We start from the raw sequence: 142426 nt of genomic DNA, 5'->3' as shown, positions 1-142426 counted from the left end.
GCGTTCATGGCAAAAAAAAAAAATATATTAAAAAAAAAAAAAAAAAAAAAAAAAATAATATATATATATATATATATATATATATATATATATATATATATATATATATATATATATATATATATATATATATATGTGGCAAAAGTTGTTTCCAGCATTGCTGTTAATCACATCCACAGAGACGTCTGCGCGTGCGTGCGTGAGCTGATCAATCAACGCGGGGGAGGTTCAAGGTCAGGTGTCCCGAACAGATGTCGATTGACTCATCGTAATTTGACCTTCATTTGCATGCGCGTGGAGATTTGAATTTGGTGTTTGGAATTTCACAGCGTAATGCGCAGAAATACAAACAACAGCCTACATTTGGAAAATCGGCACCAAATGTAATTTTTTCACGGTTTTCTGGAGTCCAAATTATTGCTCTTGAACACGATTGTTAAGCGTTCCACGCCACCGTGAGCGCACCTGCACCCAGACTCCATCTTTGGGTTTTACCTGTTCGAGCAGGTCCTCCGCCTTCCTCTGCCAGCTCTCCCTGGCGGCCATCATTTCCAGCTCCTTCTGCTGGGAGAGCCGAGTCAGCGCCGCCTGCTTGTCGGCGTCGTATTCCTCGCTCAGCTCCTCCCTCAGAAGATGCACTTCTTCACTAAAGAGGGAGCACATTCTTTTTGAAGATGTACCGTACAAGGACATTGTGTTGCTCTCCCTAATGCACTGATTCCCAAACACTAGGCGGCGCATTAGAATTGATCCAATTGGACTTAATTTACTTCGCACGCGGTGGTCGACCGGTTAGCACATCCGCCTCACTGTTTCGAGGACCGCGGTTCAAATCCCGGCCCCGCCTGCGTGGAGTTTGCATGTTCTCCCCGTGCCCGCGTGGCTTTTCTCCGGGCACCCCGGTTTCCTCCCACATCCCAAAAACATGCGTGCGAGGTTGATTGAAGACTCTGAATTGCCCGTAGGTGTGAATGTGAGTGCCAATGGTTGTTTGTTTCTGTGCCCCGCGATTGGCCGGCGACCGGTTAAGGGTGTACCCCGCCACCCGCCCGAAGAGAGCTGGGATAGGCTCCGGCACGCCCGCGACCCGCGTGAGGAGAAGCGGAACAGAAAACGGATAGTTGGATGGATAGTTAGCACAAACTCAAGGCCCGGGGGCCAGATCCGGCCCGCCACATCATTTTATGGGGCCCGCGAAAGAAAAACCATCGACGTTGATTTCATGTTTCTTGCTAGAAAACTAGAAAATAGAAAATTGTACTCAATTTGAATAACATTGAGAAATCGCTAGTATTTGTTGTTACAAACCCCCATTTGAAAATAAATGGACTAAAAGTGAAACTATTGACAACTAGTTATCCATCAATTTGTTGTGTATGTGTAATATGAGGCGTTCCCAGGCATAATGGCCCTGTGCGGGAAACCATAACTACAATGGGGCCCGTGACGCCTCTGATTTGGAAAATGTCTTGGTGCATCTATCTGTGGCAGTGCCATCTCGTAGTCCGATGTTCTTCCACTCGACGGCACCACCCGTTACCATTCCTGCAACACGTTCATCTGTAGGTTTTCTTTCCAGGATCCTCATGCCTCGCCACGTCGGGACACTTTCCATTGATACGCGCCGTGTGTGTGTGTGTGCGTGTGTATGTGTGTGTTCCTATGGGTGTGTTTGCATTTTGGGGGAGGGTTAGGGTTTTGTATATTTGTATATAGTACCTGCTATTTTAATTGTGTTTTTATTTCTGTCAGGCACTTTGGGTTGCATTTCTATACATAGAAAGTGCTGCTGTATATGAATAAAAGATGATTTTGTGAAATCCAGACCGATTTTTGTGTTTCTACTGTAGTTAATGACGTCGATGCCAAAGCGGCTCTAAAGAAGAAAGTGAGGCATTATTATTATTATTATTATTATTATTTTGTTTTTTTTTTCTTTACCGAAGTGCTTCTCTCCATTTTTGCTCCAAGTTGTCGGCCATCTTGTCCGTCTTCTGCTTCTCCTCGGTTCGGATGGACATCACGCGGGCCTCGTGTTGCTGTTTCTGGGTCTCAATCTCCTCCTAGAAGCACAAAATCGGTGTTCTCGCAAACAAATCGTGTCATGTTCCCGTACTGCAGTTCTGCAGCGCGCACACCCTTCCCGTCCGCCTCCGCGTATTAGCGGCGTAGAACGTCTCCGTCGCGGTTTTCTCACAAACGGTCCGCCAACTCTCGTTTCCCGCTTTGGAAAGTCCTCCGCTCCTCCGTCTTCACTCTCACCTGCATCTTGCGTGGTGGGCTCCCACCCGACGACGTCTTGCTCACCTGCAGGTCTGTCAGCAGGTTGCTGGTTTCTCGAACGCGGGCCCTGGTGGCGTCCAGTTCTATCTTCAGCTTCTCCTGTGTCTCCTTCAAGCAGGTGATCTGGTTGTGTGCCGAGCTCACGTTCTGGTCCCTCTCCCTCACTAACTCCTGGAGGTGGGACACCTGCAGTGGTGGGAAGTAACTGAGTAGTAAGTAATCACGTGACGCACCTTGTGTATGAAATGCACTATATGACTACATTTGCTTTGCTTTGCTTAAAGGACGCGTTGAACTGCGTTTGGGGTTTTCTTACCTCCTGATTGGCCATGTTGAGCTTGGCAGAGAGCTCCTCTTTCAAGTTGTCCAGCTGCTGCTGCACTCGGTCTCGTTGCTCCTCCAGAGACAGACGCTTGATTTCAAACTCTTGGCTGATTTTCTGAGGAGGAGATTCAGAACTGGAAGATCCAGCACAGAGCAAGTGTGTACACTGGAACGATCTCAAATGATGCAAAACGGGAGGACTGCGCCGGTGCGAGGAACTGGAAAAGAGGATTGCAAGTGTGATCGTTATGTTGATTCCACTGTAAGGTTAGTTTGCAATTGATTTCGTTTGACTCTGGAATGCTTTGTAGTCATTACGAAACGTAAAATAAATTCCAGCGGAGTAATAAATGCGTATTTGTTAAGTTGGCAGAGCTCCAAAAAAAAAAGGTAGGGGGGGCGGGGGCGGTGTAGTAAATGTTTGGAAAGGGTTGCTTTCAGCAAGTTGTCACGGAGCGTACTGCGGAGAGGTTGCCTCAGTGGCGGCTTGTGGGCGGCATGTCTAAGGGCCGAAGTGGCAGCGCACTTGGCGAGCGCAGTCTCCTAACCCATTCACTGTGTATGCGCCGAGCGGGCGCGGCTCGGCGAGCGCAGGGGGCGGGGCGTTTGACGCAACGTCCCCTCGAAAAGAACATTTGCCATTCGCTGTGATGTCCGAAATCTCCTCCAATCGGAGAGGGGTGATTTCTGTGATTCAGTGATCAGTGATTTCTGAGTGCTATTTTGGCGGACTTCCATTGTGAACGGTGAGGGGGGGGGGGGGGGGTCAATGGAGGAAGTCTGAAGAAATGCGGTGGCCCCCGCTATCCCGAGCTGTGGGACAATAACCACAGGAGGCTTTCACACTGCTCCCTGCTCGGCCTGAAATACGCCTCAAAGTGCTCTTCGTGGCGCTACACGGCTCACAAACGAACTCAAACTCCAAGATCCTGCCGTGAAATGAGTAGCGGCGTCTCATCCACGTTAGAATGAGCAAAGTCGGAGCTTTCTTTTGCACCAATGAATGGCAAATCCATTTTTCTGAAGTGCGCTCTCCTCGTCTAACGGCGGGGAAAGCCTCCCGACTCCCTCGTTGGCGGCGACGTCAGCGCTTCCAAATACGGGCAAGCTTCCACCCGGACGCCGCCGTCCTTGCGCGCTGCCGCGCGGACATTTGGCGAGGGCGCTGTGCAAGCAATATTGCTACTGCTCAAATGTTTTTCTGTGTAACGACATGACGTCTTTGTGTAAAAGTGATGAGATAGTCCATTTTTTTTTTTTTTTACTACTGGTTAGGAGGAAGATTAAAAAAAGGAAAACCTATAATTCTATAGGCGTGCATCGTATACTTACACTAGTTTCAAAACCACAGTGGAGGTTTGCGAGGCTAGCTATGTTGACTTATTTTCAGTTTGCCTGTTCCACTGGCAGACGATATTAACTGAATGAAATGAAATGTTCCTGATTTCATTGCCGCGTGTGTGTCGTAAGCTCATTTTGGCAGTTTTTGTCTTCAGCAGTTTCAGCTTCCGCCAGCATCCTTCAAGATGGCCGAGGATTACAGTTCTTTTCCCAGTTAAATACACAGACGCAAGGTTCTTGTATGGCGACCACGACCGCCTCCTTTCGAAGGAGGACATATTTTACAAACCTCGTGCCAGCGAGCGTTTGCCTAATCCGACCGAGAGCGCTTATCAACATAAAGAGCGGCGGTCCTCGACGACCAGTGAATGAGTTGACATTCTGGATAGAGTTGAAGAAATCCTACTGGAGTCTCATCAGGGCTTCACTGGACTTGGAATTAACAGAGCATGAGAAATTAGTGGGATCGCTTTGGAATATTTGGCTTGCGGGGATTCAGGATTTGCAGGAGATTCAAGCCGCTGTTCCAAAACGGCCACTTCTCCATCGCCGCCATCATCTCTCCCCTCATTTCATTCATTTGTGTCGAAGAGAAACAGACATCAATCTAAAGATGTCAAGGCACAGCCTGTAGGAAATGCTTTTGACGATCCATTGTATCCATTCATCCTCTTTCTCTCCTTCTTTCTGGGAATCGGTCATCTGACGCCCACAGGCTTGCGCGATGCTCGGAGGCGGGATTTACTGCCACTGAAAGTCCACCAATTAGCAATCAGCCTTTCAAGCGGAAAAGTAGCGAGAGAGCGATGGCACATAATACGAACAAGATGAATCCCTTCTGACGTCGAACGCTTTGTTGCGATGAAGGTGACGTGATTTGCTGCGACGCAACAAACCCGTCGTCGACGCGCGCTTGCGCAATACGCATGCTGGTCTTTTGAAAAGCAAGGATGAGCACCAAAGAAAAACTTGGAGCGAGAGATGTTGTTTTACCTAATTAAAATAGTGCAGTCGCTAGAGGGGGACGCGCATTTCTTAGCCGTACGTTCCTCTCCGACAAGTTTTTGCTGGAGGGCAAAAATTCATTGCTGATGCTCCTGCAAAGCTGTCGTGTCTTAATTACTGCAATGATGGACTCTATGGACTCGCTAGCGCCTCCGCGCGACCTCCACTCGGGTTATTCGTCTTTTGGGGGAAACGCCGAGAAACGGACAACTGCCGAGAGTCTCGAAATGCCGCCGAAAGCAGACGAGGGGGACATTTTCACAGCGCTACTTCAGCAACAGCGGGAAAACTTGAAAAGCGGGGGGGGGACACTGATTGGATGCACTTTCACTGGAGATACAAAAGTTCAAAGTTAAAGTTCTGTTTCTTTGTTTGTTTGTGTTTTGACTGTCCCACACGCAAGCAAGAGGCTTTTCGTGGAAGCGAGTGCTCTGTGGAAGACTCGTCCAGGGAAATAAGTTGCAAATCAGAAAGTCCACTTGCATGAGAAGTTTACAAATTGCAAAAAAAGTTATGCATACTGTATGAATCCATATTTTGAAAAAGGCCATACTACAGTCCCCAAGTGTGCATGTTTTGAAGTCCACGTTCAAAACTCCTCGTGCTTTTTAGAGCATTTCCACTTTTAAATATTTCTGGCACTGTACATCGTTTTAATTGTCTTTTTATTTGATGTTTTTCTCCCTTTGTTTTGAAATGCTTTTAATCATGTAAAGCACACCGAGTTACCTTGCGTATGAAATGCGCTATACAAATAAATTTGTCACAAGTCAGGAAAACAGCGACTCGAGCCGACTGGCGTCCGAGTCGCGGTGGCTACCGGACTCACCTTCATTAGAAGCTTCTTCTCCTCCTCTTTCTCCTGTTGCGCCTCCTCCCTGACGGATCGGTGTTTCTCCTCCATCTCCTCCATGGCTCTGCCCTGCGCCTCCTTGTAGCGACGCGTCTCCTCCTCGTAGTGAGCTCTCAGTCTGGAGAGCTCCTTCTCGTAGCCCTGGTGCTCTTCACGCAGAGACTGAGGAGAAGAGCAAGGCGCTCACGTCCGCACGTCAGCTCGCGTCCCTCCCGTGTCCTCAGACTTGAAAATGCACCTGCTCTAGTTTCAGCACTTGCTGTTTGTGCTGCTCGCCGGCCACCTGGTTCTGGTTCAGCAGGGCCTCCCTTTCCTGCTCCAGCCGGCCAATCTTCTCCTTCAGCCGACTCTGTTCTTGGTCCAGGTTGCGGATGGATGCCTCGTGGGCCATCTGGGTGGCCTGCAGGGATCCGATCTGACCTGGGAAACATCAACGCAAGCAAATCTAGAACCGCTTAGGCGATATTCATGACACTTCAGAAGATGCATTTTTTCTAAAAGGTCGCAACATTAGGTACACCTGCAAGCTCTATTCATCATCCATCTGTCGATCCATTTTCTGTATCCCGTGTCCCCGTGAGTAAGCGGGTAAGCGGAGCCTATCCGAGCTGGCTTGGGGTGGTCATCCGGGGAGCTAAATCAATTCGGGGGGACAGAAATCACATTTTTTGACCCTTGAAAGATCATCTCACGGGGTAGTGTGGGGTGCTGCTGACGGAACTTCCACCAGAAAACATTATCCTGATTATTACCGACGCAACAGATTTTTGAACACAATACTGTGGAGAAACCTATGTAGACAGACAATATAGCATATATTCATTATCCTTTGCGAAAATCGGCTCATATTACTGCAGCTTACTGAGTCAGTTGTGCAACTCTTCTTCATGTGTGTCTCCATCTCTATTTTACTGCCCCCAGGTGGTCAAGGTGCACAGACCAGAAGGAGTAGCACAATGTCCATTGAAATGAAGCAAAAAAATGGGGGGGGGACGGTTGAATTCTTGTCATTCCATCTCATCATGTCATTACTGTTTGTTTATTAGCTCCCTCCTCCCACTTGGCCATGTATTCCACAAATGCAACATCCACCGTTATGCAGATGACACCCAGCTCTACCGGTCATCCAAACCCACCCTCTTCCTTCCGTGCCTAGCTCCACGAAATCAAATCCTGGTTTTCCTTCAAGTCTGTGACAAAAACTGAGATTGTCCTCATCTGCCCCAAATGCATCTTCGTTAAACAAGGCAGCTTCACCCTCCCCTCAGGTTAAGAGTCTGGCCGTCATCCAGGACAGCGCCTCGTCATTGCAAACTCACATCCGGTCCGCGTATTTCCATCTCAACCCAACCCGAACAGCGCCGCCATCTCGGTCCCGCGTGGCTTTTCTCCGGGCACTCCGTTTTCCTCCCACATCCCAAAAACATGCACGGTAGGTTCATTGAACACTCTAAATTGCCCGTAGTTGTGAATGTGAGTGCGAATGGGTGTTTGTTTCTATGTGCCCTGCCATTGGCTGGCGACCCGTTCAGGGTGTACCCCGCCTCTCGCCCAGAGTCGGCTGGGATAGGCTCCAGTGCGCCCGCGACCCGCGTGAGGACAAGCGGTACGGGAAATGGATGAATTTTGGGGTGGGAACCTTTCCTCTGTTATTTGCTGTGAAAAACGTATTTGATGTTTTTGTGCTCAGGCCAAAGCATCTTGTCATCATCTCTTGTTATATGAGCACTTATCTCTTAGATGAGCGCTTTGGAGAGCTTCAATGAAAGAAGCTAACGCAACCGCCAATGACAGGGGGCGAGAGTGAAGGTCATGAGCATGATCGTGATCAAAAAGCACAGATGCAACATCACCAGAAGCAAATCAGCCATTTTGTCAGACTGGAATTTGTCCCAAAGTACAGAGACGAGCTTCACCAATTCATAGAGATAATTCTATGGGTTGATGAGACGAAGTGAACTTTTACCCAAGGGATGAAAACGCTCAAGCTCCGAGAAAGAATCATAATGTCCTTTGTTTCACCAGGTAAGGCAACTGAGATCAGTTTCTCATTTACAATACCAACCTGGAGGCAATTTAGGCTTCAGCATCTTGCTCAAGGACAGTTTGACAGTCGAGATTCAAACCGCGGAGCCTCGGGTCAGTGAATCAACTGAGCCGCAGAGGTTCGCTTGGGAGCCCAAACATACAAGCTCATCTGTGAAAGTCTGAAGTCCCGTCAAGGCTCTGGCTTGCGTAACGTCTTCTGGGAGGGGCTTGCTAGGATCTTCACTGATGATGTAAGATCAGGCAAGATAACGACCCAACCAAGCTGCCAAAACAACAAAGGAACGACATCCGAGCACTCAACAATCGGCTCTGCTTGGCATCAATGAGGAGATAGAAGAAACCCCTTACACGTTGGCAAGGAAGCTCCTCACATCACAATGCACGCAGGGTGGGTGTGCTTTGCTCAAAAGGTGGCAGAGAACACGCGAGACAGGGCGCGAACGAGCATTCCTACTCACGTTCACGCCGATGGACAATTTGGAGCGCCGATTCTCAGCGGGTGGGTCGCGGACACGTAGTAAAAAACATGGAACGTAATCGTTCAAAGTGTCGCAGTTGCTTTGGTTTGCAACCTTCACGTATGGCGCGCTTCAGGCTTTTGGCTCACTCGCTTTGTGGAGGATCTCCGTCGCCTGCTGCTGTACTCGTTCCCTGCAGGCCTCCAGTTCATATTCCGTGTCCTTCAGCTGCATCACCCAGATCTCGCCGTCCTGGATGGCTTCCTCCAGCTGCTTGTCCAGGTTCTAGAGCAGACACAACACCAAGAACTGAATAAGCCACAAATCTCCTCCAAGTCTGAAAGGCCCACAGAACCACACAAGACCTCCCCCTGTTTTGTTTTCATCACGTTTTCTTCCAATCGCGCAGAGGTTGCAAAACAATCTGTACTTAAACAGAAGTACATATACTTAAAAAGACTTTGGTAGAAGTAGAAGTCCTCATAGATAGAATCTATTGTACATTCCCCAAATCTAATCAAACTTTATTTGGAGAGCACATTCCATCCATAAACATGCAACACAAAGTGCTTCAGAAAAACTAACCCTAACCACAGCAGTAGAAAAGATGTGAAAAGACCCGCCCCTCGTACCCCCACGCAAAGACACAAACACACGCCCGCACACACACGTATATGTGAACACACACAAATGCAATCATAGCGAGTGCGGCGGCATGGCTAACGAGGAAGCAGGTGCGGAATGGCCGGCTAAGAGGAGCGTCCACACCGAGATGTGCCGCAGCCCGCGGCTGCGGGGAGCGTTGCCCCAGAGTCCGGCTCAACCCCGACAAACCGGGGTAGACTCCGCGCATCGTGCAAAAGAAAGGGCGATTAAAATAATAAAAGAAATCACTTAAGAGTCCAAATAAATAGGTGAGTCTTAAAGCTCCTCTTAAAAACATCAAGCCTCTGCAGTCCTGGTGTTCTCCGGCCGGCTGTTCCAAAACTTGGGCTCATAACGGCCGAGCGCAGCCTCTCCGTGGGTTTTTATTCTGGCTCTTGGAGCGATTAAAAGAAGACCTCAGGATACACGAGGGCTGATATGATAAAAGCAGATGGCCCAAGACCGTAAACACATTGAAAAACTAATAAAAGAACGTTAACATCCATCCTGAAACCCACTGGTCCTCGTTTTGCAGTATCTGCAGACTGACAATAGGCTTTTTAAAACGATAACACAAGTATTTGCACTTTGTTCCGACCACCGACCGCACTTAAACATTCACCTTCCAAAACTCAGCCCTTCTTTACCTTGATGGTTCCTTCAGCGTTAACCAGAGATGTTTGCAGTCTGTTGGTCTTGTCCCGGTTCTCGCGCGCCTCCTCCTGAGCTCTCTGAAGATCGCTCCTCAGCTTAGACAGAGATCGCTGCAGCGCCGCCTCCTGCGCCTGGAATTCCTTCCGGAGCTCAACCTGAAGGCGCGTTCGTAATCAGGACGAGACCACGCGCCGCGTGCCTTCGTGGGGTTCCGCCGTACCTCGGTCCGCTTCCAGGCCAGGAGGTTTTCGGTGGTGAGCTGGTGCGTCCTCGTCATGGCCTCCAGCTCCCGCTCGTAGTACTCCTGAGCCTTGGCCAGCTTGGCCTCGTACTCCTCCACCACCCGGACCTTATCTTTGGTCAGCTCTTCCACGCCCTCCATCAAAGAGTCCACCTTTCGAGCAAGCAAACAAACAAACAAACAAACAAAAAACGGTGTTGAATTTTTGGGGTCTCAACTGCCATGACGTACGCAGGAGATGATTATTTGTCGTATCTGCAATATTAGTTGATAGGAAAGGAAAAATATGAGTAAAAGAGCGGGATGTCACATCTGCACAACAACAAAAGTAGTGGTTTGTTTCATGCATAAATTAAGCCAGCAAAACAGCAATCACCCAGTGAAGTAACTTGCTGTCTAAACTCTCTCCAAAAGCCAAAGTTAGTGAGCGTCAACCTCTTCTCTCTTCCTTTCTGTCCCACCTCTTGTCTATGGAGCTCAGCCAATTTCTCCTGGTCTTCGGTGGAGGTGGCGCTCCGGTTGTGCTGGCTGCTTAGGAGTTCCTCCACCTCCTGGCGGTGGTCGGACCTCAGCTCCTCCAGCGCTCGCCGCTTATCCGCCTCAAACTGGGCCTGAGCCTGGCTGAACGCCCGCAGCTTCTCCTCAAAATCCCGACGCATCTCCTCCACCTAGTGAGATCACGGGAAATGTTCTATTCCGTTCGGAGCGCCGGCGTGCCGGCTGCGCCGAGGCCGATTCCGAGAGTGCGAAATATTTCATGTCTTGACACAAGCCCACTTAAGCGAAAGCTTGACGCTTTCTCTGCTCCTCCTGACACAAGAAACCTGACGAATCACACAGACATGAGCTTGGAAACTATATCAAAAATGCAATGCGAGACGTCATGCCATGGGAAGAAAGTCCGCCCCTCGGTCCAAAGAGGGAAACGACCAGATGACATGCATGATGTGTGCATGTACAGTATGAAAACTGTATTTAACTGCAATGAAGTGATGTAAGTTAAGTTTTTCTTTATGAAAACCAATTTTGGGCATTTTATAATTGTGTCCGTATGTTTATGGCTAGGAACTATTCTCGCGGGTTATGCACACAGGAAGTCGGGACTATTTAGTTGGTGCGCATCCTGTTTGGCGCCCAAGCGATTACGTCAGTCGAAAAGTTAGCAACGCAGCCGGTATACTTTTGTGCAAGTATACCGGAGATTTTTGGACTCATTGGTTTCCCGCTCGGCTCGAATACGTGCCGCCAGCGAGGTTATTTCTTTGTTTGTTGAACATTTTATGTTGAGCGCTTGACGTATTGAAGTTTCTTTTCCAAATGTATTGTTTATGTGTAACAGTCGTGAAGACGTAAGCCATAAAATTCACCAGTGACAAAAGAACGTGTGACGAAGGAGGGATACTATATTAAGACTTTTTTTGACCGAGTTGGTTTCATCAAAGGCTTTTTCAAAGCAGCCGCCACTGACAGAATGCATGGCACTGATCCAAATTATATTATGATCATTTAAAAAAAAAAGGCTTGGCCGTTGTTAGATTAATGTCGCCTTTCGAAAAGAGTGCAGTGGCTGACAAGTTTTTTTTCCCCGAGATCCGCAAAACGCTCGGCAGTTTTTTGCAGGTATTTTAACAAAGAAATTGAGATCCTGGGGTGCTTGAGACCTCCACAGCTAGATGGCACCAGCAACCTTCACAACGTCTGGCCACCATCAGTTCCCATTGGTTTCCTTGCAGTAGAAGGGCAATGTCAGGCGGTGGGGCTGATGGGGCGCCATTAAGCTGCTTTGCCGACCGCCAATCGAGGAACAAGGAAGGACAATTACGTGAGGTACACTCGTGTTTTGTGCTCACATTATCTGGAGAGCACTTGTTATTAGTGTGTGTTTTTATACTGTGCAATACTGTTGAGCGTTTCTTAATTTAAAAAAAAAAAAAATCTAAACAACAAAGCTGGAATAGATTAATTGTATTTTTGGTCATTTCAATGCGGAAAGTCGATTTGAGATAGGCGGTCGCAGACCGAATTATCTTGTATCTCAAGGCGTTACTGCATATTTTAAAGTTGTAGCATGGTCATAACAGAAGTGTTAAATAATACAGAAGCAATTATAAAATTGTGGACACGTTATGTAAGCCAGTGACATACCGTAGGCATGGCTATCGGGTACCGATTAGCAAATATCGTCAACTGGAGGGTTTTCGAGAAGCTTATTATGTGTCCTTTTCAACCAAAACGTTTGAGCACAGTTTGGTTTCTGTTACTCAGCCCTCCTTTGTGTGTGCGTGTATACCTCTCTGCTCATGGAAACCACTCGCTGTGTGTGTTGGGCTTCGGTGCAGAGCTGTGAATCCTCCATTCTTTGCCTGTACATCTCAAACTCAGCGAGAGCCTGCAAGACGAGAACCAGCACGGGTTGCGTGAAACTTCTGTCGCTGATCTTTGGCACGGCAACGTACAGAAAGAACGCAAAAAGCATTCACGCCCACATTCACACCGATGGACAGTTAAGAGCACGAGTGTCAAACTCTAGGCCCGGTGTCACTTTGGTTTATGTGACTCGGGGAAACCAACTACTTGATGTTTTTTGCTAATTGTATTGTAATGTACAGTCGAGCTCACCATTATTGGCACCCATGAAGTTTCAGGACTAAATGTGGGATATCTCCTGAAGAAAATCAATCAAGTGAAACAACGATTTTCTACAGAGAACTGTGTGTTTGATACAAAAGAGCAAATGGTAGACAACATTTTATGGACACATAAAGCAAAAATAGAGTTTTTCGGCCATGCATACAAACCGTTTGTTTACAGACGGCGCAATGAAGCCTTTGAGGGAAAGAACACCCTGCCAACAGTCGAGCGTGGTGGAGGATCTATAATGCTGTGGGGCTGCTTTGCTACATCTGCTACCGGGGGCCTTGACTGGATCACAAATTATCAAAAGATTTCAGATCGCAATGTCTTACCGAGTGTAAGAAAACCATGGGTCTTCCAGCATGACAAAGACACAAAGCACACAGGAATGGTTGAAAAGGAAAAAAAGGACCCTTTTCAAATGGCCAGCAATGAGTCCCGCTCTCAATCCAATTGAAAATCTTTTGCGGGAGCTGAAATCTTCCACTGGGGAAAAGAACCCTGAAAATGTTCAAGAGTTTGAACAAACAGAAAAAAACGTAACAGTTTGACAGCCCTGAATTAGAGTGTTGACTAACAAGTAGGCTTTACACGATTCGGATTTTGGGGCTGATCACCGATCAGCAAGTTTAAAAAAACGATAACCGATCCGATCGCAAGAGGAAGCAAAGTGTCTATTTACATGACACATTGACATGTATAGACTTGTGTACTGTATGACTTGTTCATTTATTGTATAGACTTGTGTACCGCATACTGAGTACTGTACCTTCAAAATTATTCTCTAGCATTTTAGACAAACGTTAAAACATCAATGACCTCAAGGGGGCAATCAAGGATTGGCCACTGACATACGTTTAGGTCAAATCAACATTACAACATGACAGAAATAATGGGTGCTAACTTACTGAAGTTAAATGATTTGAACAAATACCATTAATGACATGCTTACTCTAACTTTCTCACTGTCCCGGCTATATGGACGGGTATTGTCCAGAGTTTGTGTCCGTTGATCGTTTCCTTTTTTATTCCCCCTCACGCTGCGTCGCTTGAACGCGGCACGCTCCTCCTCGTGTACATTCTTCAGGTGCCCGATCAAAGTTGTTGTTTTGAAGCATTTAGATGACGTTCCCCGCGACGTACTTCAGTCGTGCACAGACTGCAAATTTGTCTGAGACGCCGCAGAATAGTCCCACACCAATGACTTGTTTTTTCACCGACAAGATCGAAAAATCTTCATTGGCCGTCAGATAAGTTACAGTACTGCGCCACAAGGCACGTGACAAGGCTAAAAATAAACTAGCTTTTGGATTCATGCCCAACGGCGACGCGGAGTTAAATGTCTTGTGTGCAGCCGATCAGCATAAAATGCTAATTATCGGCCGATACCGATCACACCGATCAGATCGGCATAAAGTCTACTAACAAGCATGTTTTGTTGGAATGTGGAGGGTGGGGGGGAACCGGGGTACCCGCAAGACCCACGCGGGCACGGAGCAGAACCTGCAAACTTAAGAGCGAGCCGCGATTCAAAGCAACTGTGAGGCAGACATTTGCATCTGGAGTTAGTTTGCGAGCACAATTAGGTGACCTGTCTCTTCATGTGTTCATGGAGTTCGACAGATTCCTCCAGACTGGCCAGCCTCCGCCGCAGGTCGGCCTCGTCCACCATCTTGCTCTTGTACTGCATAATCTTGTCCCGGGTTTCCGTCACGATGTGCTGCACCTGAGGAAATGCAAGAATAGTCCAGTTCTTCTTCTGACACACAACAATAAAACTTCAAGGGTTGAAGAAGAATTTAAAATGAGCTATAGATTCATACCCTACTACCATTATTGTCTTAATGACATTTTTCACGGCAATAACTTTGACATCTTGCGTCTGGTGTAGCGGACATGCTCCCCGCAAACTGAAGTGACACAGTGACTCCAAACAGCGTGATAAACTGCATTCTTCCAAGCGGTCCTGCTGTGAGACCGGCTCCAAGGAGACTCCTCGTGGACCCTGAACTAATTAACATCTACCCTCGAAGTCTGAACTTCCGAGCATCAAAGAACACCGGATCACCTGTCTGGGAATAGGAATAATTGCTGGGACAAGGCGACACCCGCAGGTATCGAGAGGAACTGCAAAGTCGACTCAAGGGGGAGTCTCGTTTTATTTTTAACCAAAGATAAATGTCTGTTTTGATATTTCACGAACTATGCAGAAATCTTCCAAATGTATGCCTTGATGTCTGTGTCAGTGTGTCAACTTTACAAGTGCAAGTGCGAGGTTTTGACAATTGTTTGTCTTGATGTGACTCCAAGCAGCGTGAAATGTGATTTGAACCATAAGCAGTTGATTTTCCAAAACTAAAGTATAAACAGTCAGTCCGATATGCTTGACCTCTGAGTAAAGAGAGTACCAAGTTGAGGTTATTTTATATAAATATGATTTTAAGCCCATTTGATCAAATCTGTAGTCTACAGTGGGTACGGAAAGCTTTCAGACCCCCTTAAATTTGTCACTTTTTGTTATATTGCAGCCATTTGTTCAAATCATTTTAAGTTCATTTTTCGCCCTCATTTATGTACACACAGCACCCCATATTGGCAGAAAAAAAAAACTGAATTGTTGAAATTTTTGATGATTTGTTAAAAAAGACAAACTGAAATATCACACAGCCATAAGTATTCAGACCCTTTGCTGTGACACTCCTATATTTAACTCTGATGTCCATTTCTTCTGCTCATCCTTGAGATGGTTCTACACCTCCATTGGAGTCCAGCTGTGTTTGATTATACTGATTGGACTCGATGAGGACACACCTGTCTATATAAGACCCTACCGCTCACATTGCATGTCAGAGCAAATGAGAATCAAATGCGAATCATGAGGTCAAAGGAACTGCCTGAAGAGCTCAGAGACAGAATTGTGGCAAGACACAGATCTAAGGTTACAAAAAGAATCTGCTGCACATAAGGTTCCTAAGAGCACAGTGGCCTCCATGATCCTGAAACGGAAGACGAACCCTTCCTAGAACTGGCCGTCCGGCCAAACTGAGCAATCGGACTCGGCTTCCCAGCCTCTCCGTGGGCCGCCGCTAGGCGATCAGAGCAGCTGCGACTAAGGTACCAGGTACGCTTCCAGCCAAGCGTGATTGCTCTGAAATTGCCAGCGAGTCACAAACCATTTTTCGTCTTCCGCCTCTTTTGTTTTGCTTTATTTTTCTACATGTTTTCCTTCTTCAACCAAATCTGCCTCCGTGCCCCCTGAGGCGCGCCCCCCGAGAGAGACCACCCACCGGCTTGAGCCTACGGTCGTGAATAGACCCGGCAAACTTTTGCCAGACTGTGCAGTATTAGTGCCAAATCATTTCGGGGAAATTACTAGCTTCAGACAAACTCTCAAATTAGTCCTCTCTCCCATCCGGAATGGACGCGTTAAACGCTCGCGTTTTCCACTTTAGTCCAACACACGATGTTCTATTTCCCTTTTCGTACGCCTATTTTCCTTCTTTTCATCGTTATTAGTGTTATTTTCTTTCTTTAGTTAGACCCCTTTTTGTGTTTCCCTCTCGATCCTATAAAATTTCACTCTCGGTTGTATTTTGTGTGTGTTCTGAATTTATGTGAACCTCTGTCACCAAGAACTCACAATGTCATAATGTGTAGCAACCTTCAGATTACGAGACGACCTATGAAGAGGTTTCTCGTCACTTTCCCTAAATGCGATCCACATAAAAAGTGACATGGGGTCCCCTTTACTCGGTAAAATGAGTTTGGTTTTAACAGTTCAACTTCAAATTACGTAAACCGGAAGTAACGCAGGCATCGCTTCCGGCTTATTCTTTTCTCCAAAATGAATGATATTTTTTACCGAACCTATATATACACATATGTATATAAAATCAGTACCTCATCCTCGTGGGCTTCCTTCAGCGAATCGATCTCCTCTTCGTGCTCGTCATTCTTGGTGTTGAGAGCATAAATAACCTGGAAAACCAGACGACAGATTGAGGATCGCTTGTGCGGCTTCCAGTCGTTGCACGATGGCCAGTGGCGCTCGGTCAATAGGGGGCGCCCGGGCACCGCCCCACCACTGCTGACTCACAGTCACTCTCTTAATAGTATAGTAAGTCTTTGATGACGTGTCCTGTATTATATTGCCTTGTCGACGTTACTATATTGATTTATTGATTCCACTCCTGCCGCAAACGCTGAACCAGCTTCAGCAGACTTGTAAACCTGCTGCCGCAGGCTCATCTTGTTTAGTCCACTTTGGAAGAGTCATTGCTTCCCAAGTGGTAGACGAGGCAAAGCCTGCTTCATCATCTTCGTCTTCAAGCCTCGCTTGTGCTCTTATGGGAGGCGGCATTGACGGGGCAAGAATATATCGGCTGCGCCCCCACTAGTCCAAACACGGTATTCTTATTAATATTGGGTTCGTGGAATACGAATGAAACATATGAATTCATCAACTTTCACCGATCTTGGGAGGGGACCACGTGGGGCAACAGCTGTCGGCGGAAATGAACGTCACGTGGCCAAATGAGGGCGGGCGCCCGTGTATGCCGCTATAACTAGCAGAAGTACAGGTTGATGACGGGTTGTGAGGTTTTTTTTTTCGGTCCTGTTCGGCTGTTAGATCAAGCAGAATGGAAACCCCCTTTTATGCCGGAACAGCTTTACGGTGTCACAGTGGAGTTTGGAAGCTTCCGCTGCGGTATTAGAATTGAGCTTTATTGAGAATCAGACTCGGTCCGTCGAACAGAACAAAGTTTCTAAGACAAAAGACAAAGCGCTAATTGTAAACAGGGTGAGAGAAGTAAATCGTGACAACAGCGGAACGTTAAATATGAGTGTTGCGTCGGGCTGTGGTGCGCCACCCTGTGAGGGAAGGACAGGACGAGGACAGGAGAAGAAGCGCGCAGGACCGGGGTCGTGAACCCGGCTGTGCCACCGAAGTGTGGTGGCGTCAATTATGTAAAGGATCAAAGTCTACAGGACGAGAGCGTGGGGGCCGCAGGGACCCGATTCCACCCCCCGGCCAACCCGCCGCCCCCACAATAACAATAATACGATGAGGCGATTCCACATCCATATTGCCGTTACATCACAAATTGCGAATACGAGCATTGTTGCAAAACACGTCGACTTCACAGACGGCATTTGCGCGGCCGAGACTCGCTCGCTTAAAGGCCGGAAAGCCGGAAAGTTGAGCGGGCGGGCGCTTGAAGATTAATTACGTTTTGCAAGCGGTTTGGTGTTCAAAGGCTTTGGCGCGCAACGGACAACGCGCGTGTCGACGTCAAACTGGTTCTGCATCAATTAAAGGATTTGGATGGAAATGACCTCTGACTCCACATCTGTTTTTCTTCTTTAACACACATAACCAAGTGATTGTTTCATCAAATCGCTTCTTTCATTTGAGGGAAATGTATGTTTATTCATCTTTGCAAGTGAGACGCGGAACAATGAAATGTTGCGAAGGTTCGGTGGACTCCTCCACCGATTGCCGTCCGGCAGGGCGGCTCGAGGAGGCCGATTTATTAGTAAATGGAGATGAGCTGGTTTCTTTGCCGTCAGATGGTTTTCCGTGTGACATTTGAGAAAGGGACACCTCCGCGCCTATTTGGGGCTGTTTGAAAACCGAAGTGCCTCAGCACGATGACGACACGGCAGCAGGAAAGCCCAAACCTCACGTGTGGGTGCCGCCGGCTGTCGCGCGAAGCCTTTTGCGTTCGGGTTCGAATCCACCCGAACCGACCTGATGAATTTCGCTCATCCGCGCACTTGTTCGGGCCCAACGCGGAGCAGCTAAACAACGCCGCGCGTTCCATGGCGCGCTCTGCGCTCGCGGCCGCCGCCTCGGATCTGCGTCCCGCTCTCGGGTGCGCAGACTGACTGAGCCAAGATGACGTCACTCCGTTCCGGCTGCAACGGCCGCGCGAACGCGAGCCAAAGCCAGCGCAGTTCATCTTTCGAGGACACGTGACCGAGCGCCGCGTCGTCTCTCACCTTGGTCAACTGCGCGATCTTCTTGCTCATCTTCAAATGGAGGTCCTGCGTGTATTCCAGCGTTAAACTGGCGTCGTAGAACGGGATGTATTTGGCCGCGCCGCCCGTCGAGGTTCCGTACGCGGGCTGCCGGCCTGCTCCCGTCGCCATCTTCACCAGGATAGAGACGACTGGCGCGCGCAACATCGCCGGGGCGCGCGCCTGCTGCTCAACGGCAAGAAGCGCAGACGCGCGCCATCGGATGAGCGCGTGCACGCGGCTTTCTTTTTTCCCCCTTTTTTTTTTTTTTTTCTTTTTTCAATATAGTTAAAGCGGATCTCGGTGCCAAGTGCTGAGATGACGGCCGACGTGTTGACGCGGCGCAGCCCGGCCGGTGGCGTCGTGCGTGCGTCACCGGAGACTCAGGGCCGTCTCCGGTGATGCCTTCACGGGCTGTCGGAAAGTTTGCCCTCCGCAACAATGGCGCTTCAAATCTTCGCTTGGAATCTCCATATAAAAGATACATGTGCATATGCATGCCGACTCTCAAGCGCCCGTTGGTGTGAACGTGAATTGTTTCTATGATTGGCTGGCGACCGGTTCAGGGTGTACCCCGCCTCTCGCCCCAACAGAGCCGGGATGGGCTCCAGCACGCCCGCGACCCCCGTGCGCAGAAAGCGGTACCGAAGAGGGATGGGCGGTTATCGGTCGGGGACTGACGTCACGCGCAGGACGCTGGTAGGCCGTCGTGGCCGATCGTCCCACACTGACGGCGAAAAGGCAACATGCGCTTCAAAGTGTCGCTCCGGTCCCCAACCCCCGAGCCGCGGAACGGGTCAAACGCGAGGCCCGGGGGCCAGATCTGGCCCGCCACATCATTTTATGTGGCCCATCAAAGCAAATCATGTGCACCGACTTCGTTTTTCTTGTAAGAATACAAAAACTGCACATTTTCTTCCTTATTAATGTTGAGATATGGGATGGTTCTTATCCAATTCCCCTTTTAAAATGAATTGAATAATCGTTGAACATTTTTCAAAAGTAGTTTTGCATGTAGTAATATGAGACGACCGTACATTTTTGACTTCACGGTCATAATGGCCCCCTGACGGAAACCATAACTTGTCCTCTGACCAGCCAATCCTCAGAGGGCAAGTGTAATCGGTTAAGGAGTCAGAGCGAAAACTTGCCTGTAGCGATCTGCACACATTCGTACATTTCACAATCGGCACCTCTGGTGAGTGTCATGCATTTTGTTGACATTTTGCGTGTTTTTGTCACATCATGAGATAAATATTGCTTCTGAACTTCTCCAGATGATACAGGCACGTGCCGTTATCTTGGATTTTTGTATAGTACTGATCGGGCACGTGCTCAAGCCCAAAAAGAATCAGAACCCTCTTTATTTACCAACTACGTCAACGACACACAAGGAATTGGTCTCCGGTAGTTAGAGCCGATCTAGTACGACACCAGACAGCCACTTGACGGAAAATCCTTTTGAGTCATAAAAACGCACAACGGAGAGTCACTGAGCAATAAAAGGTTACCAGTAATGTGGCAATGCTTATATATATATATATATATATATATATATATATATATATATATATATATATATATATATAGGACAATTGTGCAAATGGTGCAGAGTCCTCTAGCCCTTTAGAGCAGTTTGAAATGAGTAACAGAGCGATTGTGGGTGGAGCCACAGGATGCGCGCGAATACTGGCGCTCCCAAAAGGGCGGCCATTTTATACTTTCACCACCAGTGAAAAAGCAAGAAACCGCACAACACCAACGAGCCAGGCTTTTACTTACGACAACAAAGGGAAACGAAGAAGAAGAAGAAGAAGAAGAAGTTTGTTTTCATGCTCTTGTGTCAAAATATTGCTCTACATCAAACCGCTCGGTGGCGCAAAAAAAGGGCGGCGACCGCCGCTTTAAAATCTTCTTGACCCACACGAGCTCAAAAAGCAATACGACATTCACGTGGACGCTGCACAGTTTGTAAAATGCAAACGTTTACCTCAGAAGTTCGGCCGTTGTAACAGTCCTGCCCATTCAACGTTGAGTGATATTCGACCAGCAGATGGCGCCATTTTCTCAGCGAGGTCGTCTTTTCGACACCGAACTCGATTCTCAAGCACTCTGCTGTCAGAGAGCATCAGGTGTGCCTTTCCCCTTAATTGGTCACAAGTTATTATTCATTCACTACAAATAACCTGCAGTCTGGTACAGTCTGTTGTCAAATCATCCGATTTGTGTTGAACAGGCCAACATTTCGCCTGAAGCACATTTCAACGGAAACAAGATCATCATTATGCCAGGAAGCTGGATCTACTTTTTGTGACATTTCTGATTTTGTTCTGGTGGTGTGCCGTGAGAGTTTTCGAGTGTAAAAGATGTGCCTTTGCTCAATAAAGGTTGGACAAAACTATTGAAGCCACATTGATTGTACCAACATGGATTTGTTCTGAGGGGAGGAAAATGTCAAACTGGCGGGCACCTCCATCACCTGTATCTTGCCCCACCGGGCTTCGCCAGGCAGGCGGCTGTGAAACAGAGGTGCGCTTGTCATCTCCATCAGAAGCAGAGACGCGCGCCGAAATGTGCTCAAACCGACGACGGCGCTCAAGCGTGGCCGCGGCGGGCGGAGACGAGAGCAACTCATCGTCTGTACCTTCCGTGTTCAAAACCGCAGCCGCCGCTCCTACCCTGAAAAAAGCAATGGCTCCGATCCCACCAATCGCAACAACCTTCGGCCCATCTCGAACCTCATCTCGCCTTCATCGGAAAAAGATTTTGGACAAAATAGTTGCCTCTCACCTAACCCTCAACAGTCTCTACGAGCCCTCCCGGTCTGGCTTCCGTCCCCGCCACGGCACTGAGACCGCTCTTCTTAAAGTAAACTTTTTTTCTTTTGTCTGTTTTCCATTCTCGACTTGATGGCAGCATTCAATACCATCCCTCCTCAGTAGACTCTGCCTTTGCTATCACGCATCCAGCTCAAATCTTTCAAATCTGATCCATCACCAGTAACATCAGGCGCTCCCCCGGGCTCTGTTTTTGGACCCCCTTCTCTTCCCCATTTCCCTCCTCCCTGTTGGCAATATGCTTCTGCAAATATAATGGTTTTTTTCTCCGTCGCTCGGCGAAAGACACCCGGCTCTACATTTCCGGTCAACCGAGTTCAACACTCCCTCCCACGTCCCTTCCCACATGTCTTTCTGAAATTAAATCCGGGCTCACCTCCGATGTCTCGAAAGTCAATCAAATCGAACTTCGTCTCATTGGAACCAAAACTTCGCTTCGGTTCGCTCCCCCTGCTCTCCTCACCTCACAGTTCCCACCGTGGGGAGCAGAGCTTTGGGAACTCTGCAAGTCCCTGCCACCTGCCATCCGCAAGATTGACTCGTTCCCTCTCTTCCTAAATCCAGACTCAAAGCTTGCCTACTCCCTTTCCTACTGTATAGGTTATTGATTGTGGATGTATTTTCATGCGATTGGCCACTATTTCCTCTCTTCGTAGCCACTCTTTTATTTGTCAGTGTCCTTGGGTTTCTTGAAAGGCGCTTGCATTTTTTAAAATTCGTCTTATTATGAAATGTAAAAGGAAGCGCTGAGCTAAAACGCGGGCTCCAATTTAGAGAGACGGTCGCGGCCGTTTCCGCTACGAGCGGCCGTCAATCGAAGATAAGATAGCGACGGGGGAAGAGGCGAAACATTCGAGTCTGTAACGAGAGAACGAGAGAGGAGAAAAGAAGAGGAGGAGGCGAGGGATTCCAATGCAGCGCGTCAATGCGAGCATCCACTCGCTCGCTCGCTCCTCTCTCTCTCTCTGCTCCCTTCTCGGCAGTCGGCGCTCGCACCGGGACCGCCGTGGAGTCCCGGCGGTCGCGGCTCGGCGCCCTCCTCCGGGGCTCGGGAGGAGCGGCGGGAACCACGTCCAGGTTTCTCCCGGGCTTCGTCAGCACCACCGGCGAGAGCCACGGCCCGGAACGCCGGGAGAGACGCGGCTCGACCCGCTCCCGGATGCCCGTGATGCGGGGACTGGTGGCACCGCAGAACACCTTCTTGGACACCATCGCCACTCGCTTCGACGGGACCCGTGAGTTCATTGCACGTCTCGTCCGTGAAGGACTCCTCGGCATCTCGCCGTTTATTTGAAGCTGCGCGATCGATGAATTACAGTTACATGATCATTGGATGCGTATGTGTTGCCAATTTGGCATGGATGAAAAAGACCACACAGACAGACACGCAAACATTCATGACTGAATAAGTAGCACTTTGAGCACTTTAAAGATAGAAAAAGACGTGCAAAAGAATGACTGTGCACGCTATTGGAGTCACTTTAATCAGCAATGCGCTGATTAAAGTGACAGTACGACAGTTTTTCCCTCAGAGCGCCATCATGACTCTCAACTCAAATATTGAATCTCCTCATACACAACAAATTGATGGAGAAATAGTTTTCAAATCAGACGCATAAAAGGTTTGTTCGGCCCAAGTTAGTTTGCTAACACAACGCAAGATCTCAACATCATTCATAGATGAATTGGACATTTGGTCCAGATTTGATCGAGAATCATAGAAGTTGATGCGCTCGAGGATTGACACCTATGCTGTCGAGTTTTCTTTGTTGCAAGCTGGGACTGTGCCAAATAATGCGAGTCGGGGAATCGATCAACATGGAAGAGTTCCCGCGATACTGCTGCGGTTATTCTTTGCTGTCCATGAACACATCCGAATGTCCTTTCTTTCCACGAGCGGAATACATTTGACAAATGACAACGTCTGGTGTTCGGCTTCGAGCGTGTTCAACCTCACGCGAATGCGGAGGAATTACCTTGCGCTGCCGTTGCCGTGAAAGAAAAAAGCATCCGCACATCCAACGTTTGACCGGAATGTCGTGCGCGACTCATCCCTGCACGCAAAGTGGGGTTTCTGTTACATAACAGCACCCGAAGGTGCAAACGAGCGGGGAAAACGTGTGCGCCGTGAATGAAAGAGCTGAGAAAAACGACTTTGAGTACTAACAGCGGTATTCTATCGCGCGTGCTTCTATTGGTGGGATCGCTTCTTCAACAGGTCCACCGGTAACGCACCAGCGCTTGAGTGCCGAAGCCGATGACTGCGTGTCCGCACCACGAGGACAAAAAAAGGATCCGGTGGCGGACTTCCAACTGTCTGCTCGCAACACGCCGATAGCTTGGGAAACCTTCGCAGGCCCTGGCTCAGCCTCGCAGGCTCACACGTTGAGTCACATGACGCGAAGCGAAGGCGATGACTTCCAAATATTCGGCTTGATGACAACGGGAGCAATTTAGAGAAAGAACAGCTTGTCCGGTGTGAACAATCAAGTTGAGCTTTTTCTTCTCGATTGCTGAGCGAAAGCACGGTAGCAGAATTTGAAAGAGGCACGCTGACGCGGAGAACTTTGTGGCCGTGTGTGTCTGCAGCCAAGAGGGAGATCGGTTTCCATTTGAAGAAGCAAAACGTTGTTTCTTTAGTCAGCGGAGGCAGCGCGGCAGGTGAGCGGTTGCGAGACCTCCCTCACGCTTCCGCCATTGTTGAAAGCCTTCCAGCCTCTTCTGTCTCGGGCCATCTTTTCCACCCTGGGTCCACGTCAGCCCGTTCTCTGTGCTCCTTCTCTTGGTGTTTTTGGGCCTTCCTCTGCCCCGTTTGCCCTGCGGGTTCCATGTTAACGCTTGTTCGGTTATTGCAATTGTGTTTCTTCTCAATGTTGTGTGACCAATCCAGCGGCACCTTCTCCTCATCGGCTGAATCTCCGCCGTTTCTCGTTCGGCGCCTTCCCACGAGTCAATTTTGTTCATTTTGTTCGGCCAGAAGATCCCAAAGAGGCGAAACCCGGAGGACTGGTGCTCCTCCGGGTTTCGGATCCGTATGGCCGTACGGTCTTAACATTGGGGTCAAAGATTTTCAGCTTGCTATGGAGTAAAATGTTTTTGCTTTTCCAAAACGTTCCCCTGTGCGGCTTACCTTGTCGTAGCGAGGAACCTCGCGTGTCTCTATGACCAAAATCAGCACCTGGCCCTCCAGGCGGGGGGTGGGGCTAATGACCCTCCATCCCGTAACAGAAGGGTTGAAGAAAAAAAAAAAGATAAACAAGCAATAGGGGTGAGCATAATCGCCTCTGAGTTGAGCGGTTGTGGGTCCGAATCTCAGCTCGGGCCCCGCTGGGGTGGTTTTTTTTTGGTGTCCGGGTACTCCGTCTTCCCCATACAGTCCAAAGGCACGCGCATCGGGTTCATTGAAGACTCTGAATTCTTCATCTGGACGAATGTGAGTGTAAATGCTTGTTTATCAATACGTGCCCTGCGATTGGCTGACGACCAGTCCAGGGCGTACCTCGCCCCTTGCCCGACAATCAGCCGGGACGGGCGACCTCAGTGATGAAATTGGCTGAATAGTCTGAAATGGTGGCATTTCGTAGAAACATACGACAGCTCATTCTGTGTCCTTGTGCGTGTTAACGCGCGCGCGTGTGTGGAAGCACAGGAGGTGAATGAAAAATGTTCAGGATTCTTGTCAGCGAATGAATGAACACACAATGAATGAAAAACACCATTGACGAGCTAACGAAAATTAGCATTGAACTCGCGCCACTTATATCTCTCAAAATAATCAATATTGGTACATAAACGCTGTGTAAACACATGCAAACAGGCAATATAATACTCTGGCATTTATTCTCCAAACTCTGTGGAAAGTGAGTATATTAACAATATTCAATGGTGACTTCCACTTTCTTAGTTACTGCAAGTGTGTATGTCATTGCGTGCACCGCACTGCCCCTCAGAGTTCAAGTCGTGCACAGCAGGAACAGCGAGCCCAACGAGGAGGGTTCACACAGAGACCGCTAAGCACCCCCGCCCATCACTACATGATTCCGAAAGCCCAGTTGCATCAAGAACTTTAAAAGTGTCTTGCCGCACGTGCGGAGAAAGCAAATGCTGTTCCCATCGTATACTAATGGTGGGGGAAAAAAACCCTGACTCAAAAAACCCAACTGCAGGGTCCAATACTGTATGCAGAAGAGGAAAATGTCATTGTTCTCCCATAATGGCGATGTCCAAAAGCAATCACAGACGCTCATTAGAAAATCCCATCTTTGTCTTCTTAACGGCTTCAATTCACTCTCCCCAGACAGCAACTTTGTGCTGGGGAACGCCCAGGTCCAAACGCTCTACCCGATTGTCTACTGCTCCGATGGCTTCTGCGAATTGAGCGGCTTTGCCCGCGGTGAACTAATGCAGAAGAGCTGCACGTGTCACTTCCTGTACGGCGGCGAGACCAGCGACCGGCTCACCTGGCAGATGCAGAGAGCTCTGGATGAGCGGCGGGAGTTCAAGACTGAAATTGTCCTGTACAAGAAGAGTGGTAAGAGCTGTGTCGCACCGATTCCTTGTGCAGATGTGCAGTGGATATCAAAAGTCTACACACCCCTGTTCAAATGCCAGGTTTGTGCTCTGTAAAAAAAAAAAAGAGAGAGAGACCAAGATAAACAATTTCTAACTTTTATGCATCATTAATGCGACCTGTAACCTGTACAACTCAGTTACTTCCATGACAAAATCTCCCAAACACACAATACATAAAAACACAAATATGGGAAAATGTGTTATGGTCCAACTAAAACAAAGCTCAACGTCTTTGCCATAATTCCAAAAGGTGTTTGGTGCAAACACAACACTGCTCATCATAAAAAAAAAAAAAAAAAAAAAAAAATACCAGTCAGTGTTAGCGCAAAACCTTCAGGCTTTAGTGAAAAAGCAAAAAAAAAAAAAAAAAAAGGCAGGAAAAGCCTACTAGAACAACTGACATTTATTTGAGGTCAATCAGAGACACTCGGCGGCAGTTGTGTATTGACTCTCATTTAACATGAGTTGTACTGCGATTGGTTGAGTCTGAACACAGATCCCCTTTGCAGTTATAAGAGGGTGTGCACACTTGTGCAAACACATTATTTCAGTTGTTGTTTTTTAAACCTCCTCTCTCGAAAAAAACATGTTTGTTTTCTAGTAGACTTGGACAGGTTATAGGTCATATAAATGGTGTACACAGTTTTGAATGATTTATCCTGGTCTCATTTTTCTACATCACAAAAACCCTCTTGGCATTTGATCGGGGGTGTGTAGACTTTTTATATCCACTTTATTTCTCCAACTACTTTTCTTTGAGCAGGTTCCAAGTTCTGGTGTCTGCTGGACATTGTGCCCATAAAGAATGAGAAGAGTGAGGTGGTTCTGTTCCTGGTCTCGCATAAGGACATCACAGAGAACAAGGACCTGGACCATGGCAAGCAGTCTGACACCGGTGAGCTCCACATCCCCTTTAACAATGAAACAGCTGAGAAGCTCCAACAGATGCCACATACTCACATATTCACCAGAATCCATGCGCGCTTTCCACATTTCAGACGAGGAAACGGGCCTGGAGATCCACCAGATCACCCGCCCGGCGGACTTCGGCACGGAGCGCCGCCGAAGTCGGGCCGTCCTCTACCAGCTTTCGGGACACCTTCAGAAAAAAGACAAGACCAAGAGCAAGCTCAATATCCACAATGTGAGAAATGGTGGCGCTGGGGGGACTCCTGTCACAAAACATAAGAAAGACACCACTTGACTTGGGATGAGAGCCATGAGAGCGGGCTTGACTTGAACTGCATGACTTGACGAGTCTTGCCATGTTTGGAGATCTGCATGCTAAAACCAGTGCGCCGTTTGTTTTATTTTTGAAAGAAAGGTTATTTTTGGGAGTCGTGCGCACAAACGGTATACTATGATGTGCAGAGGCCGACACATTTGGATTCAAGGATTGGCTTTTTGATAAAAACCTGGGGAAAAATGGCAACAAGTAAGCTTTGCAAGTCGAAGAGACACATCAGTTCCAACATCTAACGACATCCTTCGCTCTAAAACCCACAAAGACAGGCAAGCTACGTTAGCTTCACAGTTTAGCTAACCGACAGCTAGTCAAAGACTTCATGTCGCCTATGCATTTAATTGACATTACAGTGAACGCCCGGTTTGATGTGTGTGTGTGTGTATGTGTGTGTGTGTGTGGGGGGGGGGGAATTAGGTTCCAGAAAACCACCACAGTATGTGAAATCTGCAAAATAGTGACCAATTATTTATTATATCACTATTTAAAGCTTCATATATGAATTTCAATGCAACTGCAATTTGGAGAAGTGCAGGTATTTCATTTGTCCACTTGAGGTCGCCCCCCACACATACGACACAAACTCATGCCTGTTAGGAATGCCCTGCTTGAATAACGTGAACAGCAGCACATGCGGACATGGTGTGAGCAGGCAATTTCTGGGTTAACCCTTTGCACCGTTCCTCACACTCACGTTCCTGGCAGGGCCATCAGCAAAAAGCATTACAGGTGCCCAGAATTTACTGTGAGGATGTTTTAGACTACAGTACTGCTGTTGTAGAAAATAAAGCTAAACGTTGCTCTTTACTTGCATTTGTTCCTGTCAACTAGGGCTGTCACGATACCAATTTTTTAGAACGATATATCCATCCATTTTCTGAGCCGCTAGGGTCGCGGGCGTGCTGGAGCCTATCCCAGCTGTCATCGGGCAGGAGGCGGGGTACACCCTGAACTGGTTGCCAGCCAATCGCAGGGCACATAGAAACAAACAGCCATTCGCACTCACAGTCACATCTACGGGCAATTTTGGAGTCTCCAATGAATGCATGTTTTTGGGATGTGGGAGGAAACCAGAGTGCCCGGAGAAAAGCCACGCAGGCACGGGGATAACATGCAAACTCCACACAGGCGGGGCCGGGGATTGAACCCGGGTCCTCAGAACTGTGAGGCTGACGCTCAAACCAGTCGGTCACCGTGCCGCCTAGGACGATATATTTTACGCAAAACTATGACGATTCACGAAATCGTTTTTTTCTTATGCCTGTGAAAACATGACAAATAATGCCCAACCTCGAGCTGCAGGACCTTGTGGTTGGTCTGCTGAAGGCGCTGGAGACAAGCCCTTCACCTGTCAATCAAATACGTTTGCTGTCGTCAAGTGCTGGCCGAATAACGGGTGCCGTTGAGGTTACGCTTAACAAACACTTAACTTCCCCCTTGTGTGTGTTCACTGGGTATTAACAAACACAACAACTCAGAGGAGGGCGCTGACATTTTAAACCACATTGCCACGTCGGAGCGAGCAGTGTAGCTCCTTAGCTCGCTAGCTTCTTGGATTGCTGGCTAGCTCAGTAGCTCAGGGGCTAACGAACATAATAAACAGCTAACTTTCCCGTAAGTGTCGTGGGGTGTTGTGGGAATCTACGCGCTGCACATGGAGCGAGGCTGTAGAGAATTGGACCGAGACAACGCCGTTCCGCCGACGTTCCACAAGCCCGTTAGCAGCCAATGATGCAGCCGTCCAATTCGCCGTCAGCTCGCTGTGTGAGCCGGCTCACCAGAACGATTCATCGAGTCCAGTAAAACGATCGTGTCCGTTTCATTTATCGAAAGATAAGTCGATATAGTAATTGTCGTTAAAAGGCCTACAGTCAATATTGTTTTGAGTGTGTGCATGAGCTATTCATCAGGCTGAGGTCGGTATTTGTGAATTGATTTGTTATGGCATGCTTTTATTGTCAATATCCAATATGCCATTTGACAGACATAAAAATATAAAAACACAGCACAGTGTCACTGAGCAATGAAAGGTTACTGGTAATGCCGATACAATTTGTTGATTTATTTTTTGACAATTGTGCAAATGATGCAGTCCTCGAGCAATTCAGAGCATTTTGAAACATGAAATATATTGTCTTTGTTGTGTATTCAATTTAATATAGGTTGAAAAGGATTTGCAAATCAATGTATTCCGTTTTTATTTACGCTTTACACAACATCCCAACTTCACTGGCACGGAGGTCACGCCACGTACTTCCGTTTTTAAGGACTGATCCCGGCCCGGTCTGTTGATCTCGATGCCAAATCACTGGATTATTTACAATTCACTCAAGGCAAAGCGAAAGTTTTGTCGTATCATTAAAGCAAATTCAACCATGTCAAGACCCGAGTTCAATAGAGACCGATAGTCTGATGCTTAGCTAGCATAGCTATTAATGTTAGCTCGCTAGAGCCCAGTCATTCTTTGGTCAAGAGACGACATAATCATGGAGATTTTACGAACGTCTTTGAGCAAAGCAAACTATATCGACACAACGTCGTCCTGTTTTTTCTTCCTTTCGTGGTGATTTCAAGAAGCAGGCCCTTTTGTTTTGTTTTGTTTTGTTTTGTTTTGTTTTGTTTTCCTCTGTGAGGCCGGCCACTTGATTAGGGACTTGAGCATGTCGTCCCGCTGTGTCTTCATATGTTCTCCCTTCACTCACCGGCACGCTTGTTTGTCCTTGTTCCGTAACAAGAGTGTTCTGGGAGCAAACGCTAACCCGGTGCCGGAGTACAAAGTGGCAGACATCCAGAAGTCGCGCTTCATCCTTCTCCACTATGGCGCATTTAAGGCCGGCTGGGATTGGCTGATATTGCTGGCGACTTTCTATGTGGCCGTCACGGTGCCCTACAATGTCTGCTTCGCAGCGGCGGAGGTGCGAGAGGACGGTGCGTCGACGGCGCGTACTCCACCCAGCGTCAGTGACATCTTGGTGGAAATTCTCTTTATGATCGGTGAGGATGCTGCTCAAGTTGCATCACTTTTGTGGTAACAAATACAAAAAGAGCACTGTGGTTGTGTGCGTGTGCGTTTCAGATATCGCGCTGAATTTCCGAACCACTTACGTGAGCACGTCCGGTCAGGTTGTGTACGACGCTCGCTCCGTTTGCATTCACTACGTCACGTCCTGGCTCTTTGTGGACCTGATCGCCGCTTTACCTTTCGACCTGCTCTACGCTTTCAATATCAGCGTGGTGAGTCGAAGACGGCGTTTCTCTGCAACCTCTATCGAGCCGAGGCACGTGTTTGACAATCGGAAAATCTCACGGCACACCGCCAAACAGAAATGTCACAAAACGTCTCGTAGCAATTTACTCACAAATTTGATATTATTCTGTTGTATGACCAGCGGCAGGTGGATACACAGGTTAATTGTACCTTGCGCCATCTCGTGGAAGAGGATGTAATTGTTCTGCCTGTCACTATACGTCACTGGCCGAGATAGATGGACAAAGACAGATTATTTGAAGTCAATCGTTTTTGGACCTATTCAGTGAAACCCGATACTTTCCCACGGCACACCTGAGGATGTCTCGTGGCACGTGGTTGGGAATCGTGGTGTGACACACAAAGACACACACGCGCACACTTTAAAGCACCAAGTATTTCTTTGCAAATGTTTCCCAGAACTTCGGGGTGCACCTGTTGAAGACTGTACGTCTCCTGCGTCTTTTGAGACTCCTCCAAAAGCTGGACCGCTACTCCCAGTACAGCGCCGTGGTCCTCACCCTGCTCATGTCCACCTTTGCCCTGCTGGCCCACTGGATGGCGTGTGTCTGGTACTTCATCGGCCGCAGCGAGATCGAAAGTAACAGCCCTGCCTCTCGGGACGTAGGTTTGTGACTTCCCTCCGCACAATCAATCAAATGCACGGGAGTTTTGCAAGAAATGAACACTCGGGAGATGAGCAAAGTGATTCCATCGCGTCATCTGTGAGACTATTTTTGATGGCAACATACTGAAAACGGCAAGAAAGCAATTCTAAGCGCGATAAGCAGATACAAGCCTCCGCTTTTATCCATAGAACATGCATTTGTGGGGGAAAATATAAAATGATCCAGCTCCTTCTCACCTCCCACCGCAAATAACAATCCTGTGAGGTGCTTGTGGTGTGAACTGTTATTCTTGGTCACATGATTCAGACCAGAAAGTAGAGACAAAAGGGGTTTGAATAGTTGTTCTTTTTCTGTCGCTTATGTAATGGCAGTGTTGGGGAATAACTAATTACAATTACCGATATTATGTAATTCAGTTATAAAATGTATGTGATTTTAATCCTGAGAGAAAATGTGCAATTCGCTGCTTTCAGAAGGGTTCAACTCCGGACTCGCCTGTGTGGAATTTGCATGGGATACAAAGTTAAAAAGCCCAGACTCCTTTACAGATGATTGTATAGGAAAACAAGCTATCATTAAAATGAAGTGTAACAATAGCACTTGCAATCATTTATCCATTTTCTAATTTTAAATGGGGAAATTGGTTGGTTTTGCGAGTAAATACATTGTGAAATAGTGTAAATAATCATAAAAGATACTTTCATAGAGTGGTGGTACACTTATGCATTTGTTTTTAAATGTATGTCAATCATATGGTTGTGGGCTATAGATTCATACCCTACTAGCATTATTGTCTTCATGACATTTTTCACAGCAATAACTTTGACATCTTGTGTCTGGTGTAGTGCGGAGCCGATCGATGACGTCATTGATCGGATCGGCGAATTATGACACGAAAGCCGATCAGCATAAAACGCTAATTATCGGCCGATACCGATCACACCGATCAGATCGGCGTAAAGTCTACTTGTTGTGGACAAACTTGTTATTCACAGTAACATATTTCACAAATATCATATTGCATTCAGTGAAAAGAGACTAAATCCGTACCGATTAATTACACGACAAGAGACAACCAGGGAAGTCGCAAGGGAAAGGACGAATGACGAAACGTGACCACGTGAGACGCAGTCATGAAGAGTCAAGAAAGCGAGCCCCCAGCAAACTGGGAAAAAACTGCACACAAAGTCAAAACAGTAGATCAGTGGTCCAACAGGACCGTGATAGAGGCCAAACACAGTCTGCTGACAGTAAATCCATCGCCTGGTTCGCCGAGTGCAGCAGTTGTTATTAAACTTGAACCCCTTTCCCCCAACAGGCTGGCTTCATGAGCTCGCCAAACGTTTGGGCACACCGTACTTCTTGGCACCACTGACCTCTCTACTGGGAGTTTCTGATTTGCCTCGAGCCACCGTGACACCAGAACTGGTTCACTCCAGCCTGTGGAACAGCTCGGGCTCGGAGCCATCGAACGGGCCGGGTTCGTTCGGTGCGACCCAATGGAACGGCAGCAGGTCCCGTGCGAGCGGTGGTCCATCTGTTCGGAGCTCCTACGTGACATCGCTGTACTTTGCCCTGAGCAGTCTGACCAGCGTGGGCTTCGGCAACGTTTCAGCCAACACGGACTCCGAGAAGATCTTCTCCATCTGCACCATGCTGATTGGAGGTGTGCGAAGCTTCCTGCTTGACACATACCAGATCTTTGTCTGCTGATTGTTCCTTCTTGATTTCACTTTTGTCTCCTGTGCAGCATTAATGCACGCTGTGGTATTTGGAAACGTGACCGCCATCATCCAGAGGATGTACTCCCGCCGCTCCCTGTACCACACCCGCACCAATGATCTGAAGGACTTCATCAGAGTGCACCGGCTCCCCAAAGCACTTGAGCAGCGTATGATGGAGTGTTTCCAGACAACCTGGTCTGTCAACAATGGTATCGACGTCAGTGAGGTAGAACTAGTAAATACATTTAAATCATGTTAGTCACAGTCCAGACACGCTCAATACTCGCCACTTTAGCCTTTTGTCCTTGTTTATTTTTTCGAGAGCAATATTTCCCACCCAAGGTACATATAGTGTTTTACGTTAGCAAATTTGCACAGCACACCACCAAACAACACATCGATGGATGGACAGAGAGTCTATCAATGGCATTCCACAGCAATCGATTACCTTCAATCCGACTCCTGTCCAACCATTTCATATGACAATTAATCCACAATGGGAAGTATACAACCCCTTTGATGTAAAAACCAGGGTGAAACAGGGGCTCTGTTGGAAAAAACAAACAACCAAAAAACTAGACGGCTAACAAGATGACAATTCATTAGACCCTCACAAAACAGGCTTGAGAGCCTGGATTTTGCAGATGACATCTTGTCCCAACACATAGGTATGTACACTCAAAACAAATATGACGGGAAGCCAAGACTGGCCTGATAATTAACAATTGACCCAAAACATGCAAGTTCATAACAAGCAGTTAGTTAGCTCTGATCAACCTGCAGTGGAGAGAATATCAAAAAACTGAGCAGTTCACATACTGTACAGTATCTGTGAAACTGCAAAGATGGCGGATCAGTTCGGGACATAATGAGCCGAATGAACAAGGCAAGACACGCCTATAACACACTGCGACCCGCCTGGAACGCCAAGGCTTTGTCCTTCCATAACAAGATATTTGATCTGATATTTGACACCAATCTCAAGGCCGTCCTACTAGTGAATATGGATCTGAGACATGGAGGGTGGCTGACAACATCACCAACAAAATACGCACCTCCATGAACAAACATCAGATGGCCGGCAATAATCCATGGGAGAGAACAGACCAGAAGGCGATGAAGAGAAAGCACGGGTGGACTGTAACAAACAACATGGCTAGGCAGGCACTGGACTGGGATTTACAGGGACAGAGGAAAGTGCGGAGGCCAAGACAGACTTGGAGAAGATCCGATGAGAGCCAAGCCAAGAAAAACTGAACTGTATTGGACAGGTGCTGTCCTCTGCTCCACTTAGGAGTCTAAAGGGACACGAAGATTAAAGCTTTACCAAAACTACAAACTGGAGGCTTCTCCTGAGTGTGTTCAAATCTTGTGTAAATCAGTCCACCGGTGATTAGTCCAGGGTGCGCCTCCCTTCTCATTCTTGGTCAGCTGCGATGGGCTCCAGCTTCCCTGTGACCCTGAGCAGGATAAGCACGATAGAAAATGGATGGATGCTCATCAACTGCTGTTTGTTGTTTCATCCGCTTCGGGCTTTTTCCCTGTTTCATTTGTACCCACTCCACAGCTGCTGAAGGACTTCCCAGATGAGCTGAGGGCTGACATTGCCATGCACCTGAATAAGGAGCTGCTGCAGCTGCCGCTCTTTGAGTCAGCCAGCAGGGGATGCCTGCGCTCCCTCTCGCTCATCATTAAGACGTCCTTCTGCGCTCCCGGGGAATTCCTAATCCGTCAGGGTGATGCCCTCCAAGCCATCTACTTTGTGTGCTCTGGCTCCATGGAAGTGTTGAAGGACAGCACTGTCCTCGCCATTCTGGGTAAGAAATATATATATAAAAAAAAAATCATAATAACTTTTGTCCTTCTTCATGTGATAATAATACTATCGACACACATGTTCAGAACCTTGGACAATAACGCTGGTTTCAAAACTAGAAACTACAATCTCAAACTGAATGACTGTGACAGACCTCAGAAGAATCCTCATTTGGATCAGCACTGAATTCAACACATTCGTGTACACTACATTTTTCATCAAGATTTATGCATTTTTCACTGAGAAATGAAGGTAACTGCCCTAATGCAAGTGGACTGTGCGGGGAAATGAAAACGTTTCTCCCACCTTTCAAAAGATTCTTGTGAAAGACATGACTGTAAATGGCCCATAATTGTGAGTGCGAATGCTTGGTTGTGTATATGCGCCCTGCGTTTTGGCTGAAAACTCGTCCAGAATTAAACGAAAGAGTTCTGCAACCACACTGCTCCCCATAGCACAGATAAAACAGATCAGATGAACTTCAAACTGCTCTGGGAGCAGCTCAGCTCTACTTCTGAAGCAAAATAGCTGCTTGTATTGATCTAACTGCTGTTAATAATGAAGCGGGCACTGCCCTCATTAGCATTTTGGCCTGCGAATGTGCACATATTACGTGCACAACATGATGACACACACAGACACACGCTTCGTCATTGGCGCCTCCAGTGTGCTAATTCACAGGAGGTGTGTTGTTCTTCTCCCGGAGACAGCTGCACACCCACAAATTGCTTTGGCAGCGCCACTTTAGATTTGCAGCTCAGCAGAAGAGATGTGATGCAGAGGGAGGCAGGAAATAGAGAAAATGGTGCAACACAGAGCATATCATCCCTTTAATATTCCACCTTCATCCCTCAGTGAACAATGACATCGCTGCATCTCCTCCCGCCTATTCGGATCAGGACTAAAATCAGCTAAGCAACAACGACACTTTTAGCCAAGTATTTTTTTCCCATTCTAGGAAGAGGTGACCTGATTGGCTCTGACTGTCTGACTCAGGAAGAAGTGATTAAGACCAACGCCTGTGTGAAGGCTCTGACGTACTGCGACCTGCAGTATATCAGCCTTAAAGGACTCCGCGAGGTTCTCTGCCTGTACCCTGACTACGCCCAGAAGTTCCTTACAGAGATCCAGCACGACCTAACGTACAACCTCAGGGAGGGACACGGCGCGGAGGTACGCTGATGTTGACATATCCACAAATTTACTGGACCGCGATACATGGCGAGCATAAGTGAGTCTCACACTGCAGATCCCCCAAGGGTTCCCAAGATGTTCCTCAACCAGATGGCAAATGTCTTTGGCAAGTTCTCCATCTGTTCTGGGAAGCAAGAATCCATCCCGTGAATGGATGTCCTTTTTTAGCATTTTCTCAGGTTATCGACAAAGACAACATCATCGGTTACTCCTTCACCACGACGCCACCAACATGAATCGTCACTCCTATCTCTCTGCTTTCCTGCTCTGCTTGCTTCCACGCACACTAAACGCACAAGTCGCTCAAAACTCTTTTTGCGCACCACAAACCACCACCACACACCATATTATCCCCTTGTCACTGTTTGCTTCCTGTGTTCAGTGTTTGCTCGTTACCCTTCTATGTACCCTGGCTTTGCAGTACTCAAATATAGCATCTCTATCACCCTTTCTAAATAACATTTGTCAACACAATACACATCGGGTCCCTGCGGCTCCCACCGGGTGGCCGGTTGTCGGGGCGCCTCGGTGGGGCCGGCGGACGGGACACGTCCCACACCGAGGGACAGGAGGCTCTCAGGTGGAACCCTGGGCCCGATCCCGCCCCTTGATTGATTGGGTGGGGTCCTCAGCCTCCGCGGTGTGGCCACAACAATTGCAGGACACTCAGTCAGTCTTTGTGCATGCAAAGACTGACACTCAGTCAAAGTAAAACGGTATCAATTCACTTGCATGTAGCCGCACGCACTTTCACTGGGTGTGGTGTCACGCACTTACTGCGAAAAATAACTCATGAATATGCAAATCGCTTGTCCTCACTTATACTCTCGTCCTGTAGACTTTTATCATTTACATAATTAATGCCACCACACTTCAGTTGTACAGTCGGGCTCCCAACCCTGGTCCTGCGTGCTTCTTCTCCTGTCCTTGTCCTGGTCTATCTTCTCCTGCCCTTCCCTCACAGGGTGTAGCACTACAGCCCCACGCAACACTCCTATTTCATGTTTCATTGTTGTAGATAATGTCATGATTTACTTCTCTCATCCTGTTTACAATTAGTGCTTTGTCTTTTGTCGTCGTTTCTCTCTCCCCTCTAGAAACTGTGTGCTGTTCGACTGATCAAGTCTGATTCTCAATAAAGCTCAATTATAATACCACAGAGGAGGCTTAAAAACGCCACTGAGACACAGTAAAACTGTTCCGGCATAAAAGGGATACAGATTTTCCATTCTGCTTGACCTAGCAGCCGAACAGGATCAAAAAAAAAAAAAAAAAAAGCCATCTGGACTGGGCGAAAAAAGAGCAAGTCCTCTACTTGAGTTGCAGCCAATGTTTAAAGACGCAAGTAAAGCACAGTTGGTCCCGAAGCCAGACACTTACAGATGGATCTCAGCTGTTTCACGCATACTTTGCTTTTCCTTGTCTTGCTAAGTACGTATAGTGTAACGAAACACAAATTCTAGTCTTTAGTCTTTTCCATCCAGCATGAGGCTAAATATAGTGCTCTCGGAGGGGCGGGGGGAGGAAGGGGGTCACCCGGAGCGGGATAAGAATAGAACAACTACATGCAGATGAGCTGCCGTAAAATAAGGATGAAAGGAAACTCCAGGGTTAAGGCAGATGAAGGATATGGATGCACGCAGCGACCCACAAATAGGCACGCTACCTCCCCTCTGCCTCAGAGCAAAACCTCAGCTCAATTTAAACTTGTGTGATGCAAAAATACCAGCACGTGGACCGGACGGAGAAGCTACAGGGGCTGGGGGAACGAGACGGAGGGTGGCGAGGGATGGAGGCGACGCATTGCTCCCTTGGTAGATGCCACGTAGAGGAGTGAATGGTGTTTGGTTCTTCATGAGAGCACTTCTTAACAGACATGCTGCTAAAGTCAATGAAGTTCAGCTCCAGTGCAACTCTTTGAATGGGAAGCGTTGCCCGTGAATATTCTCATTCATTTCATTTCCAACTGGATGCGATGCCCTGAGAATGGCAACTGTTACAACTCTGAAGAGCTCAGCAGCTCCTCAACCTGGTCAAAATTAGAACGTAACGCTGGCACGAGCACGCGGAACAAGCATTAACCAAGATTGCGTCCCGCCTCGTTTGCCCAACTTCAGGCCGACTGCGAGACCAACGGAGGACTCGTGAAGAAGCTTCCGTCCATCAAGGAGGATGAGGAAGGCTCAAACTCTGAGGAGGGCCGCTCACCTCTCCCAAAGATACTTCCGCTGCTCAGAGCGGGCCGAGGCCCGCGCTCGCCCCTGCGCTCCCCGCCGAGACCCTTCGGACCGGCGAGCGATCGCGCTCGGCCCGCCGGCCTGCAGATTCCCGCCTTGGGCTTCGGCTGCCTGCGGCCAGAGCTTAGCCCTCGGTATGAAACCAAATCATTGAACTCTCGTGTTCAGTCGCTCTCTGTGGAACTCCACACTTAGTTCCTTCTAGCATGAATCAAAGTGCGGGTCCATTTCCATCTCTGGGCCACACATGTTGTCTGCTCATATTTGTTTGTCTCCATGTGGAATCTTGGCTTTACTGTTGCACTCCAAATTGGAAAAGAAACCTAGACTGTCCCCAAAAAGGTCACCTTTTCATCATGTGTGAGTTCATTTGTTTGTTTGCAAGTTTCCATCCACCGTTTATGAGCCAATTTGGATTCTTGATCATGGGTAGTTATTGATGAGTTCATAAAAACGCTGTTTCATAATAGTGTAGATATATTTGATTAAAGGTGAAAGTTAGCATAGAGAATTCAATGTCGTAATATTGGAAGTACTGGAATATTGGAATGCCGAACAAACAAACAGTTCGTAAAGATCAAATACAAATGTTTTGAACACAAACGTTACCGCACCTGACCAGTGAGTCTTTTGCGCACCATTGTGGCAGCCGTTCCATACTTAGAGAATCACATCAAATGTATATAGTCGCCGATCAAAAAAACCTTTAATTGCACAGGGCCGTTGAAATAAACGAGATTTTAACATTTTTCATTCACATACAAGGCTTCGATGAATTCAACCACTATATTTGGATACAAAAACAGTAACAGATTCTTAACGTTAATGACTAAGGTGTCATGCGAAGACGAAATAGGTTGCAGATGAGCTTCATTCATCCCATTTAAAACATTCCATCGTATTAAGCATTGTCAATTGTCACGCACGTATAACAAGCTTTAATTATATGTCAAACTTCAAAGTTTGTGTGACTCGAGATTCGGAATTGTTCAACTTCAGTGCTGGGCAAGAGAGGATCTGTTGACTTGAGATATTTTCCTGTGGTTGTTGATGCTCGCTGATCGCTCATTTCTTTTGCTCCCGTTCAGCTTTGTAGGTGGCATCCAAACTGAAAATCAGAGCAATCCAGACACAAACTTTGATTTCCCTCCCGGGCCCGATTCAGCCGCAGGTAACGCACGAAGCGGCACAAACACTTAGCCTGGGATGGTCTTAATGGGTTTTTGTTCCCACTCGCCATACACAGGGGAACACAATGACGACGGCACGATGCGAGCGATCGCAAAGTTCAAACACGAGGTGACTGCTGCGCTTGACCTTTTTCAAGTTTCCGTGATGTCTGGTCTCATTCGAGCTGTGATTTATTCGTCTACCCCTCAACCAGATGAAGGTTCTTGCTCAGCGGGTGGCCACCGTGAGCCAGGAGCTTCAGGAAATGACCAGACTCCTCAAACCGCTTTTTCACAGCCCCTCCACCCTGTTGACACCGAGCGCCGTAACGCCACCTCCCAGCGTCTCCTCACCCGCTGGCGTTTTCTAGCCAGCGCGCAGAGGGGCTACATCTTCAGTCCGCTCGGCGCGAAGGGATCGGGCGGCCGCTCCTGCGACCGCCCGATCCCGCGGAGTTTCACCCCCTTCGCCGTTCCAATTCACGACTCATCGCCTCCACCGATCCCGCGGCCGGGTCTCCTCGCTCGGCTCCGCCGTCGCTTCACAAAGCTAATGGCGCTTCCCTCCTGGTCCTCCTCCATCCCCTCGCCCTCATCCACCCGCGGCACCCCTTTCTGCCGGACCTATCGGCACCAAGTATTGAGTGTGAGGCGTGGGCCACACGTCGGCGCTGCACTGGCACTGGGCAACTGCGTGACAAGAACATCTATTGGCGCAATAGTAGTCCCTGTTGCAGTGACATATATGGAAATAAACATTTTAAGCCTTTAAATTTGATTTGTTGTGTGATGAGGTTCCAGCAATGTGAACAGTACAGATTAGTCGGACCAAACCAGCGGCATGCAAACAAAAAAAAAACAAAAAAAAAAGGGGTGGGGGGTGAATAATCGCTGATACACATTATGACTCCGAGCTGAACTCATGTAGCTATTTGTTGAATGTATTGGTTTTAATGCTTACAGTACAGAAGAAAAAGGAGCACCAGAGGTTGTTGTTTAGTGCTCATTGCCCCCCAAACCATCGACCTCACTGGCAGTGGTGATTCTAGAATTTCCATCCATCCATCCATCTGTTTTCTACCGCTTATCCGAGGTCGGGTGGCGGGGCCAGTAGTTTTAGCAGGGACGCCCAGACTTCCCTCTCCCCGGCCACCTCATCTGGCTCCTCTCAATGCGGAGGAGCAGCGGCTCTACTCTGAGATCCTCCCGGACGACCGAGCTTCTCAGCCTATCTCTAAGGGAGAGCCCGGACACCCCGCGGAAGAAACAGGGACCGAACAGCCCGTATCGGGGGGTTCGATACCCCATACTCCCGAAGCACCCCGCACAGGACTCCACGAGGGACACGGTCCAATGCCTTCTCCAAGTGCACAAAACACATGTAGACAAGTTGAGCGGACTCTCGCGCACCCTCGAGGACCCCGCCGATGGTGTAGAGCCGGTCCACTGTTCCACGGCCAGGACGAAAACCACACTGCTCCTCCGGAATCTGAGGTTCGACTTCCCGACGGACCCTCCTCTCCAGCACCCCCGAAGAAACCTTACCGGGGAGGCCGAGGAGTGTGGTCCGATTGTCGAATGTATTATTATGAATTGCATTACTATGTTCTAGATGTAGCCTAATTATGATGCATGACAATACGTGATGACAATGTTTTTGATTTGAACAGAAATGACGCAATCTGGAAGACTCCGCAGAGTCCAACAAGGCAAAAGAAACCAATTGTCTTGACGCAGAAACACATTTATTGACACCGCTCAAGTACACGTTGATGTGCGGAGTTCGATCTGACATCAACAGCCAATCAGAGTCGCCCTTTTGCCAACACTGTGTTTATTCATTTGAAGAAAAGCAATCAAAGGAAGAACGCAATCAGTCCAGCCTGTCACTCGCTGCGCAGCACACGTAGCATTAGCGGTTAGCCACCGACCAATCGTGTCATCGTTATTCAGGTGCTTTGTCAAATGGCAAAAGTGTGATGTCATGTGACGATGCACATTTGAAAGTAGCAACAATGTTAAGAGGGGATGTCGCGTCCTAACGGGACAGCGGCCATGTTTGCGCCGCGAGCTGACGTCATTATCCCGGACGGGGACGTACTTCAAACGAGTGCGCTGTTATAGTTTTTCTACATTTCCCACGCGTCGCCACGGCAACGGCAGCAGCAATGGATCGCGCCGCGTGTATTGTATTCGTCCAAAAAGAACAAAATGGGGCAAACCCCGTGTGTCGGTGGTCACCGGTGCTCGGGAGTAGACTTCACGCAAGGCTTGCTTGAGGCTCGTTCACGTACTTTGAATACGATACTCATTTTTTGACATTTGGGTCAACCTTATTTTGTTATTCGATGATGATGATTATTTGTCATTAGATGATCCAGTATTTGTCATGTAATTGTGCTCCATTGGTTTAATACATATGGAAATGACTCTATTTGTTCAGTATCCTTCGGGGCCCAAGATTTGGTATTGACATCCCTCTGACAAGTTGCGCCGATTATGTGCGGAATTTTCATTTCCAGTCAAAATATTTGCCATGAAAAGGCAACAGGGATGTAAATACCTTGATTATTTGACGTTCCAACGCAGTAAGAGCTTTATTTCTACTATTGCGGAGTGGAGAACTATGAAACATGACTACATCTCAGGCTCAAGCTTGACGTTATAGAATTTACCAATGTTTTGTGTTACGTTTAGCAGTTATTTATGGTCGCATATATTTTTTGCCCCCAAAAGCAAAAATAGCCACCTCATGGAAGGAATGAACCGTCTTGATAAACTGTCAAACTAAACCACTGAATGCCAAAAAGATCAAACCTTTTGTCAATTTGAAGACTTGGACTCGGCATCATTCTTGCGATCATTGTTACGATTATTATGATGATGATTATCCTCACCTTGATGGTGTTATAATTCCCGTTGCGCACACAGCACGCCCTCCGGGTCCAGTACAGAGCTGTTCGAGCGCGTGCCGCCCCCTGCTGGACACGCAGTATCACTGCGGCGGTCAAGCAAATAGGTGCGCCGTCAGATCCGAACTTGGAGGTCATCGAAAAGCAGAGGAGAAAAGTGCAAACACGCTCCATGAAATGAAATGAAATTCCCGAGGAGCTATCTGGGCGTGAAAGGCAATGCGACGAAAGCGGGCTTTGGGTTTCTACAGACGGTGATGGGTTCGGGGTGTCGGAGTTGATTGGTGGGAAGAGAAGAACAACACACTTGAAGTCATATTGTTTTGCCAGCGTGTCTGTGGGGGGGCCATCGCATTCCCAGCCCCCCACCCCCCGATGCAGTTCCAGTGGCGCATTTGTTGATTCTGTCACTATTCTGTGCGTAATTCTAGAAATCCAGTCTTTGCTTTGTTTAGCTCGGTGCTGCAAATCGGGAGTTGCTGCCGAGCTGGTTTTCATCGCTCCTGTTAAAGTGGCATTCAAGCGCAGCTCTCTTCAACCTTGAAGATGGAACTCCCGAACACTTCAACAATGTAGACGAACGAGGGGGGTAACCATTCATTTTCCACAACGGTTCGGTTCGCATCACCAACCGTGGGTGCCGATTCGATTCATTTCGAACGATTTAGTGGACCGAAACGATTCAGTGACTTTTTAGCCCAAAATTCAACCGTTCTTGGAACACATTTTCTGCATCCGTCCTCACTGCACGACCAAATTGCGTCCGTACTTTTGATTTATGATTCGCAGGACACTTTTAGCGCGCTGCTCGATGCGCCGTCATGCATATTTCCTGCTACTGCGTAGGCACCTCGCGCACTTTGCAGGGGATCACGGGAGATGCGATTTTCTTCTCAGACCTAACCCTGACCCAATAGCGCCAGAAAGAAAACCTAGACTGCTTGACGCTCCCATGATCCCCTGCGACGTCGCAGACAGGAAAACGTAGTCGAGTAGCACTTAAGGTTGTGCTATCTGTCGCGCTTAAAGGTCAGAGGACAAATATGTTATGGGCTCAGTTAAAATTCATATTTGCATTGTTCCTCTGTCATGTAAAACATGCACAGTTGAGCTAAAAATGAGTTTTCCTCTGGCGCATATCGAGCACATACCCGAAGCTCAAAAGACGCCGGGCCGCGGTTCCTCTATCCGCCGCGAGGGCCGCCGGAAGTGACGTCGCAATCGCCAAACACCGCTCGATACGCAACGTGGAGGAGGAGGAGGAGGAGGATTTCGACGTACGTGATGGCGTCACATCATTTGACAAGAAATATACAGCACGGCCGAATGAACAGGATGTTTGGCTCGCGTCACGTCACAGGCGCATTCGCAATCATATTTATCCATTGAACTGCTTTATATCCGCTGTATAATCACTTCGAAATGACAGGTGCGGTTTGCAAAGGGCTTCTAGAGTTAGCGAGAACATTGTGAACGTCTTTGTCCTCTGAGCTTTAAAAGCGACGTGACTACCTTTTAAAACGATTCGAATCGATATATTTTCGCCTGGAAGGCTTAACGTGACGAGGACGGCTCAATCCAATTGGATCGTAGGAAGCGGAATGGAAGTCAGCGGAGTCCAAGTGCTTTTGTCCGGAGCGTTTGCGCAATGAGCTCCGGCGGTCATGTGAAAGTGTCGCTTTTATTTGAACAAGATTCGGCTTCTTGTTTTGCTCAGTCACCGTTGGCTTGAAAGGACTGAGTCACGATGGACCAACCTTTTGAGCGCGAGGGACTTTGATCGACATTTCACCTGCAAGCCGAATAGCACTAACGTCTTGGAAATAAACTCGTGGGTCGCCACCCACGGATTCGTCGATTTGCAGATTTGATTCTTTTTTCCCCCCAGTCTTTCTCTTTTTTGGGGGAAGCTGGATCAACACCGAAAACACTTATTGGCAGTGTATCTCAGCATTTCCAAGATTTCTGGGGTTATATATATATATATATAGATATATATATATATATTTGTATATTTTTTCAAAGCAATTCTAATGGCTGTGAATTATCTGCACATTTTGGCGATGCGCGTTTCGACGCGGTCCCTATCCACCGCCAATAGTGGGGGTCCGCCGTCGTCCATCCGCGGCGTACGCGTCGGCCTTCTTCTTTGAGCAATAAAGTGAAGCGTGTTTAAATAGTTGTATCGTTTTTAACAGATTACCATTAGAATTGTTCATGTCAGATAATCCATCTTTGTGCTTGTAGGACAGTGCATAATGTGAAAATGTTACTGAAAAGTACTGCCTATACAATGAATAAAGGTGGCATGGTGGCTTGAATGAATTATTGGAAATATATTTTGTGCGTTGGCGTGCTTCCCCTCAGTAGTCTGAGCGGTCGGATAATCATCCTAATCGCAATAACTTGTCATTGAAATATCATCTGTGCAATGAAGCGTTGATACTGCGCGCTTGTGACGGCCGACGTCTGAATGAGGGCCAGCCCGTCTGATGTAACGGCAATACAATGATGTCATGCACGTGAGATTATTTACAATGTTAACCAGTTGACGGGTTGTACACGATGGGAGGCGAAACACTCAACGTGAAGAGCGCAGTGCTGTAAATACACAGTGTAAGTTGAGCGTTAGCTTGATTTATGCAAATTCATATTCGATACACATACTGCAAGTTGCTCCCAGAGCGGGAGGAAAAGCCCGTATTATCCCAAATTTACCAGGCGCTACATCGAGGAAAATCTTCCTCAAATTCTCTTCGAAGCACACTGGGGATTTAACGGTCGAAACCTGATCCGTTATTTTATCGATGTTATGCTTTAAATGCTATCAGAGCGTGACTATCGATGTGCATTACAAGTAATTCGTTACCCTACCGACAATTTTCCAAAATCCATTAGGGTAGTTGAAGACGATTTTGCGGTTCAAATCACCCACAAATCGACCAATAGTATTGTTTACTTCGTTTTCTCCGATGAAAGTGGGGAGAATGGGTCGGAAGCGTCTACGGGCTAGGTTTTTGTCGAACTAAGCATTCTTTATGGTTCATGTCAGATGCGATATTAAGTGAAAATGCGTGATTTATTTATCTGATTGATTTGCTTAAAACCCCTGAATAACAACACACATTTTGGTATAAATGTGCTTTGTTTTTTCTTTTTTCTTAGGAGTGATGTCATAAAAGATAACTAGTGAACAAATTGTAAGTCAGGCATTTGGCAGTTGTGCATCCATAAAATGGGAGTGTAATTTGTGAAGGAGGGTTCCTTTGCGAGTCTGTGCTTGACATGCATCGCCGTGTGCAGAAAGATATGTCATTAGCTACTACGTAGATTTGGCGTAGAAAAAAAGGCTACAGCATATCAGAAGTAAATCACGCAACTCGGAAAGATTCAAGTTTTTCTGAAACGCTTAACTTTGTTTAACGTCCGTAAACTGCGATCAATCGTCATCAAAATGGATGTGGACATCTCTCCTTGTGCCCACTTCAAACTCTATTACTATTTTGGACTTTATGGACGGTAAGCTTTTTCCCCTCCATAGGTGCTCACGATACAGAAAAAAGCTCCATGTTGCTTCTTAATGACTGTCCATAAAATCTCAAATATGGGCTTTATCATTCTGATATTTTCAAAGTTCTTATATTATTGCATAGTTTCCCCACTTGAATGTTTAAGATCATCAAACAAATGTAAATATCAGACAAAGATAACCCACGTGAACTTCAGATGCCGTTTTTAAATGGTGACTTCATTTATTAAGGGAAACAAAATAATTCAGTTACCTGGCCCCACGTGAAAAAGTCATAACCCCACCCTTCTTGTTAAATCACGGTTTACCGTAATTTCTCCTGTATAATGCGCATTTTGTACCCCAAAAATGGTCAAAAGTCAATAGTGCGCATTATACATCGGTACAGGAGAAAATGAAAAAGACGTTCACATTTTCTAAATGTGTGCCGCCATCTAGAGGTTATGAAATGCTGCGCACTTTCATTCCGCTATGACAGGGGTACATATGACTGCATATATGTACAATTGTACCCATAAGTTTACATACCCAGGCAGAATTTGTGAAATATTGTTGTTGTTTTTTTTTTTTTTTTTTTTTTAAAATAGGACTGATGTGACTGAACAACAACCATCATTTATTTCTTTATGGTTATGTTTTCTTGACTAATCATGCTTTTCTTAAATGCTTGACAGTTTCATTTGAATCCCATTAAAACAAAATTAAATTTGTTTCGCTTGGTCCTTCATGTTTTCTTACAATAATTGTACACATATTACAAATTCTGCCTGGGTAATCAAACATATGAGCACAACTGTGTGTTTCCTCATTGACTAAATACAAGTAGGGCTGTGAATTTCAAAGTAAGAGCAAGTAAATAAAAAGAAAGTATATGTTCAAATAAAGTGCTTAACTTCAGAATAATTCTTTGGAAAAACTAACAAAACACAGATAATACTTCATGTTTTGATCGTATGGGTAGACGCTAAATCGTGCATTGTAAAAATGCATTATACAATAGTAGAAGGGTTTTCCAGAATTTTGAGGTCAACTTCGGGGGGTGCGTATTATACATGGGCGTGGTGCGCATTATATGCAAGAAATTACGGTAACTATGGCTAATCATCAATCTGGTTAATTTTCACTGATCACACCCAAGCCTGGTTACCTCCAGACCTGTTCAATGAAGAAATCACTGAAACAGAATCGGTTCAGACAAAATCAAGTTAGACAAAAGATCGAAAAAAGCTGCAACAAAATGACACAATCTAAAGAAATTCCAGAACAGTCGAGAAATAGAGTAATTGACACGTATGGGTCTGGAAAGGGCTACAACCCCCATTTCAAAAGCTTTGAGATTCCAGGGAACCATAGGGAGAGCCATTACGTGTTATGCTCACATGGAGAAAACACGGAACAGCGGTGAACCTTCCCAGGAGTGGCCGGCCTACAAAGATTACTCCAAGAGAACAGCAATGACTCATCCAGGAGGGCACAAAGGAACTCAGGACAACTTGGAAAGAACGGCAGGCCTCCCTTGCCTTAGTTAAGGTCAGAGGCCATGACACAACAATAAGGAAGAGACTGCAGGGCAAAAATGGCATCCCTGGAAGAGTTCCAAAGCCAAAACCACTGCTGACCAAAAAGAACAGAAAGGCTCATCTTACTTTTGCAAAAATACATCTGAGTGACGCCCAAGACCTTTAGAAGAGTGTTATATGGACTGATGAGATGCAAGTGGAGCTTTTGGGAAGGTGTGCGTCTCATTACATCTGGTCTAAATGGAGCATAGCATTTCCGAAAAAGAACATCATACCGACAGTCAAACATGGTGGTTGTCGTGTAATGGTCTTGGGCTGTATTGCTCCTTCAGGACCTGGACAACCTGGTGTGATTGATGGAACCATGAATTCCCATCTTTAACAGAAAATCCTGAAGGAGAATGGTCATCGATCAGTTTGTGACCTCCAGTCGAAGCGCACTCGGGTTGTGTAGCGGGATAACGATCCAAAGCACACCAGCAAGTCGACTTCTGAATGGCCGAAACAAAACAAAATGAAGGCGTCGGGGTCCAGACTTGAACCCGATTGAAATGCAGCGGCACGACCTTCAAAAGAGGCGGCACGGTGGCCGACCGGTTAGAGCGTCGGCCTCACAGTTCTGAGGACCCGCGTTCGATCCCCGGCCCCGCCTGTGCGGAGTTTGCATGTCCTCCCCGTGCCTGCGCGGCTTTTCTCCGGGCACTCCCGTTTCCTCCCACATCCCAAAGACATGCATGCTAGGTTGCTTGAAGACTCGAAATTGCCCGTAGGTGTGCACGCGAGTGTGACTGCTTGTCTGCTTGTCTGTGCCCTCCGATTGGCTGGCAACCGGTTCAGGGCGTACCCCGATGATAGCTGGGTTAGGCTCCGGCGCGCCCGCGACCCGCGTGAGGAGAAGCCCCACAGAAAATGGATGGATGACCTTCAAAAGGCCATTCATCAGAATCAGAATCATCTTTATTTGCCGAGTATGTCCAAAAAACACACAAGGAATTTGTCTGAATAGTTTTTGTGTCTTTAATAAATGAAATCACCATTGAAGTTCACTTGGGTTATATTTGTCTGTTATTTACATTTGTTTGACGCTCTTAAACCAAGTGGGGAAACTATGAAAAAGATACAAATTTTTACAGTTTTGGGACAATAGGCAAGGTTAATTTTTGTTTTTTTTTACCGCTTACGTTAAGCGTGTTAGACTCCACGGCTGACGGTGTCTCAAAAGAATTTGTGGCGTTCTTAAGAAACGTTCGGTTCGGCGTGAGCTAAACGCCGGAGGAGCGAGACGGAGAGTTGGAGCGAGGAACCCTGGGAACCTTCCGCACGGGTTTGTGGTCTTGAGCCCGCTGCACACGTTACAGCTTTCCAAAAGTGGCACGTCAAGGAAATGTTCGCAATGTTTGCTCTACCTATACTAATAATAGTAGTGCTACGAGTACTACTACCCTAGTACTAAGTAGTAATAATTGTAGCACATCTTATAGTAGTGGGTCATTACTTGTGCAACTAGGTAGTAGTAGTAGAAATAGAGCTAAGTAGTAGTGAAACTCCTAGTACAGTAGTAGTCGTAGTAGTAAGCAGTAGTAAGTATTAGTCCAACACCCAATCCCAAAAAGGGGTGGGTTCCATGAGGGAGGGCATCCGGTGTACAAACTGTGCCAAGCCCAAAGTCGCAACAACAACAACAACAACAACAACTACTAGCAGGAGTATTAGTAGTAATAGTAATAGTAATATCTCGGAGGAGTAGTAGTAGTAGTAGTACCGGATTACTATTAGTTAGTTGTTCTAAAAGTACTAGTGGTAATAGTACTAGTATTAGTTCAAGTAGTAGGAGTAGTGGTAGTAATTGTACTGATTGTTATTGTGAGTTGTAATAGCGATAGTAGTAAAAGGAGAAGTAGTAGTAGTTGTTGTTGTTGTTGTTAGTGGTACTAATAGTAGTAGCTGAAGCTCTAGTCAATGGCGTGGGAAGTGAGCACTGGAGCAGCAAATGTTCCGTCCGATGTTGACGTGTGTAGCGGGCTTCATCGGTACCGACGGCCGGCGGCTCGCGTCCGCCGTCGCGCAGCCGAACGCAGAGCGACTGACTGCGTGGCAGAAGGCGACCCCGAGTTGTCGCGCGGCGTCAGGAGCCGGGGGGCGGACGCGAATGGGCGAAAGCTCGCCCCCATCTTGACTCGCGTCCTCTCTCCGCGGCCGCTTGCGCCCTTCGTCCTCGCTCCACTGCCGGCGGGCTGCCGCTGGCCTTCCACAGGAGGAGAAGAGAGCACGTTGCAACCTCCGTGGCTTCGTGAGAAGTGCGAGGAAAACTCACCGCAAGCGGTCACTCGATTAACTCTTGAGTCTCCGAGAACTACAAAGTAAACATGGGCGAGATAACATGTTCGTCATATAACTCGTGGCATGACAACAACAACAACAAAAACTTCCCCCAAATGCACTTTTCCATTGAGCTCTTTGTGTCCAGTTTGTAGAAGCTTGTTCCATTTTGATTTCATTTCATTTGAATCCTGTTTGCATAATTCAAACTTGATTACTTTAAAAAAACATTTTTAAAGGGTGTGTGCGGGTGAGAACGGGTGCGCCTTCTGTGTTGAGGAGTAATAGAAGTAGCAGTAGCATTGGTTGGTAATAGTAGTAGTTAGTACGAATAGTTAGTAGTAGTAATAGTGCTAGTAGTACAAGTGTTATTATTATTAGTTGTAATAGTAGTTGTATGACTGGCAATAGTAGTACGTTAGTAGTCTCAGTGGTATTAGTAGTACTGCTACTACAAATAGTAGTCGTCGTGGGAGTTAGTAGTAATAGTAACGGTAATACATCTACCGCGCCTTGACTACTGCGACTACAGCGTTGGGGGGGGGGGAGTGAGAGAGAGAGAGAGCGAGAGAGAGCGTTTCAAGGCAAAGCACATGAATGTACGCGTGTGTGTGTGTGTGTGTGTGTGTGTGTGTGAGCATCAAACCAGGCACCTATGATGTTTTTATGACTATATTTTACAATATACTGCTCCTTCTCTGGGCGGCACGTCGGACGACCGGTGAGCGCGTCTGCCTCACAGTTCTGAGGACCGGGGTTCAATCCCCGGCCCCGCCTGTGTGGAGTTCGCGTGTTCTCCCCGTACCTGCGTGGCTTTTCTCCGGGTACTCCGGTTTCCTCCCACATCCCAAAAAACATGCGTGCTAAGTTGATTGAAGACGCTAAATTGCCCGTAGGTGTGAATGTGAATGCCAATGGTTGTTTGTTTCGATGTGCTCTGCGATTGGCTGGCGACCGATTCGGGGTGCCTCGGGCCTCCCGCCCGAAGAGAGCTGGGATAGGCTCCGGGACGCCCGCGACGCGCGTGAGGATAAGCGCTAAAGAAAATGGATGGATGCTACTTGTCTTTTTGGATTAAAAAAATAATGTTTTGAAAGTGGGATTTGGGGGGGGGGGGGGGGGGGGGGGGGACTGGAAAGGAATCATTGCAAAATTTTACAGTTGCATTCATTTCAATGGGGAAAAAATAGCTTCTAAGATAAGAGAGTTTTGAGATAACGAGTTGAACTCCTATCGCAAGGCACCATTGTACTACTAGTAGTCATAATAGTTAGTTAGATGTGGTCGTTGGATTAATAGGACTATTAGCAGTATGAGTGCAGCTCATATACTGATCACAACTGAAGCTACGGTGGCCTAAAAGGGAGCGAATAGTACGACTGTACCTCCAATGGCGCACGCTAAATGGCTAACCTCAACACGACGTTGATGTTTTTGCCCTCACACCTGCTGACTGGAGTTAGCGGAAGGGGGCGTGATCACACTTTGGTCCTGGACCGGGTTGACGGGGGCAGAACAAGGAAGGTGGGTCGCACGCCAGTAAATGTCCAGATACTCGGCCAGATGTTCGCAGGCGTCCTCCAGCTGGTTCTCATCCAGGATCACGTCAAACATCTCCTGGGGGTCAAACAAACATACAAAATCAATACGTCATATCTATTATGATGTCATCATAACCATCCGTCCATCTGGACCCTGCGTACCTCACTTAGAGACAATAGATCATGTGATTTGAACTGTAATTTCATTTCCTATGCTGTAATTCAAGATGATAAACGTACATTTTTGAGTCAGCGCCTCCAAAAGTATTTTTGCGTTTGTTTGCTTTTCCTGGAAATGTCAGAAGATGTTTTATTAATTGAAATAATTGTTTTAAAGGTCCCATATTTTGTCTATTTCCACCTCCATGGAGTGACTTTCTCTACCATGGACTTTGTATAGAAGTGTCAATTTCATTTCAAACAACACCTTGGTTTTGCCATCCGACTGTCCAGAAACGGCCCCTCCGACAGCTACTTCTGTTTGACCCACTTTTGGATCGCTTTGTCCATACTTGGCTAAGACCGCCCCCTTTCCTGTGACTGGTTGCCTCCGTGTTGGGAGAGCACACGGGTTTGTTACATCGACAGCGAGCCGATGTAACAAAGTTTATCTCCGCGAGTGACGTAGATAAACTGGAGAAATTCCAACGAGCTGATTTCAGGCCTCTCGGCAGAAAAATGTCTGGAAGTCAGGAATGCGTGGACCGTTTGAATTCATATTTCACATGTTTACTGAGGCTCCATAGAGACAATATTGCATCCCAAATACTAGAAAAAGTTGGTTTTGCCAAAATATAACCCCTTTACATTTCAGCCAAAACGATTCATACCCTTTCTTAATACAATCCAGATCTGTGCCTTGCCACAATTCTGTCTCTGAGCTCTTCAGGCGGTTCCTTTGACCTCATGATTCTGATTTGCTCTGACATGCACCGTGAGCTGTAAGGTCTTATATAGACAGGTGTGTGGCTTTCCTAATCAAGTCCAAATAGTACAATCAAACACAAATGGACACCAATGAAGGTGTAGAACCATCTTAAGGATGATCAGAAGAATACTGAATACTTATGGCTGTGTGATATTTCAGTTTTTCTTTTTGAATAAATCTGCAGAATTTTCAACAATTCCATTTTTGTTCCTGTCACTATGGGGTGCTCTGTGCACATTCATGAGGGGAAAAAATGAACTTCAATGATTTGAACAAATGGCTGCAATATAACAAAGAGTGAAAGATTGAAGGGGTCTGAAAACCTTCTGCAGCATATTTCTACATACGTCCGTTAGACTTTTGCCAGGTAAATCTTGACTTTCTCTGTCTAACAGGGAAATGTGTGAAGTGTTACATCAACCAATGGGCAACCTGTTTTCCGAAATAACTCATTGCAAGAGAAGATTTTTGTTTTGTTGTGGATGAGAATTTGCCAGGATTGTCAGGTGGCAGGTGTTTTAACACAACTTTGTACACGCCTTCACTTTTTGTCATTTATTTGCGCAGTATCCAGCCCGAAGATACCCATTGACCAAATAGTTTATACAGTATATTTTGGCCATGTTGTGGTTTTTACGTGTGTATGGGTACATGAAAATAAGCGTTACACAGAGGAAGAGGAGGAAGTGACATACAGGCGGACACTGCGCAAGCTTGTCCCCCGCCATCATCTGGACGTTCAGGTGTTTGCTCTGTGACTTCCCTCGAGATTTGATCAGCCTCTGCAAAACCTGAGAGTTCAGCCCACACAGACACACCCAAGGAGTTACAAACTAATAAAGCAAAAGGAAATAACATTATCCGTTGCATGTTTACAGTTGAATGCCGGCATATGATGGAAACGGGACTTTTGAATGTGTGTCTTTTGTAAATCATGACAAGTCAAGCGGTTAGCAGTGCTGCAGTGTCAGCACAGATTAGCACCTCTTCAAAAGTTCAACTGAGGGCTTGAGGGGGGGGGGGGGGGGGTTGTTTTTGTGAATGTTCTACTGCATATTTTCCAATTGACTCATTTGAAGCCGTCAAGCATATTGCGCATAGAACAGAAGGTGAGCTGAGTAATGATTCATTTGCACGGATCATCTTTAGCGTAGCAGAAAGTGCAAGTGTACGAGGTGGGTTTGTGCTCTACTTTGGGCGAGGATACTTTGACGTAGACAACGATGGGGGCCAGAGACGTTTTCAGAAGCTGCGCAGGGTGATTGATGGTGTCTGCGTCCAGGACGACCAGCTGCAGAGACTTGGCGAGCTCAAAGATCCTCTCGATCTCGCTCTGGACCTCAGCTAAGAGCAGCACGGAAAAAAGGCTCGCATGAACACCAACGGCGGAAGAGAGGCCGGAGGACCATGTTGTCATAGCTCACCCAGGCTGGAGCGCGTGTTGGATCGCTCCATGATGGCCTTCTTGTTCAGCACCGAGCGCTTGGCCAGCGACAGGTCGGCGGTCACCCGTGTGATGGAGATCCTGCAGGCCAAAGCATCTGGTCACATCTCATCCATCACGGCCGCTTCATGAGGACAGAAACGTCCAATATCCAGTGGCTACAAATAAAGCACGAGCATCCGACAACACTTCCTGTACGCACCTGCCGTCAAATCGGTGCTTTAGGAAGTCAAACAAGGCTTTCTGCATCATGTCTGTCACCTACAAAACACATCGACACCAGTTAGCGCATGCAGTCACGCTTCCGCTTTTTCGTTTTCATGTTATACAAGAGGTGGGCGGAGTCGCCAAAATATTGTACTCAAGTAGCTTTACAATAATAATATCATCCCAGAAAAAGGTAGAAGTAGTCCAGCAGGGAATTACTTGAGTAAAAGTAAGTATTTGAGGAAAAACTACTCAAGTATGGATTAATAGCCTGGGGAGTAACTTCTAAATGTTTCTTTTTTTGTATCACATGTGAACCTCAAATAGACAAACATGTTCAAATGGACAAACGCGTTCAAGCCCCCACTGGAATGCGAGCTGGCAACACATAAAAAAAGCCAGTTACCCCTTTGTGATTTAAATGGCAATCCTGGCTTTCTATACGCTGGCAGTATTAAGATCACTGGTTTTGTACTGATCATTATTTGTTTCCAGCAGTGTTGGAAAGTAACTAAATACATGAAACAAGAGCAGGTCATTTAATAACAAAATGTTTGTGGAGAAAATCTGTCATTAAATTACAGTTGCTTTTTGGGAATTTCCATGTTTACAATTACGTTATATTTGAAAAACAGCCACTTTCCTCTTCTGAAGCTGATGTTACACGTATAAGAATGGGGTGAAGCTCTTCCAAGTGCAACACATTTATTTGTATTTTTTTTTAGGAGGGGTTTGGGGATTGTGTTAACAGAGAAACAAAAACACAATGCGTGAGCACGACGTTTCAGTCACCTCTTCCGACGTGAGTGTCTCCTCACTTGATGCAACTGCTCTGTCACTAGCCTGATCTACGTCAAGGATACTCTCAGGCCTTGGGAGTTGTTGTAGCATACCGTCGTTGCTCAGGTCACCTGGCACACCAACGTCACTTCCGCTACATCTTGCAGTGGCACATCTACGGCAACTTGCTGGTTCCCTCAACTCCTTTGCTTCTCAGGGCTTTGGCGAGGCTGGACTGGCTCTGTCAGCGGATGGAGCGCATATGGTGTCTTCTGCGTCCTATTGTTAGCCGGCACTGGTAGGTGGTCATCGTCATCATCATCATCTCTGCCGGACTCAGGTTGTTGATAGACTTGCCTGTACTTTCCTTCCCTTTTTGTGATTTCCGGCTTCTCTCAGCTTGGACATGTTCTCCTTGGCCAGCTTCTCGGAGGGAAGCAAGCACGGCAGCAAGAGGTTCCTGTGAATCATCCTGTCATGCCCTTTTCCGTTCTCTGGATTGACTTGGCAGACTGGGATGTTGTCTCCTTTCCTTTCCTTCACCGTATATACTGTACCTGTCTTTCCCAGTAGGACCAAATTTTTCCAGGGCCACCTCTCGGAGTCAGGTTGCGGACAAGGACTCTTTGGGCAGGCTCAAGGTGTCTGCCATGCCCTCTCCTGTCATAGTGCGCCTTGCCATGGGCAAGCTGTCTTGGAAGCAATCTGGTAGGCATTTTCCATCCTCATTTTGCTGTGGTCCATATAATCTGCATAAGAACTATGGGTCTCATCTCTTCTGATGTCAATCAGCAGTCGAGGGGATCTCCTGAAGACAAGTAAGTAAGTAAGTAAGTAAGTAAGTAAGTGTTGCCTTGTTTCTTGTACAATTGTACGCATGGACCACTTTGGCAAGAGAATCTTTCAAGGGTACGTAACATGGACGAAAGTGTGGGGTTTAGCCTCTCCACTTCCTGTTCCCTTGTGGATAGTAAGGTGTTGTGTAGAAACTTTGAATGACAGAGAGGTTCTTCAGCCTTGCCATCAGTTGGTTCTCAAACTCTTTAACCTTGTCATGGTGCAGCCTACTTGGGAATCCAAACTTGAGTGCGAAGTCACTAAATATTCTGTCCGCAACAGTTTTAAATGTTTTGTTCTTTGTCACGTAGGCCTGTGCAAACCTTGTGAAGTGGTCCATGACCACCAGAATGTACTCTTATCCATTCTTGCATTTATGTAACCCTTTTCAGCCCAAGTCAGAGTGCGGGATCTGTACGCGATCACTCTGACCTTTGTCACTGGTACAACACTGCTCCCAAGCCAACTTGCGATGTGTCACAGTGCAGTACAAGTGGTTGTGTGAAGTCTGGATAGCCCGGGACTGGTGGCTTGGTGAGTGCTTCAATGAGCTGCTCGAACACTTCTTGATGAGAGCTATCCCACTGTATGGGTGTCCGTAATGGTAAGTGACCCTTCTTGTTCTTTGCTGTTTTTCTGTCTTGCAACTGGTTAGTCTGCGTTGGATCTTACCTGAGCTCATGGAGAGAGTAGGTTGCAGAGTGGATGGACAATCCGGGAGAAATTGGAGATGAATGGCCTGTAATACGAGAGTAATCCCAGCATCTGACAAACATCACCAACGGTGGCAGGCGTCCTCTCGCGCAGGGCCCTCCCTGGTGCCATCTCTGCTGGGTCCATAGTGTAGCCCTCTTCGCTCACCAACTTGCCAAGGAAGTTTACACTGAACCTATAAACAGCTCACACTTTTTTGGGAACAATTTCACAACATGCATTTTGTAACTGGTCCACGTGCTCTTCAAAACTGCTGCTTTGGACCAGGTTGTCATCTTGGTAGAGGAGACAAATGGTGTCTTTCAGGCCAGCCAAACAGTGCTCCAATGCTTCTCTGGAACTCGGCAGGTGCAGAGCTCAGGCCGAAGGGTATGCGGACACACTCGTACAGCCCCCAAGGTGTATCGAAGTCTGTTAGTAGACCGTTTTCTTCAGCAAGGAAACCTTCGTGATACGCTTTCCCTTGATCCAAGACAGAAAGCCACGAGCTTCCTCCCAATTTATCCAACATGTCCTGATTCCTTGGTATAGGATGACGATCTGCCATTGATTCGCGGTTGAGCTCCCTGTAATCACAACACAGCCGTAAAGCACCGTCTTTCTTGTGAACACACACCACTGGCGAGGCGTGAAATGACCTTGATGGTGTAATCTAACCTCGGTTCAGCAAGTCTCGCAAGTACTGTTTAACTTCAGTGTGGAGCGGTTTCAGGACAGACATTTTTGCACGTGGTCATGGAGCATTATGTGCATCTCCAAAGACGGTATGCTTCCCGCATCCCCACTGTCATATGCGAAGGCCTCGCATTCCTCCCGGAGCATCCTTTTAGCCACTTCCTCTTGTTCGCTTGGAAGGTGTGTCAGGTCCACAGGAGGATCCCAGGTCCCCCGTCTTTCCTCTTTTCTGTCCGGCTGTGGGATGGGCTCTTCCTTGCTGGTTGCACTGCTGCACCTGGATTCCGTACCACTTTTCACGTGCTGTTTTTCCATATTGTCCTTGGTGAATATACAGTCTTCATGGTTTCAAACTGGTCCACCACTTTGTTGCGATTGAGATGAATGGCGTGAGCCGTGATGTTTGTCATTGGGATGGCCACATAGGGTGTGTTCGTTTGCGGTATCCGCACCAATACCTCACTGAAGATGACACCCCCGTGGAAAAACAGCGTCTTGGCCTTCCGTTTGTGAACCCCCCTTTCTTCCTTCCCTTGTTGGATTCTCATCTTCCTTGATGATTATCCCGTCAATGTTGTAGGCTATAATGGGGTCACTGGCCACTGCCGGGTCACTTGATACAAGTATGGGTACTCGCGGATTATTGGTCACGCGTGGGTCAGCCGGAAACTGACTTCAATCTAGCCAATGAAGGGGATCAGAGTGTCGTTTGCAGCGAGAATCGTGAGCATTTCCTCCTCCAAGAGCTCAGTTCCTGGGCGAACAATTGTGTGGGCCAAGTGTCTCTGTCTCCAAGCGTCGTTCACAATGCGAGATTGTGCAGCAGTGTCCCGCCGAGCTCTGACTTGCTGCTGGTCCAGGAAGCGGTTCACCATACATTGGCTACCTTCGAGGTTCATAAGATTGACTGCTGCTTTGGATTGAAATATTGAACAGTATTGCCAAGTAATAGAGCTTCAGCTGTCCTTTCTTTAGGTTTTGGCTCAGGCAGGGTTGTTAGGTGACGTTGTTTGGGCTGGGACTGTTTAGTTTGGACTGTTGGTGGTTCCGCCTCAGTAGCCCTCTTCCATTTCCCCTCGGGGCTCCCTGTACTCTGCAACCTCGGGATAAGTGGCCTTTCTTGCACAAAAGAGGCAGAAATGCAACACATCACATATGTGGTTAAGATGCAGCTGCCTGTGATTATGCACATGGCCAGCAGGTGGCTTCGCGTGCACGTGAAGCGTCAAGAAATCAACCCTTACTCCAACCAATGGCTGAAGTGTTACGATGCTTCATGAAGCTTCATCTCGCCATTACTAATTCATACACTCAACGCACACATTTGACCTGTTAACAGAGAAACAAAAATACAATGCGTCAGCACGACTGTTGCATCACGTCTCATTCATCGTACTGATGACCGTCCCGCTACGGTGGCTTCGGTGCAGCCACTTGCGCCAAAGAAGCCCAAAGGGAAAAAAACAAGCACGCGGAGTTCATCCTTTTGGTGCTCCATGAAATGAGGCTTAGTGAGGTTTTATGGCAGCTGGTTATTTGAGGTTTGGGGGAAATAGGAGGAGAGAAATCGATATCCCTGATGACAAAGACACAAATGCTGTGTGTTTGCTTGTGTCCATCTGAATGAAAGAAACACTGGCTATTTTATTTTTGTGTGCAAAAGTATAGCTCGGCCGTAGTTAAGCAGAGAGAGACAGAGAAGAAAGGTGCACAACAGAAATGACGGCAATCAAGACAAAGATCGCATCCGGTTATAGACACCATTTTACGCTACAGTTCAGTGCGGGGAACCCGCTGAAATGTTCACCCCCAGCCCCGCCCCGCCCCGCCCACCACATGTCACAAGTTTTTAAGCCATCTTTTTCCATGCGCTTTTACAGTACTCCACAAGCAAGTCCAAATTTAGAGCTGCGCGCTGTCAGTGCAGTACCACATTGTGCCACAGCATCCCAGGCAGCACTGAGCTCTGCTGGAAAAGATGCAGCATAATTAAGAGCAAGAAGAAGTGCCAACAGGCAGATCTTTAACTTTTACTTTTACAGTAAGCAAAACAAATTCAAATATAATGGATAGAAATAAAAACAATCACAATTCTGACCACTTACCTTTTCCTCCAACACTCTAGTACATTTAATACAAGGAAATTCCTGTACTTCAGCTAATGTTAGATACTTTAAAACTCTCAATAAGGGTAACCTTTAGTTCTACCAAAGTCATTATTTGTCAAGATACTTATAGTCGAGCATGGTTTTGTGGTACTTCATACAAGACTGCGATCGTCTCACCTCGTAGCCTTTTAGCGAAGGCCCCACCAGCACCACCGGCCGCATGGAGGGAACGACATCGTACGGGGGGACAAGCTCCGTCTACACACACACACACACACACACACACACACACATGGAAATGTTGAACACAAACAACATCGGTATTATCCGATGTCACGAATCGTGCACAGACAGAGCAGCTGTAGAACGCAACATTTGTTTGGCGGAAAACACACCTGTTTCTGCTTCTGTTTAGCTTTCAGAAGGAAAGGAGCAAACATCAGGCAAAAAGGAGGAAGCTCACGAGGTAATACATCAATCATTTCATGAAGAAAAAGATTAAAGAGCCCATATTTTGTCGATTTTGGCCTCCATAGAGTGACTCTCTACCATGGACTTAGAATAAAAGTGTCAATTTCGTTTCAAACAATATTAATTATTGAGCTTTTTAATACGAACTCTGACAGCGACTTCTGTTTGAGCCACTTTTGTATCCACTTTGTCCAAATTTGGCTAAGACCGCCCCCTTTCCACTGATTGGTTGCCTCCGTGTAGAAGACCCACACGTGTTTATTCGGGAGCAGAGAGGTAGGCGGAGATGTTCGCTAGAGACGTGGATGAGAAACTCCAGTGAACTGATTTCAGGCCTCTCGGCAGAAAACGGAATGCGTGGACGATTTCAATTCGTATTTCACACGATGACTCTGGCGCCATAGAGACGATATTGTATCCCAAATACTAGAAAAAGTTGGTTTGGTCAAATACGGGACCTTTAACAAAGATGGGCGATAAAAGAGACACCAACACTGGAGCACTTCAAGGGCTCATCTCACGCACGCATTGAAACTTCATTTCCTGTCGGCGTGTATGTTAAGTCTGTTACGAGGACGGTACGGCTCTCGTTTGGGAAGCTAGCAGTCCCCGCAAAACTCGGCAGCTGGACTCTTCCAGCTCTACATACCTGCAGATGGTGGCGTGGACCTCCAGCCTCCGGAAGACGCGTTGCCTCCTTTCCTGCGGAGTGACAAAATGCAAAGTGTCATTGTGGCCCAGTCCCCCTCAGGTGGCAATTTGGAGAAACGCACAAAGCGAAGAAGTTGGCGTGCCAACAAGGAAACCTTCATTAAGAGGCGCCGTGGGAACGTGGCTTCGGGGCAGTGACAGCAGGCGGCTGACGTAGAACGCAAGAACTCAAAAGTGCATACGCTCCCCTGCAAAAGTCAGTCCAATTTCTTTACTTTGGCTTCAGAATGAAATCATTTGAAATCGTTTTGCCTGTCAAGACCACATTTTAGAGATGCTCTCGATTAGATAGATAGATAGATAGATAGATAGATAGATCGATCGATCGATAGATAGATAGATAGATAGATAGATAGATAGATAGATAGATAGATAGATAGATAGATAGATAGATAGATAGATAGATAGATAGATAGATAGATAGATAGATAGATAGATAGATTGATTGATTGATTGATTGATTGATTGATAGATTCCGGTACCGGACGCTGTACATGACATACAGTATCATTTTTTTAGCCTACGGTGCATCCGCAAAGTACAAAGCTGGAACTTTATCAACATTTTATATTGCGGCATTGTACCAAAATGGATGAAACTCATTTGTTTCTTCTTCAATTCTACACATAGCCCTTCATAATGACAATGTGAAGCATTTTACAAATGAATTCAAATATTTTGAAGAAAGAGTTAAAGAAACATCTCAAGGATCGGAACCCGATCCCGGCAACGGTGGGGAACACATCGCGCGGGTTCGTCATCGACCAAGGTTCAACTCGACGCTCCGATCCATCGATCCCTCGTTGTCCACAACTTCGTCAGCCAAATAAAAACTACAGACGCTCCTCCTGGTTTCGCGAAGCCCCGAACAGGCTCCGGTACTTCCAAAACTCAGCTGCCGGGGTCCTCGCCCAGCCTAAGGCAGCCCTGGCAGCACATCACCGCCACGCTCATCCGGTCAACTGGCATCGCATGGGAAATCCTGCTCCTCGCCTCCGAATCCCTCCGAGCGCTTGCCCCCCGGTACCGGTCAGACCCCCTCCACCCGCGCAGCCCATCCTAGGACCGCGTGGACGTCCACCCTCTGGAATTGTGTCCCCCTCAAAAACTCAAACGCTTTCCATCTTTGGTGTTCTTCATTCTGTCTTTGCCCGTCCCACTTGTGTAAAGCGGCCTCGGGTTCCATGAAAGGCGCTATATAAATCTAATTTATTCTTATTCTTATTTTTATTATTTACATTTGAAAGTGAATGAAAGAAAAAAGAAAATGAATAATGAAACTAACTTCAAGTGTATTTAGGCTCCTAAAGCTACGTACATTTAAAAAAAAAAGAGACATTTTTCATGTGGTCATTATGAGGTGTTGAGTCTTGAACCTTTTGGGGAAAATGAACTCATTCGTTTTGGGGTACGGCTATTATGATGCACCAAAATGTGGGAGAAGCAAAGCTCTGAAAATGCCTTCTGCACGCGCTGTACGTATCCGAGCAAGATTTCATACAAAAGCCGCCAGGACGTGTGCCGTTTCCGAATCCGAGCAATTTTGCCTGCGCTGCGAATGTGGCCTGTGTGACCTCTGACCTCGCCGCTGCCTTCTGCTCCTGTTTGATCCTGATGGCCTCCAGTTTGACGGGGCTCGGGATGAACGTGACGTCCGCGCCCTCCTTCACCAGACGACCGATCCACCAATCGTTGTTGTATTTCTGCGGGACGGCAAAGGCGCGTTGAGCGTCCCTGCGGACTCGTTACGCTTTGCTTGAAAAAAGAAATCGGACAGAACGATGGCCTCTCACCTCTTTTATGTGCAGGAAGTCTTTGGTTTCAAAATTAATAGCTGCGCCTTGGACTGGACAATCTTCATCCAGAGCCCCGCAATAACTAACGTTGGTTTTGACGGCAAAGGCCACTGCTTTCGACTGTTCACAACAAATACAGAAACAAAACAGCGGAACGTGTCAAACGAGCGCAGAGGCGTGCAAAGCTTCGGTGCTGCCCGGGGCACAGAGCTGCATGGTGCCCGGATCCAGGTTTTTCACCTTGAAAACCAATTGTCGATGTTGGAGGTGTGCGGGAGGGGCTGGGGGGGGGGGGGGGGGGGGGGGGGGTAATAAGTCGTACCTAGTTTGTCACCCACCTTCACAATCGGCGACGGAGGATCGAAATGTTTCACCCTTGCAATACAGTTGGTGGGGGGGCCCGTTTGGATGGAAGGCTCTCTGACCCCCCACCCTCTTTCACGCCACTGAACAAGCGCAGCCCATAATAAGGCTGAGCTTCGGGTTCTCACCTTGGCTCTATCCAGCTGCAGCTGAGCCTGGCGCTCGGCTTCGCGCCGAGACGCCTCCCGGTCGTCCTCCAGGGACAGGTCGGAATCCGAGGGGCGACTAACGTAGGAATCGGCTGAACCCTAAAGGAAACAATGACGGATTTCAAACGGGTGACACAAAGGCTCTGATTCGAGCACTAGCTACTCGTATGGTGGCACCAAACTCGCAGTTTGGCACATGGTGAACAATTCTTGCAAACAGAGTGAGGGCTCGCCTAAACCGGTTTATTGGCACTCCCAGTTGAAGTTAACTTCAAAATGCTTTATTTAGCTAAAGGAGATTAACTTACAAAAGTAACTAGCTTAATGCTAACACACAATGTAAAATGCCATTAACAGGCTAACGAAACAAGCATCAATGTTGCAGTAATTATAAACCTTTGAAACAATTTATATTTGAATACAAGCAGGCGCAACACATGCAGACAACAATACTCACAGTTATATATACTTTATCCTTTATTTTTTGGGGAAAAATTATTCATAATATTGCAACTTATTTAGGACGGTAATGCACGCACAGACTCATTAAGTCTGTGCGTAGTACAGCTGCATGTATTTTACTGCCCCCTGGTGGCCAAGGCACGCACCCCAGAATCAGCAGCGCAATGCCCGTTGAATTCTAATGATGCACAAAAGGTATAATTAATTGCTTTCATTCTATTAAATTATGATATTACTGTATGTTTATAGAAAGTACACTTAGGCCTGTCACAATAATTACTATATTGACTTATCGTTCAATAAATAAAACGGAAATGATAGTTTTTCCGGACTCGATAAATTGTCGTGGTTGCGGTGAGCCGACGGAGTTTGACGGCTGTGTCATTAGCCGCTAGCGGGCACATGGAACGGCGGCGGACCGGTACTCTTGCCGGTGATGGCTCCGTCCGATACGCCACAGCGTTGCTCCACGTGCAGTGTGGAAATTCACACAACAGAGACACTTAACGGAAAGTAAACTGTTTGTTGTGTTCGCTAGCCTGCGAGCTCACGAGCTAGTGAGTTAAGGTGCTAAACAGCTCACTCCACCGCGGCAATGCCGTTGTTATTTGTGTCAGTCCCCAATTAACACACATGGGGACGTTAACTGTTTATTAAGCATAACCTCAGTGGCACACGTTTTTCACCCAATAGTTGACGACAGCGAGCGGCGAAGTATATTTGATTGACCGGTGAAGGGCTCGTCTTCAGCGGAGCGGCCACTTCGAATGGGACAGACTGCGAACCGAACCTTCATCACCGTATTTCAAGCTGAAGCGTGAAGTGTTTGAAGTTTAAAGTGAGTAGAGGAGCGAGCGCCATCCATTTGGGTGGCAAAAGCGCAAGTCAAACTCAAGCCATCATGGCCTTCTTAAGAGGGAAACGGACCTTGTACAGCAGTGATTCTCAACTGTTGTCACCCGGGGACCCGCATTTTCCTGTCGTTGCAAAGTCGCAACCCACTTTCATGCAAGTTAAGAACGGCATAAAAAAAAAAACCATGTAGTATATTATATACAGTATATAAATGCCATTTCACATGAGTTTCCTGTACCGCCAAAGGCATATTGCTTGCCAAGATACCCGTCAGCCAGAGGCTGAGTTGCACTGTAATTGTTTCCAGAGGAAACTAGACGCTAGAGAACAAGGAAGTAACTGTTCTTGTCACTTTGCTACTATATTCCGTGTGCGAACTTAGTACGCTTGTGTACTGTATCGGAAAAATCGGCATTGTAATTTTTCTACCAGGTCCGTGACCCACTTTTGGCTCCCGACTCACCAGTTGAGAATCACTGGCTAAACGGATTGGAAGTGAAACAGCCAAAAGAACAACTCAATGCTAGGCTGGGCTCATTTACTATGCCGGCTTTTAGTCTACGTCCGCCTTGACCAGTCGGCCTCCAACGATACACCGAGGTCACGATTTCTCCCCCGCAGTCCTACAGTGACTGTATCTGCACTCCTTTCCTGCTGTGTACTCCTTGGCCTCTTTGGGGCAGTGACGTGCAATGCATGGAGCTACACTTTTACAGTATGCTTTAAAAAAGAGTAGAAGAAGAATGTCACGGCGGGGGGGAACAAATTAAACTCGTTTTTCACAGATTGGGAAGAATATATGCCTGTGAGCATTGTTATATTACCTGTCTGTATGTATTAGCACCGTGTTTGTGTGTCAATATTCATTATTTGAAGGTAATCTAATGCTCATTTTAGCTAGCCCGTCAATAGGGTTTTCCATTGACTGTTAGCATTAAGCTGGCAATTTCTGAAACCGTCCTGTGTTGTCTCGTATTCAGATATACGACGTGTGTAATTCTTTTTGTTGTGTGTTTGGTTTTACAGTAAACTACAACCGGGGTGTCAAAGTGTTTTTAAAGCGCGCTCAGGCAGGACAGAAGAACATACATCACATGCTTGCCGCAAGCAACTCAGAGTTGTGCGGTTACGGTCATGTAGCTTTCTGTGGCACGGAACGTCCATCCATTTGCGATGATCGCGGCTGATTCAGCCTTTGATTTTGCCGTGTTTCTCCCTCGCTTCTGCTCTCCACGCGTAGTTGAACTCGCAGTATTAGCCTCGCCAGTAGCGCTCAAAAGTAGTCCCGTGACACGTGCCGGAGGAGGCTTGATGAAGAAATGTATCTTCAATCTAGGCTTACGTTTGATTGCATGAACTTACATAATAATAATTGTTTTATTGTTACATGACTTTCATTAAGGCTGATAGCACTGTGAGCCCATATGGCTGTGTGTGGCGTGGAGGCACACGGTTGAAAGGGCGTGTCGCGGTCGGGCCATTTCAAAGACGACACGCATTTGTGTATTTGAAGACTGCGATTTTTGGTTTCGATACAAAATCGATACAGCCCCAATGACCGAGGTGAAAAGGCTTTTCATTTATTTCAGCTATTTGCTGTCTTCATTAGCCACGATCACGTTAGCTATGTCTGAATTTCCGCCACGTCTATTTTTGAGTCAACTTACCTGTTGAAATGTAAATTACTTCTGGCTGGTGTCGGGTCTCCCTTTCAAGCGGTTGACCTCGCCTAACATCTTCTTTTTGACTGACACTTTACACATTCAAGCTACAGCTAAAATCATCATTCAAACCCTAGCCTGTTTTCTCAATCACTCTGACAGAAGGGGTTGTTCGCTCGTGGCGCCGTCGGAGAACGCTTCGCCTTTTGCCACCCGGAAGAACGTGTAACTTCACGGCGAACTGTTCTATATATAGAAGCCAAAGGGGAAGGGGGATTCGTGACTGCGGGGAGTCTGCCTGCAGAGCGATGCAACAAAGACGGGCGCATCAAAACATACCTTGTTAAAGATCAGTCCTGTAGCGCTGGAGTCAGACATGATTTCCCCCCACCTCCCCAATGGTGGCAGGGGGGAGATGGAGGGAGGCAGCGTCTGCCGAAGTGCTTCACGGCTGCCGTTGCTGTGGTGCCGACCGTCATTTGCCGCCCAAAAGTGATGCAGTGATTGTAAGGCTGCTCTGTGCACAGCTCATCACCGGCACCGGCACCGGCATCGGCATCAGCAGCGGCATCAGCATCAGCACCGGGATCAGCATCAGCATCAGCATCAGCATCAGCATCAGCATCAACGTCAGCTCCACCCAGATGGAAAAGCTGCAGGCTCTGCCTGTGCAGCATCACGCGTTGCTAACTATGCGTAGCAGCCAATCTCTCATGCAGGACGGTCCGGTGTCACGTCCAGAACTAAAGGGGACACATTTTGATGCGCAGCCGCACGGTGGACAAATACAGGTCCATCTCAATAAATGAGAATACTGTCGGAGAGTTGACTAACAACTAACAACTGCCAACTACATTCCTATTGGATGACTCAACTGGCCAGGCCCCGCCCTTGACAACCAGACACTTTCAGAGTCACAGATACCACAGGCTATAGCGTGAGGATGGTGACCCCAAGTGAACAAAAGTAATACCTGCACCACGCACGCATATTTTGTATCGATATGCGAAATACATTTTTACGCGAATAATGAATGGAACAATCAGTGGAATTATCAATCATTTTGTAAGCGTGGGGGGAAGATGAATAACAGTGTGGGCAGAGTCATAATGCTTTAAAATGAATATAAATAATTCAAATGATCCCAAAAAGAAATAGTCTCCACTTTTCATCTGTGGCGGGGGGTTGTGGAACGTAAGCCCGCAATAAACGAGCGACGACCGTATTGATCAAAACAATACATAATTGCTCGATGGAGAGCTTTTAGCATCCATCGGTTCTCAGCACCGCTTCTCCTCCTGACGGCTCGCTTTAGGCTGTGCCGGCGCCCGATCCGGCCGATTCTGGGCGGGAGGCGGGGTTCGCCCTCAACTGGTCGCCGGCCAATCGCAGGGCACAGACAGATAAACTCACTCGAACACACTCGCTTTCACGCCTACGGACAACGTCGACGTCTTCGGGTTTTTGGAATGTGGGAGGAAGTCGGAGTACCCAGAGAAAAGCCACGCAGGAGCCTGGATTTGAACCCACGACCTCACAGTGGTGATGCGGATGCGTTAAGCAGTCTTCCGCCGTGCCGCTGGTTTGAAGCTGTTCAAAGAATTAAAGGTGAAAAATGTCCAAGTGGCCCCCGCATCGTCCAGTTTTTCAGTATGCGGCACACGGAGGAAGACGTTTGTCTTCAAGCAAAAGGCGAGCGAGCAGTCGCCGCCGGCTCGCACGCGTCCCCGGGCCAAGCGAAGACCCCGCTTTCTTGTCCATTATGCTGGTTTGCCGCACGCTCTCATCGGCCTCATTTAAGGTCACTGCCTAAGAACGGAGTGCACTCCACCGCGGCTTTGAGCACAACACGACTCAGGGCTTTATTTCTCGCATGTTTTCTATTTTATGAAAAGCGGATCTGCAGGCTCGCACGCACGCACACGCACGGGCTTTGGGATGGGCAATGCAGGACGACTCTTTTCATCATTAGGGCTGAACAGGAAGCAGGAGTTGAGGGCGCAGTGCCTGCAACCAAGCGAGGGCCTGGCGAGAGGATAAAGGCAACAAGGCAAAAGAGAAGAGAAACAGAGAGAGGGAAAAAAACTGCATGAAATAACCATTTGCCGCTTAATCCAATGGTAAACAAAGATAGAAAGGGAAGTAACGACAAGAGGAAGAGACACAAACTATCAGGAGATTAGGACGATCTTGTCTTGTTTTTTTTTTAACTCTTCAGTCGTTCTAATTATAGCTCCTCTTCTCTTCGCATTCCTCTCCTTTTTGTGGTCCATCCTCTCATTTGCTCACCTCTCCCTCTTCCTCCCTCACCTCTTTATTTTATTCTCCTCCTCCCTTGTCAAAGTTTACTGACTTCGGATGAATTCCCACCAGAAAAGAGCAAAGCAGATTTGAGACAGGCTCGGCTAGCTTGACGGACGCCGCCTAGGCCGTCTGAATGTGAACTAAGTGTCTCATATGGAGAACACAAAGACAAAAAGAGCAGTCCAATATTACATCCTGCAGTGTTGTTTTATCCTCCTGGTACTGTCATGCAGGTGTGCGATTGCTTCTTATTTTAGCGCTTGTCACAAGGGGCCACAAAATCTATGTACGAAGGCAAACACACTGACGGAATACAGCAAGAGGTGAACGTGCAGCGTAAGGCCGTATAAAGATATTTGGGTCTTGATGGCTTTTGGGGGGGGGGGAGCTTACAATCACAAAATGTGCTGTATATTCAAACCTGTGCACGTTTAAGTTAAACTACTTCCAGTTCTACCATGTGACAAGCTGACATTACCAGATGACGGCATTGCCAGATAACTAGCAACCCTTTACTGCTCAGTGTTTTGTTTGTTTTTTGTTAATGTCTTTATGACTCCAAAAGTGTTCTCTGTCAATCGACTGACTGTTGTCGTACTGGAGCGGCTCCAACTACCGGAGACAAATTCCTTGTGTGTTTTTCTTGGACATACTTGGCAAATAAAGATGATTCATGAAATCATTCTCAACCATAACGTCTCACAGATGCATGATATTGGAAAAAGAAGGAATGCTTAATGCTTATGTAGGCCTGCATGTACAGTAATGTTTAACTTTGGCCCAGTTGACGAGGTGATGAGCAGCCATTGTGGTATGACAGCTATGAAACATGTTTTAACTCTGCTGCCTGTCTCTATGGTTAATGGCCAACGTTGTACAGGAGATGCCGAAGATATATAAACGGTGCTTCGGGTAAATGAATTGAGGCCCCGCTCTCACAGCAAGCGTGTCATGTCCGATTATTTTCCACAACAATTACAGCTCATGTTAGCGATGCAATTCCTTGGTCAACGACAGTGGAACCTCTATTTAACGGACTGATAGGAGAAGGGGGTCACCCGTTGCAGTTGATTGTCTGTGATTGAAGCACTTTTCTGGTGGCCATATGCACCCACATTACTAAATTATTGTTTTATACTTTTTTCAGTACAATACAAAGTTATTGTGGCTAATATGAAAAAGCTTGAAAATGTTCATTTTCAATTTGATCTAACCTTACCACGCCGGTGCGCTCGATGGTGACATCGTTGTCGTAGTCGAGGCGAGTCGCTTTCTTGAGCCGCGAGGAATTAGTGTGCTTCCTATTTCCAAATCTCTTGCCATAGACGAACGGCTTGACAAAAAAAACTGTGAATGTACTAAAAATAGCATGTTCCGGACTCCAGAAACTTGTGTGTCTTATTCCTCTTGAAGTTAACACCGCCGCCATGTGCGCGCTTTCTGCGCAGAGCTCTATGCGACAATAGATAGAACTCCCTGCCACCATGGCCGCCACCATCAGTGCTTGGCCTGGAAATGTTGCCACATTTAACAAGGCCGCCGCATAGGCAAGGGAGGCACATCTGTTAGTTGGATCTAGTCATATTGTACATCTGTGACCCGAAAACGCAGTCCAGTCTCTGCCTATATTGTTACGAGCAGGGGAAATCTATACGATTGACATCGCTGATTTTGAAATATGACGATCTTGAACGTCAGCAGGAGTGGAGTCGCTCCCGTCATGGTTTCGACTCCCGCCCGCTCCCGGGGACTTTCGCTCCTGTTCCTGCCCAATCACGTGAGTAGTCGTGAAATGTACTCCCAAATCTGAAAAATGTCAGCCTCTAACGTGCACCAAACAAACAATCGGTCAATCAATCAAACGATCAATCAATTCTTATGCCCGTCCGTATTTCATATGAAGAAGAAGCTGTGAAATGTATCAGCTTGCAGAAGAGATCTTTCTTCACATCGGAGGCGCCTCGCCCTGCGTGCAAAGGGGAAGCTGAGGCAGCATTCCGGGTAGAGGTGGATCGTCGCATCCCCTGACGATGCAACTGGAGTCGGGCGGAGTGGATCAATAGGAGAGCCGCTCCATCCTGTCCTGAGTGAGCATCTCACGCTCCAATGTTACCTCGGGATCCTCCTGCAGCCAGTACAGAAGTACGCTCGACCCCCGTTTATCGTGGTTAATGTGTTCCAGACCAACCTGCGATAGGAGGCTAAATGGTTTTATCCCTCCTGCGTGCTTTAAACCAATTTCAGCTTATTAAAAGGCACTTTTTAAAGTGCTCACTCGCGCCTGTTCTCGCTTCATCACTGTCAATAAATGGGAGAATAAATAAATAAATATACTTGTCAACCACATTTGAAGTTTACTGTAAAATTGAACCTGAACAACAAAAGAGAATTCAACATCCTATATTGACACAAACAAACAACATGTTCAAACAAACCATATCCTTTCGTCTTAACGTAGACTGTGAAACCCCATGGATCGGCTAACGGAAATTAGCACAAGGTAGACTGGGGTAAGTTGAGCACACAGGCAAGTCGAACCCCGTTATTGTGAAGAAAGAGTCAAAAATGAGCACGTGACTAAATATTTAAAGGGAAGACCCTCGTGTTCGAGGCAAGAGGACACACCCTGCTGCAATATGATCGCCTCTTGCATTGCGGGAAAGGCAGGCTCAGCAGACGACCATTCTAAATATGTATCACAGTACAAAATAAAAGCAATCAAATTTGTTGGGGGTAAGGGCGAGGATTGGGGTTACGATGGTTTAGGGTTAGGGTTGGGGCTAAAATGGTTTAGGATGAGGGTTAGTGTGTGTTTGGGTGAGTGGGACCCATAATAACGCCACCGCACTGACATACTTCTTATCCCATCAGCAGCCAGCCAATCACAATGCAGCAAGGCGGGATTCCTAATAATAATCATCATCATCATCATCATCATCATCATCATCATCATCATATTTCATTCCGCTTATATGCGGAAGAGCCACATGGCAGAAGTGGTTCGATGTTTTATCTTGTCTTATTTTAGCTTATTTTCTGATTGTATTTATATTTATATTTATTTAGTTATTTATTTCTTTTATTTAATTATATTTGCACAATTGTTTTTGTCAGTGTCTTTGTGTGTGCGTTGAAGGCGCGCAACTCTGTATTGGAACTGGCCTGTGCACTGTCAACATCTGCGATATAGCAGGGGAGCGAGCGATGAGTGAAGGCTCACGGTACCTTCAAGTCACAGCGCGATCAACTCGGTTTGCCGTCGCAGACAACAAACCCGCTCGGTAAGGCCGCTCTGACATCTCGCGTTAGCCGTCTGCGAAGAGTATGGCTGCTGATGCAATCAGGACGAGGCAATGATGCAGAGGCGGTGAAACGGACGCGTCTATTTGCGCAATTCTCAAGAAATAAAACAATTAAGAAATAAAATAGCCAAATTACCAGATAACTAGCAACCCTTTATTGCTCAGTGACTGTTGGGTTTTTTTCTCAATGTCTTTGTGTCTCCAAAGCGTTCTCTGTCAATCGACCGTCTGTTGTCGTACGAGAGCGGCTCCAACCACCGGCCGCAAATTCCCCGTGTGCTTTTTGGACATGCTTAGCAAATAAAGAGGATACTGATTCTGATTCCGATTCGAAATTGAATTTGTCCTTAAAATAAATAATAATAAAATAACAAAGGCCATTCATGCTGGGAGCAAAGGTGAGTACAGCGCTAAATGAAAACGTTCAAATTGGCAACTGGAAGTTCAACATGGCACCCCGTGGCAGAAATGTTCACTCTACACACAGTTATTGTCGTATATAGTTGGCCTAGGCTACAAAAAGATTGCCAAAAGCCTGAAACTGAGCTGCAGCACAGTACAGAAAGATCTCCTGACGGCATCGAGGAAATTCTGGTCTACCATCCGGCGTCTCAGGAGGGGGAAGCGGCACTGCGTGTAGTCGGGACGGGGCGCAGCCGACCTCGACTCGGGACGTCGTGAGTCGGTGGGAATAATACTTCGAAGAACTCCTCAATTCCACCGACATGCCTTCCCACGAGGAAGCAGATTCTGGGATCTCTGAGGCGGGGTTGAGGTCACCGAGGTGGTTGAAAAGCTCCACGGTGGCAAGGCTGAAAGGTGGTTCGCGGTAGAATAGGGATGAAAGTCAGCACCTCCAAATCTGAGACCATGGTCCTCAGTCGGAAAAGGGCGGCGCGCCCTCTCCAGTTCTGGGATGAGATCCTGCCCCAAGTGGACGAGTTCAAGTATCTTGGAGTCTTGTTCACGAGTGAGGGAAGAACGGAACGAGAGATCGACAGGCGGATCGGTGCGGCGTCTGCGGTGATGCGGACTTTGCATCGGTCCGTTGTGGTGAAGAAGGAGCTAAGCCGAAAGGCCGAGCTCTCGATTTACCGGTCTATCTACGTTTCCCCCCCTGGCCTATGGTCACGAGCTGCGAGTCGTGACGCAAAGAACAAGATCCCGGATACGAGCGGCCGAAACGAGTTTCCTCCGCGGGGTGTCCGGGCTCCGCCTTAGAGAGAGGGCGAGAAGCTCGGTCATCCGGGAGGAGCTCAGAGTAGAGCCGCTGCTCCTCCGCATCGAGAGGAGCCAGATGAGGTGGCCGGGGCATCTGATTCGGACGCCTCCCGGACGCCTCCCCGGAGAGGTGTATAGCAAGAGACTACGTCTCTCGGCTGGCCCTGGAACGCATCGGGATCCCCCCGGAAGAGCTGGGTGAAGTGGCTGGGGAGAGGGAAGTCTGGGCGTCCCTGCTAAAGCTACCGGCCCCGTGACCCGACCTCGGATAAGCGGTAGAAAATGGATGGATGGATGGATGGATGGATGGTGTGCTTACTCACTTTTTTTGCCAATGGTTTCGACATGAATGGCGGCTGTTTGTTGCGTTATTTCAGGGGGAACTGTTATACAAGCTGGACGGTGACTCCTTTACATCATAGCCAAGTGACATTTCTTAGTGTTGTCACAGAAAAAGATTGATTTCTGTGCTACGATTTTTGTTCACTGTTGTTTTTTGCTCTGTTCTCTCTTTTCCCTCCATCTGTGCCCTCTCAAAGCCCCAGTTCCAATAAAGACCCTTCGCAATCCAAATGACCTCCGAGAGAGTATATCAACGTCCCCTGTTGCACCGCAAAACCGCTCAGGCATAAAAAGATGTACGGATGCACCATACTGAATCACCGAGCAGCCTGCAGAGTCGTTGAACATAAAAAAAAGAAATAAGAAAGGAAAAACTCCCTTGCATGCCCCCCCTCACCCTGACTTCCCCAAACTGCTGTCCAGGAGCACTAGCGCTCACTGACTAACTAAGTAACTAAGCCCACTGCGGCATCCTTGACGAGCTGGCACGCGTTCGCTGCTTCGCTGACCCCGTTCCGGCTCAAGGTTCGACTTGGGCCTAATTGGCGCCTCTCGACTGAGGGAATGTCAGACTTATCAATATGTAATGCCGCCCTACATAAGCGCGCGACGTCGCATTTCTGGCGTTCAAACATCACCGCCGCTCGGAACATTTGCAGTACGCTGGCTGCCCTCGTCTCCCGAGAATAATTCTTTGAACCGCCCACGGTGCCCGACATTGGGATCGACGACAAAAACCAGCAAAGGCGCCGTGTTTCTTAACATGAACTGCGATCTTCGGCCATCTTATCGTTGCCGGTCCATCAACTTGAATCAAGACATTGCACACTGATGCATGCACGCGCGCACAAGGAAAGCACTTTGCGCCCCACGGGACAGGCTTTTAGTGCTCCGTCTCATGCACTATTTAATTGACCCGGCACAGGAAGCCTCGCGGTCCCAGATGCGCTCCTTCTCCGCCGAGCCGGTACGCCCACCAGCACCGTCGCCGATGCCGTGGGATGACTTTTTGCTGACCGACACGCGCGAAAGCGTTTGGTCACGGCTCACGCGACCGCTCAAAGTTTCAGTCCACGCGGAAATGTTCTTCGCACATCATCCGTGTGCTGCTATTCCTGACGCGCGCGTGGATATGCAGCAAAGCGAAAGCGGAGTACTTACTCCGTGGGAGGTTGGCGAGCATCTCTGTCTCTCTCGCTCTGGCTCTGCTAGGCAGTCATGGTGCGCTCGCTCTCCCGGGCAACACTCAAGTGCGCCCTTGCACGAGTGGCAGTGTTCTATCTCCTGGACTTTGTGCACACTGCACAGCCCCCCCCCCCCCCCCCCCCCCCCCCCCCCCCCCCCCCCCCCCCCGTCGCTGCTACGTCAGCAAGCCTCGATCGCTTCTGCATATCGTCCTCTCTCCTGCCTCACCGAAGTAACGCAATTAAAGCGCAAGCGAGCGTCATCTTTCGGCTGTCGCGCAATAATGTAATGTCGTGAGTACGTTATTACGGCCGGTGCAAGTAACCCGTCGGTCCCGTTCGAGTTCTCAGGTGAGCTGGAGCTTATCCCAGCTGACAAAGACAACCGTGCATATTCACATTCACATTCGCACACGGGGTTCGACTTTACCGCCGCGCGATGACGTTTACAGTATAGCTCGAAGTGGATGAATGGCGGGTCCGTGTTTCGGCATTAACACCGCGGGTGCCTCGCCGAAATCCTCTGGTGCTCAAACTAGCGTGTGGAGATGTTTGAGTGAAAATCAGATACTCGCAAACTATGCGCGTGTATCAAATCGAACAAAAGCACCAGCCCATCTAAAAAGGCCCCCCCTCCTGTAACAGTTCATGGAAAGACGAGATATGCTCGTGCGCACTTGAAACATAAAAATGAAGACAAGCAGCGGTCGATCGATACCCTTTTGTTTGGGAAAACGAGCGGCGAATGTTGCCGACAACTACTTTTTTGGGCCATGCCGTCGTCCCGCAGACACGTGGCAAGCTCTTCTTCCTACTTGCACTTGCCCCCCGAATGGTCCATCCAATCATCCAATCACAAATGTCACTCAGACACCTTCGACGTTGGGATCTTGTCAAACTCTTGCAACGAACCAGCTAACAAACTTGCAGGTGTTTTCCAATCCTGTAATTGTTTGAAATGATCTGCGGGGCCACGAGGGGATCTGATCGTTACTGGATGAGCGATCGTCCGAATGCGATTGGATGAACCGCTCGGGGGGCGGGGCAAATTGCAACAGAAGATGCCAGGGAAGGTGAATGAGTGCGCTTGTGTTTGGGGGGCCAAAGGGCGCACAGCGACTTGACCGCTATATCGACGATATCGTCAATCAATCACCTCGAATAAATCGGAAGTCGTTCAACCCCTAATAGCGTGCCAACTGAAACCCGCACACGGAAGGTAAAGCGCCACGTTATCGTGCCCTCCTTCCACGCCACCTCGTGTTAGGCTGTACCTGCCGGTTCGGCTTCTGTCCTGTTGCAGTAGTGCGCGGCTACACGTACGAAGTAAACGAAATAAAGGAGAGATCAAGAAGTGCATACGAATGAAAAAGATGACTGCGCCAGTTGTGGAACTCACCAGCTGCCATTCATAATTCATAAGGGTTGCAGGAAACGGTGGGGGGGAGCAAGGCGTCCGTTCCAATTAGATGTGAATAAAACATGACCGAACCGAGGTTTGAAAGTTACAGGGAAGACGGCTTCCGGTTTGGGAGCTGCAGCCGAGCACGGCGTGAGCGAGCGAGCGAGCGAGGCCGTCCGTCCGTCCCGTCGAAAGCCTCTGAGGCCACAGTCCTGCTGCCGGTGCATTATGAATGCGCCGCAGCTATTTTAAGGCACCGGCGCTTTGGAATATTTGAGGGGAGCGGCGTGACACCTGGCTGAGGAATCCTTTCGTACGTCTGACGGCGATGACGTCCGACGCCATCTGGATGAGCTCGAACTGACGCCAACGTCGCTTTCACTTTATGCCATGACGAAGCACAAACATATTCATTCAGAGTCACAATACTTTATTTGTCCCAGACGCACGATTCCGTTTTAGAATTGTCCGTAGTACAACAGCAGCAACAAGGACAGAAATATTTATGCACATGGATACCTCTACGACTGGTTAGCACATCTGCCTCACAGTTGCGAGGACCGGGGTTCAAATGTGGAGTTGGCATGTTCTCCCCGTGCCCGCGTGGGTTTTCTCCGGGCAACTGCGCTCTCCTTCCCCGTCACTCCTCCACCCGTACCCAACAGAATGAGGAGAGAGGAACAAGACTGTAAATGTGATTTCACAGAATAAAGCCATCAATATGAAACTTTTCCGTCGAGGTATATAATCACATCAGGTGTATTTAACTGGAAATTGGATTTAGGGGGGTTATGATCAGAAAGTGGAGAGAGCCAACAGATACTTGAATTTGAAATTATTCTTGAATTTAAAAGTGATATTCAATATTTTACATTTGATATCATCTATAGTAATATTTTCATTCAACCATTTGGGTCACATATGTGCCCAGAATGTAAACTGTGCGACTTGAAAAGTGTTTGGGAGCAGTTGTTTGATTTACAGCCTTCGGGGAAAAGGGCCCGGGTTCCAATCCGGAACCTCGGCACTGCGAGGCGCACGCGCTCATCGCTAGCTCGCCGCCCAGAAAGACAAAACAAACAAACCGCGCTCGGTGCTTTTGAAGAGCTTCATTTAGAATTGAAATGCCGATAGGATCCTTCCGACACGTGACAAGGGTCAAATTGTTGAATATGACGCGACGTCTACCGTAGACCGTAGACCGTTCGGAGGCCGTCGCGAGTGACAGGCGACAGGCAAAGGCGAAGCCCTTCCAAATGTCTCGACGACTGCGTCGTATCGGGGACAGGTGTCGATCATCTCCACTAAAGACTCCCCAATAAAAAAGAAACAAAACAAAAACAAATATCGAATTGGCGGCACGTTTGTGACCAATGGCGCCCCCTGCTGGGAAAACACTTATTATTTGTTGGGGGTGACGCATCCTTTTTCACATCACAGCTCGTTTCTTTTTCAGTTCTTCCACAGCCCAGCTTTCTTCTTTGCACTTCTTTGCATCTTGGCGCGTTTTTGAAAATGGTCCCCTTTTTCAATTCTCAATTGTCATCGGTTGTTTGTCGTTGCGCGTGGAGGCCCGCGATCGACCCCGCTTCTTTCTAGGCGAGCCTCATGAGAAAAAACCAGCAACGCTGCTCATCACATGAAGAAATCAAAGCACACAATGAAAATGACTCGAATAAGCATTTTCCCTAATATGGCAAACCAGGGAGCGCTTCCTGTCCAAATGGATTTGCTGCCCTGGCGACGTTTACCGACACAAAATAAAATCTCAGCATTAGCTCGGCTATCCACCTCCCCGTACTAGTGCTCTCTTTGTCCTTACTAGCAAGACAATTCACCGCTCTTGCAGTAGGTACCACTAGGGCACTGGTGTTTTATTTTTTCCCCCATTCCTAGTACCGCCTTTGGCCCACAAGTACAGGACTTGACCTCACCAGTGAAGCACTGTGCTGCTCTCGTAACACAACAAGGCCAAACTAGCTAGGTCCACGGAAAGCTGCCGGAGCCTTCGTTCGGTAACGGTGCAAAGGCGAGAAGTACTAGAAGCTCTTTTTCCTCACTAGTAAGATAACTCAGCGCACTCGTAGAACAACTTCATGTCACGAGTGAGGCAAAATTGCGCAACAGGTAACGTACGCATTTTGCCTCACTGGTGACATGAAGTCGCTGTAGAAATGTCATCCAATAGTGGAAGGCTATAGTGGGGAAAAACTAAACCAAAAGCGCCACCGCTGCGCCCTTGCCGCTCGACTAGTGCGCCCGTGAGGTCAAACGGCGGATATCAAGCATATGCAGCAAAGCGGTGTGCTGTCTTCCAATGTGAATGCCTCCGAGCTCATCTATCTACGCCAGTGATGTACAGTGGCAGGGGGAACCATGTACAAGGCGCCGGGGGACATTTCTTGTTTGGAAAACCAAACGCCATTGACAAAACAAGCCGCCCACTTGCTGGGAATTGCCGCTAGATGGCGCTACTGGCTGCCCGATGGCCTCCGTCAAAGCGCATTGAGAGAGCGAGAGCGAGAGAGAGAGGGGGGGGGAGAGGGAGGGAGAGAGAGAGAGAGAGAGAGAGAGAGAGAGAGAGAGAGAGAGAGAGAGAGCGAGAGAGAGAGAGGGCGCGATCCAGCAGGCTCAGCAGACTCCGGCTGGGATCTCGGAGGCGCATCGGCATCCGGATCAGGCTCCAGGATCCTGGAGTTAGGAGATGGACCCTCGCCACAGGTAGGTGCCCGCGCGCCAACGCGAGGCGGGCGGCGGAAAGTTCCAAAGTTGTCTGCTGCGCTCGTGCGTCGGGCGAGCGACTTGCGCAACCGGCGGCCGCCGCCGGTCCGGTCGCACACGGGAGCGCCAGCCAGCATGTCGAGGCTCTCGTTCCCTTTCGATCTCCGCAACCACAACGGGTTTGAAGCTTTGCTCTCGATCTGCAGCTGACATTTTGCGCATCTTTCCTTCCCACGCAGGAGACACGAAGGCCTGCGGAGGCAGGTGGCTCGCACGCTGACACTCGGCGCAACGCGCAAGCCGCTGGCATGAAGTAGACGCAAGCAAAGGGTTCAGTCCGACACAGGCCGCCCAGGTGAGTGCAACGCTGAACCTGCAGGGTGCATCCCAGTCTGTCCCGAAACATTCTGTTCAGTTGAATAAGCATGACAATCCGAGTACAAAATAGCATCAAGTGAGAAAACGCCCAGACCAAAAGACGCCAACCAGTCTGGAACGTGTGGCGGTGCGCACTTTTCTGCAAAACATCACGAGCAGACGCCGGTCGGTCCATAAGAGTCGCGCAAGAGCCCAATCCAACGCGAGTCGTCGTTAACAGAAGCGAGACGTCTCCGGCGACCTTCTCGGCTCGGAAGGCCGGCGCGGCGGCGTCACGCTGACTTTTGGCTGACGGGCTTCTTCCTGTCATCGCGGGGTCGCCCTTTGGTTCAAAAGAAGCAAACCGGAGGTCATCCTTTGATGGTCTCGTTGCTGGATCTTTCACGCCTGTTTCCCTTCCCCAACGCGGTCCCACACACACAGGGGACCCCGTTCAGAGGGGCTGACCTTTGCCGGAAATCTGGGATATATACAAATCCCTTTATAGGTCGCGCACGTTCGACTTGGACTTCAACTTATTCCGAACCCTTTTTGAAGTGTTCCCGAGCACCCGCTCGCAATCTTTGGGAGACGATCGTACGACATCGTTTTGAGGAAATGGAAACCGACTAGCGCAGTCGCTCACAGGGAAACACTTGAGCCGATAGACCGCTCTCTTACGACGCGTTTTCATTGTCGCTCGCGTTGTCTTCAGGATGTCGTGGGCCAGAGGCCTCTTCGCGGGCAGAGCGGGCGAGCGAAAGACGGCGTGGGGAGAGCGCAACGGCAAAAAGAAGACGGACGGGTCCTCGCCGTGCACGTCTCGCTACATGAGCTGCCTCGGGGACCCCGAGGACCCGGAGCCCCCGAGCCCGGCCCCCCGGCGTCACCGCCCTCGAGCGGGCGCGAGCGGGGGAAACTTGGGCCTGCGCTGCGGCTGGCAAGAGGACCACTACGGGAAAAGGACGGGCGAAGGCGCGGATCTGGCTCCGAAGGCCGCGGCCTTTGAGGACGGCGAAGCGAAGGGGACGAACCAGGAGGACTCGGCGGAGTCCGTGAGCGCCGCCGACTGCTGGACGCGAGCGGCGTGGGTTTTTCACTCCAAGAAGTTCCAGTCGGCCAAACTGGAGCGTCTGTATCAGCGCTACTTCTTCCGACTCAACCAGAGCTCTCTGACCATGCTGATGGGGGTTCTGATGGTGGTGTGCGGGGTCATGCTGGCCTTCCACTGCATCCAGCGGGCTCCGGACGCGGCCTACGTCTCCGTCCTCTGCGTCGCCACGGCGCTTTTCCTGGCCGTGATGGTGGCGTGCAACCGCAACGGCTTCCGCCAGGACTACATGTGGATCGTGAGCTACCTGGTGATCGGGGTGCTGATTGTGGTCCAGGTGTTCGGGCTGCTGACGGTGTACCCCCGCAGTGCTTCGGAGGGCGTCTGGTGGACGGTCTTCTTCATCTACATCATCTACACGCTGCTGCCCGTCCGAATGAGAGCCGCCGTGCTCAGCGGAGTCGCGCTGTCGCTCATCCACGCTCTGATGGCCTGGCAACGCAACCGAGAGGACGAGTTCATTTCGGAACTGGTAAGTTGCAGCTGGATTTGTAACCCCGCTGTATTTGCCGATTGTACGACGTAACGTCATGTGCAAACGTCCCTTCAAAAAGTCACACACGACTCGCAAAAGCTTTCAGGGTGACCCTAAAATGCGCCGTGAACTTGACACGGGAATTGAATTTGACCTTGCAGCTATTCAGTGTTTCTCCACTTTCTGCACTGTTTCTCGCAAAAGGAGCCGAAGGTCAACGTTCGCAGCGTTAAAGTGTTTGAGCCGCGAACGGACCGATGATACGTTTCCTGGTTCGAGCTGCGAGCTGCGAGTGATTTTGGAGTTGAGTTTCCTCGGTTTAGTAATACGCTTGCGCTCGCCGGGATTAGTTTTTTCATTCACTTCACGTACAGCTGAGCACACAGAGCCAAGATGGCCTCCGTCGATTTACTCAAGAACCGTCTTGCCATTCTTTTTGCACGCTGCCCCTGATCACATCGCAGTCAGGCCTTCAGAACAAGTCGGCAAACTTGTGTTCCCAGAGGTGTGGACTCGAGTCATGAATTTGATGACTTGAGACTTGACAATATGTTAAGAGACTTGCAACTCGCCTCGCCTCGACTCGCCTCGTGACTTCACTTGGCCGTGGACCCATTGACTTGAAAAGGCCGAAATTTGTTCCTTATTGCTATACCACAGGAAAACAGGAAATGTGACAGAATAATGGATTGAATCTTACTGATTATCGATTAGGTCAAAGTGTACCGCAGTATAATTACTACAGATGGTCATTTTTATTTTTAGACCGCTTAGGCCGCGAAGGGCACGGTCTTGTCAAGGAATCGACCGAGAGGTCGTTCTATCACGCGCTACCTAAATTCATGGTCTCATTCAAAAAAACGATACCAAGAGAAAAAAAAACAGTCCAACATAAATCCGCAATAAATGTGACAGCTAAATAAGGTACGCGTTCCAAGAACCACTGTTAAAATACAGAGAAACGATCAAGTTTCTAAATTGAACGTAACGATAAGGACGTTAACAACATCCAACACTGAAGACACGACACTTTGACACTTATTGTATATCCACCAAGGCAGCCCACTGGCAGCCCGATGCCATCTTCCGAGCCCTTTCGACACCACGCGACCGAGCTGGCGTGAGTTTAATCCGGGCCGACTTCGGGTGAACATCTCGGACTGCTTGCCGCAGAAAGACAAACGAACGCACGCAGTTGCACCTTTGGGCCATTTCTGTGTCTTTCATGAAACACGGGGAAACCAAGCCGTTGTTTGCAAGGCGTGTAAGAGGTAACACGCTAGATGGTTTGTAACGGAGTTAATAATGAGTTATAAATCAGTTTTTCTTCCCTTTCTGACACTTTTGGATCATTAAACGTGACATGGGTCAAATTGACCCGGGCACAGTTTTGCTCTCGCTGAGAAACGAATGTCACAGCAGCGTTAACGTAGTGCACAAAGTTTCAAGTCCGCTATATCGCATCGCCATGATAATTACTTGTTTCTAATATTCGGGTGAACTATTCGAAAGGGCTGTCAGTATGCACACGACATCATTTCAAGCCTGGATCACATCCATCTTTTTGGATTGAGAAGTCACAAACAGCCGAAGAGTGCGGCACATCTGGAATGCGATTCGGGTGCGAATACCGAAGAGCTGACACTCAACTGAAAGGCTGTGGAATTCTCTGAATTGTTGAAACGCGACACTTCAAGTTAGGAGGGTTTGAATTGGTCGGGAAATGTGGAAGAGGAGCTAAATATGTCAAATATCTTTTCAATTGGGAAGTTTCCTGTGAAAATGTGCAGTTTGCGCTTTCTTTTTTTTTGTCCCCCCCCCCGCCCCGCAGTTGCACAGTTGCTGCGGGCATGTGTGACCATGAGATTGCGGTCGGGCCACCGTCATCAGCATAAAATGGAGCACAATGTTGTCACTGTCCTCACGTGGAGACGCCCTGCTTTGGCCCCGCGTCCATCTTGGACAAATTGGCCGCTGTTGACGCGTCCAACGTGCCGTTCCCGATCTCGGCGGTTCTGATGCGCTCGTTAGCCTCTCCGAAGAAACGTCAGTTTTGTGCCGGAAGGCGACACAAGGAAAGTCGATTTGTATCACGCATACAAGGAAAATCCTAAGAGACCAAAAAAAAAATCATCGTTGAGGTTCAATGAAAAAAACCATAAAATCCTAACATAAAAGGACCATGAATACAACTATAAAAGAAAACACATCAAGTTAAATGGATGATTCCTTCATTTCCTAGTTGCACAAATAGAAACATTGGGAATCGGCGAAATTGTGTGAACGGTGAAGGCCATTAACACGTGTTATTCTACACCGAGCTACACACGTTCGCCTAATGCTCCACTTTTTCTCCGCAAAAAGACAGTCAACAGATGTTTCCCATTGCGAATTCAAAACCATTCAGCTTTTATGCATTTGCCGTTGACACCTCAAGAAGGTCAAGCGCACGCACGATTGAGGCAGAACAAACACCGGCGTGCTTTTGTCCGGATTGTTTGAGCGTCCTTAAAGTCGGACACGATGGCGGCGGTCATGTGACGCGTTGCTTCCGCGTAGCGACACGCCTTTATTTGGCAAAGTTGCTGTTGTTCCAGTCCCTTTCGGCTCGGAAGGACTCTCAGCAGATATCTGGCGGTCGTTGCGTGTTGCTTCTTAGGCCTTGTTCGGCTCTATTTATTTTGTTGGGTTTCTACTTCCTGTTATTGTCCCGTTGCCGTCGGCCCGTCGGGAGATGAGTAGCTTTTCATGAGCAAATAAATGACTTTCATCGGGATCTTCTGTGATGCATTTGAATCCGTCCGTATGTGATGTTGGGCGGGAAGGTAACAATGAGCGAAGATGAAGACTGCTTCTCGTGCTAGCTTGCCAGCTACCAACACGTGTGCGTCACTTTGGATAAAAAGATAGTGTTGTATGTGTGTTCTGTGTTGGTATAATTTTATACATGAGAAGTAGCTCATGTATAAAATGAGACGTTTATGAGCCTGAGTTTTGAATGGAATGGCGAACTTCTGCTTATACGTGTACACTATGCCTGTTGGTGATGTTACTTTGTCCGTACACTTTCCCGAGCTTTTATGGTGGTGAGAGTCGGTTCTCTGGCACAAATGTATCCATCCGTCCGTTTTGAAAAACGCTTCTCCTCATTCTCCCCGAGATTGGAACCCTGAACCTGAGAGCTGTGAAGCAGAAATGCTAGCTGCTTGTCCACCGTGCTGCCGGGAATTCATGCATTTCAAATATGATAGATCTCAACGTGGAATCGAGTTTAAAAGTAGACTAAATGATGTTCTACCAGCGTAACGGTCTAACAGAACAGATGCTGTCCTGTCCTGCATTGTATTGTCATTTTCCCCACACGGAGGCTGACGAGAAAATACATTACTGTTCGTATTTGTCTGTTACCACGACATATGGATTGAACTTGCTTCGTCAAATGCACCGCAGGTTATTATCGGGAGCGTCGCTATGTAGCGAGCCAGATGAGTGCGGAGCCACTGGGAATGCGACAATATTGACACAACTCCGCTGGTTGAGTGAGCTTCCACTATGTGCGTGGAGGACTGCAGACCAGACGGGCTGGCCACATGCACACATTTGCGCATTTGTCCGCCGCCTCCGTGTCGACGTGCCGCTTTTGTTGCTCTTCCGAGGGACGGGCGCCTCCCGGGCACTGCCGCACTTCGTCGTGCAATCAGTGATGGGACGTACAGTGGGTATGGAAAGTATTCAGACCCCCTTCGATTTTCCACTCTTTCTTATAGTGCAGCCCTTTGCTAAAATCATTTCAGTTCATTTTTTTCCACATTAATGTACACACGGCACTCCATATCGACAGGAAAAAACGGAATTGTTAACATTTTTGCAGATTGATTAAAAAAGAAAAACTGAAATATCACACAGCCGTAAGTATTCCGACCCTTTGCTGAGTATTTAGTCGAAGCCCCCTTTTGAGCTAACACAGCCATGAGTCTTTTTGGGAATGATGCAACAAGTTCTTGACACCCGGATTTGGGGATCCTCTTCCATTTCTGTCAGGTTGGATGGTGAACTTTGGGCGACAGGCATTTTCAGGTCTCTCCAGAGATGCTCAATTGGGTTTAAGTCAGGGCTCTGGCTGGGCCATTCAAGAACAGTCACGGACGGGGTTGTTCTGAAGCCACTCCTTCGGTATTTTAGCTGTGTGCTTATTTTTGAAGGTGAACCTTCGGCCCAGTCTGAGGTCCTGAGCACTCTGGAGAAGGTTTTCGTCCAGGATATCCCTGCACTTGGCCGCATTCGTCTTTCCTTCGATTGCAACCGGTCGTCCTGTCCCCGCAGCTGAAAAACACCCCCACAGCATGATGCTGCCACCACCAACCACCACGCTTCACTGTTGGGACTGGATTGGACAGGTGATGACCAGTGCCTGGTTTTCTCCGCACATGCCGCTTAGAATTAAGGCCAAAAAGTTCTATCGTGGTCTCATCAGACCAGAGAGTCTTATTTCTCACCATCTTGGAGTCCTTCAGGTGTTTTTTAGCAAACTCCATGCGGGCTTTCATGTGTCTTGCACTGAGGAGAGGCTTCCGTCGGGCCACTCTGCCATAAAGGCCCGACTGGTGGAGGGCTGCAGTGATGGTTGACCTTCTAGAACTTTCTCTAGAACTTTGTGAGCTCTTCAGGCAGTTCCTTCGACCTCATGATTCTCATTTGCTCTGACATGCATCGTGAGCCGTAAGGTCTTATGTAGACAGGTGTGCGGCTTTCCTAATCAAGTCCAATTAGTTAAAATCAAACACAGCTGGACTCCAATGGAGGTGTAGAACCATCTCAAGGATGATCAGAAGAAATGGACAGCACCCGAGTTCGTAATTATGAGTGTCACAGCAAAGGGTCTGAATACTTACGGCTGTGTGATATTTCAGTTTTTCTTTTTTAATAACTCAGCCAAAATGTCAACAATTCCGTTTTTACTCTGTCAATGTGGCCTGCTGTGTGTACCTTCATGAGGGAAATAATGAACTGAAATGATTTGAACAAATGGCTGCAATACCACAAAGAGCGAACATTTTCAGGGGCTCTGAAAACTTTCCGTACCCACTGTAAGCTTAAAGCTTGCACTGTTCAACAAGATTGTTGCTGTCTCTCTCTCAAGCTGAAAATAGATGTGGGAGGAAGGATAGCAACATTGTTTGGGCTTGTTTATGACTTGTATGAAGCGTATCCAACGTTTATCAGCATGAGGCTCTATAAATGGCAGCGGTGTGGAGTAACCGAGTAGCCAACTACTTCATCACGGTACTTACGTTGATTTTTCAGGTCTCTGTACTTTTCCCAAGTATTTATTTTCTTCACTATTTATTTATTTTGTACTTTTGGACTTGAGTACATTTTAGAGCCTGTACTTTTTTCTCAAACAGGAATTGTACTAAAAAAAAAATCACTTGTACAGATACGATGTTTAATATTTGTATCTCTCCATGTTATTAGAAATTTGGCATGCCCGCTTTGCCTTGTGTTGTTTTCATTGTGGATACAACTGGTTGAAAAAAGTATGTGTCTATCGGTCTTGCTGTCTGTCTACTTCTGCTTTTACTAAAGTCTCTTTTGACACAAGTATCTGTGCTTCTACTTACTGTAAGTACAGAGTGTGAGTACTTTAGCCACCTCTGGCCTTTGTACCCTGAGAAAAGAGTAGCGGTATCTCTGTGTGAGCTGACTTTCACTAGGTATCCGTTTGTCTGGCTCCAGGGTCCTGGCACTTTTGTGAATACAGAGGGAGCCCATTCAGTCCGTCACGCTCTCTGTATCACACACGCAAACTTTGCGGCCCCTCGCGTCACATGGCTCGGCTCCCAGATCTGGGAAAGCGGCGGTCTCCATCTGGGACTTCATCCTCCTCCCACCCATCTCTTGTTTTGCCTTATTTGTGTTTTCCCCGTGGAGATGTCTGTGCCGCACGTAGCGCTGAGACGATGTGAGAGTGATGACGGTCCGGACAAAAGCGTGTTTTGTGAGAGACCTCCTCGATGGAGTATGACGTCTCTGAGCGGGGTTGGGAGGTGGGTGGCGTTGTATAGTGGCGGTCACCACGGACCACGGAGAGTATGAATAATGTGGGCATGACTCATCCGACTTCAAAAGCGCTGCCAGTCCATGCTGCCCTTTTTTTCCAGTTCTTTCTCAATAGATCCGTCTGAGACGGAGCGAACTTCCATGTCCCAGAGAGCTGACACTGACCTCGCCACACTCACGGGCACTTTCATGTCACCTTACGCCACTCTGAGGGGGTTCAATGGGCAGATGCTGAAGATAAAACTACTCTGGCAGGCAAGAAGTTCACTCTCTAGGACAAACACGATCACTGAGTGTTGTCCAATCGCTGGTCTGTGACCGCTTCGAACTGGAAAGATATGAGAGCTCTTGAAACTTGTCACTCTTCCAGGATCCACATACGCCGCAACAGGGCAGGCAACCCAGGAAATTGCTGAAGGGGCCCCGAGACACAGCTGACATTGGCTCGTATCAGTGACAAAACAATGGCCCCGCTGCAACGATAACGTATCAAGAATCCCCCGCAAAGGGCCCCGACTTAAGCTGTCGCTGGCTGTAGGCCTGTCACGACAACACATTTTTAGGACGATGTATTTTCCCAAAAACTATCACGGTAAACAATAAGAACATTGTTTCTTTTATGCCTCTGAAATCATATAAAATAATGCCCGCCCGGCAGCTGCGGGGCCGTGCCGTTGTTCTGCTGAAGGCGCTGGAGCCTTCACTTGTCAATCAAACACGTTCGCTGTCGTCAACTGCTGGCAGAATTCCAGTACGTACGTACGTGTGCCGCTGAGATTACGCTTAATAAGCACTTAATTGTGCCTTAGTTGGGGATTAACACAGACAACAACTCGGAGCGAGACGTTGGAAAAACCACGTCGCCGTGGTGGAGCGAGCTCTTTAGCTCCTTAGCTCACGGGCTAGCGAGCATAATAAACAGTTAACTTTCCCGTAAGTGTCTCTGTTGTGTGCTCCTCATTGGTGTATGAATGTGTGTGTGTGTGTGTGAATGGGTAAATGTGAGGCTTTGTCAAGCACTTCGGTCACTGTGATGGTGTGGATAAAGCGCTATGTAAGTGCAGTCCATTTACCATTGACGCGCTGCACATGACGTATTGGACGGCGCCAACGCCGGTCCGCTGGCGTTCCACGAGCCCGCTAGCGGCTAATGACACAGACGTATAACTCGCCGTCAGCTTTCTGTGTGAGCCACGTGACGCCTCACCACAACAATGAGTATTTATCGAGTCCACAAACACAATCGTCTCCATTTTCTTTATGGAATGATACATGGATATAGTAATTATCGTGACAGGCTTAGCAGAAAAGAGCAGAAGAATGGAGAGTCACCATCGAACCTTAATATACAGTACTCGTTTTTCACATAGGAAGAATATATGCCCGAGATGATTGTTATACTGTATTACCTGTCTGCATGTGTTTCTATGGACTACAGGGGTCAAATATTCGGTTCCTCTAAGGACAAAATATTCTGTCACTTTTTGATTTTGGGGGGTTTTCGATTAGCGATTGAAAACGGAAGAATGAACGATACACATATATTTGTTATCTGGGAGGCTGGGCTTCGGTTCTAGACCGTCGAAGAAAACGTATAACATTCCTAGCAAGGGGCCTGGTTACGCAAACAAACGTTTCCCCACCATGAATGCTGACAGATTCACTGTTTAAGCAGGGTACACACAGCCGCCTTCAAAGTCGGAAAAGGCTAAAAGCCACAAGTCTGTGGCGGGGGGTTGTAACATGTAAACATACATGATCCAAACCAGATTAGTTTGGTTTACAAGAGCCCACCTGCCTGTGGTGTCGATTCTGTTGTCTTTCGTTCACGCGGAGTAGGCACCAGGCGCACGGATGTGTTCAGTTTTGAAATCGTATATGTTTCCATGCCATGCGTACGAGCAGCTGGAGCTTCACGCTTCGATGTCTGAAACGGGATGATGTGATTCACGGAGGCGTTGTTTGGGTTCGAACATAACCGTCCGCTTGGGGTAGATGTCATACGGGGATTTACATTCAAGCAAGAGTACGATATTCTTTGGCCTGCGGCAGCACATTTTAGGTTCCCGAATCCCAAATGGGTCGGTCCCCAGGGAGGATCTGTTGACAGACGGTTTAGGAGGAGAGCCGGCTATCGAAGGTACATCAGGGCGACGGGGTGTTTGTTATTGTGTGTTGTTACAGCACAGGAGGAAAAACCTGTTCCGACGCTAGATTGTTGCGGGCTCAAACGGATGTGGGCCTCGTGGAAACTTACCGATCCTTGCTCTTAACAGCGCAGGGCAAGATGGCAATCGATGCAATGTCACTGACGTGACATAGGCCTGGAGAGCCAGCGTTACATAAGGCAAACATGACTGCGAGCACACGGGCCACGCTAAGCTTTTTCGCACACATACTGTCTGTGCCATTGTGAAACATCTACTGTTGATGTCATCTTTTTTTTTTCTTCTCTCGATCAGGGGTCTTAGCGCAACTGGCCGCACCCAGGGACCCTCATGTTCCTACGTAGTAGTGGTGACCCACTTCCATAGAGGGCTAACCAGGCTCATTTATTTTGCAGAGACAACCTTCATTATCTTGTTGTTGAATTTTATCCCCCCCAAAAAAATTGTATCAAGAAGCTGAGAGGATAGAGTGCATAAAAAGGAATACGAAGGCCACAAAATGATTGTCTTTCTCTTAACACAAGATCACTCCCGAGTTCAAATCTTTATGAACAGTACTTGCACAAATTGAATGATGAATGACGAGGGCTAATAAACATAAACCTCACTCATGATATGCATGGAATGAACATGAAATCAAAGGTGAGTTTGCCTCAATAAAAAAGGAGCAAACACTTTTTGACATATTTCTTAATACTGTCAGATAGTGACGCACCAAAAGGGAAATTCTCGACCAAAACCCAAGGAAAAGCCGAAAAAAGCTTTTCCTCGGCAGAGTCGAGGCAAATATATTTCTGTAGCGCATTTCATACACAAGGTAACTCGTGGTGCTTTAAGCGATTAAAATAATTTTCAAACAAAAAGCAAAAAAACAAAGTACAGAAAAGTAAAAGACAATTTAAATGCATTTGAATACAAAGAGAAAGAACAAATTAAAATGCTTCATCATAAGCACGAGGGGGGGAAAAATGTTTTGAACCTGCATTTAAAAACATTGACACTTTGGGCTGACTTGACTCGTGTTGGCAACTTATTCTGTTTGCGTGCGGCATAGCAGCTAACGTTAGTGAGTTTGGCTTCGGTCGGAGATATCGCCCGCAACGAATTGAACTTGTATCTCAAGGCACTTCTTCTTCCTCTACTTCCCTTCTTCCGATTCTTCCTTTCCATATACACATATGTGTACTTCTACTTAAGTACAGATTGCGAGTACATTTGCCATCTCTGATATTCTCCAACAACCGCGGCACAGATAATAACCGCCACTAGCGTATTTAAGATCGGTCATGAATTAAATATTGCTCTTAAAACATGGCCGACAGGAAGGAAAATCATAGCGGTGCTCATAATAGCTGGGTGAGCGCAATCTTCCAAACGCGGCACATGGTTTACGAACGACTTGGCTGTGTGTGAAAGTAAATAGAGGCTGAAGTGCGATGGCTGACAGCCAACCAGCCGACCGGCCAGCCGGCGCAAGTAAATTTGGAATCCATTAGCGGTGTTAAATGTCCATCAGTGCGGCATGCTAGCCCTCAGGCTTCCGTGGCCTTTTGTTCCTCCGTGGAGGTGAAGAGCTCTGGGTCAAAGGTCACATCAGCCCAAGGCGACGGTCCGGCTTGGCCTGCCTGCGGCCGCCCACCTCCCGATTGTCTGTTGCGTAGTTAAACGAGCGCAGCCAGTGCAATGGCGAGAGAATGCGCCGCCGAGACCGTGTTGTCATTGGCAAACACGGAGCGATGTCCTGCCGTTCGAATGGCGCACGCACACACGGTCAGCAAAGTACAAATACTTTCTTAATGTCATCGCATAGATTTCTCAGGTATGTGTATTTGAGTGTTTATTTTTCTGAAATCCTACATATAAAACAGTCCAATTAAAATGCAGGGTTTTGCAGTTTTGCTGTACTTTAAAATGGAACCAAAATGATTGTGCAACAAGGGAACTGGAAAGAACCTTAGAAATTTGGGGCTTCTTTTTTTTTCAAACGAGGACACGCTTTGACGTTGACGAAAAAGTAAAGCGCGTGAAAGTCGGTTGAGAAATGAGTTCTGAGTTGTGATTTATTTTCAACGTACGACGGGAACGTCGCCCGCGCCGACACGGCCGCCACTCGGGCGCGTCGCTCTGCTGGCCTACTCCGGCGCATCGCTCTTCTATTCATATACGTAGTTATAACGTTTCAACAAACACGTAACCCGCACGCTAAGGCTTAGCGCGTCGTCGTCGTCGTCAAAATGCCCGACGGACCCCATTTGATCTCGTCGGACCGAAAGGTCTGACGGCGCTTTCTGGTAGAGTGAACGTGAGTCATTCCGTTCACATTAACGAGGCCCTCGTCTCATGATTCATCTCGCACGGGCGGGAGAAGTCACAGGATCCGCCTCGCAGAGAATCACATGTTGCCTCTTCATCAATTATGCCGCACCAGAAAAGTAACACGAGACCGTTTGGACAGCGAACCCCCGTCGATCGAGGAGGATGCGTTTAAGGCCCGCCGCAGTACGTGTTGCAAGGCCACAATACCAAGAGACCAGATTCGTTCCATATTCTACTTTTAAGCCTCCCACATGCTTGGAAGACCAAAACGTATGGAAAGTTCTCACTCTCTCGCTGTCACAAAACGGGACACTACGAATGAAAAGAAGACTCTCACTTCACAGTGCTCCAAAAAAAGAAACGAGGAATGTATATTTAGACACGGAAATGTTCACCGCCTGTACTGTCGAAACGGAATACAAATTCTAAAGAATGATGAACGGCAATCTAGCGGGCGCCGCAGCAGTGTATTGTAGACATTTGAAAACACCCCTTGTTTTTTTTTTAAATGGTGTCAAAACACTGAAATGCGGCTACGTCACTTTTGAAACGACAATGGCGGAACATTGGGCTGTGTCGGGGGTGGGGGTGGACGGAGCGGTGGCCCTGGGATCTCAACAAGCACAAAATGTCACGTCAACCCTAACCCGTCATCCACAGGCTCCAAAATGGCATTGTCGCACAGACAATAAGTCTTGATCATTTTTGTTGGCACAAGTGGAAAAAGCGCGCTGACACCGCCTCAGCCATCCAAGCCAAAGTCGGCCATCGCAATTCATTCCAGGTTTGACAAAGCACATTGTGTGTGCGCAATGTATTTATTTGCATATGCTGAACTTCTCCCAGAAGCGCAAATTTAACCGTGTGACAATTTTGCAATCAGGGTGCGCTAGCTTGCACGTGTGGTCGCACGGGCAATCAAGCTTGTATCGTGCACGCGCAATCCTTTAGTAAATCAGACCCTGCGTTGCTCATTGTGATTTCTGGGACTTCCGAAGTTTATTTTCCAAGTGATTTACATTCCATCTGACTGTTTACATTTACTGAACCCCGGTAACGACTTGCGCTCGCACATGCACAAAATGTACGCAAACAAGCGTCAACATCTGGTGACAAAGAGTCTGAAAGACGTACCGTAGGCGTTTTCGTTAAGAACCGATGGCGAGATAAATATATCTTTGCTATGCTCAACTGATATTTATCCCTTGGACGTGTTCGCTGTCCGGCTTCATAGCGACTGTTTTTGGAGCGTGTCCGTCCGAGCCAAAGTGTTCTGGAGCGTAACGTGTTGTTCTGGTCGCACTATTGATCTGTATGCGTTGCAGACTGCTCCGAGTCAATATTGTGTACAATCGGGGCCGCCGAGCGAGTTGTTGGGACGGCCGAATGGTGTCTGGCACGCGTGAAACTGAATGCTTATGTTTTTATGTCAGCCCACGTGCTCTCATTTAAATGTAATTGAATGAATCGTCCAATTTTTATGAGCCCCCTATACGTGTCGTCCGAAGGACTAAATGCATTCTCGTGCGTCTTCCAGTTAAATGCTGGTCTTGCCTCCGTATTGTGCATTGTGCTTAAAAGGAGATGGTATTCCTGGAAGTTTAGCTCATAATTGCGCAGTTAAAGGTCTGCATTCCCTCACGTAGTTGAGATGATTGCGTGGAGCTAGCAGAGGACCGAAATAAAAAAAAAAAAAAAAAGAGAATAATAATAATCATAACTGCTTGCTCAGACAACGAATGAAGCAAATCTCGTGTTCTAGTTGTACTTGCATGTGTGAGGGTGCGGTGGCTACCAGAGATGGCAAATGTACTCACACTCTCAAATTGTACTTGAGTAGAAGTACTGAAGAAAAAAAGAGACTCTCGTAAACGTCCGAGTACTGATTCACCTTCTGCACTGAGGTAGAAGACAACAAAAAGTACAGACTTCAATGTACTAATTGACAAGAGAAAGAAATGAATTGTTACTGTCCCGTTTTGATAACTCGGTGCAAAGACAAAAAAGACTTTCCCTCTCGGATGACCTCGCATAGTGCCGGTACTCGTGCCGGGTTCCTTCCCACCGCCGGTGGGCCGGAAATGAAGGGTGCGCGGGCACGGGCGCGCTTTGGGGGGCGCAGCGAGGAGGAGCGCGCGCCCCTTGGCGTCCTAACGCCTCCCCCGCTCCTTCCCGTGTCCGGCCGAACTCAGGCCATTGCATATTTTGGCGCTCCCCCTCCTCAGCGATCCGTTTTGCGCTCGGAGCACTTCTGCTACTTACGTGTCCCGTGATTACGACAAAGACTCCCCTCAGAGATTTGATTGGATTCATTCCAGAGTCCAGACTGCCATCAATATGCAAACTCCATTTGTAAAGGCACTGCTTGAAGTAACATTATTACAGGTTAACATTAATCGGCTCAAACGATTAAACGCTCTCTTGGTCTTTAATGAGGAATGAAGAGGGGGAGTCATTGTTTAACATCAACTTTCACACAAGTATAACATCTAATTAAACACCGACCCTACCATACAACATACTACCAATAATAAAGGCACTTTACATGAAATAAATACTCTCAAAGTGCTACAATAAAAAAGTAGAGTTAAGAACATAGCTACAGTATCTTATATACAGTAAGTGTGTAAGGTTTTGTCTTTTGTGATGGCTTTTTACAGCCAACCACACACTAACCAGTCTAACCAAACCACGCACTAACCAGACCCACGGCCGCCCCCCACCTGTGTTTGGAATAATCTGGAACATATTTTCCCTCCAAATTCCCATCAACACTTCTTTTCGTTTCGCTGACGTGACGCTATGTGTTCGTCTCCCATTTCTCAACACTGAGAGAGTGAGAACTTTTAAAACTGTCTTTGAATAATTTCCTGTTTTAATAAATTGACATACGTTTCAAGTGTATGGGATTTTTTTTGTTTGTTTATGGTCTTTCCAGATGGCAGATTTTCAGCCATCATGGGGGTTTGGCAGGGGCGGGGGTCCGGAACGCATCCCCCGCGAAAAACGTCCGTTCCCCCACACGCGAGCGCTGACATCATCGATGATGCGCAGACGCGGCCTCGCCGTTTGCATTTGCGGCTGCGGCTGCACGACACTCATTTGAGTTTGGCCTGAGCTGCGGCAAAAAGAGAGCTGCGCTTCCAGACGAGGCGGACGGGCACGCCTGCCCTCTGCCGCTTTCAGGTTCTTCTTTCTTGTGTTGACAATTGCACATTAAGGGAAGCACGCAATTAATGGGCTCCAAAGTTTCAAAGGTTCAGCTCTATTTTTACCAATCTGGCCGCACGTTCTCTGTCTTTGCAAGACTGCAAACCCGAAGCCTTTTTACGCTGCTGAAATTCCACTGGGGGGTGTTAGTGATTCTTATGCCTTTTATTAGGGCCTGAGAAAGGCCCTCTTGGAATGGTTCTGTTTATTATTATTATTGTTATTGTTATTGTTATTCAGATGAATGACGAATGGAATTTTGAGGGGCTCAACATGCCTCAAAAATAACTCACCAACTTTTGCAAGCGTCTGTATCCTGGTAGAAAAAAAAAACTACATATATATATATATATATATATATATATATATATATATATATATATATATATATACTCGCTAGAGTCGCCTGGAAAGCTAGGAACAAATGAGGCCCAGTTTCACCAATAATACAAAATTGTGTGGATCATTAAAGGACATAAAATACACAGTCCTCCACACCAAATTGTATTTTTCTCAAAATAGTTGGAGTTCAAATCCCGGCTCGGTTCAAATCCCGGCCTTGCCTTGCCGGCCTCCCGGCACTTTAGAGTCTTCAATGAACCTAGCGTGCATGTTTTTGGGATGTGGGAAGAAACCGGAGCGCCCGGAGAAAAGCCACGCAGGCACGGGGAGAACATGAAAACTCCACACAGGCGGGGCCCCGTGGGGATTTGAACCCCGGTCCTCAGAACTGTGAGGCACATGTGCTAACTGGTAATCTACCGTGCCGCCATGTTCATTTTTTTTTTCTCAAATGATTATGTGTGTCGTGTCTTTATACTGTTATTTAAGAAATTAGTAGTACAATTGCATTCATGGGATGACTCGGTACTAACCTCAACGAAATCAAGGCATTGTAATTGGACAAGTTAATAATCATACTGCAAAGAATAAATCAATTCGAAAAGAATTCAAATGTTTCCTGAGCACTGACATTCCAACAATGCTCCATCTTGTGCCTTGATGTTGTGTACGCTTTTGTATATTATGTACATCAATATAACAAGCTAAATAAAACGATGGTATATGCAGTATAAAAAGTATTAATTGAACGTGCAAATATCAAAGGTCAGGTGACATGTGCAGCATAGTCAAGGTCAGAGAACCAGGGCAAATGAGACATATACATTAGATGACAAACCCCCAATGCTGCTAAAGTGGCCGGTGCGACGCTGAGTCTGGTGTGTGTGCATGTGCATGTTTGTGAGGCGTCAGAGTTCAGAGTTCAGGTGTGCAGAGGACAGAAGAGGTAAAGGGGGCAGAGCGGGCAGAGAGTTCAGCTTCCTGACAGCCCGATGACTAAAATGTCTTGTCTTTGAGTCGGCAAGCCGCGGTCTCCTCCCCGATGGCAGCAGACTGACGAGGCTGTGTGACGGACGGGTGGCATCCCCCGCTATGCGGGTGAGGCGGGTGCTGGAAATATCCTGCAGGGAGGGAAGAGAAGTTCCGATGATCTTCTCAGCGGCCCTCGCTGCCCACGTTAGTTTGCGGTATGCCGAACTGACGGTAGACGTCCGTGTTTTCTCACGATTCAGTTGCGTGGCAGGCTTTGTGGGGAAGAGAGACTTCTTCTTCTTTTTGCAGCCGTGGGTCAAAACAAACATGGTTGGGTACGGGTCTACGTGAGAAAGAGTCCAAATAACGTATAATCGTAGCCTGAGGCTTGGCCGTTTTGGTTCGAATAGCAACTCACACGTGGGAAAACACCCAAATGAGCAGTGCGAATGTGGAAAACCGGAAATTATTTTCCTGTAGGAAACGTATAGGAAAGAAAGTTGTCAACATTTGGCGTTGATGAGCTGGTTATGAAGGCAGTGTTGCAATTACTACATGACTACATCAATACATATCCGAGGATAAAAAGAAGAGCGTTTTGTGTTTTTGTTTTGTTTTTTTCCATTGTAGTTGAAACATAGTACCTGAGGAGGGCAGTAATATGACACTGCCAGAAAAACCAAAGAAGAGGATGACTTCATGATTCTCAGTTGAGCAGTGAAAATGTACAGTGTTATGTATACATTTGGAACATTAGACATTACATATCAAAGTATACCTTGGTAATGGTATACAGTGCCGTGAAAAAGTATTGGCCCCCATGAAGCCAAAACCACTGCTGACCAAATGCTCGTCTTACTTTGCAAAAAAGAAAAGAAAAAACCATCTGAATGATTCCCAAGACTTGGGAGAATATTCTATGGACTGACGAGATGAAAGGTGAGGTTTCTGGAAGGTGTGTGTCTCGTTACATCTGGCGTAAATGGAACACAGCGTTTCAGAAAAAGAACATCATACCAGCACTCAAACATGGTGGTGGTAGTGTGATGGTCTGGGGCTGCTTGGCTCCTTCGGGACCTGGACGTCTTGCTGTGATTGACGGAACCATGAATTCTGCTCTTTAACAGAAAATCCTGAAGGAGAATGCTCAGCCATCAGTTTTTGACCTCAAGCTAAAGAGCACTTGGGTTCTGCAGCAGGATAAAGATCCAAACCACACCAGCAAGTCAACTTCTGAATGCCTTTAAAAAACATGCAAAATGAAGGTTTTGGAGTGGCCTACTCAAAGTCCGGACTTCACTCAAATTGAAATGCGGTGGCGTGAGCTTCAAAAGGCCGTTCATGCTCGAAAACCTTCCATATTTGCTGAATTCAAACAATTTTGGAAGTAAGAGTGGGCCAAAACATCTCCACAGAAACGTGAAAGACTCATTGTCAGTTCTAGAAAACGCTTGATTTCAGTTGTTGCTGCTGAGGATGGCCCAAGCAGTTCTTAGGTTTAGGGGCCAGTACTTTTTAACACAGACCCAGGTAACTTTGAATATTTTTTTTCCTCAATAAATGAAAGCACCATTTCCAAACATTTTAGGTTCATTTGGGTTATATTTGTCTGAGGATCCTTCCATCCATCCATTTTCTGAGCCGCTTATCCTCACAAGGGTCGCACGGGAGCGCTGGAGCCTGTCCCAGCTATCATCGGGCAGGAGGCGGGGTACACCCTGAACCGCTTGCCAGCCAATCGCATGGCACACATAAACAATTCAGAGACTTCAATGAACCTAGCACGCATGTTTTTAGGATGTGGGAGGAAACCGGAGTGCCCGGAGAAGACCCAGGCGGGGCCGGGGATTGAACCCCCATCCTGAGAACTGTGAGGCAGACGCTCTAACCAGTCGTCCACAGTGCCTGTCTGAAGATCTTAAACATTAAAGTGGGGAAACTATGCAAAAATCTAAGAATTTGAAGGGGGGCCAAAACCTTTTCACGGCACTGTTTGTTTATACAATATGGGGGAAAAAAATCCTTATACCAACCTTTGATAATTTTTATCAAGAAAAAAAAGCATATTATATTCTTAGTATATTATAAAGATTTGGTCCCAGTGATGTGCTTTGTTTGACACAAAGGATTTGTAGTGTTTGCCAAGCACAACTTGACTGTTTTTCCTTCATTTGTTCTTGGAAAATGCTTGCCAGCACCTTAGCAGTAGCCGCACCTTATAAGCCAATGTTTGGAAAGCAGACGAGCCGATAGTCTGGGAGCGGAGGAACGCTCTGGAGAGCCTCCAAATGGGATCTGAGGTAACAAGTCTAAAGTGAGCCCAGGGGATACTGTACATTCCAAATCCGCGATATACTGTTGAGAGACCATATCAATTTATTTAGATAGTTTTACCCTCCCCCACTTTAAACATATTGACGTGTATTATAACACACTTGAACCTATTGAAAGACACTTTTTTAAGTATCCCTTAGCGCCTGTTCTCATTCGCTGGGTCACACAGTTCTGCAAAAAAAGAGCCCAACTGTGCTTGTTTCAAGCTGTTTATGTGTCACTCCCAGCTGTAAAATTGGCACAGAAAAAACACGAGAAATAAACATTCTATATTTAAACACCGATAATGAAAGTCTGCTAGCTTAATCCTTACATCGAATACAAAATTCCATAGAAGGGCTAATGGAAATTTGCATCGCTGTTAGGATGATTGTAAACCTTTGAGCACACATGGAGCAGCAACACATAAAAACAACGCATACGAGAATGCTCACAGGCATGTCTTCTCTCTGCTCTGCGTGAGCAACAACGATGACTGGAGGTGAGTTGGGGACCTTCTCTGCGCTACGTACACATTAGCAACTGCTGCAGACAAAATCAAGGAGGCCAAGACTTCCCGCAAGAGATGGTCTGCGGTTGACACGGGATCGGGTTTTTACACCGAACACGTCCTGTAGTTGCACTGTGGAACGAGAAAAAGAAACATCTGAGCAATGTCACGGGAAAATCTTGATCGGCGTGCAATTTGCCACCCCCACAGACTCGTACAAAAGGGAACCACATCTGGTTTGCCGAGCAATAAAACTATCCGGGAACAACAGTTGACAGTGAGCTGAGATTTGAGGCAAATTGGGGCTGTCTGCAAAGGGACGGCGACATCTGTGCTTCCCACGGAAGCAAAATCATTTGCGTGTCGGCAGAAAACCGATGCCCCCATTTGATCCGTTTTTAAGCACTCGCTTCGTGCATTTGCTTTCATTGGCCGGTACGGCAATGCTGGGCTGCACTTGGCTCACGTGGTCAAGGTGTCATCGGTGCGCCAGAGAATCTTCTGATGGCTCTCTTTAAGAAGCAGGTCCTTAAAAAAGGTCAGAGGGGTCAAAAAGGTCGGAATCACACTGGACCGTGAAGGACAAAAAGGTCAAAGTCACAGTGGACCAGGAAGTACAAAAAGGTCAAAGGTCAAAGTCACACTTGACCGTGAAGGACAAAAAGGTCACAGTCACACTGGACCGGGAAGGACGCCCTCTTCACCACTGTTTTGAGGTCCTCCCCTAAATTTCGAGTCCCCTTAAGGAGGATCAACAAACAAAGTATAACCGCTGGCGCATCAGTCTATGCGTCTTTGTTTTCATCGGTCAACTCGGTCTTGTCTGCACGGTGTACGTTTTCCCTAAACTCTTTGCAAATGTATTGACTGTTCCTAAAGTCTCCCAGCTGTCTTTTGCAAGACAGGTTTCCCTTGAAGACAAAGTGAACTGAATCATCCCAGCGACGTAGCGGCTGTGGTCTTGGAAACAAAATCGGACCGTTGACTTTGGTTACGCAAGTTTGTAGTTTGCATACGTGCTGAATATGTGCATTCTTGTTTTGCTGGAGTCTTGCGGCCTGCTAGACTTTCTACGCGATTATTAACGGGCGGCTTTTTATACTCATACTTCATAAACTTTGTTTCGTCCATACAGCAAACCTTCCAGTTGACATTGTTGAGATCTGTAAGGGAAGAGAGCGAGCTGGCGTGGTTCGTTGTTAGCGCGCTAAAGCCGTCAGTGGATTGCGGCCGACGAGTCCACATTTTAAATTGTTTTTGGAAATTGTGGACGTCGTATCCTCCGGGCCAAAGAGGAAAAGGACCATCCGGACTGTTATGGACGCAAAGTTCAAAAGCCAGCATCTGTGATGGTTTGGGGCTGTGTTAGTGCCAATGGCGTGGATAACTTACACATCTGTGAAGGCACCATTCATGCTGAAAGGTACATATAGGTTTTGGAGAAACATATGCTGCCATCCAAGCAACGTCTTTCTCAGACAGGCTTGGCTCTGCGACCTCGTAAGCGCGCTCCCGGTGTTCCGAGCCGACTGTTTGGGATCCGCGTCATCGGGTTCGATCCGCCAGTCAATTCGAAACACTTTTGGCCGAGCCCCAATTGAGTGACTATGTAATGCAAATTCAATATTTAGTCGCAAATTTACGCACGCCCTTCCCAAAAATGGCCGAACGCAAGATGGGAAGCGGGAGCGTAAATTTGCCCAAACGTAGCTTGGAGTCGTATGGCATTTAGACACTTTTTCTACTTCAAGTTAGGATCTTCACTGACGGACAATCTTATTTTTGGGGGGTTGCTTTGTTGGTGGCCTTTGAAAAAAGTTTTCCATTAAAAAGGAACTTGAAAGGCTACAGATAAAGACAATAAAACAATGCTTGTAGCTATTAAAATAAGCAGCACTGATGTCTTCTATCGCAAATGTTTATATTAGTTTGCTGATTCCAGATTCATTGTTTTAGCGAAATGTAAGTTTCATGTCGTAAGGTTGAACATTACATATATCTGTAGAGACGGGGAAAGATGCACAAATTGAATCAATACTCAGTTTGGCCTGCCACTTTGTCCCAGTTTTTAATTTTGCCCCCCTGTGAATTCTAAGTGAATGGAAAAAGACTAAAGAGGGAAAAGTACAGATTGCAAATGTCCGTCGTCAGGGAACTTTAGGAAAGCTTCTTCTGCTGCTCTTCTCTCGTGTTTATTTGAGCCTTCCGCTGCGCTTGGGTTAAGTTGAAGAGTAAACAAAGTGGAATTAGCCAGTCGTCCTTCTTGTGCTAACGAAAGCTGTCACATGCTTTCGCTCTTGTTGTGGAAACAAGTGGCCACTTGTGTGTGTGTGTGTGTGTGTACAGTGTAAATATTCTCACAAAGTGTTCCCATGTTTTCATTTCACAGCTTCCCCCTCAAGTGTTGAACATCCGTCTGGATTCAATTTCAAGCGTGAATGTGCGCGCATGAGCAGGACCCTCCGACCTCCGCATCTGCTGTCGTAAAAGCGATCGCACTCACGCACGTACTGTTCGGTTCTTCACTTGAAGACGGGAGTTAACTGGAGTCCAGCTCTTGAAAACTCTTTTGAAGACTTGGATTTCAGTTGAGACAATGGCACGCTGCTCTAAATTGGCCCATAATATCCTTACTGGCCGTATTGGTCCTCTCTCTGTATGAAGACTAGACTACTCTCAAAGACTGGACTACTTCATTAATGCACTCCAAAAAAAGAAAAAAACTCCTTGAATTGACTTAGTTTGAACATGTTGCATGTGATTAAAATGGGTTGAACTAACGCATCATTTGCTTATTTTAAAGGAAAGAAAGGGATCATTCTGTCAGTTGACCACATTTGACTCAACAATCAATCAATCAATCAATCAATTGAGAACCTTTTTTTCTGTGTACGGTGACCTGATTCGTGACTTTGGACTCGAGTTATGGCGTGAAACGAGCCGCGACGTACGGCGGCTCTTCCTGACCCGCGCGCTGAATATCACTAAAAAGAGCCGTCATCCCCGTTCCACCCCAACAAAGTTGACATTTTCATGATGTTAAGTAGATGTCATGCTGTTTGAAATGAATGTCGGTCAAGTGGCCACACTTTTGCTTTTCTTTCTTTTTGAGCAGCAAAATATGTGAGCTTGCTGACCGGGCGGACATTTTGGGCTAACGTTCGCATTCGATGAGCACGTGGCAACACGATTCTGCTAGCAAGCCGACCGTGTTGCATTTAACAAATATACTTCACAATTCTGGAAGCCGTCCGACCGGTGAGCACATCTGCCTCACAGTTCTGAGGTGGCGGGTTCAAATCCCGCCTGGCCTGTGTGGACTTTGCATGTTCACCCCGAAGACTCTAAATTGCCCGTAGGTGTGCCGATGGTTGTTTGTTTCTATGTGCCCCGCGATTGGCCGGCGGCCGGCTCAGGGCGTACCCCGCCTCTCGCCCGGAGTCGGCTGGGATAGACGCCAGCGCGCCAGCTCGCCCGCGACCCGCGCGAGGAGAAGCGCCACCGATAATGGATGGATGCAATTCTGTTTTTTTTATATCGATTGCTATTTCACAATGACAGCCTGACATCAACCAACGACACACGTATGATGAACATGATGAGACATAACTGTGATTTTTTATTTATTTTTTGTCCATTAAATAAAAACGAAATGCCGGTCGTCATGTCACTGAGAGTCTGGACACATGCAAAATGTTGCATATAATCATGAAAATAGAATATGCATCATCAATGAGTCGTTTTATCAAATATCTTGTTTTGAAAAATTCAAAAAAATGTACTGCAAATGATTTTTTATTTGTATTTTTGAAGTATCATTTCACCACTTTTTCCACACAGCGCAGTTCACTGTGGCCAACATTTTGTACATCCGCTGGAGAAAAATGGTATCAAATGAAAAGACATTTCAGGAGACTTCTTATAGTTTGGCCACTCGTAATCAGACCTCCGACTTTCCTTTTTCCGCCACGTTTTCATGACGATTGAGTGATTCTGATGAGGACGCCGAAGGCACGTCGTAGTGGTATTGACCCCATTGAGACGGACTGACATTTGACCGGTTGCGTGCCTTTTTCTCATTATTCACGACATGATGTTCAGAGGAAACGCTTGGCGTTGCGGTCACGGGTCAAGTGACTTTCCCAGGCTAAAGTGTGTTTCCCAGCACGGAGGGACTGTGTGTGTGTGTGCGTGTGTGTGTGCGGATTCGAGAGGGGAAGTCCACGGCTCAAGGCTGCGTTTCTGATGGTCACACTTGTTTGCGGCGGACAAGTGAGGAGAAATGGCAAAGTTTTGTTTTGTGACAAAATTGCAGGAAATGGTGACAGTTGCAATTCTTTGGTTCTGAAACGATGGCGCGTGAAGACGAAGATGACGCCGACGGCACTGATGTGTCCGCACGCCGCTGAGGTTCAGGAGCAAAAATCATATCAACCGGGTCAAACAAATATTCGAATTGGCTATTATTTTGCAAATATACAGAGTATTTGACATCGCGTCGTGAAATGGCCCTTTTTCATTCGAGCTGAAAACTGACTGCACGCTCCACATGCGATAAAATGATGACCGAATACAACAGAAGGTTGAAGAATCTTATGAAGACTAGGAGGACTCAAATAGACACTGACTATTTTATTTGAATGCAAGCGTCTTTTTTTTGTTACATGCAGAAATCAAATGTTGTCTTCCCGATAGCAAGTCATTGACTCCATAAATGCAGCACACTATAGTTGTTTATTGTGTTATATATTTATAGACACACACAGGTGACAAAAAAATGTCAAAATGTTTTTGTGTTTTGTTTTCCGTGGCAGATGGTTGAAATGGTTCTGCGTATTTGAGGTTGCCGACCTCTGGCACGCACGCGCACACACGCACACGCAGCACAGCAAATGACCACTTTTAAGGTTGATGACCCCAGAAGGCAAACGCCATGTTCACTCCATTTGAACTGCTGCCATAGATAACGCTGTGGTTCACACACACACACACACACACACGCCTTCAGTATTGCACCAGCATTGCTCTTTTTGTTGTTGTTCAACGCTCATGTTGTCACTTGACTGTGATCTTCTGTGCCAGCACACTCCAGTCAACGTCCCCTCCCGTGAAAAAAAATGTTCATTGAAATGAACAGAGGCAGCGGCATGGAGGGCGACCGGTTGGCACATCTGCCTCACAGTTCAGTCGACAGCTCCGCCCCTCTCTTCACCCGAGCGTCCGAGACATGCGGCCGCAAGTCCGATGACACGACCGCAAAGTCGATCATCGAACGGCGACCTCGGGTGTCCTGGTGCCAAGTGCACGTGTGGACGCCCTTATGCTTGAGCACGGTGTCCGTTATGGACAATCTGTGGTGAGCACAGAAGTCCAATTACAGAACACCGCTCGGGTTCCGATCGGGTTGCCGTTCGTCCCAATCACGCCCTTCCGGGTCTCGGTGTCATTGCCCACGTGAGCGCTGAAGTCCCCCAGCAGAACGATGGAGTCCCCGGCGGGAGCGCTCTCCAGCACCCCCTCCAAGGACTCCAAAAAGGGTGGGTACTCTGAACTGCTGTTTGGCGCATAGGCACAAACAGTCAGGACCCGTCCCCCCACCCAAAGGCGGAGGGAGGCTACCCTCTCGTCCGCCCAACGTACAGGCAATATAAGTACACTCGCACCCGTTCTACGTCTTTCACTGTGGGCGACTCCAGAGTGGAATAGAGTCCAACCCCTCTCAAGAGGACTGGTACCAGAGCCCAAGCTGTGCGCGGAGGCGAGTCCGACTATACCCGGTCGGAACATCTCGACCCGGGCTCCTTCCCTGCCAGAGAGGTGACGTTCCACGTCTCAAGAGCCAGCTTCTGGAGCCTCGTAACTTGGGCAGTTATGCTATTAGGCTTACAATATTTCCATCCGCCTTCCACATTTCTTGATGGATTCAAATAATTCAAATTTCAAACGTCTGATCGTTCGAGACGTCTTGAACTATTTTCCACATTTCAAAGATTTCCACTTCCGCACGTATCAAAATATAATTCCCAGATTAGGAAATATTTCGCATATTTACCTTCACCTTCCTCATTTCTTGAGCAGTTCAAAGTTCGAACCATTTGAACTTCCAAATATTTGGGACATTTTGGGAACGACGACATTTCCTCATTGTCATCGCCGAATTCTTGAATGAAGTGATCGATTGACGTGATTGACGTTGACCTCCTCCTTCCCCGTTCCTCAAGTGATCCAGATCATTCCAATTTAGAAGGTCCTCTTGCTCAAGACATCTTGAGAACGATTTCCCACACTTCAGTAATGCGCATATTAAACACATAAACCTATAAAACCGACAACATTTCTCCACTTATCCGGATACAATTCCTAAATTAGGAGATTTTCCTCCTCCGTTCACATTTCTCGACCAATTCGAACCCTTAAGCCTTCGCCTGACATTGTGCATTTCGACCTTTTCATTAATTCCACCGCATTCCAGTTTGGCTTCAGCTTTTCACCATTCACATGCAATTTCTACACAAATGACATTCTCTACTTCTCATTATCCTCGTTCTGATTTATTGATCTGAGCGACTAATGGCATGTTTGCAGATAAGTGCCAACATTGTCATCTTCCTGTGCACCAACATGATCGGGATCTGCACCCACTACCCCGCCGAGGTCTCCCAGAGGCAAGCCTTCCAGGAGACCCGAGGATACATCCAGGCCCGAATTCACCTGCAGAGAGAAAACCAGCAACAGGTGCACGCACACGCACACGCACGCGCACACGCGCAGAGACGCATGCAAAACAGCAACAGGTGGCGCCTCATTTGTTTGCCTCAGCGTTGGCAGGTCAACAATATGCTTGACGGCTTTCGGCGAGCGCCTTCCCACGCGCACGCCGACGAGGCCTCGACGGAGAAAACGTGAGCGCCGAGCGACCTCCTCGCTCTCATTCTTATTTCATTTCTCCGATGTCTCTCAGGAGCGCCTCCTACTGTCGGTGCTTCCCAGGCATGTTGCCATGGAGATGAAGGCTGACATCAATGCCAAGAAGGAAGATATGATGTTCCACAGGATTTACATCCAAAAACATGACAACGTTAGGTAAAGCCACCATACGCGTTCTGAAACAACAGCGCCTCGCATGTTGCAGTGGAACCTCGGGTTGCCGACGACTCTGTTTCCGAACAATTGGGGTTACGTACAAAATGTTCGTAGTTCCGTATTATTTTGGGTTCGCGAACCGTCTCGCCGTGGACGAACAGAAGGATCCGTGTCGTGGTTCTACTCTCGCTGCGAGACGATCGTCAACTCCGTGCGTAGCGCTCGGAAAGCTAAAAACCCGTCGAAAATCCTTTTCGAGGCGGACGTTCCGCCTCCGCATCCTCCATCATCCAATCGCAAATCTAAATGCGTTTGTGATTGACGTGTTACAAAAACATCCATTTTCTGTCGCGCTTCTCCTCACGCGGGTCACGGGTGTGCAGGAGCCTATCCCAGCTATCTTCGGGAGTGAGGCGGGGTACGCCTTCAACTGGTCGCCAGCCAATCGCAGGCTCATCATTTATCTTCCTCCCAAAAATATTTACAGTGTGTATGCTATTTATTGAATTGTAGCGTCTGTTTAATTGACAGAAAGAACGGTTAATGTTGCGTAATCCCTTCAAAATAGTTCTCGACGGAGTTGCGCTTATACGCACATTCGGCCAATGGGCTGCGACCAGCAGCCGCCGCATTAGGAATGAAGACTGAAGGAGGTGCGCAGAGGCGGGTCGAGTAGCCAAATATGTTTCTCAAGTAAGTAAGAGTACTGTTATTTGAGAAAAATAGGACTCAAGTAAAAGTACAAAATAGTTACTTGAGTAAGAGGAAGAAAGTATTCAATGTAAAGAGTCATTTGTGAGTAACTTCTGATTTTTATTTGGATTTTTATATCAGAGCAAAAAAATATATATATAATATATGGAAGTCGCGGCACGCTGGCCGACTGGTTAGAGCGTCTGCCCCACAGTTCTGAGGACCCGGGTTCAATCCCCGGCCCCGCCTGTGTGGACTTTGCATGTTCTCCCCGTGCCTGCGTGGGTTTTCTCCGGGCATTCCGGTTTCCTCCCACATCCCAAAAACATGCGTGAATTGGAGACTCTAAATTGCCCGTAGGTGTGACTGTGAGTGCGAATGGTTGTCAATTTGTATGTGCCCTGCGATTGGCTGGCAACCAGTTCGGGGTGTACCCCGCCTCCTGCCCGATGACAGCTGGGATAGGCTCCGGCACGCCCGCGACCCTCGTGAGGAGAAGCGGCTCAGAAAATGGATGGATGGATGAATATATGGAAGTCGACACACACCTGCCACCATTTGAATTTTTAAATGCCCAAAAAAGCAACGACACGTGCATTGGGCCCTGCAGAAACATGATTTGCTTTATTCGCTTCAATAACTTCATGAAGAAGCTGTTTGCTGACCAGACTTAGTGATTGTGTGTGTGTGTGTGTGCGTGTGCTAATTTTGCCAATTTTGCCAATTTTGCCGCATCCACTGCGAAATCAACAGCAAAAACGTAGCGCAAGGTGTTTTCTCAAGTTAGAAGTGGGCTGAAATTTCCAAGTTTGGCCAGTCACAGTTTAAGAGCTGCATGACAAAGCTGTTGTTTTTTGGTCTGTAAATACACACGTGAGGCTGTTTTGTTTATTTATTTTTTCTCAAAATGAGTCATTTGGATTGGCTCGCGAAGGCGATGTGCGTCGTCATGTGACTGCCTGGTGTCGGGGGTCCTATGCGGAAGTCCAAGATGGAGTCTAGAAAAAGACACGCACACGCATGAATGGATAAATAAAAGTAGCGAACGGCATGTCGATCATTATAACCGAGTAAAAGTATCGATCCTTCTTCACATAAATACTCAAGTAAAAGTAAAAAGTACAGTGCATTTAAAGTGCCATTTATGAAAAATGTTACTTGAGTAAATGCAACGCGTTACTTATTACCCACCTCTGGAGGTGCACTATCATCACGCACAACGTTTTCCAAAAAAGTCAACAAACAGCTGAAGAAGTCCGAATGGCACCCAAGATCCCACTCAAAGGGAAACTCCTAAAGCTGGTGTTCGGAAGCACTTCTCATAGATGAGCAGAAAGATCTGCACGCTGTGCAACCGCTGTGCAACCGCCATTGACTGCGTGCCGCGCCGCGCCACGCAACGCAACGCACCTAAGCTACGCGCTTGTGTCTTTGTTTTATTTTTTGACCTCTATTGAACTGACAAAAATGAGAACGAGCTCGCTGGTGATAGCGTGAGCGAGGAAATGCAAAAAAAATGATCCGAAGAAACGTGCAGCAAATTGGCCAACAGAGCAGTTCATCTTTTAAATGATGATGTGACATCCCACTTTCTGATTTTTTTTCTGAGCAGAAAAAGAAAAGTTTCCCAACAACGTTTGTTGTGCCAAATCAACCAGTGAAATCAAAAAGAAACAAACATAAGAAACAAAAACACCTGAAGGAGAATTTCCTCGTGTTATTATGGAAGACATTATGGCTCTTCAATGACGAACAGTCATCCTCCTCCCTTTTCCCTCTTTAGTTCAAGTTTTTTTTTTTTTATATTCCATGAAAATAGTCACTTGTAAAAAAGAAATAGTGCAATATTTATTGCACTATTTCTTTTTAGCCGCACATTGATTTCAAAAAGAAAAAGGTAAGTATAATTTCATTTGGGAGCTGGAATGGATGAATTGCATTTCCATTCATTTCAATGGGAAACATGACCTGGGGTCAAGAACGTTTCGGGTCGCAAACGCGGTCACGGAACCCATTAAGTTCGTAACCCGAGGTTCCACCGTACCTCCGAAATGCCCTACGTTGCGTATTACTAATGACTTTCATTGTACAGTATTAATTCCTAATATATCGACAAACGAGGGACAGGTTGCCGGTCAGTGTCAGTTCACATGTAGACAAAGACATTCTTACCGATGGACATAATGTTCATAAAGCTAACATGCTAACGGGTCTTTGGAATGTAAGAGGAAAACAAAAGAAAATGCAAACTACCAGTGTTGGGAAAGTTCATTTTTATGCAAACGAGCTCAGTTCAGTCCAGTTCACCGCTCCAAAAATGAACTCGTTCTGTTCATAATTCAAAATTTGGAACGAAGTCAACTGTTCCAAAAATGAACTAGTTCAGGTCATACATAGTTCATCATTCAAAATTTTGAATTCAATTCCTCCATCGTTCCAAAAATGAACTAGTTCGTAGTCGGGTTTTTTTTTCAATCTGTTGCTGACAGGCTGCTGGCATTTCATTTCCCCGTTGTTGTCCACACGCTAGTAAGCAGCTGCAGCATTCACCCCACAATCTCAAAAACGTGAGGAAAAATGCATTGCTTGAATGTTTGGGGTTTTTTTGGTAAAAAAGGAGGAATTCTCAAACAAAAACAGGACTTTAGTCCTTAATGAGCAAACAAAAACATGCAACACAGTATGACAGGAACGACAGTGAAAGGACCTTAATAACTTTGCATTCCTCCCAGCGCTGGCTGACTATATTGGCGAAATATTTGGATCTATTCTTATATTACAAAACTAAATAAAAACAGTGATCGTACGTAATTTTGACTAAAGCATTCTGATACAAATAATAATTCTCCCAGTAATCCATATTTACAATGATGCGCTGCATTACAAAACAACCAACGAACACGTTAACATGTTCTTTTATGTATTCAAAAGTGCAACTAAGAGTTGAAACTTTTCAAAATATCAAACCCCCCCCCCCACCCAAAAAAATGTCATATTTCAGACTACGGCAGAACGGCACATGACCGAAGAGAGAGCCGATCACAAGCGTCGGCTTGAGAAGGAGGAAAGAAATCCGAGCTTTTGCGGCTAGTTTTCAAACGAAACCAAAATGGTCGTCATGGGAATGTCAAAAAAGCAACTGTAATTTAATGGCACATTTTCTCCCAGTAATGTAATGGATTCCAATAATATATTATTATATGTAATGAGTTGGCCCCCAACACAGCAAACCGCATCCAGCCGAGATTCGAACGCAGAACCTAGCTACCATGCTTGTTATTGTTCATCTTTGACAAGCGACTTTTCCGCTTCACTGCTAGCCAACTATTATCAAGTCCCGCTAAGAAACGGACCCCTTGCGCGGAATCTTTTCCATGTGGTTTTGCGCGTGTCAACGCTGAACGTTGAAAACACGGCGCCCGTTCAGACCTTGCGCAAGCGGCCATCCGGCCGCACGTTGGGAACTTTTGACCCGGGGTATGTGTGGACGTGTTACTCTTGCACATATAATAATGATGGCGTCTTTTACATGTCTTGCAAAGGAAGATCTCCAGCAATCCCAACTCAAACGAGCGCTGTCTAAAAAAAGCGCCAGTCCCTCCTTTGTCTCCGTGTGCCCGACGTTGGCTGGCGAGCAGTCGCTTCCTACGCTAGCTAATTGTCGGCGGTGGTGTTCCCGCGCAGCATCCTGTTCGCCGACATCGAGGGCTTCACCAGCCTGGCGTCTCAGTGCACGGCGCAGGAACTCGTCATGACGCTCAACGAGCTGTTCGCCCGCTTCGATAAATTGGCATCGGTGAGCGCCCGCCCGCCCGCCCGCCCACCCGCCGGCACGGAGCTCCAGTCACCCTGCAAGGAAGTGAAGGGGCATCACGCAACTCATCTGTTTGACTACACTCGGGTTGATGATTCATCCCAGTTTTTGGATTGGATTAGATTGGGAATCATTTTAGATTTGATTCAATTTGATTGGAAGTGGGACTCTATTAGATTAGATTCAATTATATTTGAGATTAGATTATATTCAATGATATTAGATTTGGGGTTACATTACATTTTGTATTAGATTCGATTTGGGATTGGCTTTGGGATTACATTAGATTTGATTCAATTCGATTATATTCGGGATTCTGTTAGTTGAGATTTGGGATTCGATTCGATTCGATTTTGGTTGACCTCTATTCCATAAAATCGGGGATTCCGTGAGATTAGATTCAATAATATTGGATTCGTTTAGATTGGGGATTAGATTTGGGAATGCATTCCATTTTGGTTTCTATTAGATTAGATTTGGGATCGTATTAGATTTGATTCAGTTTGATTCGATTAGGGACGATGTGGGATTGGATCGAAGGGCCGCTATTACCCGTGTGACGAGTAGGAGGCCAGCCAGCGCGGTGAATTGCAATTTCTTGACTGTCGTGGCCACGCAGGAGAACCACTGCCTCCGCATCAAGATCCTGGGGGATTGCTACTACTGCGTGTCGGGGCTGCCCGAACCTCGGGCCGACCACGCCCACTGCTGCGTGGAGATGGGCGTGGACATGATCGAAGCCATCTCGTAAGTCGCCGTTGAGCGCGCGTCGACTCTTGCACGATGTCATGGGTTCGCTCCAGTTCCATTGCAATTGGGCCGACTTCAAGTCCAATGCGATACGATTCACTTCCTGTATGCGTGTGTGCGCGTTCAGACTGGTGAGAGAGGTGACCGGCGTCAACGTGAACATGCGCGTGGGCATCCACAGCGGGCGCGTGCACTGCGGCGTGCTGGGCCTGCGCAAGTGGCAATTCGACGTTTGGTCCAACGACGTGACGCTGGCCAACCAAATGGAGGCCGGCGGGAAGGCCGGGTCAGCGCCGTTCCGACCTCGCCCGCCGTCCGGAGTCGGGCGGCGTCCTGACTGCGATCGCGTGTGTCTTTTAGGCGCATCCACATCACCGAAGCCACTCTTCGCTACCTCAACGAGGACTACGAAGTGGAGCCCGGCTTCGGAGGGGAGAGGAACGCGTACTTGAAGGACAACGACATTGAAACTTTCCTGGTGTTGGGCTGCAGCCAGAAGAGGGTCGGTTGCATCTCCGAAGCCGTCCGTCTCTAAGCGTCGGGTGCCACGCTCTTTTGGACCTTTGTTTTCAGAAAGAGGAGAAAGCCGCGATGGCCAAGATGCAGCGAGCGCGGGCAAATTCCGCCGAGGGATTGATGCCACGCTGGGTGCCTGACAGATCTTTCTCCAGAACCAAGGAGTCCAAAGTCTTCAGGCAGATGGTGAGAATAGGCGAAAAAGACTTGGACGCCATCGTAAACTCACCTGCCCAGTACGCATTTATCTCCTTGCAACTGACGGAGAGGGGCTGGCAAAAGTATTCCTAACCCTTGAAGTTTTCATCCAGTAAATATCACGCATACATAAATACATACATACATGCATACTTGTTGTAACCCTCAAAATAATCTTCCATTTCTACCTTCCAAATTCAGTCTGATAATACATCTCAGGCAACTTTATTATTATTATGATTGATTTATTTGTAGATGTATTGCACTGAATGAAACTCATAAGTGACAGGACTCGAAATAACGCAAGTGAGTTTTAAAGCATAGAATTAGCAAATACATGGAATATATCCGTCCGTCCGTGCACTTTCTTAGCCGCTTCTCCTCACTAGCGCCGCGGGCGTGCCGGAGCCTATCCCGGCTATCGTAGGGCAGGAGGCGGGGTACACCCTCAACTGGTTGCCGGCCAATCGCGGGGCACTGACAAACAAGCAACCGTTCGCACTCACATTTACACCTACGGGCAATTTAGAGTCTTCGATCAAGCGAGCACGCGTGTTTTGGGGATGCGGGAGGAAAGCGGAGTGCCCGGAGAAAAGCCACGCAGGCACGGGGAGAACACGCGAACTCCGCACAGGCGGGGGCGGGGATCGAACCCGCAACCTCGGAACCGGGAGGCGGACGCTCTAACCGGTCGCCCACCGTGTCGCTTACATGAAACATAGCCACGTGGGATTTATGCGAATAGCATGTGAACACTCAGTAATAACATCAAAGAAGTCATCCGCTGAGATTGTCAGAATCGAAAGACGATCCAGTCGACAGAAGAATAAAGGTTTGGCCTTGTGGCCGAGGAGCAGCCAGGGACCTTTTGGTTTGTTTTTTTTTAAATAAAAGTTAAGCATAGTTGAGATAAGTAACACAAACATGGTCAATGTAACATTTGTCATGAAATTAAATGATTATATTTCATGGTGAAGTCTAATTTGAGGAAGCTGCGAAAGGCACCAAATGCTATTTTTCCAGCGTTCAAGGGAGTGTAAATGAATCTTTTCAATTGCAGTCAGATCAACGACTACTTTGCGCCGATCGGGTGGAACGGCCCCCGTGCGGCTCGTATTTTGCCATTGTTGCGTGTGTGCCACATTAGGCGAGAGCAAATTGCCAACGGGTGAGTTTCCCAAGAAATAACCAACCCAAATCCGCTAATACGTAGGTGGCGTGGCACGTACCCGACGCGGCGGGGACTTTCTTTCTTTCTCGTTCCCCCGGTCGGCCCCTCCGAGTGCTAATTGAAACCTCGGGGATATCACGTACACTGCCAAAAATGATTTTGGAGATGGGTGGAATTTATATGGCTAAAGCTTCTGTAGGCTGTAGGTTGCGTTTTCCAGCGTGCCGGTCTGAGCGTCTGCCTTGCTTTTAGCCGCACAGCTTTGAACTCGCCGTTTTTGTCTCTCTGCTCAGGGCATCGACGAAGCATCCACGAAGGACAAGTGAGTGTTTTTTTTCCTCTTTGCGACACACCCTCCGGCCCCGTTTTGGGAATGTCGGGCTATCCCACACACGCGCGTTGTCCCGTGTACCCGGTAGCCGCTGCGCTCAGGAGGCGCCGAACCCCGAAGACGAGGTGGACGAGTTCCTGGGCCGAGCCATCGACGCTCGCAGCATCGACCAGCTGCGCAAAGACCACGTCAAGAACTTCCTGCTCACCTTTCAAACCGCCGAGCTGGAGAAAAAGGTGAGATCCGACGCGTCGTCCCCAATCGACCGCGTCGTTATCGTTGTGGTCGTGCTTGTGCGTTCGTACGTCAGTACTCCAAAAAGGTGGACGACGGCTTCGGCGGTTACGTGGCCTGCGCCCTGCTGGTTTTCTGCTGCATCTGCATCATTCAGAGCATCGTCTTGAACAAGTAAGCGGCTCTCGCCGTCCGCGTGGAGCGCAACCCGAGGACACTTCGACATCCACCGAACGATCAAGCGTGTCTCTGCTTTGTTTTTCTTCCGCAGAACTCCGCTGATGCTGGGTCTGTACGTTAGCATCTTCTTCATCCTAAGCAACATGGTCTTCATCTCTTCCATCTACTCGTGCCTCAAAGTAAGCGGACACGGCTGTGATTTGTGCAGATTAGCGCCGGCTTTTTTTTTTCATTGCCCGGCCCTGCTGCATATTCGAACAAGAATAATGATTACGGCTTGCGTTGAATATTTAACACGGCTCCCACATGATGAATAACGATCTCGCTGCAAATATAGGCAACTCCGGTTTAGGGGTTAGCAGCACCAAATCAAGCTTCAAAGCATATTCCTACCTTTCTAAAAAAAAAATGTGTTTGTGTGTGGTAACCCGATGACTTCCTTTTGGATTTTGTTGTTGATCTTCACTTCTTCGTCTATTCATTGAACAAAATCGACTTGGAACACAAAATCGGATGAAATGAGATGTCGAAGTCTCCGATGACTTTTGTATGTTTCACGACTAAATAGATCACGTCTTCGTCGTTTGACGTCGACTTTGTCGGCTTTCGGATCGCTTTGCTCGTTGCTGTTTCGACGGTCGTAAGGTGCGAAGGGCTCGAATCATTTTGCCGATGATCATCGCGATACGAAACGGCCGTCTCGCTATTACCGCGGCGGCGTCTTCAATATCTGCACGCTTCCTTTGATTTGCCTTCTTCCCACGATGTCTGGTGTCCCGTATCACGAATAGCGTTGCGCTCACGGCGGTGCCGTCCCGTTGCCCGCCGCTAACGTGGCGTCCGCTCTCTGCCGCCTGTCTGTCCCTCTTCCCAGCTGTTCCCGGCCGCCTTCCGGACGCTCACCACGAAGATTGTGCGGTCGCGTGCGAACAGCACACTGGTGGCCGTCTTCGCCGTCCTCCTCCTCTTCATCGCCTCCTTCGCGAACATGGTACGCTTTGGCAGGCTTGTACCGCGGAGCGGGTTAGACGTCGCTCGCGCCCGTGATCGGGCAGCACGGCGGGCCGGTGCTCGCTAGGTTGGATCGACACCGTCGGGATTTTGGGGGTTGACCAGCGAGATGAAATAAACCCATCACAAGATGGAGCGATACATCTTCCAACGAGTACTCTGGAAAACACAGCCGCATGAACGCATCACAGCTGACAACATCCCGTCAATAAAATCACAATAACGAGGCGGGGAGACGAGAAGCGCTCACGTGACTTTACTCTCCGCAGTTAAGATGATATGTCCTGTGAAACGGCACCCTGCCGAGCTTTCGCTGATGTGAAATTCCCGCTGTGCTAGTTTACGTGCAGCAGAGCCGACTTGAAGGGCTGCGTGGCCGAGGAGCGGCGCAACGCGACGGCGGCGCTCTGCCTGCTGCGCAACCTCACCGAGACGGCCGAAGACGGCCGGACGTCGCGCTCCGGCCGGGCGGCGCCCTGCCATTTCCCCGAGGTCGGTCTCATTCGGTCGCCGCCGGGTTGCCCGACTCGTCTTCGACGCAGGTTTTGGTTTCTTTCCACTTACGACCGCGAAAACCATCGAAATGAATAACTACCTCATCGTATTAAACACATTTGATTCTTATCTACGCTACTGTTCAAACGTTTAAAATGTCCTTTAGTTACACGTTTTTTAAGCACGTTGACAATGCCTAAAGTGTATTTCTGACGAATTTAGCATCAAATGGCTTGGAAAAAAATCTTTTCTTTAATGACCCTGTTAAGTAAGTTCTGAGATTTGTTTCTATATACAGGTAAGTTATACATGTTTGAAGATGATTGCTGAGAACAATTGCAAAGACTAAGTCATGCTCCATTGTGGAGATGGCGTTAAACTGCATTTCACCATTTTTGGGGCGCGGCTAAAATAGGGCCTAGGGACGCACGAGACGTCTTTCCCCCACGACATAAGAACTCGCGCCCGCTTCGAAAGCACCGCCGGCAGGCTGTTCCAGAGGCCGAATGGAGCCTCTCGGAAGGTTTTCGTTCTGGCCCTCGGAATCGTTAAAAAGGACCTCAGGACCGGCGAGGGTCCATTTTCTGAGCCGCTTCTCCTCACGCGGGTCGCGGGCGTGCCGGAGCCCATCCCGGCTATCGTCGGGCAGGAGGCGGGGCACGCCCTCAACTGGTTGCCAGCCAATCGCAGGGCACATACAAACAAACAACCATTCGCACTCACGTTCACACCTGCGGGCAATTTAATGCATGCATGTTTTTGGGATGTGGGAGGAAAGCGGAGTGCCCGGAGAAAAGCCACACAGGCACGGGGAGAAGATGCAAACTCCGCGCAGGCGGGGCCGGGGATCGAACCCCGGTCCTCAGAACTGCGCGGCTGACGCTCTAACCGGTCGTCCACCGTGCTGCCTGCTAAACGCATATCAGATAGAGTTAAGACATTGAAAAGGTAGTCGTAGAACCTCACATGGATCCTGAAACGCACAGGGAGCCAACGCAGCCATCTTAAAACCAGTCTTGGTCAGCGCAGGAGCAGCCGAGTTCTGCAGCAGTTGGAGGGTGGAGAGGTTCTTGTCGGGAAGAGCGCCAGTCTCAAGGACAGGAGAGACACGCGTGCATCGGCGCCTCCCTGCCAGCCCGAGAGACAAACGGGCCGACTCTGGCTACATTTTTCAGGTGGCGAGAACCTGTCTTAGATACATTCTTGATGTGTGGAATAAAATTAAGCTCAGAGTAAAAAAAAAAAAAAATAATGACGGCCAGGTTCTTTACACACTGCGGTGATTTAAAACGGTGTCGTTTCCAATTGGAACGAAAGGTGAAACGTCTTCACCGAGTCGAGTCGCCTTCACTCAACCTTTGCGCGTCTCGGCCGCAGTATTTCAGCTACAGCGTCCTGCTGACCCTGCTGGCCTGCTCGGTGTTCCTGCACATCAGCAGCATCGGCAAGTTGGCGCTCATGCTGCTCATCCAGCTGGTCTTCCTGCTGCTGGTGGAGTGGCCTCACGTCATCCTGTTCGACAACGCGGACCTGCTGCGCAAAGCCGGCGCGCTGTAAGTGCGCACCGTCCGTCGGGCGTGACTCATTACGTCCGTATTTGTCTTCTCATTTTATACATATGTATCATTGTATTGTTTTCATCCCGATGTGTCCTTTTTCAATTGGACTCGGATGAAAAATCCAAAATCGCAAATTGTCCCCACGGGACTGAGTTGGATTTTGAATTTCAATCGGCGGGACTTTGGCGGCCCGGCAGTCGAGCGAGGAGCTCGACTGAAGCTCGGTCGAGCTTCAGTCCGGCACGCGGCGGCAGCCGATCGGCCACGCGGCACGCAACGTTCGCAAATTGACAAGGATCGATTTCCACGACAGTTGCGTCACTATGAAGACTAATACGAACAAATTAAACACACGTGATGTGAAATGCAAAAAAAACGTGCACAACCCTCCAAACCTCGAGTGGACATTTTGGATTTTCTTGATGCGGCTCAATGCATTTGATCCCTCGTGACAGACTCATTGCCAAGTAAAATGAAAGGTCATTCTTTTCAGAATGAAATACTGCCCAAATAAAACACGGAAATAATTCTTTTATAGGGGTTATTTGTTGACAGGAGTGTTTAAGGTATGTTTTATGTTATTTTGACATAGTGAACGTGTACACCGTACACGAGTCTGTGTGAGAAATTGTAGCGGCGCAAGAACCTTTCTTCCAGTGACCATAACGAACCCGATTGTGCTTTTTTCCAGGCTGGCTTCCAACGCAACTGCAGAACAGTGGTAAGTTGCCGTGCCGGGTCGGGATCGCGCGCCTCTCTCCGCTCTGACGATGAACTGATGGTCTGGCCTCAGCCTGGAGAGCGTGACCAAAGTGCCGCTGAAGGTCGTGACCCCCGTCATCCTCACCGTCTTTGTTCTGGCGCTGTACTTGCACGGCCAGCAGGTGGAGTCCACCGCGCGCCTCGACTTCCTCTGGAAGCTGCAGGTAAATGCATGAAGACGCACGTGCCAATCACCAGAGGCGGAAAAAGTACGCACTCTCGGGATACTTGGGACTTGTCAAAGTCGAAGTACTCATTCAACTCCTTAAGTCAAATAAAAATGCACTCTGAAAGAAGTAGAATCACCTTCATTGTCATGGACACAAAATTTGTGAACACACACACTCGTTAGTGGAACACGCCGGATAACTAACAAGTCTCGTTTGCACGCGCTTTCGAACCAGGGACCGTTCGCGTGTGAGGCGAACGCGGTAACCACTGCGCTATGGAAACTGCTGAAATGTTGTTAAGTAAAAAAGTCAAAATGAATTTTTGTCTCGTAGACCGTACCCGTTTTGATAACTCGGCACAATGAAAAAACAAAAAGGCACTCACAAAATGCCAAAACTAACAGAATTTTTGGGGGGGTGAAGGCAAGCTATACCTGGAAGTGTCTAACACGAGAGTGGATTCAAACCAGCAGTGAGACGGGATGCAGTACAGCAAACCGCAGTATACGCAGGAACCGTCTTGTCTTATACGCCAGAATGGCCGACTTCCTGTGCATTTTCAGAAACGGCAAATGTCACGTTTCTAAGTGAAACTGGCCGACAGGATGGAATTTTAGAAGTTCTTCAGCTGAATTTCCCGAATTTTGTGTTTTCTGGTGACTCATCAATCTTCGCCGCCATTCTCCACCAACATGCAATCGCAAAAACTCAAATTCTTGGCGGTTAATAGCGTCGTCCATTTGTCAATTGTCAATCAGACAAAATCTGGCAGGAGTCAAAATGACCCTAAATCGGACGCTTCGAACTAAAATGGCCGACTTCCTGTGCGTTTTCAGAAACGGCTTCTCGAGACCTTTTTGTGGGTCTGCTCGTCATTGGCCGGCCGAGCAAATTTCACGGCGCTAAGTGCGACCGTCTTTGGGGGCTGAATTTTCAAAAGGCTGCCGTAGCAAACTGCAGTCTGCAAAACAGGAAGTAAACCCCCGCACCCCTTTGTCGCCCTCCGCAGGCCACCGAGGAGAAGGAGGAGATGGAGGAGCTTCAGGCGTACAACCGCCGCTTGCTGCACAACATCCTGCCCAAAGACGTGGCCGCGCACTTCCTGGCTCGCGAGCGGCGCAACGACGAGCTGTACTACCAGTCGTGCGAGTGCGTGGCCGTCATGTTTGCGTCCATCTGCAACTTCTCCGAGTTCTACGTGGAGCTGGAGGGCAACAACGAGGGCGTGGAGTGTCTCCGGCTTCTCAACGAGATCATCGCCGATTTCGACGAGGTGAGGAGGTCATGGACAAAAGTACGCTGGCACCTTCACTTCGCTGTATTTTGTTTTTTTGCTTTGTGTTACGAGCAAGCTTCAGATTCGCCACCGCTCAATGGAAGTGAAATTTTTTTTTGCTACATTATACTGTGTGTGTGTGTGTGTGTATATATATATATATATATTTCAACCCCAGAAAATCTTGACTAAGTGGGGATAAACTTCGATTGAGCATTTTTAGGGTTGGTTCCCCGAAAAACAAAAATCTGCAAATCGGTGAATCCGCAGTATTTGGCGGTCCGCTGTACAGCAGTTAAGGTGCTGTAATGCCCTAGCATGTGGGCAAGGAGAGCCGCAACATGCGGGGCAGCGCCAGGCTCGACTGGAAGAGATGCAGAAGAAGAGGCAGAGAAGGTCCCCAACTTAACTCCAGTAATCCCAGCAAAAATAAATGCCTGTCCGTATTCTTGTATGCTTTGTTTGCACAATTCCAATGAATTGGGATGTTGTGTTAAACATAGATAAAAACAAATCATGTTCAACCTATATTTAATTGAATACTCTACAACGACAAGATATTTCATGTTCAAACTGATAAACTTGATTGTTTTTTAGCAAATAATCAGGAACTTCGAATTTTATGGCTGCAACAAAAAAGCTGGGACAGGTGGCCAAAAAGACTGAGAAAGTTGAGGAATGCTCATCAAACACGTGTTTGGAACGTCCCACAGGTGAGCAGGCTCATTGGGAACAGGTGGGTGCCATGAGTGGCTAGAAAAGGAGCGTCCCTCAATTGCTCAGTCATTCACAAGCAAAGATGGGGCGAGGTTCACCTCATCAATGTTCCTCAACGTACAATTGCAAGGAATTTAGGGATTTCATCGTCTACGGTCCATAACATCATCAAAAGGTTCAGAGAATCTGGAGAAATCACCGCATGGAAGCGGCAAGGCCGAAAACCGACATTGAATGCCCGTGACCTTCGATCCCTATGGCGGCACTCCGTCAAAAACCGACATCAATGTGTAAAAGATATCACCGTACGGGCTCAGGAACACTTCAGAAAACCAGTCAGTAAATTCAGTTCGGCGCTACATCCATAAGTCCAACTTGAAACTCTACTATGCAAAGCAAAAGCCATTCATCAACAACACCCAGAAACGCCGCCGGCTTCTCTGGGGCCCGAGCTCATCTAAGATGGACCGACGCAACGTGGAAAGGTGTTCTGTGGTCCGACGAGTCCGCATTTCAAATTGTTTTGGGATATTGTGGATGTCGTGTCCTCCGGGTTAAAGAGGAAAAGAACCATCCGGACTGTTATGGACGCAAAGTTCAAAAGCCGGCATCTGTGATGGTATGGGGCTGTGTTAGTGCCAATGGCACGGGTAACTTACACATCTGTGAAGGCACCATTGATGCTGAAAGGTACATACAGGTTTTGGACAAACATAGGCTGCCATCCAAGCGACGTCTTTTTCATTATGAAGCGTAAAATACGACAACGGAGACCCCGGACTGTTGAGCGGCTGAAGCTGTACATCGAGCAAGAATGGCAAAGAATTCCACCCACAAAGCTTCAACAATTCGTGTCCTCGGTTCCCAAATGTTGTTCAAAGAAAAGGTGACGTAACACAGTGGTAAACATGACCCTGTCCCAGCTTTTTTGGAACGTGTTGCAGGCATAAAATTCAAAGTTCATGATTATTTGTGAAAAACAATCAAGTTGATCAGTTTGAATATTAAATATCTTGTCTTTTGTGGTGTATTGGATTAAATATAGGTGGAACATGATTTGCAAATCATTGTCTTCTGTTTTTATTTATTTGCACAACGTCCCAACTTCATTGGAATTGGGCTTGTATGTGATGCTGTGTGTTATGTGATTTTTTTTGGAAGATTTATACTGTAATTACCATGACATCTGTGCTCATTTCCATTAGCCCATCTATGACATTTAGCATTATTTATTAGCATTAAGCTAGCGGTCTTTGGTTATTTTGTGGTTTGGTTGAACATTTGGGTGTTTAAATAGTCAATGTTTAATTGTCTTTTGTTTTGTCTGAGTTTTACAGTCAACTTCAAGTGGGAGTGACCAAAAAAAAAAAAAAAAAAAGAAAAAACAGCTTGAGGCAAGAATGCTCTGCATCTTAATTTGGAGAATTGTGCGAACAGGCCCTAAGCAATGCTTAACACTGTCTTTTAATGAGTTTAAGAGTGTTTTATGAAGTTTATTGGTCTCTCCAAATTGCGCGTGCGTCTGGAACAAAACCCCCTCCAGAAACAATGCGGTCTGTGTCGTCTGCAGTTTGTGCGGTCTCATCTGGTTTCCTTTCCCAGATCATCAGCGAGGAGAGATTCCGTCAACTGGAGAAAATCAAAACCATCGGTTCCACTTACATGGCCGCCTCCGGCCTCAATGTGTCCACCTACGACCGAGAGGGTCGCTCGCACATCCTGGCGCTGGCCGACTACGCCATGAGGCTCAGGGAGCAGATGAAGTACATCAACGAGCACTCCTTCAACAACTTCCAGATGAAGATCGGTCAGATATTATTTCTTTGCCCTTGGTTTTGCTCCAGCTTTTTCCCAGGAGGAGGGACTTTTCCATTCAGTTGTGCTTGTGCGACTGATTATTGACTCGTGCTCCTCAGGGCTGAACATGGGACCGGTTGTGGCCGGGGTGATCGGAGCCAGGAAGCCGCAGTACGATATTTGGGGGAACACGGTCAACGTGGCCAGTCGAATGGACAGCACCGGCGTACCGGACTACATTCAGGTGACACTCACACCGTGAAGTTGACACATGCCGGACGAATCGGGTTTCAAACTGTTTGGTTTCACTTGGTTTATTGCAGCAAAGTACCGTCATTTCTCGTGTATAATGCACATTTTTTTCCCCCAAGCAATTGTCAAGAGTCAATAGTACGCATTATACATGGGCATAGGGGCAACTGGACTAACCCTTCACATTTTATAAATGTATGCCGCCATCTAGTGTTTATGAAAAAGCTGTACACTTTAATTCCAAAATGCCACCACCACCTAGTGGTTATATAAAAGGTGAAGCCTACACTTTCATTCCAATATGACGGGGGTACGTACGACTGCATATATGTACAGTTGTGCTCATAAGTTTACATAGCCTGGCGGAATTTGTGAAATATTGGCTGGTTTTTTTTCATAGGACTGATGACTGAACAACAACCATCATTCATTTCTTTATGGTTATGTTTTGTTTAATGATAGAGCTTTTCTGAAATGCTCGACCGTTGAATTTGAATCCCATTAAAATACGATGAAATGTGTTCGGCCTGGCCCATCATGTTTTCGTTCAAGAATTGCACCCATCTTCCAAATTCTGCCTGGGTAATCAAACATATGAGCACAAGTGTGTGTTTTCTCATTTACTCAATAAAAGTAGGGCTGTGAATTTCAAAATAAGAGCAGTTTTCGCTGCATAACACTTCAACAAAGGTTACGGTTACAGTCAAAAGGAACACAAACAAAAGGAAAATAGAGTCCAGAAATAGACGTGCGCTCTTCTTCCATTTTGGTTGAAGACAGAGGAAGTCACCTGCTGCTTTTTTTTTTTAGTGCTTCGACCTGATTGGTGCGCGTCCAAGTTAGCAATCGCGCGATCACTGCTTTAGAATTGCAAGGAAGTGGCATCGCAATACATTTCTGTGTCTAATGTGTGCTGAGTGTGAGGCTGACATTTTGCCGATATGGTCCTTGAGAGTAAGGGTTTGATCATTTTGTAATACTTTTGATTTGAGTGTTTATGTGGTCGGGGGGGGGGAACGTATCGAATTGCTCACTGGTAACTCAGATGTTTCATGAAAAGCTCTCTCAAATTCTTGTGTCAAAATCCACAAATGGATAAAGACTTCGAGCACATTCACTTTGAGACGGTGGGGCGCAGTTCCATCTCAAGCAAACGAGCAAACAACGGCTTCAAAGTCTGCGATCGCGGCACGTGAGCGTAATGCGTTTAGTCAACGTCATTTTAATGAGCCTGCCGCGTACGTCATTTCTTTCCTGACATTGTCATAAGTGAAAGCAGTTACTTCTCCCCAATGATGTCGTCGCCTGTGCCGCGGACGGTTTCCTAGGTGACCACGGACCTCTACCGCGTGCTGGCCAACAACGGCTACCGGCTGGACTGCAGAGGGCTGGTCAAGGTGAAGGGCAAAGGCGAAATGACCACCTACTTCCTCGCCAGCGGCCCCCCCGCCTGTTAACCGCGGGCCCGACCTCCGAGCTCCTCCGCAGGGTGGACAAAGGCTGTCTGTGCCTTGTCGCACGCACACACACACACACACACACATGTGACTGTTGGTGGAGTTTGAAGTCTTTTTTTGGTTTTGCATTTTTTTGGGGAAAGCCCAGTTGCCTTAAGAGGGGCGTCTGCTATTTTCTCTGCACTCTTTATTTATTTTCTTGTTTTGTGCAGATGGATTTTCAGTGATAAGATAAGCGTACGTTCATATATGAAGAGTGAACACGACCAAAGAACAGCACTGAGACTCTGTCCCAAGTAGGCTCACTTCATCGGGTTTGTGAGGGACGCACGCACACACACACACATACACACGCACGTATCTTCAGGTGGACTAAAGTCCCACAGATAAGGAACGCAAACAATACGATTGCATCGTGTGTGTGTGTGTGTGTGTGTGTGTGTGGGTCAGTGGCGGTTCTAGCCCGTTTGGCCAGACTGGGTCCAAGGGTATTTTCAGGGGGGCCACCCTCCAGGGACATGCAAGAGCGCACCTGCCCTTTTGGGGCGCTCCTTTGGCCTTTTTTTTTTTTCTTTTTTTTTTTACGTGCGTGCGAGCGTGTGTAAGCCTGCCTGGGACCTTTCATCAATCAAATGTAAACATGCTGAAAAAATGTAAGAAGATATTATTCATTAAGCAATGGTGCACAAGAGAGGGGCGGGGCTGCGGCGTGCCCGCGGGAGTTGCTCATCCACGAGTGAGATTCACGTTTAGGAGACATAAACGTTCCTCAGGTTTCACCAGAATCAGAGGCGCCGTAAAAGAGCAGGGAAACAAGGCACCGCTGATTAATTCCCTCGCTTCCCCTTACTCGTGCACACAAACACAATTTTACAGCCATTCAAATAATTGAATTCATTTTGAAGACGCGGTTACAAGCATTTCCGAGCCGCTCTCGATCGCAGCATAAGTCGTGGCGCGGACGCGAAAGAGCACCGCAGCTGATCGAAACTGACACTTTTACATGTTCATGTAGACAATGTATGAGAAATTAATAGGACATGCGAATGGGAGTGCGAATGCTCGTTTTTGTTTCTATGTGCCCTGCGATTGGCTGACGACCAGTTCGGGGCGTATCCCGCCTCCCGCCCGAAGACAGCCGGGATAGGCTCCGGCAGGCCCGCGACCCGCGTGAGGAGAAGCGGCACAGACGAGGGCTAGATGGATGCTAACGCGAAGTGAAAATGTTGAGCGAGTCGGTGATTGTGAAACGTCGCCCGTCTGTGCCTCGGTGGTCAATCAGAAGTTAGCGTTTTGGTGGACTTGGTTGTGTCATGAAGTCAAATCAGAGCCCTGATTCAAGACTGCTATTTGGAATTTGGACAAGGAATTTGTCTCCGGTCGTCGGAGCCGCTCTAGTACGACTACAGACGGTCAATTGACAGAGAACATTTTGGAGACAGAAAGACGTTGACAAAAAAAAACAGTCACTGAGCAGTAAAAGGTCGCAAGTAATCTGGTAATGCCGGTTTACATTTGGGGCTTTTTATTGGAACAATTGTGCAAAAAGATGCAGAGTCTTCTAGCACTTAGAGCAGTTGGAATGGCTAATATCGCAATAGTCCGGTGCAATGACCGTGGCGCAAAGGGCGCCGAGACTTCAAGCGAGTAGTGCGATAGTCTGGGACAATGTCGATTGTGCAAATGTTGCAGAATGTTGCGCAAATGGAGCAGATGCTACTCTGGCATGAGTGGCCGGTATTGGTCAACGACAGATATGCAAATCGTGCAGCGTGGCGAGACTACGACAGTGAGCGCACGAGTAATATACCGTATACTGTTAGCTTGCTTGCTAGCCATTTGAATCGTACACTCATTGCTTTTTACATCCGTATTCGTGGAGCATTGTTATGAATATTATAGATGCCATAGCCTCTTAGAAGTTTCGGCGGGCCTCGGGATTCCAAAGCGGGTTCCGAGTCGGCACTATTTAGGAATGACTGGGTTAGTGTTGGATTCAAAACATGTGCGAAATTCGGCAAAACCGACGATCACTTTTCTAAAAGCTGAAGTCTGCGAATGCCTTGTTTTGGCCCCCCTGCTCCCCAGAACCGCCACTGCTGTGCGCGTGAGAGTGAGAGTGAGTGTGTGAAACAGCCTGCTGAACTTTTCACTGTGAGCTTTTTTGATCCACGATCGCGCGTTCTCGTTTGCTCGGTGTCGATTCATCGCCAGACTTTTGGCGATGGCGAGAGAATCGTGTCCACTCTGACCGGACGCCGATGTCATTCCAAGCCAGAAGATTTCAACGCAAACGTCCGAATATATTTTGAGACTTGCTTTCGTGTCGATGTGAAGCAGCCGCATCGGACCAATGTTCCAAGCGGGACAAAGACGAACTGACCACTGAGGGACACGCGCCGCTTTGGGATTCCCGTGTGCTGCGAATGAAGAAATACAGCGTGCAGGACTTCCATTGCACGTGCACCGCACATCGCAGTGTTGGAGGAGCTGACCTTCGGGTGGCGGCGCACGATGTTTCTGCCTTCGTCACCGTTTGGTGGACAGGATTAGTTGTGTTTGCCTTCATTGTGTGTTCCTTCTGTTGATGCACTTCTACAGCGCGACTGTCGTATCTATTTTACAAAATAAAAGAAAATTGTCCGACCGCTTCCGTCGCAGGCCGCGTGTGGCTCGGGTTCGGACATTCGAGAAAGCCTAACCTCTTCTCCTTTTCCCAAAGAAAGCCGCCTCCGGTTTCGGGGGGGGCTGCGTCGTTGCTCGCGCACGAATAAGGCATTTCTGTCCAGCCGGCGGCAAAGTTCTCACATTGCTCCGTGCCGAACGGGAACTTCACCTCGCACACCGAAACGGCGGCCGTGTAAGGCCGCTCTTTGGCTTGTTGGACATTTAATCACAGCCTCACCGCTTCATCGCAATCAAGTGCCTTTCAAAACCTATTCGCTGTGTTATTCGATTGTTTGGACCGACGCGTGGAATTTCAACCGTGCAACAGATTGACGGTACTGCTGTTAGTAGTAGTATCAGAAATTAGGAGAGGAATCTAGATCATCTTTATTGGCCTAGCGTGTCAAAACCCACATTTGTTTTGCAGACAGATCGACATTGCAAATGAGAATCTGTCCTCAAAAGAAGGGTTCAAACATGCGCTGTATCTTTTTCTAAATTGTAGTACTCGAGCATAAAGACTATAACAAAGTATACTTTTGAAAATACACCAAATTACAAGGTGCGGAGAGTCACGATGAAGTGCGCTAATACACAAACAAAAGATATTTGGGCATGACGCTACACCCATGAATGCTCAGGATGAAAAGGCACGAAAGAGATGAATTGTTTAAGAAGTTGATGGCAAGGAGAAAGAAGCTGTTGGAAAGTCTGCTGCTTTTGTTGGACCAGCGGAGAAAAGCGAAAGGTGCTGATGACAATTCCTTTTCTTCTCCATATTTATTTCATTTCTGTTTTTTTTGTGTTGTTGTTTTTTTTTTAGTTTCAATCAATGCTGAGGTGAATATTAAACGATATTTGACGCATTGACTTGAGCTCGACTGTCATTATCTGTGAGTGCATGTTCAGCTTTAATCCGGTAGGTGGCACTCTCTCATCAATCATGTCAGTGATCAGAGCTCCAAGCGTTCTTTTAAAAAAAAAAAAAAAAAAATGAAACTGCTTTCGTCTTACGTCGGGTCTTCATTTGTCCAATGGTCGTCCGTGATCCTCATCGCGCACTATTACATCTCATATATTCCTCTTCAAGTGTTTTAGCGCTTTCTCTACTTAGCTTGCTAGCTATTAGCATTTCTTCAATTCGTATTAGAAACAAATGCGGTAGTAGCGGGAAACTTTACGGCCTTTTCTCCACTCTGCTTTCCAGCTCCATGACGATAGCACCTGCTAGCATGTTAGCATTTCATGGATTCAGTGAATATAGGGCCGTTTTGAAAACCCTTGTAAATGTGCTTGAGTGCTTCCTCTACTTATGTTTCTCGCTCGCTTATATGGCAGCACGCCAACTGCTCGTATCAATTCGCAATAGAAATGCGGCAGCAGAAACCCCGATCAAATGGCCTTTGGGCTTTCTCGACTCATCCCCCCAGAAAAAAAAACCATGTTGTTTTTGTCTTTCTTGGTCGTAACCATTTCTTTTCTTTTTTGTTTAAGTGGATGAAAGGCGATTGTAATTTGCTACGCTTAGCCGGTCGGTGGCCCCTATGAATGACTCATCAGTAAATCAATGATTTTCGTGCTCACTTAAAGGTCAGATGACAAAGGTGTCATGGGGTCAGTTAAAATTCATATTTGCATTGTTCCTCTCCTCTGTTATGTAAAACATGCACGTCACTTCCAGCAAGTTTTCAACCACAGTTTAGCTAAAAATGAGTTTTTCTTTGACGCAAATCGAGCACATACCCGAAGCTCAAAAGACGCCGGGCCGCGGTTCCTCTATCCGCCGCGAGGGCCGCCGGAAGTGACGTCGCAATCGCCAAACACCGCTCGATACGCAACGTGGAGGAGGAGGAGGAGGAGGATTTCGACGTACGGGAGCACCCGACTGAACTCGGCATCGTCAAAGCGTCCGCGTTTGAGCCGAGCGGCCGAGTCGCGGCTAACAGCAGAAAAAGGGAGTGGCCGCTGGCTCCGTGTGACGCCGCGTCAAAAGCATGTCCTTTTCTACACTCGTGGCTTGAGATCAATATTTTGGAGCACGACGATGCGTATTGTATATTCATATATGTTTCAGTGACACGGCACGAGCCTTTCCATAGGATGCAGTACATTGCGTGCCCCTCGCTCGAGTAGCGTTATAACACGCCGGCCGCACACAAAGTCTTCGCCGTGTGTCTGTTGGCAAAAGTACAGACGGCAGTACGGAAAAGTACTGCGTGGCTCTTTTTTTCCTACCGCCCAGTGCGTCGTAACCATAATGGAGTGGTAGGTGTATACCGGGAGATGCCCACCTCTCGTCTGCGCCGCATCGAGATTTAGTTCTCTCGCTGGCGGTGGAGATCCCGAAGGACGTCGGCAAAATAGTCGGCGCCGCAGCCGCTTTCAGCCTCTGCCTCTGTACGACGTAGCTTTCTGCTAAGTCTCACTCAAAACACGGCGGTTCGAAGTGATCGGCACAATTTGGAATGCTTGCTCGGCACCACGTTGCTTCCCCTGTCGATTGACTTTCCCTATCCGCTGGTCACGTATTCCTTTTTCACTCGGAAAGCCCAAAAAAAAACTCTTTCCGCTGCCTGGACCATTTGTACAAACAAATGCCACACAATAAACCATCGCGATGTCGTTACATCATACGGCAACAAATATACAAGGAGGACGGAAACGACAGCATGGAACAATAGCGCACAACGCCGAATGAACAGGATGTTTGGCTCGTGTGACGTCACGGCGCCGGAAAGAAACCAAGACCGGAAGGCGCGGGATGCAAAAAGCAGAAGGCGCATTCTGCATCATATTTATCGATTTAACCGCTGTATATCTGCCATATAATCACTTCGAAACGGCAGATGTGGTTTGTAAAGGAGTTCTCGAGTTAGCAAGAAAGATTTACACCTTTTTGTCCTCTGACCTTTTAAACGGCCACCGTTGCAGCAATCCGGGAAACAGGTTTTGCTTCAAGTACAAGTAGCCACGCTTCAGCTGTCAATCCAGCTGGAGGTCGGGAAGGGGCGGGGACCGGAGTGAGCTTGAGCCGGCCCACCTGCTGTCACGTGGGTCCCGGGGAGGGCAGGTGTGGTGTTAAGTGAGCCCGCCGCCGCCGCCGCTGCTGCTACGACGACACCTGAAGGGAGTCGCTTGAGCGAATGTCTCCTCGATGACTCATTGGCCAGCACTTCCTCAAATGCCTTCTCGCAGTCACACGTCACCTCGCGCCCGTGAAGCATGCGTCTGTTACCCCGCCGCCGCATGTCCCCCTTGAAACTGGCTGTCCTCGGGGGGGTTATCTTTATGGCGGCCGTGGTGGTTCTCCACAGGGACCCCGACGCCTCGTTCGCCGCCGACCCCCGGCTCCTGGAGCGGGTGGCGAGGAAGGAGACGATGATCGTCCTGGTCCGAGAGGCCATCAAAAACTTTGGCTTCCAGATGCCCCCTCCGGTCGAGACGGAGCCGACAGAGAACATCGCTTGCCTCGCCGGTTTCTACAGCGAGGCTGAGCTCAAGCCTCACCTGGAAAGACCGCCTCAGGACCCCAAAGCGCCCGGTGCCAACGGGAACGGCTACGTGAAAGACAATCTGTCTCCCGAGGAGACCGAGGAGAAGGAGGCGGGCATGATCAAGCATTGCTTCAATCAGTTCGCCAGCGACCGCATTTCGCTCAGCCGGAGCCTCGGCGAAGATACTCGGCCTCCGGAGTAAGAGATCCTTTTTTTTTTTTTGCACTTGCCTAAAAAGTTGCGGTTCTACTCAGGGCGACCAATTCCCAACGTGTGCGGCAGCTCACCGGCATCATGCCAATCCCCATTTCTTCTCTAGAACTTGCTTGTGAATGCTGAAGACCTGACGCTGAACTGAAATGCTGCCTAATTCATTAAAATGTAGCAGCTGTAGAATCCAAATGAAAATGGGATTAGAATTCCACCGTAATATCTTCATACCTGATTAGAGAACACATGAAGGCCAAGTGATAATGATTTACATATCGCCCTGTACCCAGGTGCAATTTCAAAAGAGAGTTCATGAAATGCTAATATGCTAGCAGTAGGTATGATGCGAGAACGAACGATAGCAACACGGGAAGAGAAAGCACTAAGGCAGATGAATGAGAATTTTACATCGAGCAGTGTACAACTATATGGCGGTTTCTTTGTCGGAGATTTGTTTTTGGGTTTTTTTAAGTCGATGAAGTTGCTCACCTGCACGTCTCTGACACAGTCAGCTGATTTAAATGTAGCAGCAATGTTCTTTGATACACATAAAGAAACCTGACTGAGAACCTTATCCATTTAAAACACGAGCCACAGTCAGAGTTTCTGGAAATCAATTTACAAATACCAACCTTAGCCGGAGAAATAGCTAATGCACACACTCATGTAGATTGGTTGCAGGTCTAAAAATGAGGTAAACTGACGTAACTTCCCCCTCTTTGAAAATCATCAAATAATATGTGAATCTAACACATTTTAATGTGCAACTGACGTACATGTTCAAATTAAGCGAATACAAAGGACCTTTTTGTGTATTTCTAATGGGAACTGATTAAATGCTCTCGTGATGCTTCGGTCTAATGTGATATGCTAACATATGGCTAGATAGCAACCCGAGTAGAAAAAAAGCCCGCGGTCCATTTAAAAGGGATTTGACCTATTGCCCTGCATCGTGCTACACATACTAATATGAGTGAATCAAATGCTAACATGCAAGCAGTTGGTATGTTAACATATAGTAAGATAGCAACATGAGACAAAGAAAGAACTAAAATTGATCAAGATTTTACTCGGGTACCATTTCTAATGCGATCTGATCCAATGCTAACATGCTAACAGTTGGTATGACGACATAGCACAATTGCAACCTGATTACAGAACGCACAAAGGCCAGTTGATAAGGTTTTTACATATCGCACTCTATTCTAGTGCAATTTCTAATGCTAACATGTTTGCAGTTGCTATGCTAAGATATGGAGTAATTTCAACCCGAGTAGAGAAAGCGCTGAAGCAGATTGATCAGGTTTTAAATGTTGCTCTGTATCTTGTTACTGTTTGTAATGAGAATTGATGAAAGAAATGCTAAAATGCTGGCAGTTGATATGCTAACATTGAGCCACCTGAGTACAATAGCCAATTGTTCAGGTGTTTACATATTGTATTGCTCTGTGTTCATTGCTATATATTCAGGTACAGTGGACCCCAAATATACTCACGCGTTGGCACCAGCGGATTCAACTAATTGCGGATGTTTTTTTCCCATTTTTAAGAATTGTATTCCATTTTTATCTTTTTTTGCCCATTTCTTTCTCCCCCCAATTCTATTTTGGGTGAGAACCAACCCCGAAAACACACACACACACATACATATATATATATATATATATATATATATATATATATATATATATATATATATATATATATATATACATATACATATATATATACATATATACATATACATATATATATACATATATACATATATACATATACATATATATATACATATATACATATATATATACTTTTATATATATATATATGTATATGTATATATATATATATATGTACATATTTATGTATATGTATGTATATATATATATACACATATATACATTCTAGTGTAATTCCAATGGGGGTCAACTATCGGTGGATTTTCGCTATTTGCGCCTTTGCATTTTGAATTAGAGAGCATCAAACGCTAACATGCCCGCACACGTCCAGGTGCCTGGCCCAGAGGTTCGTCCGCTGTCCTCCGCTGCCCGACACCAGCGTGATCATCGTGTTCCACAACGAGGCCTGGTCAACGCTGCTCCGGACGGTGTACAGCGTCATGCACACGTCGCCCGCCTTCTTGCTCAAAGAAATCATCCTGGTGGACGACGCCAGCACTGAAGGTGGGAGACCAGCAAATGACGACGCGCACATGTGGAAATCACCATTTTTTAACAGATTGAGATTTGCTTGGCGCAAATAAAAAAGCTTCGACTTGACATAATTGGTATAACTTGGCATAAATTAAGTGAGCCTGCTAAGCTATGAATAAACCGTCAAGCAGCGAACAGTCGACAACGTTCCGTCCCCGTTTTCCGTTGCTTCATAGAAACAGACAAACACAAACAGAAATATGCAGCAGGATAGTCGGTTTAGTGTAGAGGTGTCACAATCGATTGACAACTCATCACTCATCAAATTAATCGACAACTGCAGTATTTTGATCATCGATTAATAGTTGAGAATCATTGTTTCGCTTGAAATTGTCCAAAGCAGTAAATAGTCTCTCATTTCTGTAGTCCTCCATCAAAACAGACTCCGTTTTGTGTTGAATCAAAATAAGACATTTTCGAATATCCGCTTTCAGTCTGGAGAACAAATATCAACATTTTTCATGATTTTCCGACATCTTTCAATCATTTCCCGGTATGTTCGAGACCGAACCAATAACAGAATCGTAATCAATTAATTGAAAAAAATAATACGGGTACTCAGTTTAATCTGTCATCGTTATTTCCAGCCGTAGTATGAATAACGTGTAATTGATGTGTAGTCGCCTCAGAAGTGGATATTGAACTCGTAGCCCTTCACATAATCAGCAGCCAAGAAGTCGCTCTTACTTTGAAAAAGGTCGTCGAGTAGAGCAATCCTTCTCGTGTCGTATTGCTCAATTGTTTTGATTTGGTTTTGTTTCATCATTAAACAATACCGAATAAACGATAATAATTGGTTCGTACACGAATTGGAAAACAATGATTTCGCAAAAACAACGAACGCAAAATACATTTTTGTCACATTATTCGGTTAATTGATGGAATAATCGATCGAAAGATCGATTCTAAAAATATTCGAAAGCGACAGCCCTAGTTGAGTGGACAAGCGTGAGTTAGCGCGGTTAGCCCGAGAGGGCGCTCATAGTTGGACTCAAGCGCTTAAGCTTGATCGGAGATTTTTAAGCTAAAACGACAGGTGTTAGTACCAGTATGACAGCAACTAATATTTCTATCAACAATATTTACCGGGTCATTATAACATGTATTGCATGTACGCCGCTTTCAGCTAGCTCGCCATGTTCTGTGCCTACTGCGCACACACACACAGTACGTTGCCTCTGTCCTCTCTGCTCCTTTCACTGACGAATTCCACATTGCGAAGAAGAAGAGCCGTCGGATCACTCGCTGCTCTTCGCTCGTGTGCCGCTTGACACTTCGTCACCGGGCAATTAAGCTCATACTTGTCACCACACCCAACGCGATGGACGGCAACCAGTTCGCGTGCTGTGACGGATCATCGGGCGGCGATCCAAATTGACTTTGTTGCTCCCAAAATGATTCGCTACAAACAAAGCATCTTTGTTCGGCTATCGACGCAAGCGTCATATAGAGACAGGCGAAACAATGAAATGCTCTTCCACGAAAATGGAGACGGTCCGACGAACCTGTGTATTCCCCCGACGCCCTTCACGCAACAGAACAAAAGCTTTGCGTTCCACTAAACAGGCCCACACTCATTTGTCAGGAAAACGAGACAAGATTATTATTAGTTGAGGACATACTGCACACATAGTGATTGAAAAGTTCCTCCCTCTTTTACAATGTACCATTTATGCTAATGTTTTCCTCAAATGTTTTGAGTTTGTTCTTCAATGTATGCTTTTCCACAGCAAACGGATATGAAGAAGTGCTTCGCGTGGGTTTTGGGGGGAGCAATTGTCTGTCCCAGCGACGCGAGCCGCCCGGGAATCCGCTCGACTCATTTCACCAGGCAGGAACTCTCGTAGGACGGAAGACGTAACTTCTCGTGTACGCCCTTCTCGTTCTTCCAATTCGTTCATTTGCGCCTTTAACCGACACCAAAGAAAAAGTCAAAAGGGTCTTCATTCATCAGCATTCTTTCTCCCGAGCACCGTGAACCGGCCGCATTTCCTCTTGCGTCACGGTCAGGTGCCTTTTGCCGTTCGTGCTATTGTGAAGAATGAACGCACCCACGATCCTGTCGCAGGTCATCGCACATTAGAGAACAAACTCAAACAAACGGGTTGGGGGTTTTTCTTGTCAAGAACTCGTTGAAAATATAGCATTACTTTTCAATCGGCCTGCGCATTTGTTCTCACGTCGGCTATGTGCCTTCCTCACTTCCAGAGTACCTGCAGAGCCAACTGGTGGAGTTTGTGCGCGAGCTGAAGATGGTGCGAGTGCTGAGGCAGCAGGAGCGGAAGGGCCTGGTGGCGGCCCGCTTGCTGGGCGCCAGCGTCGCTCGAGGCCAAGTGCTTACGTTCCTCGACGCGCACTGTGAGTGCGCAGACGACCAAACTGCTCGCTGTTGCGTTTCATACGTCCAAAACACTATTTGGCTTTTCTTTATGATTTCAACTTGATAATCAAAGAGTTTTATTTTGTCCTGCTTTTATGTTGAGATTGTATCCTTTCATGTCAATCATTATTTCTTCGCCTCTGTAAAGTGCCACGGATTGGCCTTTCGCGCGAATGGCGAACGGACGAATAAACGTGCCTTTGAACTGCACGAAAAAAGGGGAAGTCTGATTTTGCGTGCTTTTCCGCAGGCGAGTGTTTCCACGGTTGGCTGGAGCCGCTGATGAGCCGCATTACGGAAGAACCGAGCGCGGTGGTCAGCCCGCGCATCGCCTCCATCAACCTCAACACGTTCCAATTCCAAAAGCCCAAGGCCAGGCAGCGTTACTCCAGCCGAGGGTCCTTCGACTGGACCTTGACGTTCATCTGGGAGTCCGTCCCCGCCGACGTCAACAATCTGCGCAAGAATGAAACCGAACCTATCAAGTAAGCCCGGGTGGCACAAGTACTCACACTCCTTTCAAAAGTAAAAGTCTGAAATGAAAAAAGTAAAAATGGATTCTTCTTGTCAATTGTAAACAACACCCCTTTTGACGAAAGTCAATTACAGATCCTGAAAAAAGCCACTAAAGTACAGTACCAAAGTATTTGTATTTGGGTACTTCCCAAAATTGCACGTATAGACCAAGCAAGACTGACTTCACCCTGATCTCGCTGGCGCCACTAAGCCTCTTATTGTTTTGCTTACTGTCTTCCTTGTGAACATTTCAGAACACCCACTTTTGCCGGAGGTCTGTTTTCCGTGTCAAAGAGCTACTTTGAACACATCGGAACATATGATGACCAGATGGAGATTTGGGGTGGCGAGAATTTGGAGATGTCCTTCCGGGTCAGTCATTCTCCCCATTCGGTGTTCACAAATGTCACATCAGAAATGTCATTGGGAATTACACTTTACACCATCAAGGGCAACCAAACCGCCCGCTTGTCATCTGCAAAGTCTACGAGGACGTGTTGGGAATCATTGGCTCATTCCCTACTCGCTAATCTGAAGTTTTGGATTTTTTTTTTTTGTAGTGGACTATATTGTTCACTCCAGCCCATTTTTGGGAGGTGCTGAAGAACCCCTAAAATGACTCCCAGCACCCCTAAATCTCTGATCCTAGAATCGCCCCTGGTTAACTCATCAGTCGGAAGAAAAATTGTTTTGGAAAACTATTTGGGCGTCATTGCTGTCGTGTGATTACTCTTGCAACGAGTACTCGAATGTTTCGAGGTTTTTCTTGTCTGCCGTGGGGATCCGCCTATTAAACGCATTTACTGCCAGACCTCCCAGTTTGATCCTACTGGTCTATACGGTCCAAAAGTGTGGGATCATTTCAAACTGAGCGCACGCCGGTGACGTGACGTCTCTCGAGCGAGACGCACACAATGCTCTGGAAAAGCCGAGATAAACGTCGCACAAATCAGTGACTTTAACCTTACAGCAACTTGCTAGCGTAACCATTTTCTATTCATTACTGGTGAATTTGTGTCCACTTTATTGCGATGGTGATGAGTATAACGTCACTTCATTCAGGCTGTTTGCTTGTCAAGGGAAAGTTTTGCTCAGCCATTTGTGTGTGTGTGTGTGTGTGTGTGTGTGTGTGTGTGTGTGTGTGCGTGTGAGTGTGTGTGTGAGAGAGAGCGAGAGAGAGAGGGAGACACTACAGCAGTGTGATCCCCCTGTAGTTGGAACACACCCTCCGGTCCCCCTTCTTAAAAAGGGAGACCACCACCCCAGTCTGCCAATCCAGAGGCACTGTCCCCGATGTCCACGCGATGTTGCAGAGGCGTGTCAACCAGGACAGCCCCACGACATCCGGAGCCTTTAGGAACTCCGGGCGAATCTCATCCACCCCCGGGGCCTTGCCACCGAGGAGCTTTTTAACCACACCTCGGTGACCTCAACCCCAGAGATAGGAGAGCCCGCCTCAGAGAACCCGGATTCGGCTTCCTCATGGGAAGGCGTGTCGGTGGAGTTGAGGAGGTCTTCGAGTATTCTCCCCACCGACTCACAGGCGAGGTCAGCTGCGCCCCATCCCCACTATACACAGTGTTGATGGTGCACTGCTTCCCCCTCCTGAGACCCCGGATGGCGGACCAGAATTTTCTCGAAGCCGTCCGGAAGACTTTCTCCATGGCCTCGCCGAACTCTTCCCATGCCAGAGTTTTTGCTTCAGTGACCACTGACCACCCTCTCTTCACCAGAGTGTCCAAGACATGCGGCCGCAAGTCCGATGACACGACCACAAAGTCGATCATCGAACTGCGACCTCGGGTGTCCTGGTGCCAAGCGCACGTGTGGACACCCTTATGCTTGAACATGGTGTTCGTTATGGACAATCCGTGATGATGGTACTCTGAACTGCTGTTTGGTGCATAGGCACAAACAACACTCAGGACCCGTCCCCCCACCCAAAGGCGGCGGGAGGCTACTCTCTCGTCCACCGGGGTGAACCCCAACGTACAGGCGCCGAGACGGGGAGCAATAAGTATACCCACACCCGCTCGGCGCCTCTCACCGTGGGCGACTCCAGAGTGGAAGAGAGTCCAACCACTCTCGAGAGGACTGGTACCAGAGCCCAAGCTGTGCGTGGAGGCGATTCCGACTATATCTAGTCGGAACTTCTCGACCTCGCACACCACCTCGGGCTCCTTCCTTGCCAGAGAGGTGGCGTTCCACGTCCCTAGAGCCGGCTTCAGTCGCCGGGGATCGGATCGCCAAGCTCCCCGCCGTCGGCCACCGCCCGGCTCGCACTGCACCCGACCCCGACGGCCGCTCCCACAGGTGGTGAGCCCACGGGAAGGGGAACCCAGGTTACACTTTCGAGCTGTGCCCGGGCCGGGCCCCCGGCCACCAGGCGCTCGCCTTCTAGCCCCACCATCAGGCTTGGCTCCATAGGGAGGCCCCGTTGACCCACGTCCGGACAAGGGAAAACCCATAGTCCATAGTTTGTCGTCATCATAAAATACTTACAAGAAATGCTAAGAAGAAAACACGTTAAGTTTAAACTGATGAGTACATTTAAACAAATTGGGTTTATTTATTTTTATTTTGTGTTTGAAATTGCCTCGCTGGAAATATTTCTAGGCAAGAAAATAGGTTGCTGCTCAATCTGAATTTAAGAAATAAAACATTTATCTAAACAAAAGAAAAACAATTGGTCATTAGTTTTTGAAGTGAAATGGCTACTTTCTTGTGTATTCATCATTGTTCTTTAACTCAGCAAAAATCAAATTTATCTGAAGACCCGATTATTCGCTAAAAGGTTTGGGAGGATAGGAATACTAAAATATTGGACAGCTGCGGCCCTAACTGGATCAACATCCGATAGTTCTTTGCATGATAAATAACGAACAGGTAAATACATTACTGTAGGGTTATATAGTTTGGACCCGAGCGTATGTTACAGAATGGAATGCAAACAAATCAAACAATACCCCCGAAACAAACGAAAAATCACTTTTCTGTATCAGCTCATTGTGTCGTGGGATATATATTGGTTTTCTAGTGACCATGGGTTACTCACTCCTCAAGATGCATTGCGGGATACATTTATAGCACTGCCGAGGGCGTCACTTAAGGTGACTTTCCGACGGCAGTGCAAAACGGTCACCGGGCCAGGAAGCCGTTCCCGAGCCAGCCTCGGTCTCTGGCTGTGTTTGATGCGTCGCGTGTTGTTTCCAGGTGTGGCAGTGCGGCGGTCAGCTGGAGATCATTCCTTGTTCGGTCGTGGGCCACGTCTTCCGCACCAAGAGTCCGCACACCTTCCCCAAAGGCACAGAGGTCATCTCTCGCAACCAAGTGCGCCTCGCCGAGGTCTGGATGGACGACTACAAACTGCTGTTCTATCGCCGCAACAACAGGGCCAGCAACATGGCTCGTCAGGTGACAATATCTTCACGTGTGACGAGCTCCTACGTCTGTTTCCAGCCTCGGTCATCCGGATCCGGGTCATGTAAATCTGCAAAGGTTGAATCGAGGGCAACTGGACTTTTCTTGTTTGTTGGAGACGGTTCACCTTTAATCCAAAAGGCTTCTTCTCGTTCTCATTTTTTCGGTGCGGAGCCTCGGCGGGCGTGTACCCTGGGGCCGGTCACAATAGGTGGTTGTTATCGTCGTCGCGCGTACGGCATACCGACTGGTCATTCGCTTTACACCGTTTTTGGACTGCGAGGTGTCGGCGGGAAAGGGCGGGATCCTCGATATTGAGGTCTGACCCAGACCGCCCCCTTCGCTGTGACTCCCATCACCTAATGGGACACAAGCCGGGTGTCATCAGAACCCTTGAGGACGGAGGAGAGACGATCACTAGCGCCGGCTAAGGAAGACGCAAGGAGCAGATGGACAGTGACGGTCGGTATTCTAACTGGGCCTTTGTCAAATCCGCCAGGAAGAGAAGGGCCTGAAGATGTTTGTCAGCGGACGTTCTCCAAACATAACAAACATACCGATGCTTTTCAACACAACCGACACCGGCCAAGGAAAGCTGGTTCGCCCCGAGGACAAAATCCCGAGAAGCAAACTCAGCAATCTTGTTTACACGGCACAAGTGGAGTGAGGACTGCTACGAGCAGAGAGAGAACATCGGAGAGGACAAGCAGCCGTAACACGAGCGCATGGCCATCGACGAGCAGCTTGTTCGAATCCGGAGTCGGTATTTCATTCGCAAAGATGAAGAAGCGCTCAAAAACAGGGGACGAAGGACGGTCGTTCGCCGGCCGCACCCGTCGACAAGAACGGTGCTACTGTGACGCACCCGCCGAGGCTGTGATCGCCTAAACGTTTGGAACTGGAGAAGCACTCGGGATAAAAGGTTGCAGCGTCTTCAACAAACGAGAAAAAAGCCACCTCCGTTCAACCTTTGCGGATTGCGTCGGGAAAGCGCTTCGCTTCTGAACGGGTGACAAGATCGAATCATCCTTGGATCAAATTTATGTGTTACAGCAGCGCAAAGCAGATTCTTTCAAAAATAAGCGTCAAGAGAACAACGAATAAATAGAATCAAAAGAAGCCGGAACTTCGGTTTGGTTCAGTTGTTACAAAGTGGCATGTGATCCTTTTTTTAGCAGCAGATTAAATTTGGCCATCAAGTCCACGGATGATGTTGGTGGTCTGGTTGGGTTAGTTGCGACTCCCGCGCTGCTCTTGTAAAGTCTTGAGGTCAGTGGCCACTAATTTTCTCCCATTTTGTCCTGTTACACCCCGATTCCAAAAATTGAATTTCTTACTTTTGATTCCAGAAAATACTAATCATACAATAATAAAAACATGAAATACATCTTTTTTTCCTTTTTTTTTTTTTGCGTTCAGTTACATTTTTTCGCGCAGGTTTGCTCGTTTTTGTATGTATTATCTTTTAGAAAATGATTAGTTTCAGTGTCATTTTTCTTAGTTTTAGTTGTAGGGATTTTTTTGTTGTTGTTTTTTTTTTTTTGCAATATGGGGTGTCTCACGTTTACCAGATTACTTTTCCGCAAATATCCGTACTTGACGTGGCATGATTGTCAAAACGTGACGTCACTGAACTTGAGCTGTACCAGAGCGGTCGCAAAGCTGGCAGAGGCAAAACAAGTCGATTCCCCCCTTTTAAGTGATGATGTGTGGGAATGTGAAATGAACTTTTGCAATCGTTATAGTTCATTTGAATGCAAAAGGCAATGCAATTTCAGTTAAACTATCGTTTTTGAAGTCCCGTCTTTATTTTCATTTCAGCTTTTTTTTAATTATTTGATTCATTTTCATTAACTAGAATCTTGGCACACACCTGTCACCTGTCGGGCGTGCGTGCGTGCGTGCGTGCGACCGTGCGTGTCAGAGTACGAACCAAGCAATCGGTCAAAAGAATCGTCTGTACACCTCAGAGACAGGACTGTAATAATCATAATAACAACAACAACAACAACGATGCATTACACTTATATAGCGCTGCGACTGCTCCCCAGATGCACTCGATGGTAAGTGCCTTGAGATCACTTCTGTTATGAACTGATACAGAAATCAAATTGTAAAAAGGGTTTATGCTTCCAGCACTCCTACGGGGACATCGGCCATCGTCTGAAGCTGAGAGAGAACTTAAACTGCAAGAGCTTCTCCTGGTACCTAAACACCGTCTACCCAGAGATGTTCATTCCTGAGAGAACGCCAGAAAAATACGGAGCAGTAAGTCGCGTTTGTCTTTGCGGCTCCACGTGGATGTAGCATCGAGCAAAACCTCTCCCGCATTTATTGTTTGCATCCAGATAAGGAATGCCGGATCTCAAACGTGCTTGGACGTTGGTGAAAAGAACAAAGGAGGGAAACCTGTTATCATGTACGCTTGTCACAACCAGGGAGGCAACCAGGTACAGTACTAGGACTCCCTAATACAGCACACCTCTGCGGTACCTCCAAGTTCCACCGAGATCCGTTCTGCGACACTGCTCTAACTTCGGGAGGGGTGGGGGGGATAAATCCATCCATCCATTTTCCGAGCCGCTTCTCCTCACTCGGGTCGCGGGCGTGCCGGAGCCTATCTCAGCTGTCATCGGGCAGGAGGCGGGGTACACCCTGAACCGGTCGCCATCCAATCGCAAGGCACATCCAAACAAACAACCATTGGCACTCACGTGCCCGGAGAAAAGCCCCGCGGGCACGGGGAGGACATGCAAACTCCACACAGGCGGGGCCGGGGATCGAACCCCGGTCCTCAGAACTGTGAGGCAGACGCTCTAACCGGTCGGCCGCCGTGCCGCCGGGAATAATTCCCATCAAGATAAATTATATATGTATATGTTTGTGTGTGTACAAGTATGTATTATTATTATTGTATATACATGTAGGTATTGCTCATTACAGTCAAAACTTTCCAAATTTGAAAGCATTTTTGAAGTGCATGCAATGCTTTTTAAGTACAATTTTCAACATCAACATCGTTGTCATTATAGTAGGAGCAGAGGTAAAAACAGTCCCTTCATTTGAACGATGAATGAGGAAGCCTTTATCGTGTTGACGGAAATTAAAGTTGTCTCAGCAGAAATGTTCACACACGTACAACCCCAATTCCAATGAAGTCGGGACGTTGTGTTAAACATAAATAAAAACAGAAGACAATGATCGTTCTGTTTTTGTAACACACAAACATCCACAGCAAGGGCGTATTTGTACTGGGTCACATCCCGCCACTTGGGCCAACTGCAGAACAGATGCCGTGTCTGTGGTCTTTTCCAGTACTTTGAGTATACGTCCATCAAGGAGCTGCGCCACAACATCAGGAAGGAGCTTTGTCTCGAGGCGGCGCGTCATCCCGAGCCCGTGAAGGTCGAGCCGTGCAAGGAGAAAGGGAAGGGCCCCGAGACGTCGCCGCTCCAGGAGTGGCTCTTCACGCAGGTCCGTTTGACTCTTTTGCCTTCGGGTCCGGGAACCCGAGTGGCGCAGCCTACCGATGCTTTTCCCCTCTCGCCTCTTCAGGAGAAGCTCCTGAAGAACCCCATCAGCGGGAAATGTTTACAGCTGAAAGACAAGGTCGTTCTGATGGACAAGTGTAACGCTTCGGATGCCTACCAGCGCTGGAGCTTCAGCTAATATCCCGTGAGCCCATTTAGGGCAGAGGAGGTTTCGGGACGGAGCCGAGACGGAGTCACGTGGATCCACTTGGATTGGCCTTCGTCCCTTTGTACGCTAATCGTGGGGGGAAATCGGGTTTGGATGGGTGGAGCGCGGACGGGCATCTTCAGAGTGGATGTGGGCACTCAAGTCCCACCGAGGCCCTGACGTGTCCGTTTTTACACTTTCGACCTCCTCCGGGTGACGGCGGAGGTGGCGACGATGATATTACAATAAACGAGCCGGTGTGACACGGGACATGATCAAATTTCACTTAACGGGGCAGACCGAGTCTTATTTATTTACAACAAATGTATCGATGTTCATCTAAATGAATGCTCTTTTATTGGATGGCAGAAAGTGTGTAATTGACTTGTGTATCCACTTTATGTGACGCTATTGTTCAGTGGTGTGCCGTGAGATTTTTCAAATGTAAAATTTGTGCCTTGGCTCAATAAAGGTTGGGAATTACAGAATGAGGCAAAATACTGTCATACATCGAAAATCTAGTATCTTGACCTTTTCTGTGTCAGAACCAAATAAGCAAAAGAGCGTTTTAGTAGGTTTGTAATGACGTCACATTTAGGCTGGACAGAGTCGCTGAACATGGTAGCCACGTGTTCAAGCAAGTCCAACTTAAAAGCTTTTAAGGAAGGGCCACGAAGTTGTTCATATTTTTTTAATAATCTGTAAAAAAAAAAAAAAAAAGTATGCCACATTTGTACAGTGTTTGCAAGGAGCAGTGTCCGTCACAATGGTCCCAGAATTGCAGGAGTGTGTCGTTTTCAAGTCAGGTTTCATGCTTGTCAGTGGATAAGGAAGGGACCTCATTTGGGGAAATCAAATGGCGAACTTTAAGGATCTGTGTCCGCAATGTCAAAGTAGTTGAAGGAACATATTCCTCGAAGACTATTTGTATTCAACACTTTACAAAAAGCTACGACATAATAATGTTGTGCCAACTGGATGAAGAAACTAAATAGAGGATTGTAAATGTCAGTCGTGCATGACACGCACACCTTTTCCAACCACTTCCCGTCCGTCTTGTTTACCTATTCCCGGCCCTCAACTGTCACTAGGGCAAAGGACGTGCCGAGAGGCTCCGCTAAATGTTCGTTTCGCAATGACGCTGGGCGACAAGCATTCCTGACAATTGCGTCAAGTGAAGGTGTTGCGGAACCCGATGTGACATAATGCGGCCGTCCGGCCTGCTCGGCAAGCGCGACGGAGCGCGGCTTGGCCGAAGACCCAAAAGTCACAAGAAAGGGGCCTGTCGTTATTGCCTGTCTTTAAATCCCAGTGTCAAATGTTAAGTCGAGTGTTAAACGTACACAAGGCGGCTGTAAGAGGCGGAAGAGGCGACGAATGGGTCCCAAGGAAGTCGCATTTCTGCAGCATTGTTGTGCTGGAAACTTGGCTCATATTTATTTATTTTTTCACAGGGTCCCAAATCATTGAACATACAACATACATGTGCAGTTGTCATTTACATTTATTAAAAGTTGCTGTGGTTCATCCTACACCCAGACTGACATTTTTCTAAAACATTTATTTTCTAAAATTTTATTTATTTCCCCCCCCCCCCCTAAACGGTAGGTTGGATACAGGTTGGTAATGATTTCAAATGTCGGGGTCCAAACGACTCTTCTTCAGAAGGGCCTTCACCACGGCAGTGCGCAAGGTCATTCACAGCATTCCAAATCGGTTCTTCAAAGAAGGAATCAAATGTTTTTAGGAGTCATGTGGGAATTGCTTCCAAAAGGTCCGGCCGCTTGGTGGCTTCACTTGGGAAAAGACTTTGATCAACCGGGTCAAAACTCTCCTGTGTTTGTTCGGATAAAACCGAGTTTAAAAATCCCAATTTTCCCCTCACTCGCGAACGAGACCCCAAGAGACCCTCA

At 47.5% G+C, this 142426-nt stretch overlaps 5 protein-coding genes across 13 annotated transcripts in view; 3 read left to right on the top strand and 2 right to left on the bottom strand.

Annotated features, from left to right (window-relative positions):
• Nucleotides 1–18924, bottom strand: part of fam184aa (family with sequence similarity 184 member Aa) — a 30328-nt gene extending 11404 nt beyond the window's left edge. Inside the window, exons 1-14 of one of the 2 annotated variants that reach the window (XM_061695186.1) lie at nt 18491–18924; nt 16388–16465; nt 14079–14213; nt 12144–12242; nt 10315–10521; nt 9833–10006; nt 9606–9767; nt 8463–8598; nt 6045–6226; nt 5783–5968; nt 2600–2722; nt 2308–2469; nt 1942–2063; nt 496–646 (exon numbers count right to left, since the gene is read on the bottom strand). In XM_061695186.1, the coding sequence (XP_061551170.1) occupies nt 496–646; nt 1942–2063; nt 2308–2469; nt 2600–2722; nt 5783–5968; nt 6045–6226; nt 8463–8598; nt 9606–9767; nt 9833–10006; nt 10315–10521; nt 12144–12242; nt 14079–14213; nt 16388–16465; nt 18491–18676 (2103 nt within the window). In that variant the 5' untranslated portion in view covers nt 18677–18924. The other variant, XM_061695195.1, reaches the window with a different exon arrangement.
• Nucleotides 18925–22105: 3181 nt separating this feature from the next.
• On the top strand, nt 22106–39638 carry LOC133412103 (potassium voltage-gated channel subfamily H member 8-like). Of its 2 annotated transcripts, XM_061695165.1 has the most exons (15): nt 22106–22580; nt 25643–25876; nt 26681–26812; nt 26916–27061; nt 29896–30154; nt 30237–30394; nt 30828–31035; nt 32355–32702; nt 32787–32986; nt 34328–34577; nt 35535–35749; nt 37888–38141; nt 39096–39178; nt 39254–39306; nt 39392–39638. In XM_061695165.1, the coding sequence occupies exons 1-15, from the start codon at nt 22271–22273 to the stop codon at nt 39545–39547; spliced, it is 3006 nt and encodes a 1001-aa protein (XP_061551149.1). In that variant the 5' UTR covers nt 22106–22270; the 3' UTR covers nt 39548–39638. The 2 variants fall into 2 exon arrangements, with proteins under 2 accessions (XP_061551149.1, XP_061551158.1); XM_061695174.1 differs by lacking the exons at nt 39096–39178; nt 39254–39306; nt 39392–39638 and having other exon boundaries at nt 36868–37975.
• Nucleotides 39639–40907: 1269 nt separating this feature from the next.
• Nucleotides 40908–75140, bottom strand: LOC133414197 (voltage-dependent L-type calcium channel subunit beta-3-like). Its single transcript, XM_061699401.1, has 14 exons — nt 75021–75140; nt 73489–73584; nt 62160–62279; nt 61666–61788; nt 61454–61575; nt 59811–59863; nt 59086–59105; nt 58868–58948; nt 53572–53630; nt 53350–53450; nt 53118–53269; nt 52621–52716; nt 50903–51073; nt 40908–49490 (listed from the first exon to the last, which is right to left on the bottom strand). Exons 1-14 carry the CDS (start codon nt 75138–75140, stop codon nt 49461–49463), a joined length of 1344 nt encoding a protein of 447 aa, XP_061555385.1. The 3' UTR covers nt 40908–49460.
• A 2356-nt stretch (nt 75141–77496) lies between these two features.
• On the top strand, nt 77497–125404 carry LOC133412062 (adenylate cyclase type 6-like). 7 transcript variants are annotated; one of them, XM_061695099.1, is made up of 23 exons: nt 77497–77634; nt 77874–77989; nt 78707–79574; nt 104055–104204; nt 104431–104552; nt 108930–109041; nt 109679–109806; nt 109937–110095; nt 110170–110311; nt 110383–110511; nt 111988–112016; nt 112114–112261; nt 112336–112433; nt 112531–112618; nt 113314–113430; nt 113790–113942; nt 115385–115498; nt 116196–116222; nt 116298–116430; nt 117446–117709; nt 120032–120236; nt 120346–120470; nt 121807–125404. In XM_061695099.1, exons 3-23 carry the CDS (start codon nt 78708–78710, stop codon nt 122160–122162), a joined length of 3666 nt encoding a protein of 1221 aa, XP_061551083.1. In that variant the 5' UTR covers nt 77497–77634; nt 77874–77989; nt 78707; the 3' UTR covers nt 122163–125404. The 7 variants fall into 7 exon arrangements, with proteins under 7 accessions (XP_061551083.1, XP_061551074.1, XP_061551100.1 ...); XM_061695090.1 differs by having other exon boundaries at nt 116196–116225; XM_061695116.1 differs by lacking the exon at nt 113790–113942 and adding an exon at nt 114932–115120 and having other exon boundaries at nt 115323–115498; nt 121807–122028.
• Nucleotides 125405–127697: 2293 nt separating this feature from the next.
• On the top strand, nt 127698–141005 carry LOC133412093 (polypeptide N-acetylgalactosaminyltransferase 6-like). Its single transcript, XM_061695153.1, has 10 exons — nt 127698–128294; nt 130317–130489; nt 132728–132877; nt 133150–133384; nt 133670–133787; nt 136629–136829; nt 138972–139103; nt 139184–139285; nt 140151–140309; nt 140391–141005. The coding sequence occupies exons 1-10, from the start codon at nt 127825–127827 to the stop codon at nt 140502–140504; spliced, it is 1854 nt and encodes a 617-aa protein (XP_061551137.1). The 5' UTR covers nt 127698–127824; the 3' UTR covers nt 140505–141005.
• Nucleotides 141006–142426: the final 1421 nt, after the last annotated feature.

This window comes from Phycodurus eques, chromosome 1 (genome assembly GCF_024500275.1).
Source record: "Phycodurus eques isolate BA_2022a chromosome 1, UOR_Pequ_1.1, whole genome shotgun sequence".
NCBI classification, from domain to species: domain Eukaryota; kingdom Metazoa; phylum Chordata; class Actinopteri; order Syngnathiformes; family Syngnathidae; genus Phycodurus; species Phycodurus eques.
This window is presented reverse-complemented; position numbering and strand designations above follow the sequence as displayed.

Excerpts from the sequence above, each read along its gene's own strand:
- LOC133412103 (XM_061695165.1), top strand. The coding sequence starts at position 22,271 with ATGCGAGCATCCACTCGCTCGCTCGCTCCTCTCTCTCTCTCTGCTCCC. Across the intron at positions 30,395-30,827 it reads ACGCTTTCAATATCAGCGTG|AACTTCGGGGTGCACCTGTT; the intron begins GTGAGTCGAAGA and ends AATGTTTCCCAG. Across the intron at positions 34,578-35,534 it reads CACTGTCCTCGCCATTCTGG|GAAGAGGTGACCTGATTGGC; the intron begins GTAAGAAATATA and ends TTCCCATTCTAG.
- LOC133414197 (XM_061699401.1), bottom strand. The coding sequence starts at position 75,140 with ATGCACCGGCAGCAGGACTGTGGCCTCAGAGGCTTTCGACGGGACGGA. Across the intron at positions 61,789-62,159 it reads TGCAGCTGGATAGAGCCAAG|TCGAAAGCAGTGGCCTTTGC; the intron begins GTGAGAACCCGA and ends TGTTGTGAACAG. Across the intron at positions 61,576-61,665 it reads ACTTCCTGCACATAAAAGAG|AAATACAACAACGATTGGTG; the intron begins GTGAGAGGCCAT and ends GCCGTCCCGCAG.
- LOC133412062 (XM_061695090.1), top strand. The coding sequence starts at position 78,708 with ATGTCGTGGGCCAGAGGCCTCTTCGCGGGCAGAGCGGGCGAGCGAAAG. Across the intron at positions 104,553-108,929 it reads CAAAAACATGACAACGTTAG|CATCCTGTTCGCCGACATCG; the intron begins GTAAAGCCACCA and ends GTTCCCGCGCAG. Across the intron at positions 112,434-112,530 it reads CAGAGCATCGTCTTGAACAA|AACTCCGCTGATGCTGGGTC; the intron begins GTAAGCGGCTCT and ends TTTCTTCCGCAG.
- LOC133412093 (XM_061695153.1), top strand. The coding sequence starts at position 127,825 with ATGCGTCTGTTACCCCGCCGCCGCATGTCCCCCTTGAAACTGGCTGTC. Across the intron at positions 132,878-133,149 it reads TACGTTCCTCGACGCGCACT|GCGAGTGTTTCCACGGTTGG; the intron begins GTGAGTGCGCAG and ends GCTTTTCCGCAG. Across the intron at positions 133,788-136,628 it reads ATTTGGAGATGTCCTTCCGG|GTGTGGCAGTGCGGCGGTCA; the intron begins GTCAGTCATTCT and ends TGTTGTTTCCAG.